The following is a 144,179-nucleotide window of genomic DNA, read 5'->3' on the forward strand; positions in this document are numbered from 1 at the left end:
AGAAATCGAGCCTTTCAACAGCGTTAGTGTGCGAGCGTTGTTAGTCTACCTGACCCGTTATGAGAGCCAATCCACACCACCCGACATGCAAAAATACGCGTAAACAAACCACCCCAACCCAAACTGGAAACCAACAACTATATGCTTACAGCGTGTGTTTGATAGAGAGAGACAGAAAAGGGGAAGACAAGATACACTGTTATTTACAATATTTCTGTAAATTAATGATGGCTTATTCAGAACACTGCTTTGTAATTTTTCTGCCCTCCTTTTTTGGTGAGATTGGCCCAAAATCCATCAGACCTCTGGGATGATTTCTGATATTGGCCCATATTAATGAGAATATGTTTGTTCAAAGAAGAATTCACAATTTAAATGGGTGCCATTTGCAATATTATCCCTCGGAACGGCACACACTTCTCCGCAATGTTTTAAAAAAATTTTGTAAAGTAGTCAGTAGCAATTTATAATATGATTGTATGCGTGTTCTTCACAAAGTATAAAAACTAAATTTAAAAAAGAAACTATGCAATTACGTTAATAATTTCTCATTTTCTTTGGGTCTTTTGTCATAAATACAATGATGATTGCTGGGTATTTAATATGTTGATGTTGTCCAATGTACAGTTTGCATTTCATCATGTCACAAAACGATATTCGGTGGCTAGTTTATGTACAAAAACTGTCAAGACATAAAAGCGGCATTAAGAAAGTTTTTTTTGAGTGTTTGCTTTGGAACTACCATGCACTGGGGCCATGATATAATAATATTTCCTCCTTGTATCTCTCAGAGCAGTTCCAGTTTGTCTCTCAGAGACACAGAGGCTTCCCCTTCAGTGCCACCTTGTACGTTAACGGCATCATGGTGGCCAGAATCAGTTCCTGCTGCGAGTACCGCTACGCTCCCGGTTTTCAGCAAGGCAGGAAGAGCTGCTTCCGATTGGCTTGGCTGGCTGGTGGGATCCCCTGTTACAGGTCAGATGTCAGCCTTTGGGGAGACAGACAGCAAAACATTGGCAGAAAAACAAGGAAATTAGTTCCAGTCAAAACTGATGGGGTAAACCCTGTGCTGTGCAGATGTGATGTATTGTTGAAGGGAAAAGCATGCGTATTGCATGGCATGAGGGACTGGTGTTGGTAGTGGAAATGTGAGTCACAACAAAAGGACATTTTTCATCTTTTTCAGATGTACAAGTCTCAGAAACAAATACGGCTCCTGCCAGCAGCTGAACAACGGCACAAAGGAAAACCTAATACTCCCTCTAGAGCGGAGCCCTGGCAACGGTACAGAGCCTGGAAATGAGTGTCTCAATTTTCCATTACTCCTTAAAGCTTATTCATCAAATAATTGACATTAGGCCCAGTGCTTGATTTCAACAGCTTTAAAGACAAAATAACCCACAAAGCCTTTTTTCTCCTCTCCCATTTGTGTCGAATGTCTCCAAAGCAGGCACCATGGAGTCATGTCCATCATCCCCTCTGTTTATCCCAGCCAAACCAGAGAAGAAGTCAGTGAGGAGGACAAGAAAACATATCAAGGAAGGCGGCGGAGGATCTACAGACAGCGAAGACCACGCCACAGCCGGGATTAAAGAGGCGTCCAAGAAGAAACGACGCAAGGGGCAAACTAATCAAAAAGAGAGCAAAGACAAAGCAGCCGGAAATAAGAGGGAAGACGGACAAGACAGCAAGAGCTCGGAGGTCACGCAGAGGTCAACGGGGACAGCAAAATGTGAAGACAAAGCATCGACTGCCAGACAAGAACATAAGCAGCCGAGAACAACCGGTGATGTCACAGCGCTGCAGACGGAGCAGCCGCGGTCAAACAAGACAAGCAGAGTACCCGGTGAGAACTGTTTTTATTTCTTTAGCTGCTTTTATTCCTGTAAGAGAAGAGAAGAAAAATAGAGGAGAATAAAAACCTTTCATGAGAAGATACCTTCAATCCATCTGCATGTGGTATTGCCATTTAATATTCTTTGTTGGGGGGGAAAACAATTTGGACGGAACAAGATTTGTTTTTTTGGTTTTTTTAAGATTCATTGCAGGATGAGGAAGCACTGACTAAGCAGAATGGAGAGAAACAGAAGGAGCCTGGATCAAATGGGAAAAACAGAGATGCGGAAAGACTGAAGGACTTCTATGAAGAATGCGTGGAAATGAGCGGCGCGTTGGAGCAGGGCCCAAACAAACACAACTGGTTCAAGGCAAACAGTGAGTAGAGGAACGGCAGGCAGCACAGTAGGAACGCAGCGGAACCCCCCTGGAGTGCTGCAACGGATTTACATAACACACTTTAGCAGAAAAGCTAGGGGGAAAAAAAGGGATGCATCGAGCCATGTCTGCCTGAACGATGATGGATGACGAGTGGGACAGGTTATCCAGACAGTGTTCACACATACAGACACACACATACGCCTGCATGCATGAAGCTCAACGCAGCAGATCTGGTTCTCTTTTGTACACGAATGCTCCAAACTGAATTTTAGATTTTATTATTACATCCTCACATCAACGGAGGGTTTCAATATCACACTGTGCACTTGGCTTTTGGGGACAGAGACAGTTTTATTGCGCCTGAGTTGTTTTTTTGTGCCCCCTTTTCTGTGTGCCAAGTCCTGGAGAGGCGGCGGCTCCAGAAGAGGCTGTCATCGTGCCCTAAAGCTCCGGGCTCAGATGTGGAGCGCAGCGCGGAAAGTGACACGGCCCCGCAGCCTGATGGAGAGCCAGAGGTGGAGGAAGAGGACGCGGCCAGCCACAGTGCTGGCAACGAAGAGCCTATTAAAGAACAAGACCTGCAGGCGCAGGTGTGTTCGTACGACACTAATTACTGTGGCGAATCTGTGTTTTTGCCAGAAAGGCTCTTGGCATTGAATCACTGGCACATAAGGCCTTGAAATAACCACAGTAGTTTGCCTACATTTGTGTAAGAATGCAAATCATATACGTCAAGTGTTAATATACAAACAATTTGTCCTTTAAAGTGATACATTTCCCGTTGATCTTAAACAGGCCCTATTATGCTATTTTCCGAGTGCATATTTTAATCTCAAGTTAAAGTTACAACATGTTTACATGCGTTAATGCTCATAATCCTCTTCGTTTCTCTCATCCTGGCTGTCCTGCAGCACCTCTTCTCACCCTCTCTCTGAAATGCTCCGTTGTAGGGCTTGCTCCTCCCTCCAGAAAGCAAAGTCCGCTCTGATTGGTCAGCTAGCCCGCTCTGTTGTGATTGGTCAACGTTTCACATTTCAAAAAACTCTTCCTCCGGAGCTTCAGCTCCGACTCTCTCTTTTGTTGTTTGAGGGCCAAACTAGCCGAAAGGAGTTTTACGTCACTTCTGTAACATTGTGACCTCATAAAGTTACAGAAGTGAAGGAGAGAATTCAATGGAGTCGTTTCAGGAGCTCAGGAGCTTCTGAGGGGGAGGGTAACTCCTTTTAGGAGGACTTCAGGTTTTACACTCTACGGACATTTTACATGTACAAAAATATATACAACACTAAAGAAGAGGGAGAACGTGGAAAAACATAATAGGGCCACTTTAAGTAGTTATGCAGTATTTCTACTTTTGCATGATCAATATTTAGCTTTCAGCCTTAATAGGAAAATTATGACGAAGCAGAAAAGATGTAATTAAAAAGAGAAAGTGAAAATTAAAGATGCAAATGTTCACATATTGAACTGAAAGCAGTTTAAAATGGATGAACATGTAATTCAGTGTCATTGTTTTTTATGATTTTACACTTTTCAGTTTTAATGTCAAATCTACAACGCTAACAGCGAAAGGTCATAATCTCATTTGCATGAAACATTTATTTGACTTGATTCATTCACAATAAATCTATTCTTGTATAAAGGGCGATTACTGGGAAGGTTGATACACACATGATTGTAACAAATGGTCACCGAGGTTATCGGGGACAGGCAGTCGTTTTTTGGCCCAGTCGCACCCATCACGATGAAAAAGCTTCCAACAGCACCTGAAAAATTCCTCAAGGTCTAGCAAAGTGGCATCGTGGACGTGGCCGGCAGCCAGACCATATGTCTCCCTGGACTCCCAGCCCGTCTCTATGTTTAGAAAACCTCCAGCACCTGTCCTGCTCACGTCTCATTCCGAGCCAACTTTTTTGAAGTTATGCTGCCATCACACGCAAAGAGAGGAAAACCTTTTTTGTCTTGTCTTTCTGTCAGAGGGGAAGAAAATAATCTGTCTGTGCTACAAAATGGGATTTCTGTATTTTATGAAAAGACCATAGGATTAAAGAATATAAAAAAATCCCAGAACATTTTTTCATAGCCCTACAACCTTTGGCCAAGAATTCCGTCTTCAGAGGGTATTTTCTAAAATGCATGCCTATATTTTTTTCTGTTATTTCTTTTGGGGGGGAGATATGTCTAGACTTTTGGAAAACAAAGTTTCTACTGACAACTTGCACCAAGCGAAATCCCAAAAATAACAACACATACTATACTTCAGCAGGCCCCTTATGTCTTTCTCTTGGTTTGTAACTGTAGCTGGACGCCATGGTGACGGTGCTGAGCTCGTCCGATGAGGTGGAGCAGTTGGTCCTGAGGAACACTGACCTGACGGATGACCTTCTGCTGGGCCTGGCGGAGGCCCTGAAGAGTAGCTTGTCCGAGGTCACGCTGCTCAACCTCAACCTCAACCTCATCGGCCCGTATGGTGCTCACATTCTGCTGGACGTTCTGAGAGCGAAGCCTCAGGTCAAAGGCTTACAGTAAGTACTGGGCTCCAATAATCCACAATCTGAATACCAAGCAGTTTAAAAAAAGTGTGTTCTAAAATGACTTTAGTAAAGAACATTATAAAACTGAGCAGACAATAAAATGACAGATAAGAAAGATAATCCAAGGCCAGCCTCGTCTTGCAGAATAGAATCTACGCCTTCCACTGTTGAATTACACAATCCATCTCTTTTATGTGAATAAGAAAATGCCTCCAGTGCCTTACCTCTCTGATTTATTTTCTTTTTCACAACGAAATACAGGGAAAGTGCAAGAACTTGTCATTCTGACAGAGACATTTTGACAGATGAAGAGACTTACAGTGCATTCTGACATGTGTGAGATCAAAAGAATAGTGTAGGGTTACAAAGGAATAGATGAACACTTTGGGAAATACTCTGCTGGAGAGGTACATGAGAAGATTAATACCAATCTTTTTATATTCCCATTAAATAAAAGGCTACTGGACGAGAAAACGTCTGACACATAACCCTGAACTGTAGTTTACAGTTTTTTTAATGTTTAAACAAAGATGATATGTTGAACTATTCCTTTAGTGTGTACAGCAGGCCAAACAAGTCGCTGCAAGGAATAAAAGTATTTACTGATCAATAATGGAAATACATGTATGATTTTACACAAAACCCCTGAAGGCATCATTTCAAACATACGTGCAATTGTTCAAATCCTTTGACTGACATATATCCAGCTCAATAACAGGGAAATATGTATAAAATATAATATGTATAAAAATCATCCATAAGATCTTGAAGCTGCAGAACACACAGATAAAATAAATTATCTGATTCAGTGTTAAAAAGAAATGATGTTGCTTATAATTTACATTTTTCACAAGGAAAAAACGTATCATGGTGCAAGGACATACCCTTTGAAGCGAGCGGTTCATGGTGGAATCTAAATTAATCTCCATGGTTACCACTTTTTTTTCCCCCTCTCTCTTTTTCTACAGCCTGTTTGGAAACAAACTGCGTGACCATGGAGTGCTGACCCTGTTGAATGGAGTAGCTGAGCTGCAGGAGCAAACGGCGAGAGCTGCTGCTAACATCCAGCAGGCCATGCTTCTCCAACCGGAGCAGAACGCGCTCCTGCAGCTCCCCGCTGGGTGGAGCTCTTTCAGGGTTTTTGCTCTTTTAGAACTGGATATTGGGGGAAATGGCTTGAGTAGCGACGGGGTAAAAGTGCTAGCGTCATACATGAGGCACCACTCCTATCTCCGGTACTTAGGGCTGGCGCAGACCAACGGCGCCGATATGGCGGCGTGGAAGGAACTTTTCGACAGCATCAAGGGGAGCACATCGCTGACTCAGGTCATCCTAGATGAGAACAACTTGGGAGACCCGGGGGTGAGGCTGCTGGCAGACGTGCTCAGGGAGAACGCAAGTCTGCGGCAGGTGGATCTGGATCGAAACGGCATCAGCGACGTGGGAGGAAACGACATCATGGGGGCGCTGCTTTGCAGGACGCAGTTCCCGCTGACGCATCTGAGCCTTCAGGAGAACAACATCAGTGCGGGGCTTATGAGTAGGATACAGGAGGAGGTGAAATATAAATGAATCCTGCAGGAGAGGAAGATTACACTAGAAAAAAAAACACGAAAACCTACGCAACACAAGAAACAAAGCGCTGACTTGAGAGCTCATAATGTTCTTTGTTTACATTTTGAGGTCAGAGAGGATAAATAAAAAATAAAACCTGACTCATTTGACTTTGTTTGACCTTCACACATAAAGATGTCCTCCTTCTTATAAGTGGGTGGCCCCGGCTGACAAATGCTGCATCTTTGTTTAGCCCAGGCAGGTGGTGTAGGAGGCATGTTTGCTTTAGGGCTGCACTGTGGTCTGGATGCAACTTCAAAGAGAACTGGATGAACTGAGCCTTTCTTCTTTGTGGTGAGGTTTCATCTTCACCTTGACTTTTTCCTTCTTATCTGCTTCTTCTTTTTCTTCTTCCCACAACTCCTGACTCCCAACCTCCTACTTTGCTAAAACTGATTCCAGCACACAGATCCTTCTGTCATTTTTATTGAATTATTTGCTGCCTCCTGACAAAAAAAAAAAAAAAGAGAGAAAGAAACCACAGTGATTCATTCCACCCACAGCATTTACAGTTCCTTGGATGGTTTACCCACAACTCCCCCCCCCTCTCTCTCCTCCTCCCAGTACATTTCAGTACTCATCATCAGATCCCCTTTCTCCACCTCTTCAAATAAAAAGAGTTATGGACAGCTAAGCCTATACTACATCAACTACCCTCATTTTCTCATTCTTGTCTCTTCATGTGCTAGACAGAGCTTCTATTCAGAACCCAAGCAATGGTGGGGGGTGGGGGGAGGAGAGCGGAAAACTAGGGCAAATTCATCTGAATTTCGCGGCCGTCATCTCATTGTTCTATCAACACCGACATTCTGAGAATAACTGTACCTGTGATCAAAGCCTGTCAAAGTGGTAATTATCGTCTCCTCTCAGAGCTGCCAGTAGTGACTGTGCTGAAACCAATCCCTCCGCATTTCATCTGCTGTCTTTTTGCGGATTCCTTTACCGTGGAACCCTCGATAAAGACGCCCCTCCGAAGGATGACAGATAAATGAGACCGGCGCACCTGAACATTACATCTGTTCTGTCGTATCAGTCTGAATAAGCTCTTATTGTGGTGCTGTGGTGGAAAATATGTCTAGTTTAGGTTGTCTTTTAGGTCAGTTCTTCTGTATCTAAACTCTTGCAGACGAGACAGGTACGATTTTGTTATCAGCAAAAAGAGTCCAAGTTTCCTTTCTTTTTGACTGCTGATCCTCTAAGATCTCAACAGCCACATTTGTAGAAGGTTGAGCACAAAACCAAGTGGTACACCATCATGCCTGGCTGAGCACAAGCTGGCAAACAAGAGCCGCACTGTAGTTCACCGACTCCTCCGATAAGGCCTCCCTGCTTCTCTGTTACAGGTAAAAACTCTGATCAATGACCCCATTATCCGTCTGCTAATGTTATCCGTATTTGGGCTGAAACAAATCCTGCTGTGTTACCTGCTTCTTTCAACTGCCCCCTTCCAAAAAAACACGGGTCTTCAAACACAGAAGCTCAATCTGTTAGGAATTCACAGGTTTGCTTGAGAGACAGTTTCCCCTTTCAGGCCTTTGTAGGTTACTGTATCGTATCTCCTGCTGCTTTAGCTGTACAGTTCGGCGGTATCGGCTGTTGTACAGCCGAGATATAACCAGACTCATTCATCAGTTTTAAACTGATAAGAACTGTACCGCTAGTAGCTGAAATGTTAGCTATCCGAATCGTTGTAAAACAAGATATTCCTCTTTTTTAAAGAGCTTTAAACACATTCTCTGGTACACAGGGTTTAAGGTTGAGTTTCAGAGAAACGGTACTGTGCTGTGGGAAATATGGAGAAGTCATGGGAATTCAGATTTCTTAACTTTGACTTAAGGGCAAAAACAAAACAAATGAGGTGAACGATCATTACTCACCCTCATTGGAAGTTCAGCAATTAAGACTTTTTAGTTTCCTCAGCAGTGTAATGCAATTAGTTTAAGTTTATGAAGGGTCAGTGTCTGTTTGCAGGGTCACTACCTTTTGATGTCTTTGTAATCCTGTTGTTCTGGATACACTGAGGTAGGTGCAACCTTTTCAACTTTCATATATAATATAATATCTGAACAACTATTTCATGGATTTCCATGACATTTTTTACAGACATTCATAATCATTAGAAGATGAAGCCATAATGAGTTTGGTGATCCCATGAATTAGACGGTTTTAAAGGAACCATGTGCACCAAAATACAGTTTCATTCATTCAGATTTACCAGCATTCAAGTCACTGGCGGCAACCTGAGGGTTTGTAAAGTGAAGCCAATGATGAAGCGCCTTAAACTTGCATTTATGCTAATGGCCCGGAGGGGCTGATTCCTCTGAGGGCAAAAAGAAGTTATGTTATGGAAGTAAACTGTAATACTTTTGTCGCCTAAAATGTCTTATTCACCGTTCCATTGTACTTAGCTCCACCTTTTGGAATCACTTCTGGTTGCAAAAACCAAGATGGCGACGGCCAAAACCCCGAACTCCAGATGGGAGACTTCACTGTGACCAAGTCCACTTCCTAAATACAGTCTATGCTCCGTACCTTTATAGAGGTCATAAAGTCTGAATATTTGTCCATACCTCCATTATTTATATTCCTTTAGTCGGTAATGGTCAATCGATCAAAAGAATAAAAACGTTCTTTGTCAAGTCCATTGCTCACAGTCTACGTACATCAAAGAAAATATTTACTATTGGATTGATTTCACCATCCGACAAGCACTTCTGAAGGAACGTCTTTTAGTATATCTGTATATGTGCATAAATGTATAATAATAACCTCCAAATGGTATCTGGGACAAAACAGCTTTGACTGAGACAGTGAGGATAAGGTTGTATTTGAATGCATCTCCAAAGAAAGAACACAACGGTACACCAAGGCTTCCATACTTCATCATTCAATAAATCACTTCCAAACCTAACACCCAAGTGTGGTGGGTCTGACTGTATCCACGTATCATAAGAACAGTCTGAGTCAGTATATGACAGGAGGGAATGGACGGTCAGGAGTGTATGTTTTTTTGTGTAGAGTGGACCTGCTTTCAGCCCACATTTGGAAAGCCAGGTGGTGTTTATGTGTTTACGGAAGCCCGGGGGCGGAGGACCTCTGACGGAACAGCAAACCGCTTTGCTGGGACCATTTAAGGCCGCTCTGTATTAACTGCAGGCACACGCTCATTTTGTTTTGCCTAGTCTGTCCAAATCAGATATCTTTGAGTCTGTTTGTTGTTGATTCAAGACTATTTTTTTAATTTCACATGGAGACTTGAAACATTTTGTGGCTGGAAAATATACAATCAATCTGCCAGTTTATGAAAGCTTATCAGGTAACAGCGCTCAAAGGAGACTATGATGTGGTCTTGATTAGCAACACTATTAAGATATTTTAATGTCTCCTTCTTTTCAACTGTTACAGTAAATAGCACAAAGGGAGCAGGAAGTTGATGTTGGCTCACACTTGGTGCCCGCAGAGTAGCGGAGGATGAGTGTGGAAAGGCCTGGCTGAGGATGAGAGTGGAGGGTTTCTAGATTTGGGGGATGTAGTGCTGCAGCAAGATCCCTCTCTGGGGCTTCACTATAACAGATCCTCTTTTATTGTCCAGAATGGGAGAGCAATTTATAGACTGAAAACTGCTGAGTTACAATATAAGTACAGTTTAATTGTATTTTATTATTTTACTTGCGGGACATCAGCACAGGATTCCAACCACAAAATGGGTCAGTATATAAATATGAAGGGGATGATTAATGGCAAGAAGAAGGTTTTGTTCTCTATAAACATTGCTATGTTATAGTTATATCCATTTAGGCTCTAAAAATGATTAAAGTTAAACAATCTGAGAAGGGAAAATCCCTCGCAGGTTTACACATATGAAACTTATAATAATGAGTCAGAAGTTACTTTATTTTAAGTAAAAAAAAGTTTAGGAGCTGCTGATTTAGACCATTATTGGACACAACAAATCAAACTTAATGTTGGATAATTAGAGTGAAACTGTGGATAAAATTGAAATAAAGGAATTCAAGGCAGAGGACATAGTCAGTAAAGAAGGTAAATTATATTAATTATGTAACTAACAGTTTGTGAGTCTAATGCTACGGCCTTTAGACTCTTCAAATCATAAACAACTGTACATTCAGTGCTCTCTGCATTGCCACATCCACTACAGCATGTGACACGGCATTGCGTTGACGATGAATGAAATGTTGTAGAGCACGCTCTTTGAACAATGGAGCATGCTGCTGTTTGACATTTGGCAGAAAGAGCAGCTTTTCAATATGGATTATTCATCAGCGGTTTGATCCTCCGCTCAAATGTCACCACAACAATGCCTCTGACTTGGCAGCGGCGTCAGCCTTTCTGCAGCTGAAGAATTGGCAATGATTACCATATCTGATGTGGCGTTGGGGGAAAAAAAGATTTAGACTTTGTGTGTTCAAGAGCTTTTGCTTTTAAAACGATCATTACAACCACTTTATGGAGAATGAAGTAAAAGAAATAAGGATCTTGGTTTACCACATCGCTGAGATATTGTGCTCCATGCTCTGACTTATGATGGGTGGTGAATAAGTTGTACAGATGGCTAATGCAGGAAAGTGTGAACTGCTGCAGCGTAACTAATGGCCTCAGATGACTGATGGTTGTTTCAGACCTGTGGCCGCAATGAAAATATCAAAAAGGTTTACCTAACATTTAGCTCGACACCAAAACAATATCTCTAACATTTCATCACTCATTAATTCTATTGATGAAACCCTCATAAAACCTCCATTTAAGCTGTAAAGCTCAACCATTCTTTGAACACTTTTCAAAAACACTAAAATAACAGCATCCTTTTCCTGTTTTCTTAAAAAGCTATGCGTCTTCCAGCTGCAAAAGCAGAATCTGACCTGGTCGCAGATCATGTAAATAAGATGTATCTTATCTGTCTTTCTATCTACATTCATGTTTTTGTTTTTTTCTGGCCACTTGGGGTAGAACAGTAAGCTTTTATAAAGTTGAAATGGTGCATGTCTTAAACAAATTGGCCTATTCACAAAACAAGCAAACACAGAGCGACGTTATCAGTCATTTGGAGTTGTGCTTCTGGCATCTTTAGTTAGTCGAATATTCACTCAGATGTTGTTGTTTTTTTTTTTTGTCTCCACAAACTCCTCAGGGATATAGCAGGCTCTATAAATGCTCCACTATCTTAATGCCTAGTTGATAACTTTGACAAACCAAAACAATTGGCTAAAAGATGCTTAAACTCTCCATGGAGCTGAGGGGAGAATGTGTGTCTTTATTATCAACCACTGTGACATTACACATAGACATTTAGTTATTGTTTATAATAAAATAATACATTTGTTGCAAATTTCCTGTATGCATTATTGATGCTAATGTTGACTCCCAATCCAATCTGATCATCATAAATACACATTTTATAGTGTAAATGATTTATTGTTGTGAATACATTATAAGCAGATTCAAATGTTTCTTTATAAATCATTCAAGGAACAATTAGTCTATATTGTACTCAGTGTAGAGCAGCAACTGATTAGTCTTAATATTTTCATAAATATTTGATACGTTAAAACAAGATAGTGAGAAGTTACCCCATCTTTTCCCCAGACCCCAGAGTCAAAAAGCTGACATATTCTAATTTCTTGTTTTGTCCAAACTAACAGTCAAAATGCCAAATATATTTAGTTTCTAATCATAGCAAATAAAGAAAAGATGCACATTTGAAGAAGCAGTGAATCTTTCTCATTTATTTAAAAATGACTTAAACCGTTACCTATTAAGTATCAAAATTGTTGCCGTTGATATTAAATCGACTGTTGCTTCTGCTCTAATGTATTTATTGATTTGGTTTGAAATCAGTAACTGTTAAGTAACTATGAAACCATTTCAAAACATTTCCCTAATTTGAAGTTATATACAGTTCCATCCCAAGGCGGCAGTAAATGAAAAACAGAGGAATAATGTCACATCACCCTTATTTGTACTTACTTAACAAGGATGAATTGCTTTATTCTCTAAATTTCCTGTTGTAATGTATGGAATGGGTAAACACAGCGCCGGGGCACGCTCTTATTGGATCCAGCTGTGCATGGACAGAGGTTCCTGCATTCAGCTGGCCCCAATTCCCCAAGCGTTGGGAGTAAAACAAAAGACTCTGTGTTTATCAGATAAGACTTTCCATCGTTATAGAGCATGACATGAGAAAAGAATATGTGTGCTATTTTTTTGACTTCTTATTGAGGCCTGTTATTTAAATAAAAATGAGAGATATAACCTAAAATGATCATAATCATTTTGACGTTTTTACTAATCTATGACGTGACGGTAAATCAAAGTATTAAATCACCACAACACTTGGACTGTGCTGAAGCAAATGTGCCTCATAAATAATGTGACAGCTCTTTAAACTAAAGATGATTTATATGCATATGGTATAGGGACAATAGCTACAATGACACTGTCTGTCCGCAGGAAAATCCTCCAATTTCCTGCAGACAGTGAACTTCTAATATCCATCGTTATGTCGGAGTAACCAGACCAGCTGACTTCCATTACCCGCCGCTGGTCTGGAGTATAAACAGTCACAGCGCCTATCCACACCTGTCACTGGTTATAGACTGGGTCCATGATGGCAGTCATATGTGATGAGTGGAAGAAATGCAACTCATAAAAGACTAATAAAAAAAACTTGCCCCCGGATGTATTTTAATAAAATGTCTTTAATAAAGTCTTTAATTTCTCTTTCCATCAGAGCTCATCCAGGGTTTCCATGAAACAGGGTTTTGGCCTCGGTAGAGACAGTCTTTGGTAGAGACTGGGGGAAAGTCACTGTTTGGATAAGAAGGAGACTGAACCTTGTGTCTGGTAGGATATCCATCAGAAAATAGGGGCTCATATAATCGGACTACAAACATGTCCAAAGGAACCCCATCTCGGACGACTTAACAAAAAGATTACATATGTTAATTTGAATTTAATCCCATAGACACTGACCTGTTGGTTCTCACCATAGACGTTTATAAAATATGGACCTACTTTCTGTGATGTCATCCATAAGTTTCTGAAGAGGGACCAGTCCATCATGGCAGTTACAACACAGCCTTAAGCAAGTGACCGGATACGTCCACCTGTCAATCAAAGAGACCACGCCCTTAATTATACATAGCTTTAAGCTTTAATATAATTCAAACCGGTGAGTTATATAAAAACTCTCCTGCCATACAGTTGTCATGAATGGGAAAATGAACTAAAGAGGCCAAAAACATGTTTATCTCTGCTGTAAAGTTGGGCATTTAACATAGGGGTCTATGGGGATTGACTCACTTTTGGGGCCAGCCTCAAGTGGCCATTTGAGGAAATGCAGCTTTTGGCACTTTTCCAGCACTGGAAGTTGCAGTTTGAATCTCAATTGTGCATCAAACTTCATTGTAAGAAGAACAAAGAACAGCACTGAAGGCTTTTCTTGATGAAAAATATAGTATTGCTCTTCTCCAGTCTGATTGACAGATCATTCATCCAATCACCTGCCAAGTATTTGTCGAAAGTGTTTGCGCTTTTCCAAACGGTTTCCACTGAAGGCTTTTTCAGATGGTTCTGAGTATCAAACCATCTGGCGTGTCTGGCTAACACACTGCCAGTGTAAGAATGTAAAATTGTGGTTGTACTGGGAGGTATATGCAAGACTTATTTTACTTGGCCGGGAGCAGTGACTTCCTTACTCCCCTTAAAGCCACAACTTATCGTTTTTACACTTCGGCTTTTGAATTAAAGTAACAAATGTGTTAATAAGTAAGCTTTAGGTGCTGGTCGGCAGATTTTGTTTCTTTTTGACGGAGCCAGGCTACCTGTTTCCCCCTGTTTCCAGTCTTTATGCTAAGCTACGCTAACCAGTGTGCAGATGAGAGTGGTATAAATCTTCTCATTCTCTTGCAGAGAGCGAATAAGCCGATTTCCCCATATATCTAACCATTCCTTTAAACTCATACACGTTCTTCCCTGTGATGCCTTCAGGAACACTTTTCAGTCCTTTGCCCACAGTTTGAGAACAGCTTCCGTAGGCGGCTGCAATAATCATTACAAAAACCCCCTATGAAACGTAACACCCCAGATTGGAGGTCTTCCTCTCTCTCCCGCACTCTTCCACAGGCCGAGAGGACATTGCCCTTCTTGTCCGTGAACTGAAACTCGCGGTAACAAAAAGCTCACATCCGACGTAGCTCAGACAGGTACATGGGAAGTGCTCTTTCAAGGTGGTGAGCTCCCTTCCTTCCTGGCCCTGAGAGGACGAACTGAGAGGGGGCTCTGTGTGAGGAGGAGGGATCCAGTTGCAGGCAGCTGAATCGGCGCTCTGTTGGGTCTCCCCTGGACACTGTCATAGCGTGTTTGCTGAAGGCGGGTCAATGAGGACTTTCTTTGGCAGAGGAATTTCACAGCACACGACGGCGCACACACACACACACACGCACGCACACACACACACACACACACTGGAACCAGTGCAGCCTTGAAACCAAGATCTCTGGTGAGAACGGAAGTGGATGTTGGTGAAGCAGGAGGTTTACCTTTTCACTTGATGGAATGAATTGGTCATTTGTTACAGCTGCAATATGTCAATCATCTTATACCGTAGTTTGGTGCAAATTAGTACAAACACTCTGAGTGTTGACACCGGAAATTTTCATCTGTCAATCAGATTATACTGTAAAAGTTTAACCACAACTGTAACAAGAAATGACAAATATTTCAGAAAGAGACAGTTTATTGGTTATTTATTGTGCCTCATTTATACTGATTATACATGGGAAAAAAATGTATATCCTGCGCTTTTGGTTTTAATAATTTCAGTCTTTTGTGATCTGACTTTTGAATTTGACCCTGACCGGTGAACAGCCAGGCTGAAAATAGCTTATCACATTTATAAAAGTATCGGCACCACACGTCTCCAGATGAGTAACAACATATTGCAGTATATAAATGTAAAAACATATCCGTTGTATTATAGAAAACAGAGTTGCCATTACATAGTTTGTCCACAGGAGAGCACTAACTAATTTAACAAAACAATCTCAACTCAAGTTCCACTTACTTGCTTGCTGTGGATATCACATCACACATTCTTCATCAGCAGCTAGAGTTTGCACAGGTTACCTTGACACTGGAGGTATTCAAACCTTAGTCATGTCGAGCACCTCTGAGACGTATCATTCGTATTGAGTTAAAGAGTGTGCAATTTGTGACTTTGACAACTGAGCAAACCTTGATTCTTTCTAGAAATTTAAAAATTCTTGCAGGAGCCCTGAAAAGACTGAGAATGCAAAAAAAAAAAAAAAAAAAGAAGGAAAAACTTCTTGTGGCTGACAGATGCACATTCATCTATTTATTTATTTATTTATTAACACATGTGATAACCTAAAACATTTTGCATGTTGACTGACCAGCAACACACACACACACACACACACACACACACACACACACACACACACACACACACACACACACACACACACTCTCACCTTAAGCTGAAGGAGCTGCAGCTGTACATATTCTGTTTCCCTCGATGTCAGCTGAGGGCGACAGAGGGAGGTGTTCCCCCTTTCCCAGTTCTCAAGAATTTCCTCAGTCCACAATAAACTTTCATTTTGGGAAAGTCGGCACACACACACACACGCACACACACACACACACACACTTACACACACACTTACACACACATTTACACTTACACACACACAACGGCGGTCGTCATCTTGTCCTGCAACGGTTCGCTGGGAAAGCTGCACTAGACTTGACTTATCGTTCATTGTACTTTCCAAAACGCGCAAAAGGAGGACGCAACAAAACAGAGCAAGCGCACAGGTGGAGCGTCCTTTTTTTTTTTTTTTTAATTATTATTATTTTTTTTAAATATTATTTCTATTCATCTTCTGGAAAAAAAAAAAAAGGGGAGAATACATACATGGACAAGAAAGGAGACAAGACAATGACAGAAAGCAGTGTTTTAACTGCTGCTTATTCCTGCAGTGTTTGACTGGTTTCTTTTTATTTGTTGTTGTTTGTTGTGTTATTGTTGAATGCGTCCTGTCACGTTCACTGACTGAGCACCTGGAATGGAAACACTTTATCTGCCTCGTCCGGACTGTTGCAAAAACTCCCAAGAAAGAATGAAGTAACCGCAATGGAGCCGGACAATGCCCCGCACTCCAAACTCAAGAGCACTGGAGTCGGGGGGTGAGTCGATACATTTTAACATTTTTATACTTAAAATAGCTACTTTCTCCCCCCCACAATGTCTTGTTTAGTTTTTAAACATTGTTAATGAAGTCACACTCTTGAACGTCACCTGCGTCTGAATTAGACAGTGATAGTCGTGTTTTAGTTGCTTGTAGCGTTGATATAAGTTGTGTTATTTATTTTTTTTGCACAAGTAGAACTGTTTAAGACATATCCTGAGAGATAACATTCATATTTGGAAAAAGTCAGTTTTAAACTTGAACAGGTGGTATTTTGTACTACTACTTTTTTTTTTTTTTTTTTTTTTTTTTTTTTTTTTTTTTAACAATAAGTTGCAGGTTGGTTAGTTCATGGAAACACATTGTCTCTCTGCAGACAGTTCAGTTTAGCCTGTACTGTTCTTGAAGCTGTCTCTTCTTTTTTGCAGCTTGTACTAGAATGAGCTTGCCAGGCAATCTGGGACTGATTTGAGGGGGAAGATGTATGAGAGGAGGAGACAGTCCTCTCCTCCTCCTCCTCCTCCTCCCCTCTTCCTCCTCTCTTCTCTCCCCTCCCAGCTGCGCATCTCACTCAGCTGGTTGGCCCGGCTGTCCCAATGGGAGGGGAAATAAAAGTCCAAACGTTGCATCATATAACCACGGCTGGACATATGGGAGACTTGATCACAAACTGCACCCCCCCCCCCCCCCCCCCCCCCCAACCTTCTTTTTTTTGTGCATGTGTGTGTGTTTCTGCTGAGTTCAGTGTGAGAGCAGCGAATGGGTCGTGAAAGAGGAGGGAGGGAAAACCTTTAAAAGCTCCAACAGACAGACAGACAGTCAGTGTGTGTCAGTGGTTGACCAGTGGCTTCCTGTGGCTCTCTGGGGAAACCACTAATGTGATAGATTTCCCTGTATGTGCGTTCGTTATGGCACTGCATCACTTCAAACATCACTCGCTCAACAGGCGTCCGGGGTTTCACATAGTGCATACGACCGAATCATCAGCTCCGAGAGTGTAAAAAAAAATACCACACTGTTCACACGCAACACCTTTTTAGAGCCATATTATCTTGTCTTAAGAAAAATCAATGGTGTAAAATGAGGTGTTCATTGGCTGACATGATAAATGTCACAGTTGTCACTCGAAAAACACGTTGGTCTAATTCCAGTTGAAAGATAACACGGCTTTTTATGGGTTGAGAAAGATCTGCAGATTTTTCTTTTTCAAAACGTGCGGTCAAAAAGTGCACAGTACAGCTGTAATCAAGGCTTTGTCTCAGTTATTGAACGTTTTTCATTTTGAAGATCACAGCATTGATATATGAAATCCGTTACATTGATCTCTTTATCCTTCACTTGGCATTGTGGGTTTCACGGTGATGTTGTAGGTTTGTCAGAGGAGCCCTCACCTCTCTCCGCTGAGCAGCAGTTTATCTGGAGGTCAGGCAGAAAGATAAGACAAAGCTTGTTGTCTTGAAACAGATGTTTGACTGTGAACAAAGCAGAGATGCTGATGATCACTGTGGGAGGAGGAAATACAGGAGTTTATGGAAAACTTGTGTTGAGCATTTAAATTTGTCAACTTCATCTTTTCATGTTGTCCCTTGGATTACGTTATGTTTTTCGTTTTTGATCAGGGACATTACACAAAGAATTTATAAACAATATATGAAGAAATTAGAGATAATTTAATGTGCAGGTTTGATCAAATTGCAAATTTTCCTTCCGCAGTCATTGAGCAGGTAGGGAGAATAATAGTTCTGCAATTTTTGATTTAATGTTGCCACAGATTATGCAGATTATCTTGCTTTTCTTTGTTTGATATGACTATGAATAACTGAATAAATGAATGAAGGATTGAATAAATGAATGAATAAATGATATCATAAAGCTTCTGATCAGACTAAGTAAGAAGATGAACGATAACATTTATGGACTCTGGTTACCTTTCATGGGAAATTATAATTCCTTTTGTCATTTTAGAGACCAACGATAAAAAAAAAAACTTTAAAATTTGTGAAAGAAAAATCTTATCTGTACCTTGATTATCTGCCACAGTACATTGTCATTTCTAACCTTTTTGTCCTCCTCTTTAGGAGAATTCTGATTCTTTGGACTATTCTCTGTTGCACCTGCTCTCTACGGCTAGCACAAGCACAAGGTAAGCAACTTCAGGACAAGGATGCAAACATGCAAATACATATTGTTTGAGCAGCGACACTTTCAGGTACATCACGTGCATTTCACCGCTGTGAGACTGTTAAGATTAACTAGTTCGTATTATCATTATATGAATGGCTATAGAACAAAATGGATAAAGAAAGTGAAAATATCCACTGTAAGTATTTACATTACATTACATTACATTACAGTCATTTAGAGACGCTTTTATCCAAAGCGACTTACAATCAGTAGTATGTTACATATCATTCAGCCATTCACACACTGATGACAGGCTACCATGCAAGGTGCCACCATCAGACTCTAACTAACATTCATGCAGCATCCAGTCCACACCGATGGCAAGCCTTCAGGAGCAACTTGGGGTTAAGTGTCTTGCCCAAGGACACATCGACTGCCGAAGCCGGGTATCGAACCACCGACCCTCTGATTGGAGAACTACCTTGCTCTCCACTACGCCACATTGCCCAACGCGGGCCCCTTGTTTATCCAGGGATTATCCCAGACCGATGTGATCAGCATCTACGTTTTCTATTAACAGCTTCTTCATCTGTATCTCTGTCAGCATCACTGGTTGATCTGTCAAGGCCAAAAAAAACAACTCTGATTCAATACGTTTACTCTGCTCTGGAAAAGACTTCGAGATCGCCTGCTCTTTTCTGCCCTTGTCCCGTGAAGTGGATGTTGCGTAATGAACACTTGAACTGGATTTAGTTTTGTAACTGTAGACAAACCCTGGCTTCCCATTCATGATTTTTTTCTGTGCAAATTGAGCATGAGGCACATCTCACTCTGCTCTCTCACGACATCCCACACTCTCAGCAGGGACATTAAAAACCAGCAGATGTATTTTAGAATGATGTCATTTCTGAATTGCTTTGGACATAGTTAGATGTAATTGTAAATGGTCCGGTGAAAGTCTCTAAGCCCACACCTCTTTCTGATATCTTAAATATGTTATAGTAAAAGTTTCCAAGATGTTCCATGACTCGTGTCCCCTGACTCCCAAAGTATCCTCTGCTGAGTTGAAAGTGCACTCTTTCTCGTGTCGACACACATTCAGCTGCACCTTGTTGTCTGAAGCTATCAGCTTTCTGTTTTACTATTTAAAGACCCTTGTGAGCATGTTTTTGTCTGATTCTGCTGTCAGTCAAAATCTGCCACATCTTATTTAATCAGAGCTCTCTCCAGTTTCTAGATGCGCTTTGAAAATGTGAACCACATTCGCTCCTCAATGATAACAGTTTCTGGCAATTTTCCTATTCATCAGTTGATATTTTCCTCCAACGCTGACTGCTGAGTGTCTAGAGACACAAACACTTTTATACGCAGAGATGTGTTCTCATTTTCTAATGAAATATGTCATATAAGAACCTGCACAGTGTTCTGCATCATTTTTAGGATAAATACTATGTTGTCTACTCGTTTCCTAAGGAGCAGTAAAAAATAAGTGACTCCAATCCCAACACCAATACGACAATGTTGGTGTTCTGCACGTTTTCCTCTGCAGTCATTATAACACATAGGCCACTTTTTCTACATCTTGACCTCAGATAGCACAAAGAAACTTACCTGTCGATGTGCACAGACTTTAAAATGTAAGTCTTTTTGCACAGTTGCCATAGCTACACATGCATATTCGCTCCATACACATTTCCTCGAGGTCAGCATCGAGGGAATGACATCCAGACTCTAGATGTAAGACCTGCCTTCTTCCAGTAACGGCTCACATATCAGTGCTGGGAATCAACTGTTAAAAAAAACAAAACAGTCAATCACCAACGTTATGACATGACATTCTTCTGAAACCAGCAACCCCCCATCTCTACCATAAACCTTGATGCCATCTAGGCAGAGAGCGGTTTGAGTTATGACAATAGTAAATAATTTATATGTAATAAGATAAAGGAACACACCCCAGGAATGTACTCAGTGAGGATAGGAGTTGTGATTTCCCATTGCTCTCGGGTCCATTTTAATGTGGCATGGGAAAAGTGTAACTGAATCCAGTTTTGACCCGAGTTTCAGAATTTTGTAATATCCGCTGGTTTAGACAATGTGTTAATGCTGAGTCAGAGGCCAGCAATTCACTTCCTGTTTCTTGAAAAAAAAACATCTTGGAATGCAGAGTTCATGGATTTTTATGTAGTTGTATTAAAATCTTGAGAACCTTTAGTGTTACTCAGAGACAGCGCTTTTCCTAACAAATGAAGTGTTAAAGTTGAAGCTAAGGGGAAAGTTGAGTCTGCACTGAGGGCGAGCTAGTAGCAGAAATGCATTAGTCCGTGCACGTGCCAGCTTTGTTAAAAAAAAGTCATGTTCTCTAGCTTTGCTTTGTCTCCAGCATGTGTTATATACTCGGCTCTCAGTTGGTGTTTTTTTCGGGCTCATCAGGAGGTCATAAAAAAGCCTTAGGCGGCCCGACGTGTACCCGCTAAGATTTAGATATCCAGACTAAGCTCTGAAAGTAGATCACAAGTCACACGGCGTTAGAACAATTTTGCTTTCCTCATACCATATTAACAATTCCATTTGGTATTCAGCTGAAGAGTTTCTCACTTTCTGTTTGATGTTTCTTTTCCATGTGTGGGTTTTTCAATCGAGCTGACCTCCCACTGTCTGCACACACTGAGCAGAGTCTCCCTCACCAACACGTCTAGTGTCTATATACTTGTTCCTCCTCTGCTGAGCCGTAAATTCATCGTTTAGCAGTTTATTTCAGTCTTGCACTCATTTGTTTTGGTTTAGTCCGGAAGAGAACCGATAGTTGAGATCTATATGTAATCTTTTAGCTTTGACATTGAACGTCCTGGGAGCATTAATGTACTGTAGTCAGGGTATGCTGTTTGGCTGGGGATGATCAATTCTTCTTTCTTTTCCAACCTTACTAAACTAAACAGAACGCTTTTGTTTGACATTACTGATGAATTGCACCGGTGCCTAACAATAGACAATAGTATGATAATTGGAACATTTCCAGTCTGTTATGATGTTTGAACTAAAAACAGATTTGACTGAATGTTTTGCTCATGTGTGAGTGTGACCTTGGTGTTGTTGTTTCAGAGGTTCTCGGTTTGGGTTTTGGCACCAACGTGGGCTGCAAAAGAAATCTTTTTTTGGGAGTTGAGAGTTAATTTAGAGCATTGATGCACACTATTGTTTTTTTTTTTTTCAGCCGACACAAATACTATAATTATCTGCTTCTCAAATAACCGATACTGTCACATTTTGATGGGATTTCAACAGGTTAAAAGGGCACTTTTCATTTTATCTAGACTTTAAATCAATGAAAAGAAAATTGGCTTTGTATAATCAGCTGATCATTTATCTGCTATAATTTATTATTGGAATAATACATAATAATATAAATTAATTATTTGATAATTTATCAGGCCCGCTATATATATATATCATGCATCCCTTATTTGGAGGTTAATCATTATCCTTCATCTTTGCAAACTGTAATGGGTTATCACCAGTAGACAATGAGATGCTTGAAGTTGAAAAGGCTGATAATCAGTGTTGATTAACAATTTGCATTTATTGTAAAGAATTCTCTTGAAATAAAGGCTGCAAAATGTGGATTACATTAAACCCTTATTCCAAAACTCTGGATCCAATTAGGAGCAGTATACAGTAGACACAAGACTGTAATCTGTGAAAACTGCCCATATTTCCCGCCCATGAGATGCAAGTAGCATTTAAAAACCCGCAGAAAACAATAGGCATGTTTTCCTCAGCCCCTGTCAGAGCCATCAGCTTTATTCAACAGACATCACCAGATAAAGTGAGATGGCTTTTCAGTCTCCGCACTAATACATGTCTCGAAACCCCAACACTGTCCTCTCCAGGGATCCCCAGAGCATCCGCTTCCCAAGATCGTTCTAATTACGCTGATGTAACGATAGCATCATTTGCGGCAATCTCCAGAAGTGAATGTTGACGTGTGACCCTTATGGAAATTCTCTGCAGCCTTTTTAAATTGCTTTTGCCACAAGATTTCCATTAGTCTAACTTTAAATTTGTGAACTCGCAGCTTGGCCTCACAACATCATTTTCACATATATTACTGCACTTTTGGTTTTTATTAAGTGCACGTATAAAGTTAATTGTGTTATGCGATTAGTTTTTTCTTTGTTACTTTTAATTTTGACATGTATATGTAATCGTTTTCCCTTTGTGGTCTGGGCCTTTATCAAAATGGTAAATTACAGTCGTTTGTTCAGAATCTTTGGGTGTTTGAAGTCTACAACCTAAGAGTCACTGACTTCTCTCTCCTGTTTCTCTGAAGATGTGGATGTTCTGCAGCAGCTCGGGCTTTCTGGGCGAAGATCAGGCGGGTCGTCATCTTCAGGCGCTCGATCCATCCCTAATGGCGTCATCCCCATCAAGTCGGGAGTTATCCTCACCCCGAGGGCACGTGTCCAGGTGCCTCTGCACACTGTTATCCCTGCCTCCTACAGCTCCACCAATCTCTCCCTGATCCTCAGCCTGTCTATTCACCGCGTCAACAGCGCCTTTCTTTTCTCAGTCCTCTCTAAGAAAAGGAAAGTGCAGCTGGGCGTGCAGTTCTTACCGGGGAAGGTCCTGGTACGCGTGGGTCAGAGGAGCTCCGTGATCTTCGACTACGATGCCCACGATGGCCAATGGCACAGCCTGGCTTTGGATATCCAAGGCCGCCGGGTGTCCTTACACACTTCTTGTGGAAAGAAAAGTCTACACGCAGATTTGCGTTCAAAAAAAGAGGAGGCTCTGGACGCGGAGGGCTCTTTCCTGCTGGGCAAGATGAACCACAACTCGGTGCCGTTTGAAGGTGCCATCTGTCAGTTTGACATTTATCCCTCTGCTAAGGCAGCTCATAACTATTGTGATTACATTAAGAAACAATGCAGAGAAGCCGACACGTATCGGCCCGTGTTTCCACCCCTGCTACCTCTAATTTCCACAGACCCAAACATCACTGTCCCTCATGTAACTCAACTGTCAATGGCGGAGATATCCAAAATGGCCGATCGCTTGTCAATGCTGAACGAAACGTCTGCGTATCAGACTACGAGCGCTCCAAAACCTGGTGCTGTGTCTGTTTCAGAGCCACTTCATCCAGGGTTGGAAAGTCTGCTTAATTTCCCCCCAACACACATCAGCCTGACGACACCAATACCCAAACCAACCTCACATGGCAGTGACGTAGGAAACACAAAGCAAGGAGATACTAATTCTCAAAAACCCTTCAACAAAAGAATGGATTTACCTGCTTCCACCCGACCATCCGAGCTGCAGCCAAACCTCAACGCCACAGCCGATTTCACGCAGGGGTCCCCTCCAAACGCCGATCTTCACCAGGAAGAGCTGTCGACCACAGTAGCTCCAAAGACACCTGAGCCAGGAGTGACCAGTGTGCAGGACGTCCAACCCACAACACCTATTCCAGCCACTCCAGATGAAACAGATGACTTCGAAATATTTCTCCTGGAACCGACGGAGTTCTCAATGCTGGATGGACCACCTGGACAAAAGGGAGAACCAGGACCGTCGGTGAGTCTGCAAACTGTACTCAAACACAACACACATTTGCCCCTGAAACCACCTCATGAGTGTGTTCATGTTTATCAGGCCTTTGAAACACATTACATGCTTCTTTGTGCAGGAATCTTTTTCTTATGACTTGGTGGTTTAGTGTTTATTTCATGAATGCATATCTTGGGAAATAGGGCGTTTTGAATTAAAAAAAGATGCATGTTTTTCCTTTTGACTGCCATATTTCAATGCTTTGTACCGATTTCTTTGGATCACAATGATGAACAAGTTTCTTTCTGCTTGTTCTTTTAATTTGCCTTTCTTTGATGCCCAGAACTGCTGCTGACGTGCCTCTTGGTTGAATGGTTATCAGTAGTAGCAGTCACCAAGCATAGCATCCCTGAAATGTTTAAAATGCTTCTTTGACAATAGTGTGTTGGTGTGTTAATGATTCAGGACTGCTTTATTCTTTTTTTTTTTTTTTTTTTTTTTTTTACTTGCATGTGGTGTTAAAGACTCTATAGTCCCGTCAAATTGTTGGCGATTAATGTGCGATTTCCTTTTTAGCACCAGTGGTAGAAAAAGTCAGTTTCAGAGAGCTGGTCTTTGGCAGTTAGTGTTTGTCTGAGCAGAGGAGCTGGCGGTGAGGTGTTAGATTCCTCTGGGAGAAAGTGTGACTGCTCAGAGAATGGATACTTTTGAAGTAGGGTCAAAAGTAAAAAAGGATAAAGCACTTTAGCATTTCATATTCTTACCATTAAGGGTAAGAATATAAAAGGTTGATGAGTGACTTCACAACTTTCATAAAGCCAACATATTTGACTGTAACTGACAGGCTTTAGTGTTAGAATTACATTTTAAAACACATTTTTCTGATGGTAGGTCTTGTCACTCAAGTGTAGACTGTATTCATTTTGACCATGTGGTCCTGTCAGACACTGATCTTCTTGAACATAGGACGGTTACCCACATTTTCCATTGTTAAAAGGACTTCTCTGTCTTGTACTGGATCATGTTTGACCAAAAAGAATGTTTTAAGTAAAGCTTTGCTGCTTTGGCAGAGAGGGAAAACCACAGCTCTGCCAATGCCAGAAGTACTGAAACCGATCTGTCTCTGGTGGATGGTTCAGATATACCTTCCTGAGGGCTTTTACCATTCTATTAGTATGAAGTCTAAACAGATTGCTGAGTCAGGTATATATCTGAATTACTTTCAGACATTTTGATTATATAGTCTTTTGAACCATTTCAGTGATGACTAGAAGACATTGTTGAGACTTTGAACCCCCTTTAGTGGGACTGGGATTAACATTAATGGGCCATTGTCTCCTTAAGAAGTCATACATTTCTGCTGCTCACAAGTGCAGGAATGTCTTTGAAAATAAGTGCGACAGAGTCTACTGCACATTTATTTTTGTTTAAAGACCAACATGACTGCTCTGATAGATAACATGAGTGCTGATGAATTATTCAACAGGCCTAGGCTCTGAAGAGGGGAGGATCAAAATTGATGGCCAGATAATCAAGTGATGCCTTCAGTCTAATGGAGGGGTTCTTCAAAGAAAAACCTTTTGGGGTTCCCGTTGGCTGTCAACACATTGACCAGCAGCAGAATTGAATCTTGTTAGGGATGCACAGATCCGATACGCCGTATCGTTATCCTCGCAGGCACTGACTTAATTAACCAGATCTGCAATCGGCCAGACGTGACTAATCCAAAAGTAAATACAGTTTCTGTGTCAATGTCATTATAAAATTCAGTGTTTCAGTTACAGATATTCATTCATGGCAAACCGCTGCTCCTCTTTCTAGTGCCAAAGCTATCCCAGACCTCAGGTCACGTCACCTAAAGGTGATTCCAATACCTCAAACAGTGAGGTATACAGGCTTTTAATAAGGGCTGTAAATCACAAGTTTACTCAAAATATGTTTTTGTATCTTTTTTTTTTTCGGGCAACCATACAATATTTGCTGATATCACAAAGTTTGCCATGATGCAAATTTGATTTGTTTCAATTATGGAGCCCGCGGTTGATGAGACAATTCCATATGCCGATTTCACACAATCAGTTAATTTCTTATCAACTCACAAAAATGAGTTTTTGACAGAGAATGATAAATACGATGTGGAAATATGATGTGAAAATATGATGTGACACATTTATTACTGGGCTCTTCCAGACATTTAAATGAAAAACACTCTATTCTTTGCCATAAAAAGAACACAAATAGATCTTCCTTTGCTCATGTTCTCCTGTACAAATGTTTATGAGTTAAGAATTTTATAATAAGGGCGTATCTTAAAGACGATGCTATGTGCCCTAATTTTGCATCAATATATTGGATATACTTTCAATCTAGCAGATTAAAAGCAGATTATTAATAAAGCATCTGTATTGGTTCGGTACTCTGAGCGGCAAATACTATGAGCTGAGGTATTGCAATAATATTGTTAGTTGTAAAAGTAAAAAGAATTTACACCTTGGTGCTGTGTTCAGAGTTTAGATCATTTTATCTTTAATCTGGTTAATAATTGTTTAATAGTTACTTAGGACAAGATAATCTCAGGTTATGACTGAAATCGTTATTGTTATAGTTAATAATTTGCATAAGACGTGTGCTCCAGCACTGCCTTTTGGCCCGCAACAGTAGGGCCTGCAGCTCAAACAGCTTATCATGTGGGTGGTTGCAGTGTAAAGAGTCTAAAGGTTGCTGAAAGCATTTTGGCTTTTCAGAGTGTATGCTGGCTGAAAGAGAATAATAATAGCAGTTGGTCCTGTCCAGGTCGGACAAAAGTGCTCCATACATACATCCAACATTATTACAGTAGCCCAATTTCAGCTAGACCATCTCGAACCATTTTTTAAGGCCCATTTCCTTTTTCCTGTTTTGTTTAACCCTCTGGAGCCATGGGGGAAATAAGTAACAATCAAACATCTCAAAGCCATCTCAGGTTCCTCAGATTGATCCGGCTTTAGATTCATCCTTTCTGAGCTTTGCTAATCCATGTATGAAATTGTTTTAAAGCTAGCTAATGCCCAAAATTAGTGTTATTGGCTGTAGCTGGAACCAGTGGCGACCTCCCTGCCAGTGCAATGAGTCACAGTCAACAGTGTGTGCTCTGTCGTGGGTTTGGGTTCAAATGATATTGCCTGCAAAAGGGACGGGACTGGTTTAGCTTTAAGAAGGACTTTCCCAATGCCTGCCAGCACCTCACTCACTGAACTCTCAGCTAACTTCACTTAATGTAGAATCAGAAAATAAACTCAAGATGTATTTCCTGATTCAATATCTAGCTTGAAAGATTTTCTTGCTACTCCGAACACTTGAAACTCTTTCACTATTCAAGAGTCCCTTGAAAGTACGACAAAAGGCAGCAGCTCTTATTTGCGGCTTCTTATATTTATAGACTTGCTTATTTCTATCCTTGACATATTTCATATTTCTTTTTAGGGCCTGCAAGGACTTCCAGGGTTGCAAGGAAAGCCAGGGAAGAGGGGTCCAAGGGTGAGTTTCTCCCAACCGGCGAAAGGTTTCCCCCATTTACCTTCCTCTGTTTTTCCATTACCACTTTTCATTCCCCCTCCAAAATCTTCCCCACGTTTTTCACTGTCTGATCTGCATTATAGTGAGATTACACCATTAGCAGTGCACTGATGATATGGAAGCGCTTTGTGCATTTTGATCAAGCACTCAGTGACATCTTTGGTTTAGGGAGCATGACTCAGCCAGACGTTGGTTTGCTTTGGCTCCGGCGTTGATCAAGCTGTGCTTCTCTGCTGCCAAGGTCCATTTTTAAAAGCTGGAGAGAAAAACGACCCTATGCTGCAAAAATCTGTGGGTTGCCAGTGTAAAATTAATTGAACACATATGGCAGGTTTTAGGTTAACATGAAAAAATAAGGTAACTTTTGTAAGGAAAGATATTAAAAGATATATTTCCAGAGCAAGTACTTTTTTATCCTACACAAGAGGTACCAGCACTTAAATCGGGCACGGCTCCTATGTTAACATCAGTGAATGCTTCTAGTGTATTAGACTCAGTCACCCCGTGCCATATCTCTCGTTTGGAGCGAAATGCGTCTACAACGCTGGAACCGAGTAAGGGCAGATGTTATTTTAATCTCATGTTTTCATAAGAAATATAAGAAGAGAGAAAACAACGGGAGATGATTTGTCCCGAGGGACAGTTTATTTCAATTTCAGAGACCTTCAATTGATGGTTGTGTATGTAGTTCATCTATTCATCTCCCTTACCCGAAAAATGAATAAAGCAGAAGTTGAATTTGGCATCACAATGCGTCCTAAGCTGAAATAAATATTCTAGATCTGAAGGCAGTGAAAACAATGGAGGGATGCGTTGTTTTGGTTGCTCTTTTTGCAGAGTCCTGCTGAGGTGATCCTGCAGAGTTCTTATCCTACTGAGGAGTGTGCGTATGAGCTACCTGCCTCAGAGTGGTGGGCTGTGGGAACCCAATCTCTTTAAACGAGGAAGAAAGAGGGCTTTGTCCCCTTCTTATTAAAGGCATTTAAGACCCTGTCTGGAGCTCAGCAGCTCTGAGCAGTCGTACACCAACCTGTGTAGAACTCATTCATCATCAAGCTCTTGAGACCCAATCGCAGGCCACACTGACTCAGAGCACAACAAAAAAAAAAAGAAAGAACCTGAGGGCGAGGTTCAGGTTTTCACTGATTGTTTTCTCTTGAACCATCAGATTTTTCCTGGATAGTTGACGTGATTAGCAAGAAATACCTCACAGCTACACACATGACCGACAGAAAGCCCCTAAGTGGACTCTGGTCGGGGCATTACTTGTACAAACCGTAGGAATAAAAGCGACATTCACTATAGTAGAGGATTTTATATTTCAAACATACCAAAGCTGAATAACAGTAACTTCCATAATTAAGCCACTTTTTGAGTCAGTTTCTCCCATATTTTGCTTTAAAATGTATTTTTATGTACATCTGTGTTCCCAAACAACCAGATATTGGCCAGTAGCTAGTAGCACGACATAAACACAATTTAACGTAGTATAATTAAAGAATTTACATTGACTGTAAGCAAGGACACAAACTCTTATACATCCATTGTCTGTTGCCTATTGTTCATCTATTTTGGACATGAATACTGAATGAGTGCTGAATATTTTTTTGTCCATTGCCTACTTTATGCAATTAAATCATCAGTCATTTTTTTAATACCTTTTTTTTGGTAGAGGCATAAAGGAATTTAGTTTTACTTTTCGACAGCACTTTTTAGGCAGGCGTTTTGCTGCCGTCCTTTGATAAATGGTAATCCCCTTCAGTCCAAAATAACAGAGGTTTAGCTCTGCTGCTGCACGCTAATGTTGCAAATGGAACAACCATTTTGCTTGAATTTGATTATTTTTAAGTTTTGAAGCATAGACTGCATTGTTTGGGCAATCTTTGCCCCAACTTGTGTCCACATTTCAGGGAAATTAAGTAGATACTTGTATAGCGATTGATCATTAATCATATTTAGTTTAAATAAATATCTCACTTTGGTTTTTGGGAACTTAAAAAGCCTCAATAAATTGAAGGTGGGTAATAAATTTACTCTCCTCAGATCTGTCTGATTTGCAGTGAGCGTTAATCTTTGGAAGACCCCTGTCTCATTTTAATTTCACCTTTCATAGCAGAAAGTTGCCATATCACAAAATGTGTGAACAATTTTTACTCATCACAAAAAGTGCTCAAGCTTGAGGTGACCCGGAACCATAAGGGCTTTACCTCCTCGAGAGTAAGGTGTCACGCCTTACTGAGCAGACAGCCTCAGCGCTGCTACCACCGAACAGCACGTCTTACGCGTGGGAGCGTCCGCGTTCCTCCACCCGGCCATAAGCCCGGCAGAGCCCTGGAGTTCACGTGGCCCTGAAGGGAGAGGCTTGAGAGCGGATCAAAGGGGGCTTTGTGCAGAGAAACAGACCTGCCAGCTCGCAGTCAGTATGTGACGCTGGGTTTCTGTGAGATTGAAAACATTTGCATAATGAGTTAAAGAATGGCTGACACTATTATGACGTTAAAATCTGGAGTCTATGGAGACTCCAGCAGTTGAAGCTTTTTTTTATTTGCCAGTAGTTGATTGGTGCAGAAAATTGTACTGATCTATGTATGTTGTAAAATTTAGATTCTCTTGAAATGAATAACATGTGGAGGCACAAATGAGCAGTGTTCTCAGGGGCTTGATTAAGTTCTTCTGTCTTTATTAGTTACACTGACGGTTTCCACTATTTCTTGTGCTAAAGCTAATCAGGAGCACATTTACAGAGTTAAAGTTAAGTGGCAGGAGGTTCACAGAAGATGCCAGCAGTGAGTTTGTTCATTATCGTTGGATTGATCCTGAGCACAGGCAGTAAAATTGTAAGCATCTGTAAATCTCTAGATTCGCAGTGCTTTAATCCAAACAGTTTTTCATTTATAACAAAAATGTTTATGTGCTGTTACGCACAAGAAATTCATCCAATACTCAGTTGATGAAAATATTTACTTTTGATTATTCATTTTATACAGTAGTTTGTATGTATACAAAAGGAGAGCATCACTGCTTTCAGAAAACAATCAAGGACCCAAGGAAAAAGCAGATCGCAATGGGTGCTGGAAATGAACCGATCTACTGAAAACAATCATTTTATTAGGGAGAAATACCAGACACCAGCTGGTTGAAACTTTTCAAATATGAGCATTTGAATACTTTTACATTTTTGGACCTTTTCTGTGACATTTTTATAGACTTGACAGTTATTGGATTAATAAAAAAACACTTGCTATCTGCAAAATCCAGATGCACTAATTAGCACTAAGTTAGCAACGTGCCAAAATAAAAGCGTTAAGATCCTTTACATTTACATTGTATTGAATTATCATCAGGCTAAAGACATAGTTTCCCTTCACGCATTCCAGTGGAGGTGTGAGCAGGTCTGTTCGGGGTTAATGGCCCATAAAAACAGTAGCGCTCCATATGTCACTCCTGTAAAAGTCATTGGTCCACATCGTAAACCTGCTCACGACTCTGGCATACAGGTGCCCTTCAGCTGCAGGCCTTTTTTTATTCGTACGTGGCTAACTTGGGTTTACAGTAGCTCTTGTGTGTCTTTTTTATTTGCTGCTAATGGTTTTGTCTCGTCAGGAGCTCTTTTCATTAATTAAGCAAAGAGGATCCTCATTCCTTTTTTCTCGCCCACACAAAGACTGATGGACAAAGTGACTCATTCTCCCCGTTATGCTCGTCTCCGTCGGGGAAAGCGGCCCGCCCACCTCGTCATCGGCGGCGTGCCTCCTCACCTTATGTACTGCAAGAATGCAATGTGTTACATTCTGTCCAGACATCCCTTTTTTTTCTTCTCCTCCACGTCTCCTCCTCCCCTTTGCTTCCTATCTGCGGATAATGACTTCCACACGTTTTAATATTGAACGAGTGAAATGCTCCGAGTGGAGGAGGAGAAGGAGGAAATCTGTAGATGAGCTTCTGTTAAGTGTCTCCATATGTCCAGCAGCGGGGAGAGGTCTGGCCCGTTTAAAGGGGAGGGGAGATGTCCGGGCTGTTTGACTCCTCTCCACAGTCTGATAATTCAGCGTAGATAAATAACAGAGACGGACTGGATCACCCAACCTTACACTTACACCTCCTGGCCTCCTCCGTCTGCTTGACTCAGAGTAATCCTATTCCTCACTTTCACCTCCAGTTTGGGGGAGGGGAAAGTCTCTCTGGAAAGTCTGAAGATACAGTAGCTTCCTGTCCAGGCCATCTGAACATGTTTCAATGCTTTCAGTTTTGCCGGGGGAAGATTTTCCATGCTCAGCAATTTTGTCCCCACTCCACACAAGTGTGCAGTTATACTGGAGGCTGCTCACTTGGAATGCTTCAGGAAGTTGTGGCTTTATTTTTTTCCAAACAATCCCTCTTTGCAGCTTGTTTGAATTTATAGTCCCTTTTCTTTTTTTTTTTTTTTTTTGTCTCCTCATTCTTTGCTGCTGTACGTCCACCCACCTGGCCTGATTTGCAGGAGATTTTCATAAAGCATTTAGCACAGATGGCTCAATGAATTACATCTAAGCACGATATACATCATAGATACCTAACGTTTGTGGCTCGGAGCCATTTGGGGAATATGGCGTGATGGATGAGTGGCATTCTCTTTGTGGGACCCCAGAAAACCAGTGGAAAAGTGTAGGGATGAGGAAAATCACATCCATATGTCATAGCTTGGACGGGCAGGCAGTCAGGCGATGCAGAAAGGAGACGCAGCAGAGCACCTATACACAAACACGGAGGGACCTCGGGGCAGAACCGACCTGTCCCGAAACAAAGACGGGCAGTGGGAAGGGAAAACAATATGTGCAAACATCTGTGCAAACCTCACATATCATACTCACTCACCACTCTTTGCTGCTGAAATTGAGGCCTCTTCAATGAACCTGATGATCACTTTCACTCATAGTGTCTTCCTCATGTGTGTCTCTGTTTTCAGGGTCCTCCAGGCCCACATGGAAACCCTGGTCTTTCCGGACCTCCTGGAGTGAAGGTACAAATCAATAAGTTTATGTCAAATGCTAACTTACTGTATTTTGGAAGGAAAAGAAAACGAAGGCTCATCTTGTAATATATAGATATAGAAATAAGATTATCAAAAAAAAGTGTTCTTCTTAAAAAAAAATACATTTGAAAAAACTCAACAGCAGTGGTACCTTCCAGAAATCATGACCTGTTTACTTAAGCCACCCACTGACCTTGTTGTGAGCAGTTTCATATAGGAACTATTTTCTTTCTACCAAACTACAACCGCCAACAGTATCAATGCATCTACTCATGGACAAGAGGTCTGTGCTCGAGACAGAGCAAGATGTAAACATGGCATCCTCCTCAGCTAAGCGGTATCGCTATATAGCTCAGAGGTGTAAGTTGAGCCAGCAGTATTGAGGATAAATGCAAAAAACGTTCCTACACGAAACTGTTCAAGGATCGGCTCAAAGTTTCCATCCATTTAGGGGAATGTTTGGAGTTTTTCTTGGAATCGGGTCTACATTTTCAGTTATGATGAACTGACAATAACAAAATAAATATTTAATTATGTGGTCAGATAATTGAGTGGGCCTCTTAAGTTAACCACTGTTAAGTAATGCCTTGTCAACGAACTGCTGGATCCTTAGATTGAATCTAGGACTTTCTTGGGGATGCAAGATATGATCACGTAAATAAACAGGAAACACATATGGTTGTGTTTTATGGTAAATACTTACTATAGTACAAACTCTTTTTGTCCATATCTAACCAATGAATCAAGGGCATTTAAACGCCAATGTAAATTTGAAGAGCAAGTATTTCTTCTTGTTCTGTTTTTTCCATTTTCCTCCAATGTTTGTTTGTGATTTCACTTAGTTTGCATGTCTGAGGTCAGATCCTCTTGGCTTTAGAGTAAAAACTTGTCTAGCCTCTCAAAAAGCCATTTGTTTCCCTTCAGGAGAGAACAGCAGCTTCAAGTCTTTCTGAGTCACTAATTTGCAAGTACATGACATCAGTCTGTGTTCCAGCTGATTTGAATTGTCAACACAGAGAGTTGCTTAACTGCAAAATGTGTCAGTCTTATATCACAGAGTCTTTATGTTAAACTATGCTGGAATAAAATGGAAAATTGCTCGTATTTCAAGTCTGAACCTAATCCATTCCAGTGGATTGAATTTCAGAATGTTCCACACTGTCTTTCAACATTAAAAACAACATAATTGATACCATGATTTGGCCTGCTTTTAGCATGGGAAAGAAAAACACAACTCCTATATCGTACATACGTGTTAGTGGAGTCTAACCAAATCTGGCTCAGCAAACCTCAAACTGCAGATGGTCTGGTCTGGCACAGTTCTACTTTGAGAAAAATGTAAGAAGCTGGATAAAAACAAACTGTGTTAGCTGAATTTTCTTGGGAATATATCATTTTATCTGGATGAAATGATGATAAATTGAGATGAATTGATGATACTTACTGCTGTAAGTAGCCTACCAGTAGACCTAAAGGCCTAAATTACATGCAATCATTGAGAGGTACAAGTGCTTATAAGGGTCTTCAGCTCTTAGAAATAATTACTTAATTTAGCCTCTCTTTGAGTTTGAACTATTTAGACGATGTCGTTGAGCTGAAAACCTTTAGACGGAGAAAAGACACAGTGTTCAGGGAATGTATGCTGCTCTTGGCTGGAGTTGCGCTCCTCCTGGCCCTGTTAAAAGAAAACCCCACAAAGACTTTTCAATGCCAAGTTGTTGCTGTCACGAACATATAGGTTTAAATGGGCCGATATACTGTAGATGGGAACTGATGTCGAACTTTCTCCTTTAGCCCGGGAAAAATAAAACATACTCCTTTGAAGCAGTGCATGTCTTTCTACTATGACTGAACTATTGCGTTTTTCATTGAGATCTCCACAATTTGTCTTGGAAGAAATTCAGGATTGCACCAAAACACAAACTTCTCTGCATGCCAAAACTTTAATTTGGCATGCGTCAGAACACATGCAATCAGTCCATAGCAGCTGTTGTTTGATTGAAGTCCAACCAACACTTTGCGGCACTGTTTTACTTTCATATTTCTTTAAATGATAAGCGCTAACACAGGAAATTATCTATTTCTCCATGGATTTCTTAAATTTAATTGCGTAGATGTCTGGGCAGCTCTTTCACCGGTGCGACTGGTCGTTGAACACTGACCCAGAAAGCACTGACAGGATTCCCACTGCCCGAAAAGGGAGAAGAATGTACGGGATCGCTCCCCATCACTCCTCGCTGGCTTGGTGTAAACCGAGTCACCGCAGGGCATAAATGGACTGTAAATACAACCACCAATAAGTAGGATGAACTCGTTACTCTTTGATAGTGTAAATGCAAACGGCGGACTCCTCTGCGCCTTGGGGAGTGGAATACTGTGGCAATGCTGAAAATATGCAGTGAACGTTGGCGCAGACTAGGAAACATCACGTACTGTCTGGGGGAAACGTGTCTCCAAAAGTATGAGTAAGAATTTTTTTTTAATGTTCTAGGGTCAAAAAGGAGATTATGGACAGTCACCTGGACATGCCCCAAAAGGACTTAAAGTAAGCATATTGTCATCTTTCCTTTCATAGAACTATTTGATTATTTAAACAGGCCCTATTATGCTATTTTCCGGGTGCATATTTTTATCTCAAGTTACAGTTACAACATGTTTAACAGCGTTAATTGCTCATAATCTTGTTTTTCTCATCCTGGATGTCCTGCAGCACCTCTTCCACCCTCTCTCTGAAATGCTCCGTTGTAAGGCTTGCTCCTCCCTCCAGAAAGCAAAGTCTGCCCTGATTGGTCAGCTAGCCTGCTCTGTTGTGATTGGCCAACGTTTCACATTTCAAAAAACTCTTCCTCCGGAGCTTCAGCTCCGTCCCTCCCTCTTTTGTTGTTTGAGGGCCAAACTAGCCAAAAGGAGTGTTATGTCAGTTCTGTAACATTATGACCTCATAAAGTTACAGAAGTGAAGGAGAGAATTCAATGGAGCCATTTCAGGAGCTCAGGAGCTTCTGAGGGGGAGGGTAACTCCTTTTAGGTGTGGACTTCAGGCTTTACACTCTACAGACCTTTTACCTGTAAAAAAAAATATATAACACACTAAAGAAGAGGGAAAAAGTGGAAAAGCATGATAGGGCCACTTTAAATGATGTTTGTTGTGTTGAATGTGACCTGATTTGTCCTTTTTTAGGGAGAGCCTGGTGTCGTGGGCCCCCCTGGACTGCCTGGCCAAGATGGACGCAAGGTAGAACATCTGATTTGTCTCACAGCTTCAAACTGTGTGTTTGTTTCTGTAAATATACCAGGGAGTAACTGATATCCATCAGATATCACTGGCTCTGTCCCATATGTGTGTAAGTTTATATTGTACGTGTATCTCTGTTCTTTTTCCCATTCTCAAAATGTTTCCCGACATAAATTAAGACATGAGTAGAGTTCTGTATATCTAGGATCACTAAATCAACGCACACCCTCTCAACCCTGACACACCCTCAACTGCCTTTGAAGGGAAATCTGTGAAATTGCAGTGTTTAGAGACTCCAGCCAAAACATGGATGTTTGAGCTCTTGTTTGGAAAGCTGCCTAACATAATGCAGGCTTCAAAGAGCACACCTGTGCTCGGAGCTCCCCTTTGAGTCCAAATACGTGTGCTTTCAGCGTCTGGACTGTTACATCATCAATATCGCAGGCCTCCAAAACGATGAAGGCAGTCGAGAGGGGGGCTGAAGTTTATCGAAGTTTGACATACTTCCTCCAAATGCATGTTATGTCATTCACTCTCTGGAGAGCAGTTCTTGTAAAAAGTAGGACAAAGTTATGATTGTGGTTTAGTTCCGTGATCTGGTCCTGCTCTGGATTGTTGGTTTACATTATCTGACTTCTACACATGAGCTGGGTTATCCTGACAGGGAGTGATGATTAGCAGCAGAGCTTTTTCTCTGCGGCCTTGTACATTTTATCCTTGGCCTTTTCCCAAAGCCTGTTATCCCCCCCTTCCCCCCACAGTAATTACACATCTCAAGTGGGCCTGAGCCTGTTGGATTTCCTACTATGCAGAGTGTGCAAATAATATAGTACTTTGTAACCGACTGACTTGGCTTTTCCTTATTGTTTCGTTTAAGACGTTCATTTTGCATAAGTTATTTTTTTGACATATGAATATTTTTCAATTTGGTGGTGTATAGTAAAACAATACCTGCTTCCATTAGAGAATAAAGCTGCTGATATTCTACTTTATTTTTTCAACAAATCCCATGAAAAAACCATAAGCAGCAATTCAGAGGTCTATCTCTCAACACTTCCCTAACCTGTGTATGGCATTTAGCCCTAAACCCAGTGGTCTCCACTGGAAACCATTAAAACAGCTCATAGATACTTTATATTTATTTTCATTTTTGAAAGGGCTCAATCATTTCCTAAAACTGGTAGGCACTTTAGTTTTTAGATCACATTTCTCAAACAGGAGTGCACTAATTGGGGACTATTTTCAGCGGCGGAATAAGAAACAATTGATGCTTTAGTAAGTATTCACAGCAGCAGGATGGTTGTTGGACTGACTCTGAATGAAGTACAGTGCCCTTGCTCATCGTAACAAAGGAAAATTCACATGGGGCTCATCGACATTATCCATTTAATTCCTAACTCCATGATAACTGTTTGCAGGAGTTAGCAGCATGCAACAGTTGTCTCTCCTTTTCTTTGAGCTTTTTTTTAAACAAACGATGTGGGGACACACCTTAAACAGGATAATGTGTCTTTTACTACTTTTACTACTCTGCCTCCCACCATCGTTAACAAATCTTTACTGTGATACCGAGAAATATTGAATATCTTGTTTAGTTTACAGACTGGAAGAGATGTGTTTCACATGGTGTTTGTAGTTTCTCTCCTATAATCAGCAGCACAAATCTAGCAGGATGTTTGCTAGCTGTCTGTAGCGATTGGCTGATTCCAATAAAGAGCAGGCCTCACATAATCTTCCACAACAACTTTCCATTACCTCCTAACGCTGGGGAGGGCGACAATGTCTGCAGTTCATTTTCATACCAAGAAATTCACAAATTCTCCAAAGATGGCACTTACACCATCGTTGGATACAAATCCAGATGTAGACCCAGATGTATGAAATTCATTTAGGTTTATCATGTTCTCAGCCCTACTTAGTTAGTGGCAGGGAATCTAAAATATGTAGATAAGTAATTGAATTACTGTGGTGTTCAAACAAATGTACATTTAATTGCAGGTAACAGAATGTTTTAATATGGGATAAAATGAGAGTGAATAAGATACGCTTTGCAAAGGGAATCTCTGCAGAGTTACCTGACGGGCAACATCTGTTAAGAAAAACAAAAGCTTGAGGAAATAAGACACTTTTTACACTGTGCCTTTTGCGGTTTGCTGGCAGAATTATACTCTGGAGAAGATGGATTGAAACAGAAACTGTGCATCGGTACAGTAAAAAGTCAAAGTAAGGTCAGGTTGCAAATGCCAGAGGAATGCTAATTAGAAAAACAACTGTCACCGAATATGAGAAAACCCTTTTGTTAGCAGCTTTCTCTCGTACTTGGACACATACACACACTCTTGTCCTCATTTGGGACACACAAGTATGAGTGTAAAAATGCTTCGGCGGGAGCACTAACAATCTGTTATGCAATCGGACAGCGCTGACTGTGAAGAACCATCTGGTGTGCTCAAGGATTCCTCCATTCAGTGTAGTAACGGGGATGTCTCCAGCTCGAAAGGAGGAAGACCTCTTCTCCCCTTTGTGAGTCATGGAACGTGGAGTCATGGGAAAAAGCTCATATTCTTCCTGCTGATTTGTGGTATTTGAGGATCCTTGCTGGGCGTTGACCGACACCCTGGCTGAGGTCAAGTGGTTGTTACAGATCCCCTTTTTCCTGTTCTGCTGATCAGTTCAGGTGGGATCCTGGTCCCTCTGGTCAAGTCTTAGTTAACCTTAAAGACATTTGGATTCCCCAAAAGTAATGCTGACAGCCGTACAAAGTATAGAAATGCAGTTTTCATCCAGCTAATAAAAGCAATCAGCTTGGCTCCTCTGAAAGCCACCAGACACCTTATTGCTTGCAGCTGTTCCTGAACTTTTTTTTTTCTATCATACTCCGACAATGGAAGCCAAAACTCCTTACAGAGCACTTTTGTGTTCAAATTACACCGAAATTCCCTCATCTGCCACAGATGAAGCTCGAGGTTCTTTTTTTTTATTTTTTTTGCCTGCTCTCGTCCAACCAGCCAGTAAAACTGTGACCCGCCGCTGCTTTATGGACCCTGAGTTTTTCGCTGAGTTTTGTGCTCCGTCCTCGGCCCGCTGCCAGAGAAAGCCTCTCTCGCTGTGGGAAATGTGTGGAGATGTAATGGGGAGGTTGCTTAGGAGTCAGTCAAAGCTTCAAAAGTTAGAAGAGACTCGCGTCTTTGTGTGTGTCATACCAAAATACTGTAGAGTATTAGCAGCCCTGGAACAGTGTGCCTTTTACACAGCCAGCTCTGATTATGGCACACTGGAATAACGTTCTACTTTTTTTTTATTGGCTGTGCAGCCCTCCAGATTTTCCCTTTCTGCTGCTCAGCTTTGTATTTTAACATTTTCATACATACTGTACCTTTTTATTTGCTGAGTCTGATTTGTCCAAGAAAAGTAGTGCGGAGCTTGCCAGGTGGGACCAGGTTTTGTGATATAATAAAATATAAAAAAAAATCTATGGAAAGAACAACATATATTCTTTTGTCTGCCAAGGAAAGTCTGTTAGTGATTCTGTAAGTGGGGGAGATGCTGCTGCTGCTGCTGCTGCTGCTGCACTTTGACTGTTTGCTGCAGAGTTGATCAGATCTGCTGTGAGTTACACTAATTAAAACGGTTTGCTCTTCATGGAGAGAGAGAGAACTAATGGAGAATATGATCCCTAGTCATCTTTGAGTCACACAATAGATTTACAGAACTGTGAAAGCGGTCCATTTATACAATACACATGAAGATACACACAGACATGTCCTTTATCTTAGTCTGACTGTAGACGGCTGTATTGGCCTAGCAGGAAGGATCAGCCACATTCTATTCTCTCTATTCTTGGCTGCAGCACTTTGGTTCCAGCAGGAGACTCATCTACTCTGACAAACCCTGTCAGATATTTCCAACTTCAAGCACAGTGCTCTTTTTCAGTAGATAAATAGACAAATGATCATCGATAAGAAGTTTGACAGGAGTGAAGCGCCTGATGGATGGACCGATGGACCAACATCTGGCTTCACTCTGAGTCCAAAAGCTGCAAGAAAATTCTATTCTTAAAAAAAGAGTTTAATAGTGTGTTTCTTTCCTTCTCTCTTTCTTTCTTTCTTTGTCAACACTTTTTTTTATTAGACTCAGGAACAAGCTCTGACCATTTGTAAAAGATTAACTCCCGCATGTTTTTCATCTCTGTTACACACTTTTGTGAACGCACAAGTTTACCCTTCTGCTGTTGGTTTAAGGGTCAGTTCCCACATCATGATGACATCAGAGGCTCCAGTCTCAGTTGATTGGGTTGTAGCTGTATGATTGTATTGATATATCTCCAGATATGTTCCTTTGGCATGTTATTAATGTCCTTTTCTTAGTAAAGATGATGCAACGGACAAATATTGTCCTTTTGCTCAACATGAGACGTCGGTCTGCCAGCACCATTCTACTGAGCAGTTTCAGGCCTGACCTCAGAGGTCCTTCGTTATGTTTTGCAGCCAAACAGTTTTCAAACCTCATTTCAAAGTCTTATCATCGAGTTCATTGTTTCCAGAGACAACGGACATGTCATGCTCCATTAATGCAAAATGTGTATTAAATGATTCGCAACACCAGCCCAGGTTTAAAGGAAGAATTCTACAATTTGGGAGATATTTGCTTTCTCTTGGAGCGTAGGAGCGATACAACTCTCATGTCTGTACAGTAAATATAAAACAGCCAGGAGATGGTAACCTTAGGTGAGCATTAAGACTGGAAACAGAGGAAATAGGAAACATGGTCAATAAATAATCCCACAGGTTTCTGTTTTTGTACAGACCAAACAAACCAGTGACAATAGGTCCTGGAAATTGGATTTTTTTAAACTTTGGATAGACACAGGTTTTCCCATAATCCAGTCTTTGTGCTAAGCTAAGCTAAGATAAGGCTGTAGTTTCATATTTAAAGGACAGACATGAGAGTGGTTTAAATTTTCAAATCTCACTTTCAGCTAGAAAGTAGATATATTTGCTAAAACATCAAACTATTCCTTTAAAGGAATTTTCAATCCAGGTTTATAGGGCTATGGCCCACATTTAAGAGTTTCTGTAAGAAGTAGAATCACAATGCATTCTTAATGAGATTTAAGTGATTTTTAGCTTCTTGGCAAAACAACTTAATATAGGTACAAAAAGTATTGAAAATAGCACAAATTCTTATATTTAGTGACATTCCCCTTCCTCGTCAATGTCAGCCAGGCCTGCATCAACCCTGGACAGTGAAGTATCCTTTAGAATGGAGTCCTGCTTTACATCAATACTACCAAATGTCTCACAGGATGTTTGCAGAGGGACGTTTTAATCCTCATGTATACACCCTGGCAGCAGTGCTCGGTATGAGCCTCTTGATGGAGATTTGTTTGTTTAGACTGATGCTCATTTTTTCACATCAGCCTCTGGCCGCCTCTCGGTCTGCCAGCGACAGGCCAACCCGGCTGGTGGCTAATGACTTCACGCTTGAGGGGATAGATGTGTTCTTCCCTCAGGGATGACTTCACGTGACTCTATCGACTCTACTGTAGGCCTTGATTGTGGAAAGATTAATATATTTTGTAACCAGCTGGCATGCTCATTTGAGACCACATGAAGGTGACCATTAATTACCTCGTTGGGTCTCACTTCTTCCTGTCTGATTGGTTTACTGGTTTAATTAATGCAAGGTTGTTCTGAATTGTTTTGTCACAGTGCATTGGTGGCAGGCGGCTTTGTGGCAACAGTAAATTAAAAAATGGGCATCAGTCTTCAGTAGAAATCGTAAAGAAGTGTTTTATTCAGGGTTAACCAGCCAGTGCTGCTTGGTGGTCCGTTGGTTTCACAGCTATTAGAGTTTGCTGTGGCCTCTTTTAAAGTTAACCTTTTGGGTCTTTATTAAGTTGTTCTATTTCATCAGGAAACAATGTCAAGTCCTTTGGAAAATACCACATCATTTTAGCCCCTTAGGTGTTGACCAAGATGTTTTTAAACACAAGGTAATAAAATTAGATTCAATTTGACTGCTGATATTTTCCAATACTAACACTGACATTATCTCTTTCTCGAATGCGCACCATTTAGCATTGAACTTCCCTGTGGCGTTGTGATCCGAATTCAAATGAGAATAGGTTCCGTGGTGTTATTACTCAGACTTATTGCTGGATGTGCAAAACTCTAACTTATTGTTTCTCTGTCAACAGGGACACAAAGGTCATCCTGGTCCTTCTGGTCTCCCAGGTGAACCTGTGAGTACTTCAATCCTCTGTTTATGTAAATCATATATTTTCTCTTATGTATATCATACAATATGTAGAATGTCTTAAGCAGTATCCTTAACAGTTTACCACCATGTCGCTACCCTTTAGGTCACTCATTAATAAAAACATAATTAATCCGATAATTGTGATTGTAGCGCCCCCTTTAGGCCATTAAGTGTACGGGGAAAGTGCTAGATTTGTGAAAATGCCTTCTGCAGACCCGTAAAATGAAATGTTTGTCCTAAAAAAAAAAAATACGTGCTCAGTAGTGTCTGAGGTGAGAGTGTGAATGTAATCAGGACATAATAAAATAAATTTTCTGAACAGCAAGATTAGTGCCTGAAATCAAGTAAAATGTGAATTCTCTGGTTTCCTCAGACACAATCCCTCCTCCTGTTCTTTGAAGTGTTATCATGCTGACTAAATCCAGTGCATGCTGTTTGTCTGTCTGCTGGCTGCACTGTGTTAGCTGTATGTCAATGCATGTTTACTCATCGGATAGATGAGCCAAGAGTCGCCAGAGAGCACTCCCTTGAGACTCCACCATGTCTTTCCATTTATAGTTACAAAACAGGAGAGAATGTTAACACAGACACACTGGGATGTTGAAAAAGCGGTGTGGGCTGGTGGGGGATTACGGTAAGAGAGAAGAGACATTAGTTGTTGGGGAATCTTGGCGGGAAAAAAAAGGGAAGGAGAGATTTTTGGCAGAGGTACAAGTGGGCTAAATAGTTTGGACACCCGGAGGTCATTCCTCCTCCTCCTCCTCCTCCTCCTCCTCCTCTCCTTCCTGAGTCCAGATCCTGTGTGCTATCTTTGAGAAGAATGTGCTGTGTCACAAGGAGAAAAGAGAAATGCCATGAAAGCTTTTCATGGCTCCTCCAGTGCTCTCTGGAGACGAAGCACTCTTTTCTGTGGGAACTCAAATAGCACATGGTTTAACATGCAGAACAAGCATTTATTACTGGCCCTGTAATGTTTTTATAGGGTTGTTGTTTTTGTTAATGAACTTAAGTTGTTTTGTAATCCAGTGAAGATAACTGGCGACACCTTGTGCCAGAAAGACATTACTTTGTGGTTACAGAAGGTACTCGTGATTGATTAATAATTTGGTCGAACTTTACGTACATTACTCTTTCAGATACCCATTGAGATTATGCGATGCTAATGTTCAATGTTTCATTACAACATGCACCGTGTGCAACAAAAGTGTCGATTGCATTGTCTTCCTCATAAACTGTTTGAAAAACCAAATCTTAAAAATATTCTGAAAATCAAAATCATTTAAATTGTGTCTGAAATAGCTCCCCTATTTTCTATTCAGTGCAACATAGTTACCCTTTTTCATTTAATTAGACCGTCCAAATTCTGAGTGTGGAAGTTTTACAAGGCCTTCACAAACTCCCAGACTTTCCATGGCATGTAAATTACCTTTAACTTTATAGACTCTGGAGTGACTCAACACGTCACTGACGATTAAGTGTCCAAATCTGGATTTAAGTGTCTCCATACGGTAAACTAATGTCTGTTCTAGAGAGATGTGAATGTGTAAACAATGGAGTGATGTTGGAATCAGTCCATGTTCACGTTTAGCGGTCTTCTTCCTTGCCTTTTAAATTGCACATTTCTAAGTTCTTGAAGATCTACTGCCACCAACTGACGATCAGTGGAATAGGGTGATTTGCATGCACAAATAAATTGCAGTGTGTGCATAGCATAGCACCTGTGTTTTCCTTGAACAACATAAGATAAAACATATACCTTCTTATTAAAAAGAGCACCTACCACTTAAGAACAGAGTTTCTATTAAACAACATTTTAAGTGCCCATTTTATGTCAAAAGATTTAATATATTTCGTTAGCAGCCTTTTAATGAACCTGACAGTGTGTGTTTTTTATTTGCCCTCTCTGGGCTCATTTTGCAATAATAACTATCCTGCTGCACAGTATTCCTTTCATTGCACCAGTACTTCCATTACTATGACAACTGCTACTATGACTACAGTTTCTCTGTGGCCATTTAAAAGATTTTCTCATATAATTTTTAATACTACATTAACATTTTCGATCTCTCGAAGCGCATACATTATCTAGTTTTGGGAGAAACATAGCTGTTGCCAGTGTATAATGAGTGTGGTGAGCTTTCAGTATACTGTACCAGCAGCCTGTAATTTCCTGCATGCCTTCACTAACTAATCCTGTTTTACTCTTCCCATACATGTAGAATCAAATATTCCTCTCGGAGGGATGCGTTCGGTTTGGTCTCACCACAAGGAAGGAATGACGCATGTTTTATACTCTGCGTTGATGAGGATAAACATATTAAGGGCAGAACTGTGCTCACAGTAGTCCTAACAGCATGTGGCTCGACCCCATTATAATGCCTCTCATTGTCGGATTAATCGAGTGGTTTTCGGTGGTAATGCCCACAGTGGCGCCTCTTTCCTAAGGCAACACTGACTCTGCTAAACAACAAATGTACATTCTTCTATAGGACCAATTGATTTTTGTTTATTACTTCATAAATTCAGTGCTTGTTTGACTTTCATTCTGTCTTTTTAAACTTCTTATTGCTATCAGTGAGGCTCCAACAGAAACCATGTGTGCAGAAAGAAAATATGGTTTTCCCTACATAATACCTCTTCCCTCCCTCCATCCTTCACTGCTTGCTCCCTTCCTTTTCCCCTCTTTTGGTCTCCTGCCCTCCTCCAGTGCTGATTTCTCCTCTGTCTCTCTCTCCACAGGGTGAACGGGGAGATGATGGAAGCCCCGGGGCCAAAGGCTATCCTGGCAGGCAGGTGCAGTAAATCTAGTGTTGCGGTGCTGGTTGAGCAGGGCCACACACACACACACACACACACACACACACACACACACACACACACACACACACACACACACACACACACACACACCAACATGGACACACACTTTCAAGCATAAAGGAGGCTTTGATATCGTCTCTATTGTGAATTTAGCTTTTGGAAAATATTTTCAACCTTTTTAAATAAATCAAATTTCAGCTAGTAAGATTCCTTTCTATAAATAGTGTTAACTTAAAGGGATAGTTGGGTTGATTTGAACTTGGGTTGTAGGATGTACTTATCCATAATCAGTGGATCGTGGTTGGCGGGCCTCCATCTTGGAGAAACAGATTGGAGTACTAGTACATGAGCAAAGCAATGTACTGCTGTGGACAGGGGCGGCAATGAAAAAAAAAATACAATTTTATCCTATTTCAGCCACATAAAGGACAGGCTCACCAAAGAAAATCAATATCAGTTTAACGGTACGCTATATTTAGAATGTATTTTTGACCTGGAACTGAAGTGAAAATTTTATCTTTTGACACCGTTTTTGTAAATGGAGTCTGGTGGCTCCGAAGAGCGTATAGATAAGTTTCACTTTCAGTTCAGAAAGGGCTGTCTGACAGCAAGATTTAGTTGTGAAAACACTCTAAAAATATAGCTTACACTTCAACGGATATTGATTTTGTTTTTTTGTAGGTGAGTCTGTCTTTCAGGTGGTTAAAATAGATTTTGCTGCTGACCCCGTCCACAGCAGTATATTACTTCGCCCCTGTGTCAGTTCTCCTGAGTCTGTTTCTCTAAGCTGGGGTTGCGCCGACCTTCATCTACTAGAAGTTATACACTTACTATTGATAGTAGCTCGTACAACCCCAATTCAAGGCACCTAAACTAAGAAATCAATGCTAGTGAGCACTGAGGTTTATCTGCATTAGAAAATGTTTCCTTAGCTTTAAAGTGGCCCTATTATGCTTTTCCACTTGTTCCCTCTCCTTTAGTGTGTTATATATATTTTTGTACATGTAAAAGGTCCGTAGAGTGTAAAACCTGAAGTCCACGCCTAAAAGGAGTTACCCTCCCCCTCAGAAGCTCCTGAGCGCCTTAAACGGCTCCATTAAATTCTCTCCTTCACTGTAACTTTATGAGGTCACAATGTTACGGAAGTGACGTAAAACTCCTTCCGGCTAGTTTGGCCCTCAAACAACAAAAGAGAGAGACGGAGCTGAAGCTCCGGAGGAAGAGTTTTTTGAAATGTGAAACGTTGACCAATCACAACAGAGCGGGCTAGCTGACCAATCAGGGCAGACTTTGCTTTCTGGAGGGAGGAGCAAGCGCTACAACGGAGCGTTTCAGAGAGAGGGTGAGAAGAGGTGCTGCAGGACATCCAGGATGAGAAAAACAAGGAGGATTATGAGCATTAACGCATGTAAACATGTTGTAACTGTAACTTGAGATAAAAATATGCACCCGGAAAATAGCATAATAGGGCCTGTTTAAGCAAATTTAAACTCCATAAATAGCTGGGCGACTGCTTGATCACTTGTCCACTCCTGAATTGTTTCTGATAACGTGGAGTTCCCAGTGTTTGCCTCTCTTACTTTGGCGCACTTACTGTGTCACAGAACTCTGATCCCTATAGACACCTTGTGTGTGATGGATTAGGTTTTACAACGCCCTACCATCTGTGGGCTGTGAATCACCAGCGCTGTGAGTTTATGTCGAGGCGTTGTGCTTTGCTGTGGGGAGTTCTCCTGAGCTGAGAGTTGATCTTTAAAGGTGCAGGGGGGGAGATTTTCTGTACTGGTGGATTTGCTGACAGTGTCTCTGAGAAATTAATGGATGTAATTAGTGGATGTTGCTGAGAGGCACAATGAGAATAGGATTCTCCCCAAAAATCAAAAAATTGGAATAACACATTTGCTTATCATCAAGTAGTGAGAGTTTACTTTTTTAACTGATTGGATAACCTCAATCATGAAAATATTTTCCTTTGTTTTTCATCTTGAGCACTTTCACAGCAGCACAAATGGAAGTTCTGCTACATGTTTGTAACCATAGAAATATGTTTTGTCATGTGTTACATTTAGGGTTTACCCGGGCCTGTAGGGAGAAAGGGGCCAAAGGGAGACACGGTAAGTAAATGTTGGAAAAATGAAAGCTACGGAATGGATTTGTGTCATTAAACTCTTTAGAGGCAGTATGTTTGGTAATAAAAGTAAATAGTGTAAATCTCACACAGTTTTGGTGTTTATAGCCCCCCTTTAGAAAGACTTTCTCTGTTTACTTGTATGGCATTTTCTCGTCATGCAGCCTCGCTCAGCTTCCATTGAAGGCCACGAGGGGAAGAGAGGCATGACTCTCCTCTGTGTAGTAAAGCCTCTGAACTTTCACTTTCTTAAACGAACTGTGAAATGCCTGCTAAACGAATTACCTAACCAGTGTGGGTACATAAAAAAAGCCAGCGTCATAAACGGCACTCTTCTGGCCCTGTTAACTCCATGATGATAACGACAGATGGTTTTGTTAGTATATGTGAAGTGCTGTAGGAGCAATTAACTCTGGCTTTTCTTGAAATCCCTTCCGTGCTTGCTCTTCTTTTTAACGGTAGCCAAATATCATAAAACGATATTGCTCTGCTGCCGAGCATAACAGTTATGCATTCAGACGTTAGCTTCGCATTAAATGCCATTTGTAATTTGTGGTCGCTGCCCTTTTCGTCCACTTTTGCCTCTATTTCCACTGAGCAGGTTTGGCCCGAGAGTTCTTCAGAGATCCCTGATGCGAGGGTATGTGCCCTTGGACTACATCGTGGAAGCCAGCACCATGCAGTCCATGGGCATATACACTTGCCTCAAGGCTTGGCACTACAAGACCACTCCACCTGCAGCAAAAAACCTGCTGTGCTACAGTAATAGATCAAAGCATCACAGCTGAAGCCTTGTAGAAGTTCTTTTTTTTTAAGACGTGTCGGTGTTGTTGACATCTAACAGTTCTTCAAAATGTCCATCATCTCTGCTCAGTCTCATTGTCCACCTTCTTTTTCCTTCTTCATCTGTCTTTGGCTTCTCTGTGCCTCCACTCCTCCATCTTTTATTCCTCTCTCTAGGGTCACATAGGCATCCTTGGGCGTTTTGGCCTTCCTGGTCCTGATGGTGAGAGAGTGAGTATTAGTGGCTGCTAGGTTGAGTTTGGTGACTGTCCACAGATGTTATATAGGAATAGTTTTAGGTTTTAATTGAAGCACTGTAGGCACACTTAACCAAACCACGCTCCCTTTTACTATATTAGATTAAGCCTAGTGATGAAGACAACCTACATCCCAACCTCTCTACTGTCTTAGATAAAGTTAAAATGTACGAGTTGGATTTAAATGTACACAAACCCAGCCAGGACTCAAACTCCCATGAACCTCCAGGGTAGTCAGTCTGGTCAGTTGTTACAACTTGTAAGTAAACCAAGTCACAAACTTTACGATGGATTTCCATGAAATTTGAATTTACAGGATGATCCTCAGAGAATAAATTGCTTTTGTAATTCTTTGACATTTCATTTAGCACCAATAATAACAGGTCAACATTTCCAGTACGGCAGGATATTCCTAAAAGTCCTTAATATAATCTGTCAATCTCAGCTGTGCTTTGTTATGATTGCTCACAATACATGATATAAAGCCAACATGCTGAGGTTGCATATTGAATGTTAGCAAATGAGCATACTAACATAGCATTAAGGTCAAAGATCAGCTTATTGAGGCTGACAAAGTAAAATTCCGTCCCATGAGCATTAAGCCACAGTAATTTGACCCTGAACCTGACAAGCTTAGTCTGATGTTTCCTAAAATTGGCATCCTACAGAAGATAAACTACTATGATTAAGATGAAAAAGCAATCTCAGCTCAAGGTCCATTTTAGTAGCTGCTTTAATCTTTAGATCTATAAAATGCTCTTGCTCAGCAGACATGAGCAGACTTCTTATTAATTCACATTCAACACAAATGTGTTAGTATGTGCTTGTTTTTATCAATATAGACTACGTAGCTGTGTATCACAATATCTCAGTATATGTTTTTATTACGATATGATTCCATTTAAAGACGTACAATTATCATATTGAAATATTGCCCAGACCAATTTTAGAATTTCTTATCCATTTTATCTTAAAAGTGGATTATTTAATGCTGAAGATCATGATGTGATAATATTGAAATCTCCGTAACAGCTACTGCTGTTGCCAAGATCAAGAATAAACTGTGAAACCTAATATTTTAACCTTTTCCACCCTGGTTTTGCGGATCTAAGAATAGAGAAGTTTCTTCTTTGTTTTTGCTCCGTTGGAGCATCAGTGCCTCACAGGGCTGATAGCGTGGCTTAAGGCTTCTAGTTTAATCCAATGATTTCTATGTTTATTTTAACATCGATCTTCTCTCTCTGTCTCAACTGTGTTTTTTCTGTTTCCAGGGAATTCCTGGTCTTCTTGGGAAGAAGGGCAAGATGGGTAGGCCGGTAAAGTTTTCTCTCAACATACTTCTCAGAGAACATTTGTAATGCAGCCTCATGAAAGTGAGGGTTTTTATGTCTTGATCTTTGGACTCTTACTGTAGTGTCGAGCTACTTTAAAGTGTATTAAATGAGCATTACTCTGACATAAACCTCTCCTGGTCTCAGTCTGTGAAGAAAAGTTGTGCTAACTTCCACAACGGACCAGTGATGCCAGGGATTACTGGCCCTCTAAATAGTGTAACTGCATACAATGGAAACAATGTTAATGTGTCAGCAGATTCAATTTGAACTCTCAGTCAGATCCTTTTAAAAAAAGAACTGGCCTCATTTTATTGTCAGTAAATCCTCATCTATAAATGGTAAATGCTAATCTTCTCTGGCTGGGGTGGATTAGGAAACATTGTACGTTACAGAGTGTATTAATGCGCTTGTTTTGCACGGGACTGATATAATAATGTGATGTGTCAGTTGTGGGTTTGGCTCTTCAGAGTCTCGACCCGCAGATCAGAGAAGTATCTCGTCATTGGCGCCTGGAAGTAAATTTCCCATCCTTCCAGGCTTACATGGAAAATACCAATACAGCACATGACCACTTGTGTAAAATCTGCTGTTTTCCCAGGACTAATCTGGTCGCACATGTTCTTTCTGATATTATTATGCAGTAGTGGTCAGTGACAGACCGAGGCCAAGAAAAAAAACACATAATAGCCAAATCATGAGCAAGACGTTTCCCTTCCTCTGTGGTGAAAAGTGAGGTCAGTGACTTTACGCAAGAATGTTTGATCCGTCCTGAGTCAGCAATAATACCGTTAAACAAAATCAGGGAAGACACACAAGAGAAGGAGCCGGCGTGTTTGATCCAAAAGCCTAAAACAACCTGAGCCACGAGAGACTATATCCATTTTAACGGTGATTAACAGCTCCCTCCCTCCAATGTTAACTTTATGGATGGAAAGTTTTTCCTTTTCTCAAAATCTAACCACTGCTATAGTTTATGCACAGCAGAATGGCATGATTTCCAACAAACCAATCACATAAGTTAAGTGTCTCGCCAGCCTTGATGAAAGTTAATATAAATATGAGCACAAACACTTGCATGTGTTTCTGATCAAGCCAAGTCCGTTATTGAGATTTTCTGAAAAAGGCACATTTTTCCACATTTCCTGTGGGCTTCATGCTGCACCAATTACGGCTCATTACTTTGTCCGCATTTGACTAACGTTGTAAATCAGCAGCCTGCCACACAAACAGTCCTATCTCTGTCATCTCTTGAGGTCTCCATACTTTCATTTGATCCCTCCCTCCTCTGTCTGCAGACAGACGACGAGAGATCCCTCTGTTGTTCTGCCCGTTTCTCATGAATGTAACCGGAGACCACTGTAGGCGAGTGCTGAGCCTCGATGTGCGGTCGGCTGTATGTTGACCTTGGCCCATTGACAGACACACGTTGAGCATGTGGCCTCGCGGCTGCATCACACCTCTTGTTCTGCCTCTATAATGGAATTACAAGCCCCAAGCGAAACAATAAATAACAAAAAGGACGCAGTCATCAGTTTCTGTGCCAAGCGGCTTTATTCGGTCATTTAGACAAGTCCTGGGGGTTTGGATCCGCGGGCTGCCACGCGTACAAACACACACACAGACACTCGGTTGCTCGGAAACAACTCAGCCGTGGAATTTCCTGTCGGTCTCCCAGGAATGAAGCCCCGGGAGTGCGTTTGGGGGGGGATTTGCCTGGCTTAAACTTCTGTTTTGGGAAACACTTTGTGGATCCCCTGTGCACGGGCCGATAACTTCACTGACAAACCATGTGATGTCTATATAAATTCAAGTGTTTTGACAGTATGAACATGATAAAGCCCACTCAATTTTCCCCCTCTGGTTACGTGACCATCCTGTTTGTTTGTGTGCTCAGGGGTTTCCTGGTGACTTTGGAGAGAGAGGACCTCCTGGCCCTGATGGGAACCCAGTAAGTTTTATGTGAAAGTATGCAGATGAATGCCCCATTTACTCACTTAACACTGTGCAGATCTTTATGTCGAATTACACCGGACTGAGATTTCACCATATTTTCGACTAAATGTAGAACAATTCATATAAAATGCAGTACATTGTTTTATTATATATTCCTTTATGGATCCCCATGGGGGGAATTCGAGTGTTGCAGCAGCTCAACTACACAGACACAGACAATAAATACACATACTATACAACTACACAGACAATAAATACACATACTATACAACTACACAGACAATAAATACACATACTATACAACTACACAGACAATAAATACACATACTATACAACTACACAGACACAGACAATAAATACACATACTATACAACTACACAGACAATAAATACACATACTATACAACTACACAGACAATAAATACACATACTATACAACAAAATAAAGATAGAACAGAAATAAGAATAAAAAGAATAAATAAAAAAAACAAAATGTACAGATATCCACATGGGGGGGGGGGGGGCTGGTCAGCATGTTGACAGACTGTGGTCTCCGCTGTTGTTGTACAGTCTGATGGCAGTGGGCACAAATGAGCGTCTGAAGCGCTCCGTCCTGCTCTTTGGTAGAATCAGAAAGAAATCTGAAAGAGCTGCCCAGCTGCCACAGTTCCTCATGGAGAGGGTGAGAGGGATCGTCCAGGATGGCTCCGAGTTTGGCCTTCATCCTCCTCTCACCCACTGACTCCAGACTGTCCAGCTCCAGACCCACCACAGAGCTGGCTTTCCTCACCAGCTTATTAAGTTTGTTGGCATCTCCAGTCCTGATGCCACCACCCCAGCACGCTACAGCGAAGAAGAGGGCGCTGGCTACCACAGACTGGTAGAAGGCCTTGAGCAGTTTATTGCACACATTGAACGACCTCAGCCTCCTCAGGAAGAACAGCCTGCTCTGTCCTTTCCTGTAGAGGGCATCAGTGTTGTGTGTCCAGTCCAGTTTATTGTTTATCTGCACACCAAGGTTTTCTACAAGAACTTTCAAACACACTCATGAATGAAGCGGGCTTTCTTGCATGTTTTTTTTTTACAACAAGAACATTTTGTTCCTGCATAAGGCTGACTGTGAGGTACGTCTGTGCAGTCTCTCAGTAACTCACCAATGATAATCCATCCTGATATCTACCAGAGCAGCATCAGCAGTTCCACTCACCTCACCTCCCCTCTTTTAGTTTGACCCCTCACTGCTCAGGGTTGTGATTGGCTGACCTCCGAGAGCCTCCTCCAGGCCTCATTTCCTCGGCCCTCCAGAGGGGAAGAGGGGTTTGTTCCATTTGGCTGCATTCGTCTCCTTTCATTCATAGAGGAACAGAGGAGGCGACAGGAAGGCCACACTGGGCTATGTGTCGTCCGCCTCTCCCCTGGACGCGTAGCTCGGAGAGGATGTCGGCATGGCATGTGGCTGCGGGGTAGATCGTTTGGAACAAGCCTGTCTTGACTGTCAAGTGCCAAGTGCTCACTCGCTATGCTTAAAATGAGTGCAGAAACACATTGCTCAGGCTGTCGGTGGAGGAAAACACTTGAGAACAAACAAAAAATAGAAACACGCAGTTTGAGTTCATGTGTATTCTCTTCCTACAGATCTACACCTCTAATCCGACTGTGCGTGTGTTGCATCTCTTCTTTATCCATATTTTTTACTTCCATCTTCCTTTCCCCTAGGGTGAACTGGGATCTCCTGGCCCATGTGGAGTTTCTGGTCTCATTGTGAGTGTTCTTGTATTTTTTTCACTGATTTTATAACTTTAAGTTCTGTGATTTTTTCAAACACTTTGGTACCTTTATGTCTTGTCTTTTTTTTTCTTCTAGAAAACAGCTTTGTAAACTACTGTTTTGAAACGTTCTATATAAAAAAAGTTGTTCTCTATTCTTATATCTCCTCCACATCTTTCTATTGAGACATTCCGCTCAGAAAGTAGATGTTTGTCGTGCATCATGAGCATTGGTCTTTGAGACGTAATTCATCTGGACATTCAGCGTTTTAAGTGTGTGTTTTGTGTGTGTTGATGTGTGCAGGGAGACATGGGCCCTCTTGGCTTCATAGGCTTTCCAGGAATACCAGGACTCAAGGTGAATGATGCGTTTTCTTCGTCGTGTCTCTGTCTGGTTTTGGCATGGATCCTCTATAAATAGGGTACATTTTGATTGGTTAACCAGAGTGTCTCCAAGTAGCGGTTGAGCTCACTTTGACAAGACAAAGTGACAAGTGGTTGGTGATTAAATTATTCCACAGCCTGAGTAAACGCCTGCACTGCTCATTAATCACGGTCCATCATGTCATCAATCATGTTATTTTTTATTATTTTGCTTCCAAGGGAGTACCTGGAAACCCAGGGGAACCAGGACTGAAAGGTGATAAGGTGATCTGCATATGTCTTTTATCATTACTTACCTATTTTGTACAATAATGCTAAAGTTGACAAGTCACAAAATTGTATTTCAGACTGTTGAGAAAGCTAACAGATAACTCAACACTATGATGCTCAACTTGTGTAACCCAGCACTCATGTGGTGCATGCTTATTGAATAATCTTTCTTTGCTAAGATTTTGATTTTTTTTTTTATATTCTATTGTGTTTCCTCAGGGGTATGTTGGCTTAGCAGGGGAGCCAGGGGAGTTTGGATTCCAAGGGGACAAGGTGCGTCTATGTTTGTATGTGCTCAGGTGGTACACTGGGTCGCCCATGAATAACAAGATTAGTGTGCAATGCTCGGCTTCTCCTATCTGTGCGTCAGAGTGTCCTTTAGCGAAACACTGATTTCCAGATTGCTTCAGATGAGAAAATGTGCTGTGTTTATGTGCATGAGTTAACGAATGGAAACTTCTGCTTTAAAAGCGCTATGAGTCGCTTTTTAATATTTTCTTTTGTTTTTTTTTACATTAAACCCCCTTGTTTGTCTTGTTGACTTGTTTATTCTAAGATGATTTTTGTTTTACAGGGTATGCGTGGCTCGCCTGGGTTGCCAGGTCCTGCTGGAAAACCTGGACTACAGGTATTTTCAATCCTACATTCGTACTCTTGAGTACAAAAAGAAAAGTTGAAAAACTAGATTCTGGCATGGAAATCCCATAGAAACATGCAGGCACATCCCACTGATTTTAATACAACATAATAAACTCTACATGTATTCAACACCTAAAAGGAGCTTGGTGCTTTATTAGATTCCATCTACATTGTAAAGCTTTCCTTCATATAGAGATTATATTTATTTCAAGCAATTTCTTTTGATGCTTAACTTCTTTGGTTGCTTGTTTGTTTTCAGTGGGTGATTAATAAATGAAATAGAGTACTGTCTATCCAATAGACACAGCTCCTCTACAATGCTCTTGTGAAAACTATTTCTCCTATTTTTCTTTAGCTGCTCTTTAGCTGATAAGAATGTAGTTCTGAAAGCATAAAGGTGTGCTCAAATGGCTAAGGAAGGCTCAGAATGCACTTTGAAGAAAATAAATGCCGGTGCTCTAAAATGGGTGGTAATCTACAAATGTTAACAAAAAAATACTTCAGGCAATCATACATGAAGGAGAACTTTGGTCTTAGAAATGTATGTTATTCAAGCTGTGGCATAAACAACCCAGTCAAGAACAGGGGCACTAGCAAATCCCCAGTGCATATGCTGCTTTAGCATTAAGACTAATCCACCAACGTTGGCACTAAAGTGTCCTTAATATGTTGAGTGCTCTCTGATCAGATTTGAGATTCCAGCATGGAGAACCCGCTCTCTCAGTGGCCTTACTTTTTCCATCTTACCATCACCGTCTTACCTCAGCCACAATGGTTGATTTAGTATCGCGAATAATGAAGCTTAAAGAAAAAGAGATGTTCATGTAATTTGCATATACAGTACAGTGAATGACCTAGAAATGCACAAAGAAGAAGCATTTTTTGACAGTTCCTATGAGGCTGATTTCCTGTAATTATCAGGGTTATCTTAGATCACTTTGGGAACATGACACACAATGCTCCCGTGACAAAACATTTATGGAATAAGGTATATGGTATTGTCTATCGGTTTTGGTTATTTTGAGTTTTCCGATCTGCTTGATAACCGTAAGATCATTTGTGATATTTCTTAGGGCAAACCTGGAGAAAGGGGCCCTGATGGTTCACCTGGCCCCCCTGGCCTAGAGGTATTCACTAAGTATTATGTCTTGACTAGATGCATTATATGTATCTTATTGTTGATACAGTGTTGTGTACTACAGTATGATGATGAAGCTGCGGTTCATTTCCTGTCATTTTCTCAGGGTTTTCCGGGGGACATCGGCCCGCCAGGACAAAATGGTCCCGAAGGGCCCAAGGTTAGCTGAGTGACGTTAACGCTTTAGATATGAACTGTTAGTGGGTATAAGTGAAGTGAAAGTTCACTCTCAGTGTTTCATCCACAGGGAAAGCAAGGGACACGAGGTTTGCCAGGTCCAAGAGGAACACTTGGTCTTCAGGTGGGGTTGACTTTACATATTTTCAAAATGAATAAAACATAGAAAACATTTTTTTTTCTCTGCATGACCTTTTGGTGACAATTCTTCTATTCAGGGTGACGAGGGACCGGTTGGGACCGTTGGACCCGCTGGACTCGAGGTGAGTGCTGATTGGATAAGCCCTACGGCTTGAGACCAGTTAGAAAAATACAATAACAGCTATCTTTTAGGATCCACACACAAAACCGCAAGAAGAGCACCACGTGTCTCTGCCTAAATATAGCTTTGGAGGAAAAGAACTCTGACCTGTTGTTGACAGTTAGTCCTTTGGCTGACTGATGTCTCTTTTGTTGCAAAGCTGTTTTGAAAGACCTTTCTATTGCACGCTGTGTACTTATATTACCAGATTGGTCAGCAAGTTGCTATGATCTTTACCATCATAAAAAGAAGCCCAAACAAACATGTATAGTTTGTTTGTCAAATTGTAACAGATGACGGTGATGATAAAATGAATGAAGATTCATTTTAAGATGAATGCACAGAATAAGGAGCCATTTTTTACCTAAATCCTCACAATAATTTATTATATTGGTATCTACTCAGGTGTCCAAATTTGTAATGAATTTTTGAATAAAGACGCTATAAAATAACTCAAATAGTCCTCTTTGTTGTTTGTTTTTCCAATATCTCTACCAAACAAATATTTATATTCTCAATGAAACATTCTAGATGAAGAAGCCATGCAAGACAAACTTAGCTTTGAACTGTTCTGTGTAAATAAACTCCACAGTGACCAGCATTGTGTCTACTGTTGGTTTGGAGTCATCCCAGGCTTAACAATAGAGAAGACTTTTCCAATGAAGTTCTCTATTTTTGCCAATGCTTGATTCAATGCGGCCTTCTTCCCAAAATTTGAACCCACAAGTGATTACTGAAAACAAACGCAAATGACCTGTGAGTAATAAGGAGCCTTTGATGCTGCAAATGACTCTTTGTTTTATGGATCATTAAGTTCCTCAGAGGGATGCTTTTGTTTTGGCATCAACTGTTGGTTTTGTTTTGTGTCACGGCCTCGGGAGGAGGCAGGATATATAGAGAGTTTATTGTTTAGTGGAGCTGCAGTACACTTCTCTGTCATTTTTGCTTTCTGCTCAGGGCAGGCCGGGGAGGCTGGGATTCCCTGGACTGACAGGCCCAGACGGACTCAAGGTCAGACCCGACAGTCACACATGTCATCCTTAAATGAACATTCTCTCCCACGGCTTTCATTTATGATAATGTATCATCTGTATATGTGTAAATTAGATGTTAATTCCCCGTTACCACAGGGGAACGGCCCCTCCGAGCACATTTCAACTGATTTGAACTAAAAACGAAAGGCATGAATAAGTTTGTGATATGCTAATTGGCTGCTCTGCTGTAGGGCGAGACCGGGATAACTGGCGAGGTTGGAAAAGTTGGCGAGAGGGTAAAGGCTTTTTCTCTCTCTTCTTTCTGATGATTTTCTGTTTGAAGCTCACTGTGTGTCTGTTTTGTTGGAGAACCACAAAGCTGTGCTGTCCATTTGAAGGAATATAACTTCAATACTTCAATAGAGCTAACTGTTGGAGAACCACAAAGCTGTGCTGTCCATTTGAAGGAATATAACTTCAATACTTCAATAGAGCTAACTGAAGTAAGAGACAGTTAAGACAATATGTTTTTTTTCCTTCAGGGACTACCTGGTTTTGTCGGGCCTGTTGGAGCGATGGGCATAATGGGAGAAAAGGTACGAGCGATTTCAATTTGTCACAATTTGGCAAGTATCGCAAAATGTTGTTGTACAACTTTGATTTTTTGCATCTGTTAAACTGCTCTCTGTTGATGTAGCATATGTTTAGTGCTGAAACAAGAAGTCAATTACCGATATTTTAGAATCATGCCATCTGGTTCCAGCCTCTCAGATGTGCATATTTGCTTTTTTCTGTATTGCGTGATTGTAAATTAAAAATGTTTGGACTTTTTTTTGTAATTTTATGTTTTGTAGACTGGACGCTTAATCATTTAATCTATCAATAATGAATCAATGTTCCCCTAATTGTGGCTTTTGGCTCTCCAGGGGGATCGAGGCAAAACAGGTGCCCCAGGGCCGCCAGGTGAAACGGGGCCGATGGTAAGGAGTAAGTCTGGACCCCGTCTCTCGTACCAGGGGGAATTTCAATTTAACATACGCAAGGGATGGGGGTGGGATTTATATGGAGAGACAGATTAAAGTTATTAAACAATAGTCATCTAAAAGGCAGATAATATAAAGTTTACTCAGAAATATGAGAGCTCATTTATAATTAATTTGATGAATCATATACAGCAGATATGATTTGAGTAATGTTGTATCCGTCAGGGTCACACTGGAATACCTGGAGAGACGGGGCCTCCTGGACTGCAAGGGATCCCAGTAAGTTACTGATATCAATGTCATAGCTTCATGTGCTCTGAATTGAATCCAGACAATACACTGGCCTGTTGTGTGGAACACATATCTGGATCTTTTCTGATACTTAACGCCAGGCTGAAAAATAGTGTTTCTCTCTCTAGCTGAAAAGACACATGCACATACTTTTGTTACATAACTTATGTACTAAACTAAAACTATTTTAACGCAAACCACAACCTCTTCCTAAATTTAGTGGTTTTGTTGCCCAAGCTAAAAGTTGTTTTGTTTAATTTCACAACATTAAGTCTCACTTTCACACGCGTCTGAGGTGTTAGAATGACAGTCATAACCACTGATAATGCCCATTTAATAAGTTGATAACATAAAAAATGGGGTGTTTATTGCACTTCTGACCACATCCTGCATCATTTATAGGTATTGTTGTCAGAAATGTGCTGTGTTGCCCTTGTGACATCCAACACTGATGTCATAGTTTACTGACACTGCCCTGAAGTTTTAATCTACATCACTGCAGCAAAGGGAGAAGTTGAACCACTGGAGTTCAGCAAAAATAAGATATTCGGCTCGTGTTAATTACTCTTTAACAAAAGTCCATTATTGACACACTTTATCAGTCTGACCTCTGTAAAGTCACTAAGAAAGCAACCTATCATATTGAATATTATATCAAGAAACTTAACTGCTGACTGCTGTTGGAATAGGCTTGGTAGAAAGTTAATCAAGAAGAGAATGAAACTGAGACAGCTTTGCCTTTTATCTTAGTTTGTATAGTTTGCTACAGTCTAACTCAAAGAATACTTTTTCACACACATTCAGGGGCCTCCTGGTTCTCTTGGATCCATCGGCATCAGAGGACCCAAAGGCAGCGGGGTAAGTTACTTTAATCTATGTTATAACATTATACGGATCGCCATGACATTTTGTTAAGACAATCACTTTCCCTAGCCTCGGCTCACTTTTTGCTTAGTGCTAATCAGCAAATGTTAGCATGCTTACTCTCTGAAGTAAAATATTTTGGACATGGTAAACGTTATACCTGCTAAACATCAGCTTGATAGCGTTGTCATTGTAAGCATTTAATAGTCGGTCTTATCCAAGAAAACCTTCATTTTTTCTTTATAGGATATCATGTGTTTTTCATCCCCAGCAGCAGCAACACTAGTTTATTTGCAATAAAATGAAGAGGAATTGTGTAACGTTCTTCTTCGTCAATGAAGAGACCATAACGAGCACAAAGCAGAGAAACTCTAAACTTATCAAAGATAAATAATCCAATTAAATTAAACCATCCACAGATATTTTTATATCTTTGAAGTGCAAAGCAAAAACACCAAAGCAAGGATTGCTAAGCAACCCTGTCCAAAGAATTAAAAAAAAAAGACCTAAAAAGAACAAAGTACTAAATATCTGTATATAATTACAACAATTTGCATATGAACATTTGTTGGTAATGCACATCAATTCTAACATCCTAAGAGGCTTGTTCAAACTAAACACCCTGGTTTCTGAACATGGAAATATGTATATGTGTTTGTGTGTGTGTGTGTGTGTGTGTGTGTGTGTGTGTGTGTGTGTGTGTGTGTGTGTGTGTGTGTGTGTGTGTGTGTGTGTGTGTGTGTGTTGCCGTGTCTACCAGCTCAGGATCATTCCAGTGTTCGCTGGCTTTTCCATAATTGAGTTTTCTACTTTAGGAAAATCGCCCATGGTTGCACAGCAGGATCATTGGACTGAATGAATAATTGATCTAACATGAATAAGTGGTATAATTAAAGCATTTCATCCTGATTGGTTTTACACGGCTCCCCTGATATCACAAGCAGTCACAAGTGTAATATTTAATAACTATAATAGCTGAATATTACATCAAGGCTTTGGAAAATAGAATTAACACCAGGATGATTAAACTCCAGTCTCCGTATTACATTGTCTGAAGTTATTCCCAGTCAACAAGAATGGTGGGAAAAACCAGTAACAACCTTTTCCTGTTCCCAAAGTTATGCAATAAAAAATGTGATATTGCCTCCCCCCAAAAAAGAAGATAATGGCTTTATTCTTCAGGACACACATATTCAAAATGCGGTTTGTTTGTACTCCTAAAATAAGTGAGGTAATATGTGCAGCACAATAATTGAATCAGAGGACTCAAGAAAAGTAGTGACAGCTATTTGGAGGATGTGTCCAATCCTATTACTTTTACTTCTTGTTTTCTCTCATATCTTGTTAGTTTTATTAAATTTAAGTCAGTCGTACTTCAACATCTTGTCATGCTGAATCTATCAAAGCTCCATCCAAACTGAGACCACTACATTTAATTGTGATTCATATCTCAGATATGTAAACAAGTCATTTCCATCATTTATTTTTCAGGATTTCACTGTACTCTCCAGGGGAAACAAGTGGGAGTGTTTCTACCTAAAATGCCTGCTAGTGTTGAATTAATCTGAATTTCTATTTTTTTATAGAAGCAGGAATGGATGGTAAATGTCTGCAATATAAAACATGTCGATCTTAAGTCATATAGTGAATTGTTTTTGTTTTAAGTGACAATTACTTGAATTAAAACAGATCAATCCCCCAGTAACAAAAAGGCATATATTATTTAAAGTAACCTGGAAAAAGAAAAAGTTATCGACTCTTATGTCACTCAATATGTAATTAATTGGAATATCTTTTAAAGTGAATTGAATTTTAAATTCTCAAAAAACAGTAATCGAAAAAAACTAGCAGAAAAGTACCCGACAAGGTCAGCTTTATCTATGTCATGATTCAAAATACTTTTGATGGTCAGACAGCTTATTAAAATTCAATCATATTCTCAACAAATATCTTTAACTAATTCGTCTGTTATTGGCAAGCAGCAGTGAACATGTCCAGGCCTTATATAGGTAGGAGCTGCATTCTGCTCTCTTTTTTATTTTTCTGTTTGGATCCCGATTATATAAAGATGCTTACATGAACAAACAGCAAATAGACACAGTCAGTCCTCTAATGTTTCCTGACGGCGAATAGTTTGGTTCAGTTTCATAGGCAAGGATGAATCAGCTGCAGGATTGGTGACCTTTTCCCAAGACGTCTTTACAATAAGCTCAGTGTGCAGGCGCTGCCAACTGTGTGTGATCGTGGAAAGATGGGGACAGAGTCCACACAGTGCTGGGTGGTCATGCTTCAGAGCTTATTCGCAGATGCCAAGTATTTGCAAAAATAGCCACAATCTTTGATGGTGTCTCTCCGATGTGGCCTCAACCACATAAAACAAAGAGAGCTGCCCCCCAGGCTCCATAATGGCAAAGAAAATGGAGATTAAGTGACCTCATTTATTGACTTAATATGTAAAATAACGTCTGCCTCAGGTCTCTTAAAGGCCACATTTTCCAAAGCTATTCCTCAATGACAAATTTAATTTCTTTTTATAGGGTCCAAGGGGTCCTGATGGGCCAATGGGGGAGAAAGGGTCCACCGGAGTAAAGGTGAGCACATGGTCAGAAAGTCCAAGTTGGGAACTGTTTATAAATGATCATTTTCAGAGTCTGAGATTTTGTTCCAGTTTGTGGCTCTTGATTGATAATGTTACATTCGAAAAATGCGGTAGAGAAATATACGTCCTTCACATCTCTAATTGCATACATCAAGTCCATCCCACTGCAAGCTGGGATAAACAAACTGGCCCTATTTTCTGTAACAGAGCAAAACAAAACAAAAATCAGGAGAACTTTTTTTTACAAGCAGCTTTGTTGAGCAGACTGTTATTATTAGCTATTTTTAACATCTAAAGAAACTTTTAGAGGACGTTCTTTGTGAGCTGCAAATCTAACAACAGAACCTGAAATCAAAGAGGACTAAAATATTGATGGTGCTGGGTTTGCTTGGCAGTCAGGAACATTTTAACTCTGGGGGATTTCAGAGAGCTCAGTTTACTGAGTTGGATGTTTTCTTTGCAGGGCCCTGATGGTCCACCAGGAAAGTTGGGCCTCCCCGGGGACATGGTGAGAAAGATTGTGCTTCTTTACTTTCCCCTCACAACAGTAACAGCACCATTAGCAGTATTAGCACAATCCTGGTTATATTTGACCTTTTCAAGTCCTTAAGGATTTAGTGTCTAGGATAAATAGAGTGTGCTACTTTTGTGCTAGTGAAGAGCACAGTGACCATCTCATTAAAGCATGCACAGTGAAGCAGTCACACAGCAGGCTTACTGTCACATATAGCATAGGTTCATATAAGATATGGCACTTCTTCAGTCATTTCTGAATTTAACCACTGTTGTCTATACCTTACAATAATTTTTTGTTTGTAAGGTTATAATTTGGTGCATCCTCTAAAGGCTAATGGGCTCCTGGAGATATTTAATCAGTGCAAAAACCATGATTTTAATGATAGATTAACTATTTTAATAATCAAGTTATAATTTATAATTATTTTACTGATTTAAATGTACAAATTATATCTATATATATTATTACTACTACTACAACTACTGCTATTATTATTATTATGAGTATTATTATTATTATTATTATTATTATTATTATTATTATTATTATTATTATTATTATTATTATATGTAATCATATGTATCATATTCTAGTAACTATTATAGGTGCCAGACAAATGTAGTGGGGTATAAGTATATCGGACATTGGACAAAATGGAGAAAAACTCAAGTTAAGTATAAGTATATTAAGTCAAGTATTTCATTACATTACAGTCATTTAGCAGACGCTTTTATCCAAAGCGACTTACAGGAAGTGTATTCAACATAGGTATTCAAGAGAACTACTAGTCACCAGAAGTCATAAGTGCATCTCCTTTCTTAAACAAGCATCTTAAAGTATAAACCAGAGCAAAAGTATATTACTACGTAATTGCAACAGACTAATACGTATAATAAGTGCTAATTTCATTACTTCTCACAACTGATCAATTAAAGTCATTTCTTAAGTAAGGGTACCAAACATTCATCACTTGGTAATTATGTAAAACCTAAAGGAGGACACACAAAACAGTGAACTCAGGCCTGCTGTTATGCTGACCATGCCTCCTCAACCCTCCATTAGTTTGACATGTAGAACTTATTTTCCTCTTTGTGTCATTTTGCTGCAGGGGAAGCTTGGCGAGCCAGGTGAAGCCGGGCCAAATGGATTTCCAGTAAGTGATTGGGGCTAACAGAGTTCTGTTTTAGGTCAGTCTTGATTTTTGGGGGGATGGACTCATTTTGGGGAACAGTGGTGGAAAAGTGAGGCCTGTGTGTCACACGTTTTACTCCAGTGGGTGTTGTAGCGTTTCATCATGTCTGTGAACACCAATAGTGTCTGTATAATAAACCCCTGAACTCTTTTCAGGGTGTTCCAGGACACTCTGGACGTCCAGGGGCCAAAGGAATTGCAGGAGAGCCAGTGAGTTTATTATTTATTTACATAAAATGTTGGTTTCATATTTGAGAATCTGAATGTCTTTTATGCCATTTTTTATGACATACAATACTATGACATTAAGCATCAAGCATACCATGACATACCATGCTGTGACTTTTTTATGACTTATATGACATGATGAGTTTCTGTTTCAGTTTTTAATGGCATACTATACTTTAAATTATGTTTTTGTATGGCGTGCTACTCTATGACTTATTTTATAACAATTTTTGACATTTTTCCTGGCATACTGTATACTTTGAGATTTGTTATGATATACAATACTATGACAGTTTTTATAACATTGGTTAAAGATTTTCTCAAAAAGGACTGCTATAAAATTACACTTTTATGGCATACTATACTAGAATTTTTTCTTTTTTCTGACATTTTTATAATCTATAATGACTTGTGGCTCTCCTGCACCTACTGTGAAGTCGTCTTCTTTCCCTTGGACATATAAACTCAGAATTTCAACTTTTACACCTTTTTATTCACTGCTTCCTAGAATCACATATCCTGCCCAAAACCTTGGACAACCTAATATATTTTCTCTCATTCTGCCCAAATCTCACACAAGCAGAGAAGTAGAGAATCTGAGACAATTTGATTTACACCATCCCCTTCCTAGAGAGGCAGCTTTATTGTAGCCTGAATGTGTCTCTATACAGCAGGCCTGTTTCCATCACTTACAGAAGCTTTGGCTCAGTGTTTTGAAGGCTGTTAGCCCCGCAGATTAACTTATCTCTCCAAATAGGCACTTTCTGCCTGGTTCTTATTTCTTTTCACATTTTTTTCCTTTACTGTCACTTTCAGAGGCTATTTTTCCAAGATTAGAAAGTCCTCGTAACCTTTTTATTGGGGCCTCTGCTTTTGTCGCCGCAGGGACCAGCTGGGCCACCAGGAACAATTGGGCCACTGGGGGCCATGGGGCCATGGGTGAGCTTGATCACACAGCTGGTGTAAGAAATCCATCGAATTTTACGATTGGCACTAAATACTAAAGGCGGTCGCTGTTTTTGACAGGGGCTGGTGGGGAAGGCTGGAGAGACAGGACTGCATGGTGAACTGGGAGAGAAGGTAAAGATGAGGGCGGAGCACCTCATGTTCTATGCAGTCATATTAGTGCCTCAATCTAGAGAGGGAGACTATGCATTTTGAGAGAAAAAAAGAATGCACATAAATTAGATTTTGTACAAAATTTAATATCAGGCTTAATGGTTGCTAGAGAAATCGGGGAAGCACAAGGAGAGTGTTAAGTAACTGCTAACTTAGCTACATTTCTTATTGAACTTCCATGGATGGCCGTTAAACCAGGTATTTGACCAAAACTACAAAAAAAATATACAAAAAAGAAATCATCCATGGTGGAAGCAAAGGTTGTACATCAAGAGATACAACACATAAAAAAAAGTGTCATAACCATCGTGCTTCTTCTGCTGACAGGGTGACATCGGTCTACCTGGCAACATCGGGGAGCAGGGTTTGATTGGCCAGAGAGTAAGGAACCCACTTTTTCTTTCCGGAAAGTTATGAGTTAAAGTGTACTGAATTTTTTTGGCAAACCCTCAAAAATATTTCAAATTAGACATTTGTTATTGCAACATTTGTTTTCAAAATCTACTCTCATGCAGTCTTGCCAATGTTTGTCTTACTACACATCTGTTTCTGCTCCCTGTGATCACTGTTCTCGTAACACATAAAAACATGTTGCATCCATGATATGTTCATGGTTTGTCTCTCAGGGTGAGCCAGGCATTGATGGGGAGGCTGGACTAAGTGGACCTGATGGAGCCAAGGCAAGTTCAAAAATAAAAGACATGCTGACTAATAATTTGATTTATTCTTCCCTTTAAGTGCTTCTTACTGTTTAGACCCACGGCAAAGGAAATAAACTTTGGCTGGTCATAAATTTTTTTGTCAATAACTTCAGCACCGATTAATTATTTCCCGATTCTTATGTCTGTGAACCCAGGGAACCCTCCAGTTTATTGTAGCATCTTATTGTAATTTGTGAGATATTGGCCTGTGTACAGTTGGAGCTGCATTGTGTTGACGCTCAGTGAAAACAGATAGCAGGGGCTATTTCAGGAGCTCTAAAGTCTGGCAAGTATTGTCACAGAACAACAACAAAAAAAAAAAAAATGAAAGATGGAAAGTACAAAAAAACCTGGCGATTCAGCAGAGCCACACTGCTGGAAGTATAGCTGAAAGATGCACAAACAATGTTTGGCTGGGAGAAGGTGGTTAAATGAGCACAGAGGACAGTGAGGATTAGAATAGACTCAACCTGAGCGTGTGCACGGCGCTGTGCTGTGCAGGACGTTTTCTGTTAGTCAGGAGGGTAAACTACTTTGAGGGGTTCTTGGCCGCAGTGCAGCTTCTGGATGGAAAACGGCAGCCCAAGAGGAATTTGCAGCTTGTGCTGTTAACTGTAAACTGGGGAATAAAAAAATAAATAAAAAAAATCAGTGTGTTGTCATGATTCATCGTCCAATTACTTGGACAAATTTAAAACAGAAATTCAGCGAATAATTAGAGGATTTAAACATTATTTTTGCCTCCCTCCAGCAGTCTGTAGCAAATTCAATTCCGAATTCATGTTAGTGAGTCTTGTCATACGGCATAAGCCTGTCAGTTGCTTCAGAGATAACCCATATTTATTTCTTAATACATTTCCTTTGGGTTGGCTAGGCTGAGCAGGGAGACAGAGAGATAGAGAACAAAGAGTCCAGGAAACAATGTGGAAACAAACAGTTTTTGGATAAAAGACTTGAAATACAGCAGAGACTACCGAGGATTTAATGTGAAGTCAAAACTAAAAATGTGTCTTAACAGACAATCGAAGTACAGGTTTGTCAGGGCCTTGTAGACTCCATGCTGTTCACTAGAATATGCAGTTGGTGGGACCACACAGCTCTGGTTTTCATCCTCTCTCCCTGCCAGTTGTTTCTCAGTTTCTGTATTGAATTACCTTTCTCCCTCTTCTCAATTCTCTGTCCAGTCTTGTTTCTTTCTTTTTTAAATCACATATTCCCACTTGGACACTCTATTATCCTTTTTGGTTTCTTACTCTTGTTACACAGACAGGCCATGCCATATATTTCCCGTCAGTTGGACGGATATCTACAAAACTGCTTGTTTTCGCTACGAAGAGCTGGTTTTCCCAGTGAATCCGCAACAAATCTAAAGTCCACATGATCAGTTCGGGTCGGCTCACTTTCAGGCAACAAGCGATGCACCTTGTACAACATTTTAAGTTCTCCCCCGTCCTCCCCTGAGAAAACTGGAGACAATTTAAGATTTTATTCCTAAACCTGCTGCTGCCCAGATTGGTTGCCTCTAAGCTCTATACGCTACAGACTGGACTCTGCAATCACAAGATCAGACCTTACTGACTGTTCCACTATCAATATGCAAGAATGTGGGTGGCCAAGCTTCGTTGCTTCTATGTTCTGCCTCACCTGGATTTGCAATGACCTTTTTTTGCAGGACTTAGGTCAGATGTTAAAGTGTAATAACATGAAATCTATAAACACACGCAGACCTTTCATTGCTATGTTTTCTTTAGTGAAGATTGTTTGTCATTTATGCATTTAGTTATTTATTTTTTGACTTTGGAAAAAGGTTTTCCTGGATATAAATACATTTTATTCCAGTGTATTAAAGCTACAACAGGCCAAAATCCAGGTTTGGGTAACTCATTGTATGTTTTGTATGAAGTGTATCACCTTATTCAATGGATGTTGCTCTTCTCAGGGTGACAAGGGGGATGCTGGTCAAGAAGGCGCTACAGGAGACAGGGGTGAAATCGGTCTGACTGGAAAGGAAGGACCCGCTGGGCCTCCCGGATTGGTCGGTGTCATGGTGAGTGTCTCAGCAGCAAACCCCAAATTTCATTCAATTCCCATGAAGAGACGGCTCTTTTTGTCCTCTTACAAACCCCTGTTCGATTTTCTTCTACCAGGGTCAGGAAGGTAAACCCGGCAAAATTGGTGAAAGAGGAAAACCAGGAGAAAAGGTTTGTCAGTTCACTCGCTTGGGGCTTAAATACACCTTCCGTTCTCGGATGTTTGTCAATTTGCTCTTTTGTCCAAGCGGTTGAATGGTTCTCTGCTGTAGTGGTAAACAAACAGTAGCAGGTCAATCACCTCCACAAGCATGTCAAATAGACTTTCAGTAGCACGTGTTTGAATTGCCAACAACTTTTGAGGTGAATGTGTACTCTGCTCATTGATGGCCTCTCTCCAGGGGACCAAGGGTCACCAAGGTCACCTGGGTGAGAACGGGCCTTCTGGTGAGCTGGGAGAGATGGGGTTTGTCGGACAGAAGGGAGCGAGAGGAACCATCGGGCCAGTGGTGAGACATCCACAGATAGCTTGAAGGATTGCTTGGTTGGTGATGGATTTGGGCTCAATGTATACATATATATAAATATAAATGTATTTCCCCAGGGTGCTCCAGGGAGAATGGGCCAACAAGGAGATCCAGGCTTATCAGGTTACGAGGTAAGAACAGTGATGCAATAATGTGGGATGTTATAAAAGGGAGGGGCCTACTGCACCTCCAAACCAATCAAAAGTCTTTAATCTGCTGTCTATTCATAAATGTTAAAACCAGTGACAGTCAGCATTATTAAGCCTTAATAATAATGGCCTATATGATACAGTGCATTGAAATATGAATGTCATGTCTATAATGCATTATAAGCACATTCATAAGACATTTAAATGCATGTAAAATGAATCCCTAAATCATGCATGATAACTTATTACAAGGTTTATAAAGTATTTTAAGTGGTGGGCATCATTTATTATAAAATGTAGTATTCATAATGCTTTATACCTCATTGCCAAAGTGACAACAGTGTTGGAAAGAAGAATCTGATTCCTGGGTTACACTGCACATTTTATCTACCCTAAAGCATTATGAATGCTAAACTTATAACACATTACATCCATCATTTATAATACTTTATAAACGTTATAAAAGGTGTCACAAGTTGTCATGCATGATTATAAACATTCATAAATACATTATAATGGCTTATGAGTTAGCTTACAATGCATTTTGACATGACTTAATATAAAGTATGTACAAAACTTTTTATCTTTAATGTTTAAAACACTTACTAGTGCATGTACAGTGAAATATCGGAAAGCCCAAAACAAGAAGGTTACCTTGTTGACAGGTGCTTTACCTGATGAACATGTGATGCTGAAACGTTTTTTTGTTTGTATTTAGTTAATCTTTATGGGTCGATTTAGCGTGTATGGGAATTATTCTTTTTATATTATTTCTACATTTTCCATCGAGAAAATTCTAAGCACTCTCAAAACCCAAAAGCTTGGATTGATTTTTGGAAGGTGTTTCATCTAGGTAAATATTTCAGACATTATTGAATGATACTATTGACCTGCGAACAAAACAAATACAGTGCCTGTATTGTTCTGGTGTTGATGAATCACAGGCCGGATCTCATCTGCTGGTGTTTTGTTCAGTCGGGGGGGATCCTCTCCTCTGATGTGCAGCTTTGGTTGATTTGATTTTTTTAAGTGCAGGTCGAATCACTAGTCTTTCTTCAGCCAATGTTCTCATGATTCTGTGTAAACCATGGGAAAAAATTACATCTAATCTTGATTAATGGCATTGTGGATGGATGTAAAACTTTATACAATTTCAATTATTATTGTCTTAAATTTGACTACTAGAGGGCAGAAAGTAGACACCAAAACAATATTTGTTTTGTTCTATGGAGGCCACACAAGGACATATAAGCAAAAAAGAAAAAAATAGTAAAAAGTGTTGATTTCTAGCAAGCCGTGTCTGCTTGCAGCAAGCTAAATGTACCTCTCCTCCGGCTTACCGTACCAACGAAGAAGGCCCTTTATTTTTGTCAGTTCTAGCGCGGTGGAGAAGCTTTTCATTATCAGAGGATTTTTAAGAAAAAGCTTCTTCTTACTTCTTTTGTATCTCTTTTGTAAGAGATAATAAAAAAAAAAAAAGAGGAAATTACAATATAACTGGTCATTATCTGTGTGTGCACATAATCTATTCTGGATAAGACTGGGGATGAGAAATCGATCATGGCAGAGTTGAAACCACAGTATAATCAAATTGTTGACACATGACTTGACTGATGGATCCTCAAATTGCATTCTCCATGGCAACGAGAGATTAAGTGTTGATTGATGACATTGGTGCGTTATCAGTTTCCAGAAGTTTTTCTCCCTGTCTGTCTGTGTGTTTCTCTACATTACCAACACTATATTTCACACAGTAAATTGGCAGTGAAGGCTTGGAGATTACAGTCATAAACTCTTCTTCTTTTCGTAGGGTCACATGGGTCCACAGGGCCCTTTGGGACCTCCTGGGCCAAAAGGTGAAAAGGTACATAACAACATTTACTTGCTTTTTCTAATAGTCTGCACTTTGACTGTGTCTAATGAGCTCTGTAGACCTGTAATGGCTGCATTACTTAACAATGTAAAACTGCCGTGCAGCTCGTTGTCTTGAGCGGTCAGTCTTTCTGATGCAGTGGTACTTCAGTTGTGTCCCTAATTAGTGCTTCCTCCGTATATCTTGTCCTTGCAATATTCTTAAAGTCATCCATAATTTGATCAATAACATGAGCTAGGACACATCCAATTAACTCAGTGCCGTCAAATACATATAATTAGCCAAGCACCTGGTCTGCTCATGATTTAGGGGATATTAGCAACATAATTTGTGTTTATTTGACAGGAGCAGAACAAAAAGGAACACACCCGCACTACAGTTTAGTCGGACACTAATTTGCATTTTCTTGTCCCTGGGCAGGGGCCATCTGGACGGGGATATTTGCTACTTTCTCTTTGCCAAATATCCAAAAAATAATGGCTGTGCTTGCTCTAATTAAATCAGTTTCAAGCTATCACGCTGTTTGTTGCAAAATGTATTATTGTCAATTGAGAGAGACAGGTAACCTTGGCACTAAAAACATGCTGCAGATAAATACACATCTGTATCACCGTTATATTAAAAGCACTAATGCTACAATATATTGCTTTCATCTCTGTGAGTGTCAGCTGTGCTTGGCCCCCCGGGCCATCAATAATTATTCTCCAACTTTTAGATGCCTGTTGGGCTCTACATTTATTTATTTTTCATATGACACATGCACCACACATGACTCTTAAAATCATACACACATCCGTAGTTATTGTTTAATGAATCCCATAAAAACCCTGGAACAGACATTGGCCCTTGTTTATGTGCAATGGGATGATTGTGGGTAATAGCGCATGTAATGATTTGCCATTTGTATAAAGAGACCAGGCAATGTGTTTCCATTGTTGAACTATTTCAAACAAACCAGTCATTGATTTTGCAAAAATCTTCTGGTTTGAGGGTAATTCCATTGACTGTGGTTGTGTGTCTGTGTCTATATTGCTTGTTTAGGGCGAACAGGGAGACGACAGCAAGGTAGAAGGTCCGGCAGGTCCCCAAGGTGACAGAGTGAGTTCCTTACATGGACCAGCTTTTCCTGTGTTGTTTGTTAGCGTTGATCTGGATCGTTTAATTCATTTGTTTCCATATGAACCCAGGGTCCTCCCGGAAATAGAGGAGAGAGAGGAGAGCCCGGTGACAGCGGACACATTGTAAGTTAAATTTAATAGAATGTACACATTGCTTTTGATTTTAGGTAAAGTGTCAATTACATTCAAGTGATATCTGTACATTGACACGCAGAAAAATAATCTTTTTTCAGGGTCAAATAGGCGTCGATGGAAAGAGAGGTGAAGCTGGTGCTTCAGGGCTTCCTGTAAGTATCTTAATTATGTCTCTTAAAATGTAAAACTGTTATATATACTGTGTCTTATTGTCCAAACACAATTAGAGTCATTCAAATCAAACAATAATGATCATTTTAGGGTCACGCTGGGCCAAAGGGACAACCAGGGCTGAAAGGATCCAAAGGTGACCAAGTAAGGACATACATGTAGTGGCATGATTTCTTGTTGTTATTAGAAAACTCAATTACTCAATGCAATATTATTGGACTGCTTTTACATGCCATGCAACCGTGTAAGAACTGTGAAACATGAACTCTTAATACTCCAGGGTCAGAAAGGAAAATCAGGGGCGGGAGGTGCATCTGGGACCAAAGGACCACCAGTGAGTTGGATGCATTTCTCACTTTATAATCAGACATAACTCACAGTGGAGCGACATGTAACTACTTAAAACCAAAGCAAGCGTTGACATTAACAGTTACGATTGTCTTTCTAAGGGTCCAGAGGGTCCTCTTGGCCCACGGGGGGTTGTGGGTAGGGAGGGACCTGAAGGCCTGCCTGGCATGGATGGACTGCCTGGTAAAGATGGAACTAAAGGAGTCAAGGTGAGGACACTGTCATTGGAAAAGAAAACCAGCTCTCATTGTTGTTCACCAAACAATATATGATAATAAATTATCTTTGAATCTTCTGTGTTAAGGGGGAGCAAGGAGAAGACAGAGAAGTGGGATTACCTGGGAAACCTGGGCAGCAGGGCACAACTGGTGAGACGGGGCTTCCTGGAAGTCAAGGCTCCTATGGACCAAAGGTGGGAATGATGGGTGGACAATTTGTACTTTTTTTTCTCTTAATTTTAGTTGCTTAAGATAGTGTGCAAAGTCTTGATCTGAATGTTAAGCTATAGCACAAGCCTTTTTTTTTTTTTTATAGATATCAATATCAAGTGGAAATTGCCAACTCTGCTATAATCTGCCCTGCTTGCCTTCCTTGGTGCTGTCTTTATGTTTGGAGTCTTTTCTAATCTCCAATGCCATCATATTTCTATAGACCTCATTTCCACAGCAATAATTGTAGAAAGTTTGTGTCGCAAATATTAATGAGTTGGAATGGTCTTAGTTTTCATGGCCTCGAACAATGTAATATTAAAGTTCCATAAGCATAACAGTGAGAAACACAGAGAGGCTTTATTTATTAGTATTAGGAAATGCACATGGTTAGGGAATAAAGTTGCATTATAATCAGGTCATATGTTGGTGATCAGCGTGCAAACATTTATTGGATTTGCATAGCTGGTTATGAGATAAACTCTTAGTTTGGTTATTCTGCATATTGTAATAATGAAACCTTCAGATTTAAAGTGGCAGCCCATTTGAGAAAAGAAGTTCCGTTCTTGGCAGTGGTGCGACCCCACTTAATGCAATAGTAACTGTGGTCTCTGCACTAGGGGCTTATACTGGTGGGTCTGGTGTCTGTTTGGAGGTTACTTTGGCTGGAGGATGTGCATATGTTTATGTGTGTTTGTGTATGTGTGTGTTCTCCAGGGTGAGAGGGGTCTTCCTGGCCAAACTGGTGCTTCAGGGAGAAAAGGCTCTGTTGGCGGGATGGGATTGCCAGGAAAACAAGGAGAGCAGGGACCTGAAGGACAACCAGTGAGCACTGATTTTTGAAATAACTTAAATTTCCTTTACTTGACAACTTTTTCCTCCTTTTTCAGTAAAGAAAATGAACAAACTTTCTCTTCTCTGTTCATCAGGGGGATGCTGGTGAACAAGGATTTCCAGGGGTGCTGGGTCTGTTTGGACCAAAGGTATGTGCACCCATTAAGCTCCACCCACAACCAAAACGATGAACTTCAGCTCAGACTTGTACAGTTTCCGTTTTACAGTCTGAACAAAGTTCATGAGGGGGGTGTGACTCCGAATGACCCGAAAGCAATTTCTGGATATAACTCACATTTTGGTTGAAGTACTTTTGTGAAGTTCCAGCTTTTTAAAATTGTCTGGAGGTACATTACATTATCTTGTCTTCAGTGAAAAATTGATATGAAAGCTGTTATGTATTACTGTAACATGCCCCAGGATGACATCTGCTGCACCATAAGTCTGCTTTACTTACAGCACTGCTGCACTATAGATTATTGCCAGCTGAAGAAACAGAACAGGCTTTCCTGGAGTTTCGCTCTTTAATTTAAACCCTGAGGGTGAGCTTGGATATTTTTTTCCTACTGTGGGAGTTGAACAGGAGTGTGAAGCAGATGAGCTTTGTGTTAGTGTTCAGTGGAGTTTAGTGTAATTGTTCTAACTCAGGAGCAATGAGTATGAATAATTGGAGTTAAGTCATCAGATAAAAGTACAGGCTGTGAAACCAAGTCCTGGAGTTATGTTGGATGGATGTAATGCCACAATATTGACAATATTCTAAATAAGAGATAAAGTTGTTTACCCTTCTTTCTTACAAAACTTTTCCACTGTGAATTGTTACATGAATCAAACTTAGGATGTGTTTTTCATTATGGCACTATTACGATAAAAGCACTGCACTGCAAACCATTTATTTCTACAGCTTTATTAGAGTAGATTAAAACTGGTACCTCATGTATCATTAAGCAGTGGGGAAGCTGTATGAAAATGTTACATCTTTCATAATATGCACTAGCTGAACGGTTTTATAGGAGGTTGCCAGTAGACTAATATAGGAGCATTAGGCCATATAAACATCACATCACCACAGTTTATTCTGAAGGGGCATTTTGAAGATCTGGTTTGGGTTTACAGCTCTCTAAGAACAGGGCAACCTTGGAGGAGGTGAGGAGGGAGGAGTAAAGTGCCAATCAGCCTCCTGAGAGTAACAAGCTGAGACTGCTTTCTGTAAATCAAGCTTTAACATTTTAATAATAAAGTGTAATTGGTTAAATGGCCTTGGGTAGTTTGAAACAGTTAGCCAATACATAGTCAAGTTGATCATTGATTAAGCACTAAAGGGATGTTTGTGTTGCAACACATGTTCCAGCTTCTAATATGTACGTTTTTTGTTTGTTTGTCAGTAATATGATTATAAATTGAATACCTTTTTCTTTTCATTCTTGAAACATGATTTATTGATAAATTAAAAAATATCCACAGATTAATCTATATTAACAGCTTTTCTTGCAGGCCTAGAAAAAAAAACATAGAATATATAAAACATATAATCAGTAAGTATGTTCAAATTCCGTAATACATGCTTCTTCAAAGCAAGTGTTCACATTTGAAAAGTGACAAAATTAAGGATACTGAAAAAAATACATTGGCTGCGTTCCAAATCACATACATGCAGTGTGTGTATGCAGTGTTGAATGCAGTATACATGCTATTGGTACATACTACTTTGTCATGTCATTGTGGCTTGAACTTTGACCCTCTTGCACATTGGCTCTTCTGTCAATAAGCCGCCATCAGGCTGTGCTCTCTCTGCGGCTCAGTCGATGTATCGTATCTTTGGCTGCACAGAGGATTGTGGGTCTGAATAACCAGAAAAGCATTCTGGTTTGCATATTGAAAGATGTAAGCGGAGGCAGTAGGACATCCTGGTATTTTTTGGCATACAGCATTTGACTTCTATTATTCCACATGTATTAGGACATACTTAATTGTTTTATGAATGGTACTGTGGGTATTGTACCCATTGGAAAAGTCTATATGCATACTAAATCTAGAGAACACTGTAATGCACGCATAAGATGGAGAACCTGATAACAGCTGCAATCAATTAGAATACATTTTGAATGGTGTACTGAATAACCACTCCAGTAAAACCTCAGAAAACAAACGGATAATGTGTTTAAAAGAAAAGTGCTTTCTCTTCCTGACGTTTATTTGGCAGTCCGAAGTTAGATTTAGACTGGAGTCCATCATAGTATTGTATTTTCTTTAAGTAACTTTGACATTCAGTATACCAACTGTAAAAATAGTACAATGTGGCATTTAGTATTGATGTATAATACAGAATGCTGTAATTAGCATTAGCAGTAAGTCAGTTGTTTCAGCATTTAACATGCTGGTTGCCATTTGCTAACCGCAGAACAGTTTGTCAATGTAACAAATCCTGCTGCTTGTCCAAGAGGTCGACAAAGGTCATTGAATATTCAATATGGGTTTAACCTTTGAACGTACCATATCTTATCTACCGTTATAAACTATAAACATTTGTCTCTCTAGGGACCCCTGGGAGACATTGGCCCTGCAGGGATACAGGGACCAAAAGGGCCACGTGGTTTGTTGGTAAGATGAAGATTAATGGTAGTTTGGTAACTCTGTGCAGTATTTCAGCCAATGCCAGTGCACTGAACTCTCCCAAACCGCACAGTAGCCGTGAAAAATAAACAGTGCTTCATCAGATACTCCATCATTTGTGTCGTCAGTCACCAACTTGCCTCTGCTTTCCAGGGTATGGAGGGAGCTTTGGGCCCCGTTGGCATCATTGGCCCCAGCGGTCATCCTGTATGTACCTCATATCTCATCCTATCTGCCAAGCTTTGTGTGACTTCTCTCTGCTTTTTGGCAGTGATGGAGTGATCCTCTGTCTCCTTTCTCTCCATCAGGGACCCAAGGGTGACAAAGGAAGTCGGGGGGAGACGGTGCGTGGTGCTCTTTTGATGAATCATTTTGTCTGTACTGTGAACACAGAATAGGATACTTAGTATGGAGACGGCGCACCACTCAGCCTCCCTGCCCTCAGCACTTTTCATTTCCTATTGTGCTCCGCTGTTTGTTCTTTACACTCACAGTGACACTTAGCTGCTGTGGAATTCCTGTCAGGGTGATAAATGTTGGCTGCATGCTCATCACAAGCCTTTAAAGAGGTCTGTTGATAGTACATAGGCATATTTCACATGCTCAATCCCCAAAAAACGCCAACATTCATGTATGAGTTTGCTGGCAACGAATTGGAAATACAGTGTATTGAATTGGCACAAAGACAGGATTACACTGTGCATGATAGAAGCATATCTCGTCTGCTGTCAGACTCTTTCCATTATTGTGGGATTGTCCACTTGTAATTATTGATTGCTTTTTCTTTTGTTTCTTACAGGGGTTGCAAGGACCAAGGGTGAGTAATTATTCATCCCTGTAGCTAAATCATTATTCTTTGCACCGGCCTGTGGTCTGCTCAGCACTACACAAAATCAATCGACTACTTTATCATCTTGTATAAAGGCCAAGTTCTGAATCATTTGAAGGCTAATGCGATGTTGCAATTTTTCAGGGATTTAGTGGCCCTCGTGGACCGCCTGGACCACCAGTAAGTTTTTGATTTTGCTTTGATGTCTAGACTTGACTGTCTTAATAAGTGGGGGAAAAAAAGAGAATAAAGTTTGGCGAAATGGGTTCCTCAATCATTTTTGTAAAATCAAGATCAAGGGGAGCAAATTTCAGAAGGAAAAAAAAAGACTGGAACACAGCGATTGATTTGCAGTCTTTTGGAGTGCACAGAGAAGACTAGAGCTTGTCTGTATTATGTATTTATGAAATGAAAAATTTGCTTACCCAAAAGAAAAGTTTTTTCCATAACTCAGATCCAACAGTTTCATTAAATAACAAGTTTTCAGCTGTGGTTTCAGCATCTAGTCTGCTGGAAAATCATTTGAAGAGGAAAATCTAATTTGTGCACGTAAACCCTAGTTAAGCTGTGAGCTTATGATGTGTGCTGTTTGGGGAATAACCAACAACTGGTTACAGACCTATACGATATCCACTGTGATCTGATTCAAACAGATGTTAGCCAGCGGCTCCTCTTATCTGCATTTTACATGCTTTATTTCCTGTCCGTTCATGCCTCATTTCCTGTGCATTCTTAATTGTTTTTGTGCATATCTGCATATTGGATGAAAATGGCAGAATCCACCACCAACAGGGGAGAATAAGATTTGAGTTCTTACAATATACACTGTACAAAACACTGAATGACTGTTTCTACAAAAGTGCTAACAAGAATATATGGTGCATATACTTCAGGCTTTTCTCTTTGGTTTTCAGGGTCTACCGAGTTCCTCACTCTCACTTGTAAGTATGTTTCTCTGTAATGTCAAGTCAGGGTGAATGATGAAATGTTGAGGTATAAACTGAAAAGTATTAAAGACCAGTATGACTCAGAAAGTCATAAAAAAGTCATAGTATAGCATGTCCAAAAAAGTATTGAAATGGCCTTAATATAGTATGTCATAAAAAGTTAATGGAAAAGTACGTCATAAAAAGTCATAAAAAAGCCATAAAAATGAAATTTCACAAAAGATAAGGTATAGTATGTCATCAATAGTCATACAATCGTATGCCATAAAAAGTCAAAAAGTTGTAGTATGGTGTATCATTAAAAGTCAAGGTATACTTTGTGACAAAAAGTCATAAAAAGTCATAGTATTGTATGATAACATTAAAAGTCATACAAAAAGTAAAATCAAAGTAAATCATGCCATCTAACAGTCAAAGTAGTGTATGTCATAAAAAGTATCAGTATAGTATTTAATAAAGTCATAAAAAAATACATATTATAGTATGTCATACAAGTTCATTGTATAGTTTTTCATAGAGTCTTAAGTATTTCATGAAAAATGATACAAAACTCATAGTAGTGTTTGTCATAACTAATGTCATCTAATAGTCAAAACAGTTTGTCATAAAAGTCATTGATAAGTTGTAGGATAATATTTCTTAAAAAGTTAATGTAGAGCATGCAATTAAATTGTCACATAAAATGTTTCATAAAGTGTATCATAAAAAAAAGAAGTCCCATTCAAGGCTTTGTTGTGGTTACCTTATGGCCTTGCTGTCTTCTTTGGCAGAGAAATGAGGCTCTTGGTGTCGCCTTTCAAGTCATCGTGGATTCCGCTGCTGCACTGAGGCCCGAGGTTAGTTCTGAGGAAAGCTGTGCTCATTGCAAGAAATCACAGCTGACAGTTGGGGTCCTAATGGGTGTTATTCATTTGAATGAGTCTGTCAAAAAAGTTTTCTAATCTAATAATGAATAAAAAAAAGTAATAGAAATGAAATTTCAATCAATGTCAATATTTATATTCCAAAGCAGAACCATCAGAACATGGACCTGCTCATGTTGGACCAGGGCACCGAGATCTTCAAGACCTTACAGCATCTCAACACTCTGATCCAGAGTCTTAAGAACCCGCTGGGAACCCGTGACAACCCTGCTCGGATCTGCCGAGACCTCCACAACTGTGAACAGAAGATGTTCGATGGTGAGGAGACATATAAACTGCTTAGTCATCTCTGTGCACATATCCATTCTGCTCTTGTTAATTATGGGCTGTTTCCTCCTCTGCTGCTGCTCTTTGAAAGGCACCTACTGGATCGATCCAAACCTCGGCTGTGCTGCCGACACTATAGAGGTGATGTGCAACTTCACTGGTGGTGGACAGACCTGCCTGAAACCTATCACAGTATCCAAGGTTTGGATCACTTCTTTATTTACCCATTCACTTCAGCTAGACAAAACACAGTGAAATGTAAACTCATATCACTAGATGAAGACTGATGAAGATCTCTTCCGGAGTTTGTTACTTTTTTCTTGCCCCAGACTATAAACTGTAGCTCTTTTTTGATTAAAATCATTCTTGCAGTGAATCTTAAGGCTTCCCATTTAGTCCTGTTGGCCAAGTCACTATCAAAGACACGCTCAGTTGGCAAGTAAACTTCTGGGACCCTAATGTTTTGGAGTTATTCTTCAATCATTTACATTTTGCAATTAAACGCATAAGAACACAAACACAGACGAACTCAATGCCTGAATAAACTGTAAATGAAATAATTCGGACAGACAATCAAACACAATCTGTGATCCAGATAATAATAATAATAATAATAATTAAGCCTTTATTAGTCCCACAATGGGGAAATTATTTCTCTGCGTTTAACCCATCCCGGAGGAGCAGTGGGCTGCAATGAAGCGCCCGGGGAGCAATTTGGGGTTAGGTGTCTTGCTCAAGGACACCTCGGCATGTTGCCGATAGAGGGGTGTGAACCACCAACCTTGTGATTACGGGACAAGCGCTCTACCTCATGTGCCACAGCACATGATAGATGTAAATAATTCTAATTAATTACACAATTGGAGTCTGTTATCAAGTAAAAAAATGAATTTTCACGACAGAGACTCATTATGAGTCCAGTTATTGTTTACATCAGGACTTTTTCAGACGAGCCCGTCTTCCTGAAGCCTAACTCCCTGCTTTACAGTTGGAGATGGGAGTGGGTCGTATCCAGATGAACTTCGTCCACCTTCTGAGCACCGAGGCCGTGCAGCACATCACCATTCACTGCCTCAACACCCCTGTGTGGGCAGCAGGACCCTCCCTGCAGCCGTCATCCAGGGCTGTGATCTTCAAGGCCTGGTCAGGGGAGACCATTCAGGCAGGAGACCTCCTAGAGCCGCTCATACCCCGGGACGACTGCTGGGTAAGCACCGCTGCTCTTCTGGCTACAAAGCAGGACTTTATCCAACAAAACGCACTGTGTATATCAAATGAATGAGAGGCATTTCCTTTCTCATCAAACGTTTGCTAAGCCAATTCTTTTAAAACATATTTAAAATTCAGCATTGCTTATGTCCATGTTTATTGCTAGCCGTAACAAATTTAGGACCTGCACATAAAAAAAAAGAATAATAATAAAAAAGAAAAATGTAATGTTACTATCGTTCAAAAACAATTGGAGGCAATGGGTAACAGCTAACTAGACTGTCCAACATTTAAGAATCCACCTACCTCCACATCTCATGCTCACTAATAAACATATTGTATCTTGCTTGTTTAATTTGTACACAGTAACAAATAAAATAAAAAGTTATGGTTTACAGGGGAGTTAAGTGCTGTGACAATGTCTCATCCACACGTAAAGACTTTGGAGAGACGTGCATGTTACCGCATGCAAAACCATTACATTGTTTTTACATTTTTGTTGAACCAATACAACATGTTAATTATGTGTTAAAAGGTGGATTTTTAAACTTTGGAATGAACCAGACCAGCTGTTTTATCTGCTTCTTTTCTTTATGCTAAGCTATGGTTTTGGTTTTATTCGTCCAGGTTTTGAGTGATCTATTTCTAATATGTCTGCCTCCAACGCAATACAGTGTAGATGATTGGAATTGACTTTGTCTTATCCACAGACCCCAATGTCAGTGTTTTTGTAAAAAAAAAATATATATATATATTTTTTTTTGTGACCTAACACATCCTCCACTTTCAGATCAAAGATGGCCGCTGGCATCAGACCCACTTCATCTTCCAGACCCAGGACCCGAACTTACTCCCCATCGTGGATTTGTACAACATACCGATCAGAGAACGTGGCGCACGCTTTCACCTGGAGGTCGGACCTGTGTGCTTCTTATAGGCCTCCTGTAGAGGGGCCGCGAAATACTCCTCAAAGGGGGCACTGCGTGGAGGAAGGAGGACGGGTGGAGACTAATGCTTCTGTGGTTTCCAGAACAACAGACCACCATTTCCTCCCTGCGAAACATGCTTGGACTGCAGAAACAGGAGGGGGCACCAGAGAAAAGAGGCCCATTGAAAATGCAGAGATAAGACTTCTAGCACTAATCAGCCTATGGAAAACAATAATAAGCTCCTTTTTTTTTCTTTCAGAGACTTGTTTGTGTGATGCAAGACCTGAATGCCCCTTTTGGGAGGAAGTTATATGATCGTCTCACTCTATGTTGTATCATATTTTCTTCACGGGCTGTGACCCAGTTTAGCAAAAAAAAAAAAGTTTTTTTAAAAGAGATCTGTACAGAAATATGGGACAGTTACATCTGCAAAATGCAATAATTCCTATTTTGTCGTTGAAGTATTATTTATACATGTATATGTACTGTATATTGTAATATAAAGTGCAATAGTTATTTTTCCACAGCTTTTAGGCATATACATTATAAACATCACTCATTCAGGTATGCAGTGTGCCTCAGACACACAGGTGCACTGTCTCCAGGTAAGTCTTTAAGAACTTCTAATAACTGTCTGTTGCTGAGAGACCCCCGCGTTTATACCGATGTCCTCACACAAACAACTGCTGTGTGTTGTTCTCCATGACAGAATGCATGGAAGCTCTCCACAGTGTGAACCCGAGAAAAGAGTATCAAGATGCTACCTCGTACTGCACCTCTCATCTCGCAGCGAACAAAGACGTTACCCGATATAATCCGGAGGTGATACGGAGGTGACACCTGGTGCTGTAACCGTCCACACTCGTATGATAAACTCTTGTCAGCTCTCAGCAAAGATATGTCTGTGCTTTATGAAAAAAAAAAAAAAAAAAAAAAAAAGGGAAGATTGTAAAAAAAAAAAATATACACGCAGGCCAAATTCATTAAATTATATTTTCAAGGTATTATTTTAACATTTTCATTATTCTTTGTGCTGTCTGACACTATAAGTTAAGTTTTTTTTGTATCTGTCAAAATGTTAATGTCTATAATTATGCAACCTTTATTATCTACAGTGGATTCTATTTAAATTTTATTTAAATTCTGGTTAGCTTCTCAGTTCAGAACCATGCATCAGTGACATATTTCATGAGTCGTTTAGAGCTTTAAGAATTCTACAGTCTGTTTGTTTTTTTCCCCCCAATTAAACTGTCCTAGACAATCAACTGTATTTCAGGACATTACCATCTGTATTATTTACTGTTTGTTTGTGCATATGTCACTCAAAGATAAGGTGATAATGGTGATCGGTCCAGCCGATCTATAAACTCAGAGGATTTTTCTTACAATACACATCACAACCACGGTACAGGAGCGTACAGTGTTTGATCTGTGCAGACATTTCATGCTGCTTTAATGAAGTCTAATGACTCAACAGGTAATTCAATAAAAGTCTGACACCTTTGTTGATGAGCAGCTTTCATTTTTCTTTTCATAAAACAAAACTTAATAGCAAAGTGAGAAAAAAAAGATGCATTTAAACCGCCTACTTGTGGGAGTTAAAATGCGTTCTAGCTTCCTAATATTCACTTCACACCTGGGACTGTCAAATCCTGACAGCTGACTTTGTAAACATGGAGAAAAATTGTGTCTTTGAAGTTATACCTTGATTCTTTTTTTTTTTTCTGACGACTCCCATAAATCAGTTTTTGTGGCAACTAAAAAAAAAAAAAAAAAAAAAAAAACACAGGCAGACTTGGAGGTTGAAGCAACTATAGTATCAGACTGCTGCATCTTAACATGCATGATCTCATCTTATTTTGCTCTGCAGAGTTCGAATCCAGGTGGTTGCGATCTTTCCATAAATGTATTCTTACATTGATTTCGTGATGTAGTGCTCACTTATGAAAACCAGTTGGGATGTAACACCGGCGCCAACAGGTTGTCCATGTGAAGCAGATGCCATCGCAAATGGTTACTATGCTGCGTTCACACTGGTATGTTGAAGTGCGAAACGTTAGATATTAAAGTGTGGTTGTTCAACGGCACAATATGGCAGTTTATTGCTCTTATACGGCCATTTGTGCCAAATACAGTCTCTGGTGTCAATTTTTTTTTACTGCCAATAATGTGAATATGGTGAATAGAATGTGTTGAATCATAATTCTCGCAATACCTACGTTTCCTGAAGGCAAAAGGGTTGAGGAAGGTCATCAGCCTCCTTTGTTAAGCTGTCACTCATGATTACACGCCCCTCTCAGTTAAAGCCACGCCCCCCCACGCCAGATCAGTTCCAAAAGTCTGAATCTGAAAAAGTCAATCTGAAACTGAAAAAAAAAAATTGAAACCGGAGAAATAAGATTTCAATCTGAAAATAGGAAATCTGAAACTAAAAACTATAATACCTCAAAAATCTAAAAATATATGAAAGTGAAAAATGAAAATAAATATTTCATTCAAAACAATTCCAGAATTGACTCAAAATTATATTCAACCCCAAAAAATTTTTTTCATTCACTTATTTTTATTTTGAATACATTGTTGTTATTTTCAAAAGTTCACAACCGAAACTTGTACTTTCAGTTTCAAATGTTTTTTTCAAATGGCTCCGTAGACTTGGAGGTTTAAGGAACTATATTATCAGGCTGCTGTATCCTAACAGACAGGATCTCATCTTGGGCACATGGCATGGCGGCCCCCGTCCACGGGGAGGTTGACTCCGGTGATGAAGCTGGCAGCATCGGACGCCAGGAAGGCGATGCTTTGGGCCACTTCTTCCACCTCGCCGGGTCGACCGAGGGCATGGGTCTGCTTACACTTTGCGAGGAACTGGTGGTGAAAAAAAGATTGACAGACACTTGAGTGTTTCTTTGATCTATTGCTGACTGGCTTACAGTCTATTATCTCCTGTGCTATCAGATGCTAGGATATGACGGAACCCCTGAAGGAATACATCCGTTTTAGTGGTACCAGTATTGTTACCTGGGCATACTGGTCCTCATCCAGTCCTGCTCTCTTGTGGACCTCTGTGATGATCACACCAGGGCTGAAGAGATGCAGCAGGAGAAGGGATACAAAATACGGTGCATCACACATTTTATTTTCCACAGAAACAACAAATTTAAAGGCTTTTTAAATCAGAAATTGATAGGATTTGTGTTAGCTAATTGTATTTATCCAAAATATGAATGAGGTCCATTACTGAACACGATAAAAATACATAGATGTTTTCATTAAAACCCTTACCAGACAGAGTTCACTCGGACTTGCTTTGATGCCAGCTCTGAAATAAAGAGGAGTCATGTTTTTTTATTGTGAGCTCTTAAACTGCTGAACATACTACATAGTATCAGGAGAAGAAATGTCTCACTCACCAAGTGCTGTACAACGTGTGAACTGATCGATGGCCGACTTGGACATGCAATAGGCCAGCACACCAGGGAACTACAGAGCGAGAGAACAGTGTGTCACAACCCTCACAGAACTACAAGTAACAGAGACATGTAGTGGGTGTAGTTAGTGGGTGTAGTTGTGACCATGTGGCCGGCTGTAATACTCACTGATCTCTGTCCGTTGACGCTGGATACGTTGACAATGGAGCCTTTGGTCTTGATCAGGTGGGGCACGCAAAGCTGAGTCAGGTGGTACACGGATCTGGAGAATGAAACAAAAGTTAGGTGACATTCTGACTAAAAATGATCAATAATATACGTGAACACGGTAAAGGACAGTTCAATGCTAACATCTGGGATGTGATTGAGCTTGTGTTCCTGGTCGATTTATGACATCATGGTCCTCTAGAAGAGAAATATCTGTGGGTGAGGACAACTTTTCACTTCTGAACTGGAATTCTGTATTAATACAAAAACTACAAAACTACCAAATCCACCACAAATGGACACCATGTCTTTATCCTTAGGAGTGGCTTAAAGTCATTGCACCTATACATTCATGCATAGACGTATGGTGTATCAATACAAGGCTACAATATTAATATCTAGATTTAGTCAAGGACGTATGCATATATATATACATATATATATATATATATATATATATATATATACACATATATATACACATATATATATATATATATATATATATATATATATATATATATATATATATATATATATATATATATATATATATATATATATACTATCAATACAATGAGATTCATTCAGAACAGCAAACATTACTATTTTTTTGTAAAATGCTCATTTCCTTAAAATCACCTCCAATAATCCACTCAAAACACTTTGTTTCTTGTCCAAATAATATGGAAATAAATTTCTCAGTAATTTTCAGTTTTGATCATGTGCTGTAACTTAAAAAAATAAAGAAAAATACTACATTTATCAATTCCCAAATCCCTTTTTGATATACATCCATATATCACTTAAGACAAATTCCATTTGTACCTAAGAGGCTTCTCATCTGACAAATCCCAGCTACGACACAATCTGTCCTACTGTAGATTTAGCACTAATATATATTCATTATTTTATGATGTCAGGTGTTTTTCATCCTACCTGACATTGATGTTCATGATCCTGTCATACTGAGCCAGGTCCGTGGTCTCTATGCTGCCCATGGCCAGGATCCCAGCGCTGTTAATGAGGACATCCAGTCTGCCGAAGTGAGCCACAGTTTGCTCCACCATCTTCTTCACCGTCTCCTCGTCAGTCAGGTCTCCAGGAACGAGCAAAGGCTAATAAACACATAAGCACTCGCTGTATTGCATGTTCTCAATTTGAAGGCATCTTTGCAACCGTTTCAAAATCACATTAATACTGAAAGAAATCACTTTGTTAAGGGCAGTAATGTTTGGATGATAAAGTAAGATTATTTGCATGTTTTTAAATGTGTAAGCATGTATGCCATTGTCAGAAATTGACATTGTATATTGTCATATACAGTACCAGTCAAAAGTTTGGACACACCTTCTCATTCAATGGTTTTTCTTTCTTTATTTATTTTGTTTCTACATTGTAGATTAATATTGAAGACATCCAAACTATGAAGGAACACATATGGAATTATGTGGTAAACAAACAAACGTCAACAAACAAGAATATGTTTTATATTTTAGATTCTTCAAAGTAGTTGAATGAGAAGGTGTGTCCAAACTTTTGACTGGTACTGACTATATATATTCACACTTATAAACACCACATTTAAACACCCATTTGGCATACACCCAATTCACATAAAACAAGTTTAATTTATTTTATTTTGAAACTTAATGTGTGAGGCTCTGGTGATTGTAAGTTTATGCTATTATGTTTTTGTGTAAACTCCATTAAAAAAAAAAACATTAAAAGTGTAGAATCTTAATAATTCTCTTAATATCCAACTCATCTTGGTTCATAAAAGAGTGTCAACATGTGTGTACTCTGGTTAACATCTCATAACAGTCACACAGACATCAGTGCACGGTGCAGTGTGGTCATGAACACCTCTGCAGCTCCACACTCGGTGCACTGTTTGGATACTTTCTGCAGGTTCTGCACGTCGCGTCCGTTCAGAGCCAACAGAGCTCCCAGTTTGGCGAACAGGATGCTCGTGCCCGCTCCGATGCCCGAGCTGGCTCCCGTGACCAGGACCACTCTCCCCTTCAGGGAGCTCACCTGGGAAAGGTGTGCACACAGTTACGTCACCTTATGAATTAATTAACTGTATTAAAGTTAATTAAAGGAATAAATTAATAATAAAGATAACAATGCAAAAAAAACCGGAAAATTAAACATAGTACTTACTTTAAATGCGTCTTCTGAGGCCATTTCTGTGGGTTTACATGGAGTTTGAATGGATTTTGCTACTGCCAGCAAAACACGCGTCGTCCACTAGTGATGACGTAGTAGGTGCTCACTGGTTTGACAGTGTTGCTTTAAACAACCCAGCAGGTCTTATGAAGTGGTGACATTTAAAAACATATTCATTTTTGCATGCAGACATTTTTTTTTAAATGATGCTAAAAAAAATGATTCATTATAAATGTTTTATTTAGTACAAAACAATGACAATATATTTACATTGACTATCAAGAAAAAATAAAGATCAGACTCAATGAATAGCAGTGGTGGCGTGTGTTCTTTTTGGACTGAACCCTGAATGTGTATGAACAAGTTAGCCTTTAATTCTTCTTTACAAAAGGATTTGAAACATTTAGAAGGGTCTTAAGGCAATGCAAACCATTTCATAAAATAATAATAAGCATACCAAGCTTGGAATTTGAGAGAGCATACACATGAGTTTCACTTCAAGATTCACAATGTCTTGCACTTCTCCATGGACAGTAGTTTAAGTGTTGACTTATCTAAACTATTAGGTATTTTTTGTTGTAAATGCCATTTAAATTCTGAGTAACACTTATTAGAAAACGCTGGTACAAAAATGCATTATTTTATTTTTTTTACAACAGCTCAGCATTATATTATTTCAGTGTCATGTTCATTGTTGATATCTGGGGGGTTTCTATCTTATTTCTAGTCTCTGACAAGTTATCTATTTGAACTTTGGCAAGGTACTTTACACTGTAACAATAGGATTATTGGAAATATCAGAGTCCAAGTTTGTGTTAAAGGCCTATTTGCATTTTTGAAGAGAAAACTGTCTATCCAGCAAAAGGATTGGCATGAATCATCACGTCCTTTATCCGGGTTTCCGTCAGTGGTCGGAACGTCTTCTCATTGACAGGAAGTTTCTCCAGTTCATCCAGTGTTTCCAGGCCATCGATAATCCTATGAGTGGAAGAGAGAAAGATGCTTCAATCTGTAACTATCAAGCCAAAACAATTCCCCCAAAACATTATTTCCATATCACATAACACCCATTTATCTGTATAAAAGGTTACGTACTTTCCAAACACTGTGTACTTCATATCCAGATGTGGCTGTTTGGCATATGTGAAGAAAAACTGGGAGCCATTTGTGTTGGGGCCGTTGTTTGCCATTGAGACCACTCCTCTTACATTATGCTGAAATAAAAGAGATTAAAAACAACACAAAAGTTACAATGTTAAAGAGAGATGAACCTTGATGAAATATTTGGTAAAACCTTTTGCTGACATAGGCAAACCAGCTAGTTAGTAGTACTCACTTTTAGGTGCTCACTGAACTCATCTTCATATTTGCGTCCCCATATACTTGTTCCTCCTTTGCCTGTGCCTGATCGGTTGAATCAAAATAGGGGGAATAACAAACAAGAAGTGAGGACGTGAATTCTGCCACTTCAGTGTTGATATGCAGCAGCAGAAACAACAATCCCATACCTGTAGGATCTCCAGTTTGAACCATGAAACCTTTAATATTCCGGTGGAAGACGCAGCCCGTGTAGAACCCGCTGGCACACAAAGCAAGGAAGTTCTGTAAATAGTGAAATATATATGTTGGGATATTTAATGTCTGAAGGGGAAAAGATGTGTCAATCTCTGTTTAGGCCTTTACAAATTACAGTCGCATTATTATCCCAAAGGGTGTCTGTAATACATTTTCTACTAAAACTAAATCAAACATGAACATTTTAAATCATTTAAAAACAAGGAATATTAAAGAGACTGCAGTGATGAAATGCACATTTATTGAAGAATTGTACCCGAGTACAATTTGAGGTACTTGTACTTAACCCCTTGTAGACTATTGTCGCGAAGTCGCTTCAAACCGCTTCCGAATTTGTTTAATTACTATTATGCCCAATGTCGCTAATTTTTATATATATTGTATGTGCTATATTAAATTAACAATCTCCATTAATTTAGCATCTGCATGAGAGAAAAAAAAAAATGTAAATAAATTCAGGCAATAAGGGGTTAAAACGTCACATTGTGGAATTTGCATAAAAATGTATATATATTGTATGTGCATTTAACTCCGCACTTAATTTAGCATTTATTTTTTTTTAAATGACTGTACAGTTTTAGTTACATTGTGGAGGCAAATTGCATTTAACTTTTATACTTGTCACATTGTTTGCAGAGTCAGATAGATTACAAAATCTATGCAAGTATTATACTATGATGTAATTGTACCAATTAGACCACTGCTGGGCTTAACAGATCTAATAAATGTCACATTGTTTTAAGATAATCCGTGTAGAAGAAACACAGATAGACGCTTATCCAATACAATAAGTGCAACAGATAATACGAATAATAAGTGCAACAAACTAAATGATGTAATTGTACCAGCAGTACATAAAGTAGATCAAATAATTCACAGCTGCAACATCAGTGATTACACATTTACACCAATATTTATAACTCAATAATATTAATATACATTATTATGAAATGGGCCATTTTGAATCATGAGTAAGATTTGATGTGACTACTTTTCACTTGTTACATTATATTCATATATTTACTTTAGTAAAATATCTTAGTCCTTCTTCCCTCCAGAGACTGTATATAATACAATAATACAACACAACTTAAATGCATTAAGCAGCAGGTTCTGAAGTTCTTGCAGGCCAGCTTGCGTGCTCGTTCATGAGTGAACAGGACCAGGAGCGTGCAACGTGACGTCACCGCTAGCTGACGTCACCTGTAGCCAGAGTTAGCTCGCTTACCTCACATGTCCTCGGCGCCCGCTCACAAAACAGCTCGATTTTAATCTCTCCTAGATCTGTTTGAAGGGTCACAGCCTGTAACAGTAAGACAAGAAACAGAACCATTAACCCCCCCCAACACTGTAACTTTTAGGAGGCAAAGGAATGGCCTTTCATTAGTGTTTGCTAACTAGCTTAGCATGTTAGCAGGTGTGCAAAAACAAGCATGTTCTACTTTAAAAAATAGAAGTTTCTCGCCTGGCTCCTAACAAACAAATACACATTAAAACACAGTATTAGTCTATAGCTTCTTAAACGGTTCTGTTATTTTTTATGTTTACTTATTCAGCCTGGAAATATCCACAATCAAATTTACCATTTCAAACGTTGCGTCTATGAACAAGTGTACCGGGAAAACACGTCCGTCTAGGAACAGTAGCCAGCAACGAATGGTTCCGCAATTAATGTACGGGCTTCTAAAAACCACACACAAGTCGAAAATTAAACTTGTTTTATGTGAATTGGGCGTATGCCAAATGGGTGTTTATAAGTGTGAATACATGTGTATATATATTTACAGTACCAGTCAAAAGTTTGGACACACCTTCTCATTCAATGGTTTTTATTTATTTTTTCTACATTGTAGATTAATATTGAAGACATCCAAACTATGAAGGAACACATATGGAATTATGTGGTAAACAAACAAATGCTCAACAAACCAGAATATGTTTTATATTTTAGATTCTTCAAAGTAGTTGAATGAGAAGGTGTGTCCAAACTTTTGACTGGTACTGTACATCTGCACAAAGCTGTTAACGCTCAATATAAACAGCCAGAATCATCCCGTTTTTGCAGAGGATGAACATTTGTGATGCTGTTGAGACATGGTCAATTAACATCCTACAGTATGTGGCCCTTAAACGCAAAATCGGGGGCCTAATAACCCCCCAAATTTTCCCATTCTGTGGAATGTTTACCATTTTTTCATAGTTTCTCTGCTTTAGTATTAGGCCTACCGGATTTGTTAATGGTTACATGCAACATAAGGCACAAAACTGTGATATTGGTTGAATTTGATTTTTGATACAGGGACCTTGGGCCTCAACATGAGCTAGTCGAGCAAGATGCACCTTGAAGCCTCATGCCAGTTGATTTTGTGCTTAGGTGCATAGTCCTTAAACAGGGACTGATTATCTACCAAACACCAAAATACAACAGAGAATTCACAACATTCACTTACTCAACAAGAAAGATTAGGTGAACCAAGTTTATTTTATTTCTAGTGGATGGTGTGCAGGAAAAGACGGGACACATGTTCGAACAGAATACTCACTGTGACATAATTCATTTTAATACTGACACACTGATGATTTCCTTATTAATAGAAATATGACCACCCAACACTGCATGGTGCCAAATTTGTACATCACCTATGATCGGACTTGAGTTGGGAAACATTGAAAATAAGGATTTTGTACCCAAAAAAAGGATTTAAAGATAAGGAACAAAGATTGACATCATGGGATAAGAAAGCCCTCATCATGCCAACATACACACTGACAACACTCTCACACACACACACACACACTTCATCTGTGCTAATCCTGATGAAGACACACTAATTCTGAAACAGCTCAATTTGTACATGGACATTGAGGGAAAACGCAGAATCAATGTTAAACCAAGTGGTTTCTTTAAAAAAAAAAAACAAAACACATTTAGTTTTAAACCAGCAGTCCTTATTAAATACACCAAACTAGAAAATAATGTATAGAAATGCATATAAAACTGTAACTGTATAAAACAATTGTTTAAATTAATAAAAAAAACAACAGGTGTAATAAAAAAATAGGCAATCAACTCAAACAAGAAGTGAGTACTAGCTGGTTTCCTGAGAAATTTAGTTATATTGTAGTAATACCGAGAGCTGTGAAAATGAAAAGAAAAATAAAGTCAAAGTTATTTTAAAAAAAAAAGGGCGACCACAAAACAAAACAAAAAAATCACGATAACTATGAGCTCAAACTGTAATCTAGTCACACCACTTTACTAGCAACCTACACAATGCATTTTTACCGTCCTGACCATGTACTTGCAGTGCTCATTGAAACGGTTTACAATTGACACGAGGTTCTCTGCTGCGAGTCTTATTTAGAATAGATGATTGTCTTAATCTGTGATGTATTGCTGAGGTGTTCTGGATGCCATTTAAAATGCTCCACTTGGGACTTTATTGTTAATAATTTGTCTTTCTAGGAGTTATTACTAAAAAAAAACAAAAAAGCCTTAAATATTTATTGAATACCTGATTTCTAATGTAATCTCATGGCTGGCGGTCATTCAGTCAAACCCTTCCCATACCAAATACATACAAAACTTATTGTATTCATGAAATTGTATTATCATTTCATTTACCATAATGTTACATGTGGGACAGGTGCTAAAGTGCAAAAGCATTCCTCTCAAATCTCCCAATCACCTTAGTAAAAATGAATGTGACAATAAGAATGCCCGTGCACATTGCAAAACTACATCACAAATAACCTTTAGGTAGTGGAAGTACAGGCAATATTGCACAATATAGCATAATTAAACATGTTACTGAAATAAATGTACACAGCTGAAACTATTCCTACGTTTTTTTTCCAACCTGCTCACTGTACTGTGTATTGCTAGTGTCTAAGCTTTCTTTGCAGTTAGGTTTATTAAAACATAAACTGATGACTTTGTTCTCCGGGTAAACACGAGGACCACTGTATGTGCTGTGCTGTGTCAGAGCTGTGCATTGATCTAGTATTCTGTATTTTTAGCATGGTGCTGCTTACTGTGGCAGAACACAAGTGCAAAAAAATAAAATAAAAGTCACTCTCAGGCAAAAAGTATTACACGTTTCTCTACAAGTTAACACACAAATTAAAACCAGAGAAATAAATGACAAATAGATGACCTGACCTGAAAAGTATGGAGGCCTATTAACGAGAGAAAAAAACAAATTTATGAAACAAATAAATCAATAACATACGACCCAAATGCAAAACTTATGAGAAACTTACTGAGGTAAAAAAAAAAGTCTGATATCCAATTTAGTAAAACAAAATTATAATATACAACTTTTGTAAATTCGACTTTGTGACTGAAATACAAATCTAGCTTTATCTCCCAAGCAGGGGTTGGTTTCCATAAGAGGTGAGTTTATCTGGCACACAAAAAAACACAAACAAAGAAATCCTTTAGACAATAAAATAAAATAAAAAATCCAAAAACATCACTTCAATAATTAACCAAATAAAATCTAAACCCAAACAAATTCTAGATCACTTTGACAAATAAGAGTGGTAGAAAATGTACTGGATAATTGAAATCATAATGCTAATGCCCTTTTGACTTTTCCACTCTATGGTAGTTAGAACCATAGATATATTATAAAGATATAACAGTAGATGTGACAAGGTGAGGCAACAGAAAACAACGCCATTAATTAAAGTTGAGATACCATATGTATCTCTTATTGACCCTAATTTATTACCAGTGTCAGGTATGCTCGTTAAGAGTCCAAAGGAAGTTATGAATGAAACATTAGAAACAAAACACATAAAACAAACAGCAAAAGTGTCCTGTTACTCCTATTACTGGGCGTTGTTAGTCTAATGCAGCTTTAAAGACAATTATCTGCATCTAAACATGGTCAAGAAAACAATCATTTGTTTTCAACTCCACAACAAAAGCAACAGAAATGATACAAAACACAGGAGGGAATTAAAGTTAAGGCAACTGATCTGACAGCCATGGCTCTTTACAAAAACAAAGACTCTTAATCTCTCTTGCCAAATGAGAAATTAATTTGTAGGAAATATAATTTGACCGTACATTAAGTGGAATGTAGCTAGTTTATCATGACGATGAAGTTTCAGAAATTTCGGACCTTATTGCATTGTTTTTTTTTTCAATTCAAATGCATATTGACCTCATCTTAAAGACTCCAATATAGTTATTTAAATAGTTCAGATTAAAGATTGCTGTAATTTCATGCACAATTAATCTTCTCTGAACATTGCATTCATTTGACTAATGCAGTTCAGCATGATTTAAACAGAAAAACTACTAACAAACTGAGGCCAGGTGTTTAGAAAACAGATTTGAAGATTATTTGCAGACAACACTCAACTATCCGTGCGTAAAAGTAGCTCAGTGCTTATTTTCTTAGCCACCACAGACAATAAAAAGGCTAGCATTTCAGTTTGTTTCAAACATATTACTAATGAGGCTCCATTTCACTGTCAATATTGTGTTATCCTGTATAAACTTCAATTTCATGCTTTTGATGCCGACATGACTCATCTCATTCCAAAAACCTTTTCAGCATTTCCCCACAATTTTGTGCAATTTATTACATATAAACAATTTGAATGTAGCATGACCATGAAACAGTTTCTGCTCAGTTCCCACTGAATAAGTTTACTGGCAGTAAGGGTTGGGTATCTGCTCGGTGATAACACGCTCCACTAACTTCATTGTAATATTTTGGAATAAGAGTCCTCTGGGTAGCATTGATTGGAATAATTGATTTTCCCGGCACTGAGTCAAACACACTCCACATCTCTCCCAGGAAAGAAGCCATCAACCCACCAAGACTCATGCCAACCAATGACAAGGCTTTAGTCTCTACAGCACTTTCACTATTAACAGTCTTCCACCTTGACGACATCCTCTCAAACCCCATGATCTCAGATTTGAAAACCTTTCTTGCCATGACTCATCGTTTGTTATCCCTGATTTGTAATTTCATGTCATATGTTAACGATTTTCCGATTTCAAACTAAGCACTAATGAAGGTATTTTTGGGCCCAAAAAAAAAAATAAAAACATGACACCAGAGACCAATTATTTAGGTTAGGTCAGTTGTGGACAACAGATGGAAAGTTATAACACATGGACTACAACTATTCTGGATAAAACTTATAGGATTGCTATAATAATAATAATAATAATAATAATAATAAAACATATCAATATATTATTTGTAGATCTTATCAGATGACTTGTCAATTATTGTGAGTGAGCATATGCATTATTTTTCCTTAAAAAAAAAAAGAATGAAAAAAAGTCAAGAGTTAGACCCTCTGGCCTGTCATGATTTATGACTAATTATATTGCATGTTATGAGGCAAAGGTCTTACGTGATCAGCTTGCTATCCCATCTGTAAAGCTAACAATACTGGACAGATAATGTTAATAACGTATTTTATCTTGATTGGACAAGAAAGTGTGCTCAAGTTATTTTTCTGTCTTTAGCAAAGTCGGCTCACAGTTTTGCAAACTTAAACCAGGAAACACTGCTGATCACAATGGCACTGCTACATTATTGCTAAAAAAAAAGCATCATTAACAAGTTATAATGGAAAGGCCTGAGGAGTTGTTTGCAAAAGAGAGGACAATCAACTGCACAGTTAAGATTTAGGAGAACAACCAGAAGCTATGAGTAATTTGGTTCTGCCCAACTGGAACTGGTTCTGGATACCCAACCTTACTGGCGGTACACTTTCAGGGACTACTTCCTGCTTCAACAAGCCCTGTGGGAGAATGTAGACCTCCTATGCTCCTGTGCCGGGGCCCTATTGGTCAGTAGCTGTTCTCACTCACGGCCACGGAAACCTCTTCAAGCCTGCTCTTTGTCTGTTTTCCATAACTGTTCCTTGACCTCCGTGGGCAGGGTGTTGAAGAGGTCCTCCTCCACCACGAGACCGGTTCTCTTTAGCTGTCGGCACTCGCCCAGCTCCACGGGCAGACACTCCAGACGGTTTCCCCTCAGCTCTAGCTGTGTTAGCCCGGTCAGCTCTCCAAAGCGCGATGGCAGCGACTGCAGGCAATTGTTCCCCAAGTTCAAAGTGCGGAGCTTCTTGCACTGGAACAGCTCGTTGGGCAGGCTCTCAATCTGTATTTCAAAATGGTGGGGGTGTTATGTAATGGGAGAGAAACAGAGCGGTATTAGAATTTGTTGCAAACCAACCATAAAAAGGATTTAAAAAAATGTGCATTCAAAAAAAATTCAAAGTGATGGAAAACATAATTCAAGTACTCACCCTGTTGGCTGTCACGGCAAGGTACTGAATATTCTGGAGGAAGCCGATGTCTGTCGGGATGTAGGTCAGGTTGTTATGGCTCAGATCCAAGAAGCGCAGCTTGCGGCAATAAAACAACTGGCTGGGGATCTTCTCGATCTTGTTTCTGTTCAGGTACAGCTTCTCCAGGTTGGTCAGTGTGCCAATCTGGATGGGAATATAGGCGATCTGGTTGTACCAGAGCTTAAGGCAGACCAGCCGATGGAGGTGCTGGAAGCTTATGATCTCCTCGATGGTCTTCAGGTTGTTGTCCTTCAGATCGATCTCCTGCAAGTTGTGCAAGCTGAAGATGGAGTGCGGTATGCGCTCTAGATCACAGCGAATGAGCTCCAGCTCCGTCAGGTTCACCATCTTCTTCAGGCTGTTGAGCACCATCAGCTTGGTGCCTTCGTTGTTGACGGAAAGCTTCTGGAGGTGCATGCCCACATCAGTCACCACCTGAGGTAGCTTGGTAAGATTGCTCTTCAGACGAAGAACTTTGAGCCTCTTGAGCTCCCGGAGTCCATCGATGACAATGTAGCGGTTGTTCTCCGCACTGAGGTTCCCCGTTAGATGAAGCTCACTCAGGTTCTTCAGACTGTAGATCCATAAGGGAATCTCTTTGATGTCGGTAAACTTGATGTGCAGAGACTTCAGGTTCTCACGCAAAAAAGCCAATGCGGGAGCCTCGATTTTGGCCGGCGTGTGGTAGAGCCACATCTCTCGCAGGTTGACCAGCTGGGCGATGATCGGCGGGATGGTGATATCGGGGATAAGCTCCAGTTTAAGGACCTCCAGCTCCATCAGGTCAAATACTGTGTCTGGAATGCCGCTCAGCATGAAGAGGTGCAACTCCAACTTCTCCTGAGAGTTCTTGGTAATCCTCTGCCTCAGCTTGTCCAGTGTCCACTCGTTGTTGAGGTTGAGCTGCCTCAGCTTATTTTCGCTAACTTCGGAGAGGAACACGGCGAAGCGTTTGGAGTACAGAGGGTCGTACTGATCGATCATGTGCATCATGAACGCAAAGTCGTTCTTCACATCGGGTATGTCACTGTAGCTGCTCTCCTCCCGTATCGACTCGAAGGAGTACTTCTTCAGAGAGCGCCGGAGCATCCAGCAAAGTGTGTACATGCAGATCAAGCCATACACCACCACTAAGCTAATGTAGAAACAGGCTAATATTTTAAAAAGTGTAGCCAGCGGGTGAGCACAGCGGTACACGCTGTAACCCGTCAGGCTCTCTATGTTCACCGAGCAGTCAACACTGAATTTAATATCATGCACGTAATATCCCGTGTAGCAGATTATGAAAATAAACTTGATGACTTTGATAATAGTCTGACGGATGTACAGTCTGTATACAATGTCTCCTTCTTCGACATGTATACGGAACTTCTTGACTTTTTCAAACAGGGCTTTTGCCTGCTCGCCCTCTTTCTTGTCCAAAACCCCCGTTTCTGTTCGATCCACGATGCCCTGCTCGAAGCGTGTCTTTGTCCTTTGGAGCATCGGGACACTCGCTTCCACATCCTCACTGATAACAGATGCCTTGTGGTCGATCGAGCCGTTCATTTTCATTGGTTTTGGGTCGCTCTCTTCCACCACCGTCTCTGACAGTGCCCTAGTTGTCCACGGAGAGTCAAAACATTTCAGCAGGATGGATACAAAGTGCTCTAGTTTGGAACTAGTCCGAGGGAACTTGAACCAAAAGTTGCTGCAAGCTAGGAAAATGAGGGTGTGAAGTAATACTAGGTACGGAAAATACTTGGCAAACCAGTGCAATCTATTCTCATAGCACACGGCGTCCACATAGTTGTACTGGTGGCGGTCCAGATCATACTGGATCCCTTTGGGCTCCATGAACAACGACGCGGAGAGGGTGGAATTGAAGTTCTTCTTGCAGGTCTCGTTCTCCACCCATTTGCAGGGCAGGCAGATCATCTTGTCCTGAGTGACCTGCAGCGTGCCCCCAAACACGGAGATCATGAGCATAACGATGGAGATGTAGTCGGTGAACACATCCCACCATGGTTTCAGGATGCGGTAGGCCGGCTGTGTGTCCACAAAGTACCGCAGCTCAGTGATGGGGATCATGGTTTATCTGTTGGGGAAGAAATAGAGATGAGGACATATTCATAACGGAGCACAGTGATGTACTGAATTGTATAGCCTTGTAAAAACATCAAAAACACTACAGATATGGGTTTCTTAAAATTCAAAAGAAACACTCCTCACTCCTTCCCTCCAATGCATGAACAGCCTTCACCTGACCGACAACACAATACCAAGCCCAAAAATCAATTCTACAATGCTAACAAAAAAAAAAGTCACACACCAGAGAATTTCAGCATAACATTTGAAGGCTGCCAGGAGTAATAAAATAACGATTCAAGCTTGCTGTTACAAAGAATAGCCCGAGTGACTTAACTGTGTGAGCTATCATGTTATTGATTGAACTATTGTTAAACAGACACAATTAATCTTGTTTTCACAAAAGGGGGTGTCGTACTAGACATAGCATTGTAAATGTTGTGACCAAATTGATAAAAAAAATAAAAAGTATTTTTTTCTGCATTTTCATTTAATCCCTTTGAGACTAAATGGGGGTTTTTTTCTGAAGAAAAAGAAGGACAAATATCACACTAGCAGCTGCCTTAAAAGTGTATGCAAGCTCTACATATAATAAACGAGTGAATGAACAGAACAATCGCTTCAGATTGGCTTTAATCTAGAAAAACCTATGTGCCTGATTTTCAATGGGAGGTGACGCTAGTTAGCAGGGATGTATAAAGCCCACTTTTTCTTTTCTGATGCTGATTATGACACCTAAATTAAGTGATCACACTGTATGAAGTACTCTGATACTTAGTGTTTATTTAATTAGGAAAAGTTGAAATAAGCCTGTGAAATGATATTCCCACACAATAACAACAGTGACAAAGATACAGTAATAGATCAGTCATTACTGGCCACTATGCTATATGTCAGTACTGGTGCTGATACTGATCCAGTATCATCAACGGCTTTATTTCTAAGTGAAACTTAAGAAGGCAAAATTCCGGTGCAATGTTCAGGTCAACTTTTACAGAGGTGCAATACAAAGCATCCTGACTGCAGACATATAAAAACGGCATGGGATGAGCACGGCACAGGACAGGAGGGCTCTACAGCGAGTGATTTAAACAACCAAAAACATAATTGGCACCCATCTACTGAGCATCAGGGATATTGGTGAGAAGAGGAGCCCGCAAAGAGCTAAAGGGTAATTAAAAGACAATACCCACACCAGCCTCAACCTGTTAGCCCTGCTGCCATCTGGAAAGAGATACAGAAGGATCAGCTGTCGAGCCACCAGGCTTCAAAACAGCTTGTTTCCTCTGGCTGGGAAATTCATCCTCCACCCTTCATATATAATTTAGTTTTTTTGTTTTCTGTCCTATGAAGCAAATTCGGACTACAATCTAAATTTTGTTGTGCAACCCTGTTGTACTAAGACAAACACAAATCTTGTAACCATGTAACCTTGTATTGCATAGATGAATCACTACTAACTAGGACTACATGTCAGAAATATAATTCTGTTTCCATGTGGTTATTTTATCTTTAAAATAAATGTCAATGTATGTTCAAGAAAATGTATTATATCATGATACTGATTGGAAATAAAATTGCATATGCTGTGATAGAGGATTTGTTCTGTATTGCCCATCTCTAATTAGGAAAGCCTATGCATCCATCATACAACCTGACATCTACACCTGGAAAACAAGTAGCAACACCGCTCTAAGTAGTTTTCCCAAGTTGTGTATATGAAATATAACCAAACTCTTCAAAACACACTTGAAAATGGTTCTACTTACAACTCCGAAACGTTAAGCACAATAACTCCATACATAAGCTTTCAAGAGATATCCACAACTCCTCCTTTGCTGCTGCTGCTGCTGCTGCAGAGCAAGATAAAGCCCGGCAGATCACCCTCAAGCCTTGCGTGAGTGACACACCCAGCATGTAAGCTTGAGAAGTCACTCTTCTAAAAGATGATGTTCCGTTTTGGCTTGTTTAACCCAAACAACATTACCGCCAGAGGAGCCACCTTGCTCCCCTGCTCTCTATTCTTAGCCATTTCCGTTAATAAGACCCAGAGTATTGTCTGTGGGGGCCTTGAGAAGCACCTCCCTCGACCTTCAGGAAGAGATCCTGTTTACCTTGCAGAAACCGCTGTCTCCAACTAGTGTCTCCCTGGAATATTCTACCGCCACCTTTTGCACTCCTGTCAACCCCAAAACACACACCCACGAACACACGACGTCAATGGGGAGTCGACCTTCATCAGAGCTGGGCCTTTGTTAGGAAACTGTAAAGACGAGGAGTCAGGACGCCAAGTCTGATCCTTGGCCAAATAAGCATATTTACACTGGCCCCAGATCAGAGGAACTTCTGCATACATAACTACTCAAGGGCTGTAGTCTGGTATGGGTAGATGATATAGCAGCACAAAAATACACCAGGCCATAGTCAAGCCCTACACCCCCACCCGACCACTTCGCTCTGCTGCTTCGGGGTGATTGGTTGCCCCGTCGCCGATCCACCCGGTCACAGCTTCTTTCTGTCCTGGCCCCTCAGTGGTGGAATGAACTCCCCACTGACGTCAGGACCCATCTTTCGGCGCAGGCTGAAAACTCACCTCTTCAAGAAGTACTACCCTGAGCCTTCCACTTAGCACTTATTGTATTCATATTAGTCTGTTGCACTTATTGTATTCATATTAGTTTGTTGCACTTATTGTATTCGTATTAGTTTGTTGCACTTATTGTATTCGTATTAGTTTGTAGCACTTATTGTATTCGTATTAGTTTGTTGCACTTATTGTATTCGTATTAGTTTGTTGCACTTATTGTATTCGTATTAGTTTGTTGCACTTATTGTATTCGTATTAGTTTGTTGCACTTATTGTATTCGTATTAGTTTGTTGCACTTATTGTTATTCACTTATTGTATTCCTATTAGTTTGTTTCTGCACTTATTGTATTCGTATTAGTTTGTAGCACTTATTGCATTCGTATTAGTTTGTTTCTGCACTTATTGTATTCCTATTAGTTTGTTGCACTTATTGTTGCACTTATTGTATTCGTATTAGTTTGTAGCACTTATTGTATTCGTATTAGTTTGTTGCACTTATTGTATTCGTATTAGTTTGTTTCTGTACTTTTGCTCTGGTTTCTGCTCTTAGATGCTTGTTTAAGAAAGGAGATGCACTTATGACTTCTGGTGACTAGTAGTTCTCTTGAATACCTATGTTGAATACACTTATTGTAAGTCGCTTTGGATAAAAGCGTCTGCTAAATGACTGTAATGTAAATGTAATAAGCACACCCATCACATCAAATACTCACCAGTTTTTGAGGTGTTATCTGTGTTGCAGTGCTTGATGTTCCTGGTGGACAAGCCACTCTGTGTGTAACCAAAGCTCTTCATCGACCATTGCCTTTATCATCGCCATGGGGTGGAAAAAGAAGACAAGAAAAAGAGAGATGTTAATGTGGCTCCAGCTGGTTTTCTGACACATTTGAACAGAAAGCCTTCACGTGTATAACCAAAACTCATCCAAGTTATGCTACTTTACAATAAACAACCAGTGGCTTTTTCTCTTCATAAAGACATTGTAACATATCAGGATAAATATGATTGTCTCATCAGATACATGCAACATTAGCCTACCAGCTAGCTAGCTCATCGTTAGCATGGGGTGTCTTTGTCACCTGGCTAGGTCTGTTAGCTTAGCAAACACTCCTTAACAGAAAGTGTTCTTCCTCTAAATGCCAATACATAATGTGGAAGAACATCTGTGAGGGATTACTGACCACAAACATGAACATATCTGCTGCTAAAACACATTAGCATACTAAGCTAGGCTGCTGTTAGCTTGCGAGCTAACCTAGCAACACACTTAGCACCGGCTCTCTCTCTCTGTCTGGAAGTTTAAAACCACTGACACATACACTAAAGACACAATTATGTTCAACTTACTATGTATATTGTGCTTCGATCAAATCCAACGCTGCTTTAATAGAAATACTTGGTTGTAGCTAGTAGCTCCGCTTGCTAAACCTAGCTGTTGTTTTTTTCTCACTCAGCACCTCTGCTACGGGTTCGCCCTTTCTCCGCCAGGCCGACAGGGGGCGCTGTGGCGCTGTGAGCAGACGCAGAGGGGAAGAGAAACGCACTTCCTCTGGGGTTTTTCCTGCAGGAGAGATGTTCATGTTTTGACAGTAAAGGGGACAAAGATCTTGTGGTTTCATTTGAGTGGTTTAAAGCCCACCCTAAAGTTGTGTTTTTAATAATGTTTGCATTGAACACTGTGCGGATTGGGGCTTTAGTGCTTATGAAGAAGAAGAAGAATGTTTATAAAGCTGTCACATGTGCAAGGTATTGTGTGGCTACCTGCTTACCTAAGAAGGACACATGGCACAGCAGCATGGACTTTAAAGCACTGGGGAAGGAAAGGTGGCTTATGTGCTCTACTAATCCAACCAGGAGTTACTGCACAGGTCAAGTCAAACTGAACTGCTGGAATTGCAAAAAGCCTCTTAATGCAACTCCTGCATTCTTCTGTATGTCATGCAAAGTAATCCAGCCTCCAGAAGAAGAAGATGCATCCTACTTCAAAATAATGGATTGGTAAGTATCAAGTCCTATTTCATAATTTTCCCACTATTATTGTTGCACTTATTGTATTTGTATTAGTTTGTTGCACTTATTGTTGCACTTATTGTATTCCTATTAGTTTGTTGCACTTATTGTATTCGTATTAGTTTGTTGCACTTATTGTATTCGTATTAGTTTGTTTCTGCACTATACTTTTGCTCTGGTTTATGCTCTTAGATGCTTGTTTAAGAAAGGAGATGTACTTATGACTTCTGGTGACTAGTAGTCCTCTTGAATACCTATGTTGAATACACTTATTGTAAGTCACTTCCTCTGGGGTTTTTCCTGCAGGAGAGATGTTCATGTTTTGACAGTAAAGGGGACAAATTATCTATTTGTTACAATTTGATTCATCCAGTTTCATCCATTTCATTTCATGTGTTGCCTCTTTTTAAGTGACCTCAAATTCACACTGGACACACAGAAGCTGCAGAAAAGATACTTGCAGCTGCAGCGGTCTCTACATCCAGACAACTTCAGCCAGAAATCTGTGGTAGGCAAGGGGGGGGATGTGAGGGGGAACCGGAATATAGATCAGTTTAGTAACATGGTTCTGCTTTTTGCATGGAAAAAGGCAAACGTTTTTGCTCTGGTATTAAAAAAGGTACTTTAATACACATCATATCTCATCCAGACATGACGCATTCAAACACATTTACATTAAAACACAGAATAGAAGCTATTAATATATTATATATATTATATGGCCCTGTGATAGGCTGGCGACCTGTCCAGGGTGTACCCGGCCTTCGCCCATTGACAGCTGGGATCGGCTCCAGCACCCCCGCGACCCTTAACTGGATAAGCGGTTACGGAAGATGGATGGATGGATATATTATATGAATAGGGGCACCAGGTGCTTGATGATGAGGACAGAATCAAGGTTAAATAAATAGAAATAAAATGCTTTGTGCTGAGAAAGCAAGCTGGCTTCAATAAGTGGCTGTCCTTACTGATTAAGATATTTTATGGCAACAGGGACAAACAATTTTTAGTTAGATGGTTTTCTTTGCACAGGGGACTCTGTTGTCCCGAGGGTAGGGATTTCTCCAGCATCACTTTTTAATTTAAAAAAACAATCCATTTTGTGTCAGTGCATTCGAGGCACCAAAAAGAACAAGCATTTGAGTCTGAGGGCTTAGGAGAAATAATGTTTGAAAAAAAGAATTGAATGGTGGGTTTTTATAATATAACAGTCATTACAATTAAATGAAATGTTAAGTAAGAGAATGTTAGTCAAAAGAGGTCAATTTACGACATGTAGAAACCTCTCTATTCTTTTTGTAATTCATAACTCCTGCTTGAGTGGACCTGAGGCAATAACAGTTTAATTCCCTTGAACAGTTTTTAGCAAATTTGACTTGTCAGTGCAGGAAAAAAATTCCACCCCAAATAAACTACATAAATATACATGTGGCAGAATTCATAATCTTTTTGTTATTGATTAATCTCCCAATTATTTTCTTAAAGTTGCAAAATTCTATATTCAGAGCATGTATATATTGCCTCCCTGGCTACAGCTGAGCCGGCAGCTTGCAGCTAACAGTGCTAAAAGCGCCAACAGTGCTGACAGAGCTAACAGTGCTGACAGAGCTAACAGTGCTGACAGAGCTAACAGTGCTAAAAGCGCCAACAGTGCTGACCGAGCTAACAGTGCTGACAGAGCTAACAGTGCTGACAGAGCTAACAGTGCTGACAGAGCCAACAGTGCTGACAGAGCTAACAGTGCTGACAGAGCTAACAGTGCTGACAGAGCTAACAGTGCTGACAGAGCTAACAGTGCTAAACACGCCAACAGTGCTGACAGAGCTAACAGTGCTGACAGAGCTAACAGTGCTGACAGAGCTAACAGTGTTTACCTGGTGGGAAACCGGAGGGTGGGCAAACATGCGCTACCAGATATGTATGGCCAGCCTGGCTTTTTAAACAAAGCACAGAGAAGCTCCGATTACAACACACACAGAGTGGGAGAGTAACTTCATTCTCTGCTCAGGTAGACATTGCTACACTTTATCTTTACATAACAAATGGTTGTTTGCTGCTATATTAAGGCTCTGAATGTTGTATAGAGGACCTTTCATTTCGAGATGTGCCATTTTGTTTATAAAAGGCCAGAAAATAATGAAGAAGAATGCCCATTATAATTTCCCAGCACCCAAGATGACTTATTTCAATCGCTTGTTTTACATGGTCAATAGACCAAACCCAAACATATCCAATATAATGTCATGACAAAGAAAAATATCACTTCCTTATATTTTTAAAAGGCAGCTGTCAGCTAAACTGTAATTTTTAAAGGGCCAATCCACTGATTTCCACTTCAGAGATCAGTTACAAGTACAGCTGAAAACATCTTAAATTTGTCAAGTGGGATATAATAACCACGATAATGTCACAGTGATGTCATCCTGGGTTATTTCAGCTTGGGTTAGCTGAAAACATCTTAAATTTGTCAAGTGGGATATAATAACCACGATAATGTCACAGTGATGTCATCCTGGGTTATTTCAGCTTGGGTTATGAGACTACAGATTTCTAACAGAAAGCCTGTGTTACAAAACTGTAAAAGTGAAGGTTAAGGACTTGGCTGTTCACTTGGCAGGAGCATCTAATGAAAGGTTCTATCAAGTTAGGTCATGGGAAACATAGGATGAAGTGTTTTGGATGCTTGACCCTTACTAGGGACTAAAAGTAAGGGTATCTCAGCCTCCGTTGCTTTGAGTAAGTAATAATGTAGAATGCTGCCAATAACAGGCATACAGCAAACTCCTGGTGATGCTTTATACTGATAGACACTGAAGGAGAAAGACAGGAAAGTTGTCTAAGTTTGGTGGATGAAGCAATCACTCACAGCTGTTTAGCAAATAAATTATATTCTCATCCTCTTCACTCTTGATTTGTCACGTCTCACAGGTAGACAAGTGAACCTTTTCTTACACCAGACTACAGCCCTTGAATAGTTATGTATGCAGAAGTTCCTCTGATCTGGGGCCAGTGTAAATATTGTGATGAGAAAAGTTAGGCGCACTAGCTAGATAAATTACATTATGGCCAAAGCACAGTTTGGCTGTTGAGAAACACGTAGGGCCTATATTTTACATAAAAACCTTGATTAGTGCAGCTATAAATTTCTTTCACAAGAAGAAATGAGATTGAAATGCATCCGAGCAGTTTAAAGTAGAAGGTCTTTATAGGTTATTTTATAAAGTAGTAAACAGTATGCTTGTTACCCCCCCCCACCCCCCTCGGGGATCATTAAAGAAATTGCCTGACAGTTTGGGATGAATAAGCATTATGCGTACTTAGGAGGAGAGGAGGTGTGTTGCAGCGCACGTAATTTATTTTGTACACCCAGGTGTGAAAGCACAATGCAGAACGTTGTCGTGATATGATATGAAAGCGTAACTCATATTCAGCAGAATGCGAGAGAGAGGAGAGGTAGCCTAAATGGTTTCTTCACACACAACCTGTCCAATATTGTACTGACTCTGTTTTATTTATCAGCACCTCTGGCCATTTCTTCTTAATTAGACATCTCCCAGCCTCAGGGGTCTTCATCATATATAGGAAACTCATTACTTATACAAGGCTACGAGGCAGCCACCTACTGCACCGGGTTGTTATTAGAGAAACAGCTCCACACGACGGGCCCATGGGCCAGAGCTTGAGACTATTGATTTTCACAAGAGCTGACAGACCTGATAGCCGCAAACTGTACTCAGATCTGCCAACCGTTTCCAGGATATTTTCCTCCCCGTCTTGTTTTCCACACGTCTATCGTGTCAAACTAACACCTGTATCCCTTGAAGGGTCCCAAACTGCTCGACTACAAAAGAGGAGCCATGTTTCATACGTCTTATTGTCAGTACCACCAAGGATTCGGTGTTTGAAAGAAATTGACAGTGGCGTAGATTGGGATGACAAGGTGTAAAATAGCTCAGATGTAATTCCAACCTGTGACAGATATATGTGAAAATAGAAATGCAGAGCATGATGGTTAAAAAGAAATCACAATAACAGACATTTCCTTTCCTTTTTTAATGAATGAATATGGTCTGAACATCATTAGATGCAAACTTAACAGATCCCTCTTTTTGCAGAAAGAACAGGAGTATTCAGAAAGCCACTCGGCTCTCGTGAACAAAGCATACCAGACTCTGCTTAAGCCTTTGAGTCGAGGTCTTTATATGGTGAGTTTGAAATCGCTGACTTTCTTTCTAATGAATAGTTTATTTTCATAACTGCAAGCACCGTCTGTCTTGATTCCTCGTTCGAGAAAACCATCTCCACCATCTGTCAGTCAAAAGTAGTAACGTGCATTTAAAAAGGTGCAGGTCGTGTTTGATGTACTCCCATCCTATGTCTCAGTTGGAGCTGGAGGGGGTGCGTACAGAAGAGGGCACCGACTCTGGAGCCGACTCGGGGTTCCTAATGGAGCTGATGGAGATCAATGAAGCCCTTGATGAAGCACAGACTCCAGAGGAAGCCAATAAGATCGGCAAAGACACAAAAGGTAGATAAATATGCCCGTTCAATGTCATCGAGCGAAAGTCGGGCGGATCGATTTGAGCCGAGTTTTGATCATTAATTAGAAACAGATGGGAGAGAACATGTATTTCCTGGATAATTGGCACTGACACCTCAGATATGGAGCTATTTCATATGTCAGACTAGCTTTACCACCATGCCTGAAAAGGTCATTTAAAATTAAACAATTTGATAAACAAAAATCCCTTTTTGGCTTAACTGCTCACTATTCCAAGGGTAAAAGGTATAATCTTGAAGATTTCAGTTCTGGTCGATTTTGTGACACCATGGTAACAGCAAGTGTGATTTGATAACACAGCCAGGGCTCCTAGAACAATTGATGCATCTGTTTACAGTGCAACCCAAAAAAACTCACGTTGTTGGAATGCATGCTAGGGCTGCACGATATGAGGAAAATATGCAATAACGTTGCTGAATATCGCGATAACGATATTACTTGCAATAAATAAACAGATATTAAGGTGCACTGAGTTCTACCTTTTTGCTTCTGTCAGTTTACTGCTACAATACAACAAATTGCTCTTTGAATTAAAAAAAATGAATTTTATTTCTATACATTTATAGAATAGTGAACTGAACACAAAGGGCACCAATAAAAAAGAAAACTTGTTAAATGTTTATGCGCCATTTTCTACTGATACTCACTTTCAACTAACAAAAAAGTGCTATATTACAGATTTTTTGCAATGTGTTTATCGAACAAGTTGATGGCGCTATGATGATATAAAAAATATATATATATATATATATATATCTATTGTGCAGCGTTGATGCATCCAATATAAATCTAGGCAAGCAATGGCGGATTCCGGCACTCATGATGCAAACTACGATAAAGAAAGATAATTAGAGAACCACATCCCACCTCCCAGATCCACTGCTAATTCATAAAAAATGCACCCATAGTATCAAATATGGGACATGGACAACGTTGACAATTTCAGACCAATGAATTATGCATACATGACATGACATGACATGATTTATGTCTGTCTATAAGATCCTTTCAATTTGTGACCATTTTGTAGACTAAAATAATTCATCGTATCCATGTGCTCCACGGTATGTTTTTTCTAATGGGGTTTATGTAACTTCAAATCAAGCAGCTTCTCTCAGAGGTCAGTGTTCTTTTGAGCTTCTATAAAAAGCACTGTATGTGCCATGTCTTGTTAACACGTGCAGAACTGGAACTTGTCTCCTCCTCACTTGCAGGGAAACTGGCAGTCTTGACGGAGGCGATAGACGCTGCCCTTCTTGAAGGTATTATATATATATCCAGACGTTGCATTGAAACATTTTCTAGTTCATCCCACTCAATCCTTTGTTTGTTTTGAAATCTATGCCGGAGCTCTCCGTTAAGTCACTGAGTGAGTCAGTGATTGAACTTCCTTGTGCTATGTCTTTCTTTTCATTTTCTTTTTCTTTTCTTTTTTTTATCAGGAGAGCTTCAATCTGCCAAAGCCCTGCTTGCCCAAATGAAATACTATGCCAACATCGAAGAGAAAGTAAAGGAAAAACTTTCTGAATTCATGTAATCTCCCCCCTCCCCCCTATTTAATGTCACTTTATTTAATATATTTAATTAAAACAACAGTTTTGTACAGAAGCACACAAATTGTTGCACATTTATCTTGGGATGATGTAGATCGATTGTTGAATTTGAATAATAAAATCACTTGTAATGCGTCATACACAACTGAATTAATGGTTATTAGTGCTTAATATGCCATTTTTTTAAATAAAAAAACTGTACAAATACGAGGGTGTAATTGGATGCATGCAGTATCTCCCTTGAATTTCACCAATTTCACGAGCCTAATCATATCCACTTGTACCTAATGTATCATTAAATATGACAGAGATCTATAATTGGCGCTGATTAAATGTGCTGCTCAGAGTGTTTATATGATTATCCTGCCTATCAGTCCAGCACGCAGAAACAGTTCCTCAGGGTGCCTTTAGGTGGAGACACAACACCTTGACAATCATCATGCAGAGGAGCAGTACATGTTGTTCAAACTGGATATGAGACCAGAAGGAAGTCCTTTATTGGGATAGACAACCTATTGAATAATTCATATTGGCTTCGCATTAATCCTCTGATCATGGAAGACCTCACGATTACTTGGAAGAACCGAAGATCTGTGATCTGTGTAAAGTTCTAGCTCATAAATTGACGTGCGTTGACCCGGCACACCTATGCCTGCAGCACACGGATCGGTGCATCAGAATGTAAATTCATCCACCTTCTCCCTCATTTCAGTTGTTTTTTTTTTCCTCAACACCATAGATTCATAATCTATAATTGCTTTGCAAATTGGAGCTCGAGTCACATAAAGGCTTTTGATCCGAGAAAACTAATACAGGTGCAAATAGTGAGGTCGTTACTTAATCTGATGGCAGAAAGTGAACCATCAGATCACATATCATATGAAAAACGTTATTTGAGACACACCAGCGTGACCACCTAAGCCATTCTGTATGTGTAAGTGGTTTTTCCACACCTCGCTTTAACATCTCACTGTAACACAACCTGACTGGTTGTTCATTAAGTCTGGAACAACAATGTCATGTGTCCAAGGCTGTTTTTTGTTTTTTTTAACCGTGGAGAGGCAGTTCCCTTAATACACATGGATGGACATTGAATTAAACTGTGACCACCACAAGGAGACCAACAGGCCTATTTATTATTCATGTCGTTATCGGAAGGCATCAACGGCACCTTTTGAATTAATGAGAAAATGTGATCGACCAATGCAGAGGCCACTGCTGTCTCCCACAACTCTTTAAAATGGAGTTTGAAAGACACGGGGGGGAACTGCTACAGCTGGGCTGTGAAATTGACTTAGACGGCAAAATGAACTGTGTACACATGGTCACCATGGTGCACTGGGTCGATTCAAACATTCTGTAAACGCCTACATGACCCAGTTAATAGAATTCCTTTAATTGCCCCAGTTTGACATTTTTGGAAAATTTGATATGAGATGAATATTTTATTGAGCATAAGATGAAAAAAGTTATACCACTCTGACATCTTCCAATGGATATCAAACAGCATTAAGATTAGCTCGCCAGCATCTCAGCTTCATATCTCATTGGTTTAATCTGTACGATGGCCGTAGTTCAAAAACAACGATTTGCAGTATCAGTGAGGGTTATGTGCCGGATGTGTTCTTAGCCAGGTTCAGTTTTTATTTCCTTTGCACAGACCCAAGCTTTCCCCTTGTTTCCAGGCATAATGCTAAGCTACGCTAACCATCAGTAGCTCAATATTTAACGGACACATTTAAGACTTTTATCAATGTTTTTGTATAACCCTCGATAAGAAAGCAAATAAGCGTGTTTCCCAAAATTTCAAACCTTTCCTTTAACACTGTGGAAGTAATAATGAAGCTGTCTACATGCATTAATACCAAAATATTTCCTTTCATTGATTTGGAATTATGCAATAAGCGAGGCTTATTTTGCTTTTCAGTTTTCATACCGCCACAAACCTTTGTATTAGGGATGTTGTTTCCAAATTGAGTCTCATTTCATGGCTGCATATCACCATGTGTAGTGCCTGTTGAAAAATTATTCCAGGCACAAGTGCTAAAATCACTGGAGAGCAATTTTTACCTGCTTAGATTATGGCGTCTTAATATGCCCCCAACAACGTGACCACCAGTGCGTGTCCTAATTGCAGTATTAATCATCTCCGTATGGCCTTAACGTAAATATCATAATAAGATTAATGTGTTTTCGTGACCCGTGTCTTAATCATAATGTTCTCTTAATCACATTAAGACTGAAATGTTGATGGGCGACTGAAACACAATTGCAGTAGTAATGGGAAAATTCCTCATTATACTTTGACTTATGATGATGGAGCACAAACACGACTGAACTATATGGAAACCTTCAACTACGGACACAAACAGCAGCCAAATAAAAGGTCTTGATTTACAAAATGTCTAAACCGGTGGAGGATGACTCACTGAGCTCTTTCTCTGTCTTTATGATCCTCGCGCCTCCTGCTCGGCTGCTGTGTGACTCAGCCGCTGAGTGTCTGTCCCATCGACTCACAAATACCTCGAACCTGCTGTGTGTGCTTGTGTCTCACCGGGTAGTAATGCCATTATAATCTACCTCTATTAGGCTTCCTTCCCGCCCTTAATCCATGTTTTTATGTTGTTTGCCTCGTCTCTCTACCGAGCCGTGTCTCTGCCTCCCCACAATGCTCCTGAACTACAGGCTGCTTTGAAACCTGTTACTCTACAAAATGTGCTCTCTGAGTTTTCTTTGAGTGAGCATCTTTTGATTTGGATTTTTTCAGTGTGAGCCCACTCATTGGAGGTTTTTTGACACTGATTTGTGTCGACAGAGGGATGTGACAGTCGTCGCAAAGATCAAGAGCACAGTAGCAATCTGCTATTTACACTGTCTGCTACTGGTGACAACAACACAACACCCGACATGTCTCCTTTGTCTGCCAATGTGATATTATAGAGTGAACAAATTGGGAAAACACCACTATTTCTTTTCCCTTTTGTGCTTCAAACATGCAGGTAAGTATTCATCCATCTTCTCTGAATATTCTCTCGGCGTTCTGCTCAATGTTAACATCTTATCTCCAACTTTAATTGGGGATCAGCTCATTAAAACTATAGATGCGATATCTCACGCACTCCAGTTTTGCTTTGTTTTATCCTCGTTGAATGTAATTACAAGTCATATCAGAACCCACTTTGACAATAACCTCCTTTCTTCTCGGCTGCATATTTGTGGGGAGAATTCCCAGAGGTGATCCTTACTGCAGCAGGCGAGCCGCTCCTCTAAGCTTTTTGATATAGGCCCTGCTGAGAGAGATTTCTGGGGGAATCTCTGCTCTCTGCAGCAATATGAGGCAAAAGGCTGGTTGGTTTAAACACGGCATGTTTGTGTGTTTGTGCACAAGTGGTCGTACGTGGTTGTACAGACCAGGATTGAGAGCCGGCGTATCTTCAAATACACAGTTGTCAAGTAATCCCCATATCAATAGTCTTTTCCTGAAGCCTGTGTCACATGTATTCCTCCATATTATATTGACTTTGATCTGGTACGCTGCACCAATCAAACACATTTTCTGTTCTGTAGCAATCATCTCTAGTAGCTCACGTCATGTTACCGTATATTCCAGGATTAACAGGAAATTGCAGGTTTTTATGTTATCTCTATTCATAGCTTAGAACAGTCAGATTTGTGTAAAAGTGTCTATAAAGGTTTCCCTCTGCGAGCAAATCAAATCCAAGTTCCAGTTACTGGTTATGGCTGTGAAAAGCCGGGGTTGCTTGTATGTTATTCTGTGTCATACATTCCTCATAATTGAGTAACTGATGTGACTCAAACTGTCTCACCTGAACTTTTAAGGGTGGCAAAGTGTTCAAAGAACTTTCTATTCCAGTGATTGTACAAGAAACTTATGAAATATCAAGACCTTGCCCAATATGAAATATTTTACATCTTCAGTTCTTTCACCTAGAGATGTGGCTATATGCAAAGATAGGAGACCTGATGAATGCAAATAGATTTTTTTTTTTGCATCTACAATGTCAAAGAGCCCACAAAAGAATATATCTGAAATGTTTACAACACGTTCTGGGGAGCTTAATCCCCATGGAAAAAGAGGGGTCCAGTTTAAATTAAACATCTATGAAGCAGCAGGTTTTCGGGTGGATCTGCAAGTTAAGAGGGATTTTTTTGGGGGGGGAGCTTGCCTGTCCCCCTTGAAACACCAGGAGAGATTGCTTCAAAAGGCTCCTTTGTGGTTCTTGAGTTTGGGAAAGCCTTTGAAGGGGAAGAACCAGTGGTTTTAAACAAGGTGTACGCGTGTGGAAACAGATCAGTCATTCACTTTCAGCTCTGTTGAGCGCAAACCACTCGCCTCTGGTGAGATCGCGCTCCTCACCTTATCTCCTCCCTCCGTGCCGCGGATACTCCCCGACCGCCTATCTCCCTGCAATCTCATTGTCCAAGGTTCAGATCTGGCCTTGTTTCACATCTCATCTGAATAACTCGCACAGCATTGAATCACTGGATTCCACTCTGACATTTGCCCTCGAGTGGCGAAGGGCAAAAACTTTTACAAAGCTCCAACAACTTTAAGTACTCAATGCCTCGATTACACTCCCAATTGAAGATGAACACCAGAGCGATAGGCAAAGACAGTAAAGGGGAATGCTAGGGGCGCTTTTTTATTTAAGACTTTTATTTTTTACCAACACAAATTTATTTTTAAATTGTTTGGAAATATTACAATAAGAGCCAGAAAACCTGACTATGTAGCCTATTAAAATATAAAAGCCCCATTGTTTGGTTTGCCCGCAGCAACGTCCCGGCGCATTACCCTGATAGCTAATCGCTAGCTGGAGTTAACATCAGTAACTTCCACCTTAAATTCATTCTAAGTTGTAGAGACTACACAGGTGTTTCAGGAATTACCTACAACATGATTTTGTATGAACTCCATAGCTTAATCTGAAAGACATAAAGCTAAATAGTTTATGTGTGAGTGTATGATCACAATGATTGGTAGTGGGATTGTCTGCGATGCCACGAGAACTAGCTTAAATCTTGTCTAGGCCACCAAATCGGTCAGGGCGTACATGGACGTGTAGTAGGCTAGTTTTTGTGTATACTGTACCCTTGGAGGACGCGCTCTTCATATGCGCAGGAAATTGCTATGCCACAACTTGTAGCATACTGAACCTGCGGACCGTCTGCACAAATTAGCGGCATCAACAGCCGTCAACGCCAAGCGCAAACTGTGATTCAGACAGAAGAAACAGAGAACTTTTCCTCATGTTGCCCCTTCATCATGGAATATTTTATCGTTATCCCGATGTTTGTCTATGTTTAATGTCTCCGACACTTTGAACTGGGCCTTGTTAGCATGGTGTACAAAAACAGGAAGCTTTTTTTTGCTGAAATCAGCTGCTTGCTTTGGCTGAAAGTGAAGATGATGAGAGCCCTGAAACAGGGAAAGTGCAGGCTGTAAAACAAAAACAATGGGCTGAAAGACTCATAGCTTCATAGAGCTTAAGGGATCAGGTGATAGTTCTCTATGGGTTTCTCCCCCTATTAACATTCACATAAGTGTTTGATCTGTTGTTATTATAAAATATTGATTATAGCAGCTTTGACCTCAAAACCCCCGAAAAAACTAACTAAACTTGAGATGTTTTGGCCTCAAATGCAAAATGTCCTCCCCTACCTGGATAAATTTACTCGGCAATAGGGTGGTTTCCATGTGTGAAAATGATTCTCCGCATCACAGATCTCTCGCTGTCACATCTCTGTGAAATTGAACCGTAAGCCCAAACACTGGTTACAAACGGCCCGACGTCTTAGAGATTGTAAGCAGTATTGGGGACGCCCAGCAAGCTCACCAGTTGGTGTGAATGCTAATGTGCAATCTTAAAGTAAAGAGATATCACACCGTGCCTCAGCTTTACTGCAGGTGGGCCAGACAGGATTCATTTCTGAAGGGAAGACCGGACGAGATGATTGCATTGTGGTGCGAGTACAGACCAATTCTGAGCTCTCAAAACAAAATTCTATCATTGAGATTTATTACTATGCAGGAATTCAGCCAAATCCCTGCACCTGTGCTAGTATATTACCCAATATTGTCCGTGAGCCGCACCATATTCTCCTGCTTTTTTATACAGAGAGGGAGGAGAACTCGCAGTCACCGGCGCACATTAATTTATAAGGCCTTGCTTTTCAGGCAAACAAAAGAAGCAGTCCCCTCCTCTCCGCTTGTGCTGCTGATATCTCACATAATGATGACTCTCGTTACTCCATGCATCCTACCAAGTTCAACAACAAGCTAACCTTTTTTTCTACCGCAGCTGTTTCTATGACAACGCGAGCCCCTGCTGCAACTTTAAAGTGTGATAAACACAAAAGCCAGAAAAAAAAGGGATTTGATTGATCTTGCTGCTCGCCACGGGATTGATTTCAGGACTGATAGGGGTGTTTAGGCTAACAGGCAAAGATCAAAAGGTGATAATGTTTTTTGCACCGCTTACAAATTTGTCATAAATGAATATTTCTGTGTTAGAATTAGGACTGGATTTCTTTTACTGGCATATTGTATTAAAGTGGCCCTATTATGCTTTTCCACTTTTTCCCTCTCCTTTAGTGTGTTGTATATATTTTTGTACATGTAAAAGGTCCGTAGAGTGTAAAACCTGAAGTCCTCCTAAAGGAGTTACCCTCCCCCTCAGAAGCTCCTGAGCTGCCTGAAACGACTCGATTGAATTCTCTCCTTCACTTCAGTAACTTTATGAGGTCATAATGTTACGGAAGTGACGTAAAACTCCTTCCAGCTAGTTTGGCCCTCAAACAACAAAAGAGAGAGACGAAACTGAAGCTCCGGAGGAAGAGTTTTTTGAAATGTGAAACGTTGACCAATCACAACAGAGCAGGCTAGCTGACCAATCAGGGCAGACTTTGCTTTCTGGAGGGAGGAGCAAGCGCTATAACGGAGCGTTTCAGAGAGAGGGTGAGAAGAGGTGCTGCAGGACAGCCAGGATGAGAAAAACAAGGAGGATTATGAGCATTAAGGCATGTAAACATGTTGTAACTGTAACTTGAGATAAAAATATGCACCTGAAAAATAGCATAATAGGGCCTGTTTAAATGTGTGTATTACAACTTGGAGCTTTTGCAGGGAGGTCACATTCACCCCCCAGATAATATCCAGGTTAATCTCATTCTAAGGAAAAGTTGCAGACCTGTCTTTTCATATTATGAAAACAGGGCAGCATTATTGCCGGCAGCAGCTATTGGCTCTGTGTGTTATATGAAGCTCCGACGGCAAGGAAGCAAACCTTGGGCTTTTTTCTCTGCCTCGCTTTCCTTATTGCATTTGACAGGACAGGGACCACATAACTCAATCCTGTCTCCAGCTCAAATTTAGCCCTTTGAGAAAGAGCTGTGCCGCTGACCCTCAAGCTTCACTCAGTGCCTCTTCAACTCGAAAAAAAAAAAAAAAAGCACTCAAGAATATGTTGTCCATCTCATCACGGCCCCGGCTCGGAAAGTAATAGTGATTGGTTCTGTAATCCAGACTGGACATGAGATGAGATGATGCGAGGCACGATTAGGATGCAACATCCTCATTCTTGAGTCTTGAGTGTCCTGCCAATCACCAGAGAGGAGAAAATATTAATCACCCACTGGGCTGTCAGTCGGCGTCAGCCAGGAGACATTTATCTTTGAACCCATGTCAGTAATTTGGCAATAAAGGTTCTTTTGATTAATTCACTGCCTGAATCTCTGCCAGGAGAGCACGAGTTCAGAGACAGTGACAGATTGATGATGCTTGTATCCTGTAATTTCCGTGGTCCACAATCCTTAGAGTGATTAAGCTGCTGTAAAAAAAGACAATACAAGTAATGAAACACCCCTAAATGTGATGATATTTTGGACTCGTTTGAGTGAGGACCTGTATTCTGAGCTGCCAGCGTTAGCGTGTCGGGGGGAGGAAATTTGCTGCTTGCGTCCTCAGTGTTGTCAGGAAGTTGCCTCTTATTTCAGGCTCGTTATGGAGCGGTATCCTGAAGATTGTTTGCCGACGCCGGCTCACCGCGTCCTCAGATCAGCCACATGCTGCTTAAGCAAAACTGTTGACACATCTCAAGCTAACAAAGTTCATTCCAGCGTGCATCCGAAAAGGCTTCAGCCGGGGAAAAGACGACATCATGATATTTTGTCAAACCTGCAGCACAAAAAAAAAAAAAAAAAAAGAGCTTATTCAGCAGGTGTCATTCGGCACATCGCCACCTCCCCTTGATTTGTTTTTTTGGACGAACTTGATGTTTACTTCAAGGCCTCTCGAGGGGGCTTGCCTGAGAGGTAAACAACACTCTTAGGATATCTTATTCTTTTTCATTTGACAGCTCAGAAGGCAGTCCTGCTTTCCTGAGTTTTGGTCTTTTGCACAGATTTCCAAACAACACCTTTCCAACCAGCTAAATGGAAATTAATGAATGTTATCTTCCACACAATTGAATCTATTAGCAGGAAACACTGGAATCTTAATTTGAGAATCACTGGCGTTATCATTTTAATTCAGCCATATGTCAAGATGAAAAATTGCCAACATTACTACATTTAATTGGTATTCAAATGAACTTTTCAGTTTTTGGCCACAATTACTGTCAAGAATATTGAAGATTTAAAAAACAAACAAAAATAATAATAGAAAACAAACCCTCTTTGGGCCACTTGTCAAATTTAATAATGTAAAGCACTCAATTTTTGCAAACTGTCTAATATAATTGGTCTCAAAGAGCAATGTGGTAGGGTTGTTTTTGACTGGACACACAGATACTACTGAACGGAAGTCATTCAAGTTACAGGGAAGGAAAAAAACAATGCTGGTCTTTGCGTTAACGGTCTAGCTGCCCGACTTGTTTGTCGGTGTCATTCCATTGGGTCCTGTGTGAGATCTCAGTAGCATCTTTTGACAGTGCAGGTCATGGGAAATATGATTTTCCCCAGCAGATGGTCTCATCTGGCTTATCAGTATGGATCTTTTCCCATCTCTTGCTCGCTCTGCAGTCCTCCCTCCATCAGAACATCTCGGGAAAAAAAATATATATGTGTGTGCTCATTTCTTTTATCTTTCCTGTACATTTGCTGCCCGCCTGTTTAGACAGATATCACCCTCCACGTATCCATCAAGTACATGAACTCGCACTGTGGGTTTGACTAGTGCGACTCCATTTGTTTTTCTCCGCCTGACAAATACCTGCCAACTGATGGGGGAAATATTTCCAACTCTTGAAGCTGTGCAGTGTGCGTGGGTGTTATATTCCACTCGATATTTAATTCATCTGTGGGTGTCTGTGGGACTGTAGCCATGGGAACATGGCCTCACCGTGACCCCTCCCATGATAATACCTTATTAAAGTGGAAGTTTTGTAATTTAATGTAATGGAATAGCTGTAATTGGATTAGGTACTATTACAGCTATTATACTTATCTTCACAGCTCTGCCTGAAATCTCTTAAATGTTCCAATTTCTAACAGTGGTTAGTCCCCTGGCAGAGCAAATTCAAGTGCAAGCATATCATTCACACATTCTTGCATAACCACTAAAATCACTGATAGCGACCGGTTAAACATTACTGCTCCAGAGAGAGCACTTGATAAAAAAAAATTAAAAAAAGATTGACAGAAAAGGTTTAATTTCCAGACGGGCAACTTTTGGAAAATATATAAAAGAGTTCTGAACGGCTGCAAGGCTGCCACCCGCTTCTGCTTCTCCATCTCTGGCGTGTCCCCTCGGCTGATTCCAGCTGCCTGCTGGAGGAATTAAGGAGGAGATTTGGAGAGCCCGGGCAGATGTAACAGCTGAGTTGACATTAGCCTGCTTGGGACAACATGCTGCTCAGATAGAGAGAAATGCTCTGCACTAGTAACCGGGAGGCTTAAGGATGTTGCCTGCTTCATTATGTACCACACAAGCTTTACTGACTCGCTGGCCAAAATATATTTTCTGCCCATTGCCCACGCTTATTTCAAGGGATGGAGATAGAGAGTTGGTTTGTCCAGGTGTGAAAACGAACTAGACATGCAAAATTTGGCTACCTGGGTTGACCTTGAAAAAAAAAAACCAGCTGTGTACTTCACAGCACCTAACAGGGATTCCAATACATTTAAGCTTTGGAATCTGAAGTAAACTTTGTCAAAAAAGATAAATTAGGATGCCTCGTCAAAAATGTAGGCATGAATACATACATACAATATGTCACCCAGCTGAGAAATAAGCTACAAATGAAAAACGTGACATTTAATGAAATATTTAATACTTTTTACAAAGTGCACTGTGAGGATCATGAGAGGGTTTGCTGTCCAAGTGGATCTCTTCCAGCAGCAAGAGACTCAAAACATGCTGAGCAGGTCTCATGATATGTATAAAATGATCCGATATTCCATAAACTACAGTATTTATTTCTAATGTGTATAAAGTTCCTCTAAATGCCCTGGTTAGTTATTACTCATTCCACCTACAAGTTGTCCAACTTTGCAGCATAATTATCAGAGTGCATATGAAAATACTAATGAAAATGAACTATTAACTGTAAGCAGCGAGAGACTTAAAACATGCTGAGTAGATCTTGTGTTATGTATTAAATGATCCGAAATTCCATAATCTGCAATATTTATTTCAAATGTGCACGAAGTTCCTCTAAATGCCCTAGTAAGTTATTACTCATGCCACATACAAGTTGTCCAACTTTGCAGCATAATCATCAGAGTGCATATGAAAATACTAATGAAAATGATCTATTCACTGTTCCTTTCTCTTTCCTCAACCCCTAACAAATGTACTTGTTTTCTATATTTTTCAACCACGCAAGGTCAAGTTGTAACGCACCAAGTTCGCCAATATATCTGAATAGAAAAATTTAATATTTATCAAGGTTAAGGGGCCGTGTGTCTCAATGTGAGAACGCAAGATAATTAAATTTGTTCCAGTCTATGGACTCAAAATATTTGCTCGCTGCACTTTCTGCTCCCCTGGGACGGTAAACAAAATGACACAAGCTCCCACCTACGCTCTATTGAGATTAAAATGATTAAACATATCTTTATTAATTCCATCCCAATGGACCTTCACATGTATGGGAAGCACATACACTAGCATCCTCTCTCTGCAAATGGGCAGAGACCCTCAATTTTATTGCACAATTACACACGTTCAATTATCATATAATTGCCTTCATTTAGGTTTTACATTCTGTATCAACTAACATAATAGAGTGCAGTAGATGCACAGGGACCCAAACATTTCTAATGGACCCAAACATTTCTAATGGCTTGACTAATCGCTGGCCGGCAGATTTACAAGACTCCTGTTCATGTGGTTGTTTTGTGGAGTCACAGAAGGTTTGGGGCACAATCTAATAGTTCTGTTAAATTTCTACATTTCCTCACACACACACAGATTGATGAGATCTCTGGGGCAGCTTTTGTAACAAATTATTTCCATCTGTGCACATGCACATGCAAAAACGAGTGGTAATAGCACAGTTGCGTGTTGATGGAGATTTGATTGGCTTCCTGTTCCAAACACGATTTCATCAGCCGCTTGACAACTGGTGCAGCTTGTGCTCGATGAAATGAAGCATAAATCCACCTCTGGAGACGAGCAGCAGGGGTTTCAGCATCACTAAAGAATCTCTGCAGCACCCCACCACCACCCTAAACCCATCCAGAACTTTGTAGGGACTGTCATCTGGAACAGCAACCCTGTCTCCTACAAAATTACTGACATTAATGACATTTTCCTCACTGATTAAGGTTGCAGAATTCTTTTAGTAGTTTGAGACACATGGTTAACATGGTAAATTGTAATAAAACACACAACAAAAAACTCTTCCTTATGTTTAGGCAGAAAAAAAACATCATGGTTAGGCTTAAAATCACTACAAAATGGAAACAAAGTAAAAAGCAACACAACTATTTCTCGGCTTTAAGTCTATAATTTATATAACTATTACTTGGTTATGTTTAGGCAAAAAACTACTTCTCGGTTATATTTAGGCAAAAAACTACGACTAACTTATGTTTAGGCAAAAAACTACTACTTGGTTATGTTTAGGCAACAAAAGTACTTGGTTCACATGGGAAACAAACAGCATGTTTCCTGGGTTAAAGCCCTGTTTTTGACCCATCCACCACCCTGACCTCCTATCTGAAACCTATTTGTCAAATGCTAAAAGCAGACATCATTTTTCAGAGACAGGGCTGGGAATAGAAAAACAATTGAGTCACATTTTCACATTGTAGATAGGTAAGCCAGGTTATTAAATCCAACAGAAACATCACATGAAGATGTATGGACATTGCATTAATAACTAATAGAAATAGTGCTCTGTCATTGACAGCTGCAGAATAAAGAATAAACTTCATAATGTGTTCAGTGTCTTGAATTGCCAGTGGACTTTTGGGGGATTTAAAGTTTTTGCTTTAAAACAGAGTTTGAGGCAGAAAAGGAGTTTTTAAAGCATAACCCTATCATTGCTCTGCAGATATATGATGGTCGTTTTGTGCTATGGGGCAGTAAAAAGCATGGTTATTGCCCCCTTAAAGGGACAGTAAGGGGTCTCTAATGAGTCGACCCTGTGTTGTTGTGAGCTTGAAGTCTTTTCTGTCCATCCAAAATACTTAACGTTGCTGGCTCAGATGAAAGAAGTGTTGTTTAATTACTAGCTTTGCAAACAAATGCTTCAACTTCCAGTGCTTTAATAGCCATAAACTGATGCAAGCTATTTTTTAATTGGACTACAAGGACGTTTTTGATTGATCGGATTTGGCTCCTAGAATGTACCGAAAAGTATCCTTTCATGTATAAATTAAACGTACAGATCTGAAAAAAGCTAATTGAAAGATCTAAACGCAACGATTCAACACAAGAATGTTTGAGCCGACACAGAGACTGCAGTTGTCGCAAAATCCCTGCAACCTGAGACGTTTAATCACAGAAACGCAACATCTGCTTTCCCCCCACGGCCTTTTCTCTGTTTCCACACCTTTCGCATTCTCAACGCTGTGTGTTATTTCACAACATCAACAAAAAGTTTAGTCACATTATTTGTGTCCGCCTCACAGCGTTGGTGATTACTGCTTTCTTGCGCTGGTGTCCGTGGCTGCAGCGCTGACCTCAAATGCATTGTTTGGTGGATTAATCTGCCAGCAGGTCATGTTTCTGCCTTCTCTTTTTGCTCCGGCTACAGAGTGTTAACGATGCGTCAGCCCGGGCAGCGCTGTCACCATTTCTTCAGGCTACATTGTGATGATTCACATGAGTGAAGCCATTAAGAAATTGGATGTTTTCATGACCCTGTGAGGAGGAAAGCGAGTGGGTTGAAAGTGCAGGCTTTCTGAAAGGCAGACGGCCTAATAGCCCACGTAGCATCTCTAGTTGTTCCAGGCAGACACTTTGACAGATCTATCTTATTAATTGTTTCTTGGCTTTATTAAAACTTATTAAAAAGTTCATGTCTTGTGGGAATCATAACAACGTAATCCATTTAACACGAATGAGACAAAAGCTGTTAGGAGGATGCCGATGCTTTTTACTTTTTCCGTGGATAAAGCCTCTCACAAGAGATTCAATTCTCCATCTCTTGTTTGGACACCCCTGTTAGGCATTCAGGCTGTTAAGAGCTCTGTGAAAACATGAGCAACACTTAGTCCTTGAGAGGACGGATATGTTGTTTACAAAACGCCTGGGCTTTTACAGATGCTGCATGTTTTTTCTTACCCTCTTTGACTCAGAAAAGCTTTAGGGGGGAAAAAAGGTCCATGGAGCTAAGAGCGCCTCTCTGTGATCTTCTCCATTTAAATGCTTAAAAAGGGGCATATTTAACTCAATGTGTTTTAATCCCTGACAGCTTGTCTGCTTGTTTGACTCTACCAGCTTTTTCAACCTCTTCCTCCTGCTGCTACCTTATAGCAGTGGCTGGCCCGTGGAGACAGCTACAACACCGCTGATGAATTCACAGTCAGGGCCACAGCTCTGGGCTGGTGTTCCTCCCGCGAAGAGCTGTGGTTCGCCAGGAGGCTGACCCATCACACACTCGAGGAGAGGCGGTGGGGTCAAAGAGTTTATAGAAGTCCACATGGGAGATGCCTGTGTGGGGGGGGGGGGGGGGGTACTCCTCCTCTGTGCTTGGGTACCTATCTCCTCATCCCCTGCTCTGTCCTGCGCTGTAAAGGTGTGGCCGCCGCCCCCCCAGGGAACCATCTCCCTTCTATAAAGCCCATTGCTATGAAAATTGCGTGTAATTTCAAGGGCCGTTAACGGTGAGAGTGCAGGCATGCATATAGAGCGCTGCTATCATCACACCGGAGCAGAAGAGCACCTAGGGCAGAATCTCATATTCGCCGCTCCTTTGCCAGTCTTTGCCCATACAACATGACGTGCATCAGCTGATGAATAAGGATACGGACAGGCAGGGGAGCGGGCAGCAGCAGGGGGAGGGAGATGAGAGCTGGATGGACTAAAAGGAAAAAAATTGAGGAGGAGGCAGCAGCACTGAGCGTGTGTCACAGAGAGCGAAGGGGAGGGAGTGTTTTTAGAAAGAAAGAGATCGGAATACTTTATGAGAAAGATGGAAGCAGCGGATGAAGAAGTGAAAGGGAATACGAAGAGAGAGAGAGAGAGAGAGAGGCCTGAATCAATATTTATACTGTGAGGCGAGACGATTCTAAGGAGTAATTAAATTGGTGTGTCATATTTCATTCCATTACTGGGCCGAGCTTGCATGCAAATGATCCAAAAACGCCTCCTTTTTCAAGTGGATTTCTTTTCTTTTGTGACAGTGAATTGGATCGAGCCAGGCAGAGCAAAAATAAAACGCTACTCCAGTATTCATGAGCTTATTGTTCCGAACTTGGGGGACCATTCAGCTGAAATTCGTCAGAGAGTGGGGTACGACACAAATCCCTCCGCTGTAAAACAGTTTTTACACTGAATCGGCGCAGGGGTGGGGAAGCAAATCAATCTCATTTGAATGATGATTAGTGAAATGAGGCAGCGCTGTCGTTGATTGGAAACACGGTCTGATTCCCAACATCGCCTCCCCTCCTCCCCTCTCTGGAGTCAAGGAGAATGAATAAAACATATCAAAGTAAATGTTACACTGAATCGCTGCCTGTGCAGATATTTTGGGTCAGACGCATGCCTCCTTCAAACATTCAGTAGTTACATATCCCATGTCGTTTTTTAACAAAATGGGACAGTTTACAATCTGAATAACTGCTTGGTATTGTATTGGTTATAGTTAGCTTACACAGGAGAGCGGATGGATGGCTCTGGAAGGTGACCGCCCCTCTGTAAATCCTGTCACCATTGTTTACAGTCAGTATTAGTTTCAGGTGCTGCCTCCCTATTACAGTGCTCTGCACTTCTGACAAATGGAATTTCGGAGGGGGACAACAAAACACAGCTGTGCAGCCAATTAAAAGTTTGCCTTCAACCCCCTTGCCTCTCAGTATCGGCTGTTCTTTTTAGTTCCAACTCTACTGTGCAAGAAAAAGGAGAAGAAAGCGTCCAAAGCACAGCATCAGTGATTTTTTTTATAAATAACCAAAATTGGCCTGCCGTGCCTTTTTCTACTCTTACTCTTAGTCGATCTCCTGCGAGGGGAAAAATGACCCCAACCTGCGAGTTCAGGCAGAGCCGCTAAATGGCAAAGGGATGGAAAGCCTCTGGAGTGGTGCCATGTTCAAGTGCACAGGTTCTGCCAGTGGGAAACTGGACATTAACGTCTATAACGCTGGAAAGAACAACAGATGCTTATGTTGTGTGTTCTTGTGCCAGAGCCTATAGGGAAAAAAGGTCGGCAACTGTGATGTTTGTTTCTTAAAGTTCCTGGAATTTATGTGTTTGTGCGTTTTCCTATTGACTACTGGTTGCAGAAACGTTCTAAACAGCAGTGGTAGGTCCACTATGTACTCCACTACAAGGGAAGTTCAAAAGTACTGTATATCAAAGTATCAAGTAAAGTGGTCTTAATGGAGAATACTCTCTGAAAAACTCTTTTAGTATTCTATTTTATCATTGGATCAGTACAAAAGCATCGATGTTATCTTCAAACTGGAGCTGATATATAATGTATATATTGCTGGGTTCTTTAATAAATATAAATAATAAATGTTGTAACTGTAGCTGTGAAATAAAAATAGTAGAGTTTTTGCCTAAACCTAACAAAGTAGTTCAGTAGTGTTTAAGTGGAGTTTTGTTTCAATTTACAAGGTTAACAATGTTTTTCAAACTGCTTCAAACTGCAAGTTTAATCTGGGAGTAAATTAGTTTTCCCTCAAAATGTTATTGAGAGTGCGGTTTAGTTGAATGGGAACGTGATTTTGTAAGAGACAGGATTGTTATTTTTAACTGTAGTAGGCAATTCAAACATAAAAAGAACGCTATCTGTATTATGTTACTATGAAAAAAACATTTGAAGTACAGTTTGATCGAAATAGAATATGTCTCTAGACCCTTTTGATGAGACAATCACATTCAGGAGAGAGTGAAAGTTGTTTCTTTTTTCTACAGAGTAGTGTGAGACAGTCCCCTGCAGTCAGCGTCAACGGATGGTGGTGGGAGCTGTTAACATCCTCACAAAATGCCGGAAAAGTCAATCCCTGTAACAACAGCGATGCACTCAGGGATAATCACTCTGCTGGTGTCGACAAGCTAAAAAAAAAACAAGAAAAAAAAAAAACTTCACGCATGGCTTTCGCACTTTGTCAGGAGCGGCCAGCTGGAAGAGCAACATATCTTCTCATTACTGTTGAGAACATATGGGGAGACCACACAGCTGCTGGACTCAGGGACCGGTGCAGGCTCTGCTGTTGGGCCAACAAAAAACATGGCCACTTTGCCAGTGCGACATACTCGTCTTGAATTCCCCATAACAAGCTTTGATGCCCAAAAGAGATAGTCAGTCATTTACTTATCAGTGTGATCGATTGTCGCTTATTGAAAAACCTATGAAGTTGGTGAAAGCATGCAAACGCCTTCTTTCTTGCTGTGAGCCACCGTGACTACAAAACCTCATGAAATCATTATCCTATTATTAGCATGTATTATGCACATCTCTGCAAACCAACTCTAGATGGCACTGGAGACCCAGTGGACTCTATCCCTGTGTGTGTGTGTGTGTGTGTTGCTGGAGCTTGTTTGCATGTGAATATGTGTGTGTGTGTGTGTGTGTGTGTGTGTGGTGCTTGTTTGCATGTGAATGTGTGTGTGTGTGTGTGTGTGTGTGTGTGTGTGTGTACGCAAACCCGTCTGCATCTGTGTGTATGCCTCCCAGATTCAATTATTCATCATTTCCAGTGCAAATATGGTTTGGCTTTTCTATGTCTCTTCTTTTTTTTTGCCTCCCAATTTTGTTTATTATTTATTATGCTGAGGCTCACAATGTTTGGGTAGAATAGAAAGCCGGGTAGCAATAATGTCACTGCGTGGGTGTCATAATTATGTTCTGCTACAAACACACAGAAAAAAAAAAAGAAGAAAAAAAGAAGAAGGTATTGGCCGGGTGTTGCGGTACCCAGTGCTGCCGAGTCAGACATTTGTTTGCCTTGTGTCTTGGCTCTGATAGCCAGCGTCTGCAGACTGCAATATTTTCACCAATGACATGATTTTCAAATACTATATCTGTTTGTGGCCTGGAATGGATATCTGTCAATGTATCATGCAACTTGTTCCCACAGTCCAGCATGGTAACGATTAATTTTGCTTTGCTTCATTCATGCTTTTTTTTTTTTTTTTTTTTTTTAAGGTTTCCCAAAACAAAGAATTATTCATAATAACATATTGACTTTGGAAAGAGACTCTCTATCTATGTTAAAATAATGAGTCACTCAGCACCCCACCATGGATCTTCAGGGCACACGCAGCGATTTATGATACTTTCCAAACACAACATGAGGAATGTTTCTCACCGTTATAAATATGATTAGGATTTCTTTTTTTGAGGGGGGAGGAAAATACTCGCACTTGCAAAAAACTTGCAAGGTGTCTCAGCGTAGGAGCGATTAAGGAATGCTCTCACAGTGACTGGGAGCAAGATAGCGACAACATCGCTTCAATTGAGGAGGTATCTTCTTCTTTTTCCAGAGCCGCGCAGAGATTTCCTGATCAAAAGTCATTCATGAACACTCGCATGAATCCATTATAGCACATTTTAGTCTATATTGAAATGTGGTTTTGTCATTCCCTCACAAATGAAAATCCCATCTGCATCAAATATTTAGTATGATTAAATATTTGGAATGTAGCGAACATGGTTCTCAGCCGTGGTGAGCGGGGTTGTTAAATGGAAGCAGGCTAGCGATGATGCAAATGTGTCCCATCCGTGACCCCGGACAACATAACAGCACTGCAGGGAAGTACTTAGTAACCACGAAAACTCATTTGCTGGCTTGCACACATCAGGTGAAACATAACATTCATGACGAGATAGCATTACTACGCTGACAAAGTAACCCAAATACATCTCTAATGACATCTCTAAACTTGCAGTTGTTGAGAGTTTGTAGTACTTTTCTCCTGTCTCTGCTGCCTGCAGACATTTGCTTAAAAAGCTCTAAAGCTCTGTTAGAATCCTTCTCCCTACTCTTAACAAGTGTTTCACCTTAGGAGCCATCATCAGAGCTAAGAGGCTTTGTGTTAGCTTTCAGTCTTGCAAGGAACTTTTTTTTTGGTGAAATTCTTAAGATTACAGTAGCGTCTAACTGGTCAAAGGAAAGCAGTATGTTAAGACTGCCTAAATGTTTCATCTGGAAGTAGTTGAAGTTCCCGAATTTGAGTTCCCTAATCTGTGAACAGTCTAGGGCAATAAAAAAAAGAAAAACTGAGATTGAAGCCTTAACTGTCCAAAACATGACCATTCCTGGGAAAGTTTTGCAAAATTGAGCTAACTAGTTAATTTAAAAAAACACCATTTAAATGAACTAATGCAAATATTTACTTTTTTTGGATATTCTCCTTATTTTTTTTGTGATTTGATACCTTCAATCAGCATTTCTTTTAAGAAATGCTATCGATGTAGCTCTGGGAATAGTATTGTTATTTGGTCGGTCCGGACTGAACTCAATAATTACTGAATGGATTGCATTGATGTTCCCCAAGAGGATGAATATTACTGACTTTGACTTTCCCTCTAGTGCAACCTTGAGGCCCACATCTTTGGTTTCGAGTGAAATATTTCAACTTTTGTAGAGCTGCCGTCAAATTTGTGTCATATATTCAAATTACACAAAGGATGAATTCTTATCGTCTTTTCATCCAGCACCACTGTCAGAACGCATTTTTTGAACAAATTGTATTTCCCGGTACCTTAGTTTATGGCAAAAGAACTTGTCAAACTAATGGCATCAGCTATACTTGGAGTTCTGCGGTTACAAGCTAATATTAGCAAGCTAACACGTTTAGCTCCAGGCACGGCAGGTGTCAGTACGCCACAGTGCTCTACAGGTGGTCCAAAAACAGCTTATTCCTAATTATGGAATATGTTGGATTTGGGGGTTGGGGGTGCCTCTCACGCCCGCTGCCTGCTGTGACTGGCGAGGTGTTGTGCGATGCTGGTAGTCTTGATCTTTCTTCAGCTCCCTTTTTACATTTTCCACACAATTACTTCTGTCACTTTGTGTATGTTCAACAAAGTGAAACACCAGGTGTGATTGTAAGGCCGGCAAACTGGTTGATTTTTAGCATACCCCTGCCTTAAGCACAGCCTGAGAGAGCCGTTAAGCGTGGCTGTAGACTCTGTAGTATGGCACCATTACACGAACACTACTGTTGTGTTTCGTCTGATAAATCCCACTGCTAAGACTGGTGGTGCTATCACCCACTCACCCTGGCCATAATGCATATTAAAAGCAGTGCTGAGAGAAATATCTTTCTTTTACATGTTTTAGTGCTTTTTTGAAGAACTCTTGAGGTTAACATGAAATAGGTTTTGGGATCCTTTCCTCAGGTCACTAAGAAATTGAGTTTTCCATTTCTATACAAATCTTCACACGCTGTTCACAGACACATTCACAGACGTGATAGCTGAGCCGTCTGCTTAAACTTCGGCCGAGATAAGCTGTCACAGGTGCTAATCTGCCAACTCAAGGCAAAGCAAAGCACACCATTTGGCTGGGTTTTTTTTTTTTTTTTTTTCTCCGCTGGCTGCCAGGCAGATACATGACCCCGCCGAAGCCGCGGGGAAGGAGAGAGGCAGTGAAGACGGCAGCCAGCCAAGGAAATGTAAGTCCTCAGTGTGTTTTTGGTCATGGTTGGCATCACTATGGAGGCTGGAGATAAGATGGGAGCCAGGATTTTTGTTGCTTAAGATTTAAAGAGGGAGGGAGCAAGGGAGAGATGGAGGTAAAGGGAAAGGGGGAGGAGACAGTGGAAGATAAGGGACTAAAAAGAGACAGAAGGAAAGAAAGAGAGAGGAGGCTGGAGCAGTGGGAAACGACACAGATGGGAGAGATAGATGGGGAGGTGGGACTGTTGGGATGGGGTTAAACAGAGGAAAGAGGAAAAAGCCACACATGGAGCATGTTTAAACAGGATTTTGGTGAAAGACATGATTCAAATAGTTCAGTGTTTGTAACATGTTACGAGTTACCATTTATGTCTTTTTATGTCTCACTTGGAGAAAAGAGTAAGTATGATTTTTATATCAGAAAGAATGCAAAGACTGTTTAAAATGACAGATTTTTCTTTTTAAATACAACACTGCGCAATATTCCCTTGCAGTGAATTATTAAACAAACCAAAAAATGACTAATGCTTCGTGCCTACGACGGTAGACAAAAGGAATTAGGAGAGAGGAGTTGCATTGCTGAGTTGTCCTCTCCAAGGAGCCACTGGTAAAGAGAATCTCAATGAACATTAGATACACCATCTTTCTGGGGAAGCTCCCAGTGAGGCTCGCTGGGTATGGGAGTTTACTCTGAATCATGCTCATTAAAGAATCAAGCAAAAAAAAAAAAAAAAAAAAAAAAAAAAAAAAAAAAAAAAAAAAAAAAAAAAAAAAAAAAAGAATTAAGCATTTCATAGAAATTCTCGCCCAGGAAATCTCAGCCTTGTTTTAAAATAATACCATTCCATGGTGTAAGTGTTAAAGCCTTAGGAGGTGGAGGGAATAGAAAGAGGAGAACCAGTGTTTTGAGGTTTGAAATGTGTCATCTCATTGCCCTAGGAGAGTTCAGCCTGTATTAGTGAACAGTGAGCGCTGTCTGCCATAGACAGAAACAAGAGAAAAGAGTTAGTTCCTCCCTGTTATCATAGTTAATGGAGCAGCTCCGGGCTGTACATCGATGTGACAATGCAGATTAGAGTTTCAGCACTCTGGTTTTTGAAGCTTTGGAGGAAAGTTTTTCCAAAACCCCGCGTGAACTTTCAAGGGCCAAACGAATAACACATAGGAATTCTCAAAAATGAGTGTTATTTACATTTAAGAAGGCTCCTGCAAGGGAGTGAAAAAAAAAAAAAAGGCAGACTCTTTTATAGCTTTGTTATCTCGGTGTGCAAAATAACAGCCCTGCTGGTTGTTAAGGCATGCAGAGAGTGAGAAAACCCTTGACAATATTTTGAAATTCCTCTGACACTCATCAGAGCACCTTGAGACTGCTGACATCCTTTACTGACACTCTGACATGTGTTACTGTGTTGACAGGGAATGTCATTTGCTCCCATCTATCCTCCGTGGGGGTCCAGGCATCTCTAACATACCTTTATAAGCCACAGCAGGAACATCGCAGGGACCAAAATGTGTGAAAGACACACGTGTGCGATATACATGTTTTCTACCAAACATAAGCGTGTTTTCACAAGATGTATTTGTGGTTTTCTTCAAGCAATGTGTGTCCTCTGCACCTTGATCAATCTACGCTCATCTGTCTTTATCCTTCAATTCTATAATTGTAATTCTGCAGGAGGGGTCATTCTGCGTCTCACTGACGACAGCCATCCAAGGCAATGAAAGTCAAAATAATCTGTTAATGCAATCAAGTGCACTCATTGAAATCGACTGCTATCTGTTGCAGCTCGTTTTTAATCTAATTTGTCAACAACAAATGACCTCGCTGTCCCCATCTTGGGTGTTGAAACTAAATAACCGAAACCTCTCTGTTGCAAGATGTGATCCTCTTCTTACTCCTCTTCTCACATGGCATGAATGGAGAATAATATTTATATATAGTTGTATTGCTATTAATAGCAGAATAATCACATAATTTTTCTATTTTCAGCAGGAATGTGTTGCTCAGTGGTAGAATCATATCACACATTGAACCGTTGTTCATTTAGTGCGTCATTTATTATTAACTGCTCTGGTGTCAGGAATGGTGCTGTCGTCTTTTTGGTATGTCAGTTTGGACAAGCACAGATTGATGGGTTAGATGCGACCATGAAGCAAGATGGAGCTTCACTTGCAAGAATCGATGTTGGACTTGTCGCCTCAGCCGGTCTCTCCGTCCCCACCCGTCTGGATGTCGTCCACCATCCGTATTGCTTTCACTTTAGCAATTGTTGGAAAATAAGGGCATTCATGTAATGCAGTCAATGTCATATCTGATGTGATATAAATTACACCAGTGTAACACACCTGCAATTGGAAATACCGTAATTTCCAATAAATACAGATTGGTTAGTCTAATTCAATTTCACGACATAATAGATGATTTAATTGATCAGTGGCCACAATTACATACGCACAGCGACTATCATCCAAACGGCAAGCAAAGCAATCGTCTAATTAAGCTGTTAACATAATCCTCCACGCTGACAGCTCCCTATAATAATCCTGTGTATGTGACTGAAGTGCGTATCTTGAGAGACAGCTGCAGGAATTGGAGCGAGTTTTGTCAAAAGAAAAAAAAGGATGAATAGAATTGCTTCTAATCCCGCCGCTGTATCAAAACTTACCCCAAAAATAATTACAGCAATGACTCTGCAGAACCACTCCAGCTCTAAGTTCATGTGGTTTTCAATACAAAAATGATTTGACATGCGTGTCTACCTTTCTTACACTTGTTAAAAGGCCATCAGCATGGCACTCTTGTCCGAAAAAGCTGCGTGACAGTCATGTTTTGCAACATCTGTATTGTGAACAACAAGACTCGCAGCATCTGGTCAAACTAACCATCGTGGTCATGAACACCTGCTCAGTTTACTGCAGTTTACCACAGCAGCAGTGCAATGAACAGCACCTCTGGGAAGCTTACAATGCTATTGTTGAAGAGGTGTTGATTACCCAGGCCAGTGTTCTCATGGAAGGTTGTTATTCTTATTCCTCTTACTGTAAATGTATACAAAACAAAACCACTATATTTTGTCTTTTCTATATTTAAGCGCCACTCATAATTTGTTTTTGTCTTCAATGGATCAAATTACAACTCTAACTGGAGGCCCACATGGTGATAAACCAGCTGAGACTCCAGCTCTGCAGCACCACTGAGGGTTTTTTTTAACCTCTTTTAGCAAGTTGATTTTGGTTTTATGACCCACAGGCTGGACTATTATCAATACCATTTCCAGCAGGCAGCACGCGGCAAATAATCTCCTTCAGCCGCTCTACCAAATGACAGAAAAAAAAAGTAGTGACTAGCTGGTGAATAAAGTCAAACATCTAGCAGCTGCAAAGCCAGATAATGGAGGCTGTTATGTTTCCTTTTTGAAAATAGGAGAGAAACGGAGACGATAACACGACACCCAGAGAATTTGAAGGAGTCGGTTTAGAGGTAAAAATGAAAGTGATTCAAACATAATAAGGTGATGTTTGCAACTACCAAGCAAACAATGATACTTTGCAGATTTTGAACCAGCCTTTTGTCATTTCATCGTGGCTTGTGTACACTAATGAACAATGTTGAACTCCATGCTGCTAGCACCCTTCACCCAAATGTGCATCGATGGAAACTGAAGTTGAGTCGCAGTGCTGCAGTGAATTTCACAGAGAGCACAAGCATGCTTAGGTTTTCTACCTTTTGAGCAAAAAGGAATACCAAAGCCCTCTTTCTCTGTTTTCTCTGGTCTTGTAGCACCAATTTAAAAAAAAATACTTGTGCCTTTCTACCGAATGGAGAGACAGTTATAGGGAAAGACCATCTTTCCAGCAAAATGCTTCTATTACAAGTCTGCTCAAACAGGGTATCAACAGCTCAGACCGGCTAAGAGCAGACAATAAAAGAGTGCGTGAACTCTGAAGGCGTGCTCTTTTTACTGAGTGTCCCGAAGGATGATTGGCCAGCTTAAAGTCTGAGGGAACCAATAAGCAGCATGAGCAGACTGCACAGGTGGAAACCAATCATTTTGTTAGCACCTTAAGAGAAACCATGGCAGGGAGAGAAACAAAAAAAATTGAGGGAAGAGAAGCAAAACACAACAGGCACTTTACCCCTGCCTGGCACCAAAACGGAGCTAAAATTATAGGCAATATTGGACTTTCACTCAAACTGTGGACAGAAACATATTTCCAAATTATATAATTAAATTACAATTAAAATCCAAACTCAAGCTCCATGTACTGTTTCCAAGCTCAAAGGTTTAACTTTTACACTGAATGATAAACCTTTTATTTGTCTAAAATTAGAATAAGAGTTCAGATTCTAACCTGCAATAACAGATGTTTTGGCCACTTGGGAGCAGTGGAAACAAAGGTGAAACACATCACTTGACATATTATCACCTTTTAAGTTGATACGGGTGAACTTGTAAGCAAACATTTGCTAATTAAACACCCGTCGGAATCACAGCAGCATGATAATTCATTAAGAGATATGTGTGTTTAAACATGATGATTGCAAGTTAAGCAGCCTACTCTCTCCTAATAGCTCTGGTTTTGGTCTCCACCAAGTCCTGGGGGAAATATCTGGTTCTCTGGTGGCTCAATGCTCAACTGTGTTCACCGACTTTGGCAGTGCTTATTCTTGTCTTTTCAATGCAACTTTTTTTGATCAAATGCGTCAGATCGGAACTCAGCTGTGTGGCCACACATGTATACACTTTTATTTTGTGGTTAAAGCAGCGGCTGTATTTCCTGTAAAGTCTTTGTTGTTTTTGCTGCTTACTCTTCTTCCCTATTAGTAGACTTGTTTTATTGAAGAATAGTAGCAAACAAAGCTTCACTGATTCAGTGATAAACAAATGTCTTCCCATTAAAAATCCCCTGTTATTTTTTCATTTGAAAGCTTTTATTTTGAAGCAGCAAAATCGGGAAATGTTGGGTTTTCGTCAGCAGAAATAACATGAATCAGACAGCGGATCTCAGCTGTGCTTTAGCCTCGGTTTTCCTCCCCTCCTCCGTTGTTCTCCTCAGGAGAGGAACTCCTGTGTGGGGGGAAAGTGATGGAGACCTATACGCTGGATAAATTCTCAGGATTGTGCCCCACATGCTGCCCACACCTCACTGAGAAAAACTCCACCTCATGTAGTCAAGCTGATCACAAACCAATGCTAGCGTGATCAAATCTTGGCGTGTACATACTTGATATCTAAAGCTTCCTGGCATGATCGTCATTGAAAAGACAAGTGTAACCACAGTGAAAGTCTGTCTGCTGTTTGTTGCTAAGGAGGTAGCAAACAGTACGGTTTTGGAGATTTTTCTGTTGAAAGCAGCTGCCTGCGGCCGGCAAAAACAACACCAGTGAGAGAAGTAAGACTGATTTGAAACAGAAAAGTTGCCGCCTTTAAAGCCAGAACAATCAGCTAGAAGACGCTATAAAGGAGTAGTGCAGAGTCGAGTTATGATCCTCTGTGATCCTCACATAAAGCTAATCAATGTGATCCATAGTTAATATAATAATATTGATTTATAGCAGCTAAAGGTTGTGAAAATGTCCATATAGAGTTCAATAAGCTTCACGATATTTTCAGCGTTGCTTAGGTATTGCCTTACAGTACAACCACCTGTTTTTTATACAGGAGGTATGTTTCCATCAGTTTAATGTAATCAGTGTATGCCTTTTCCCTACTTGCATTATACCTTAAGGATAATTTCACAGTTGCAAAATGAATTTCCATGTGTAGAAGCACAATTCACAAGGAAAATACCTTGAGGAAAGATGGAGCCTCACTTTCATTTCGGCCCGTCCTTAAGTAACCTGTGCCAACCCCACAATTCCTGGTACTGCCCCCATCCTGCTCCCTTGAAGCCACTTTGCAGGAACACTCTGGTCCGCACTGCATGAGCAGTGGGCTTGGGGGGGGAGGGCTTGGAGGTCTCGTGTCTGGGGGGCCTGTTAGTCCAGATCTCCCTGGCAGAGAGGAGAGGGAGCAGGACGAGCGGGCAATGCACAGCTGGTGCCAGGATGACTGCTGGCGTGGAGTGAACAGCCTGGTGTGGGAGTAGATCTCCCCCGTGACTGGGGTCTCTGCTTTTCTTTCTCTCACTCATCTCGGCTGCGTAATGAGCACTGCTAGCAGAGGACTGCACAAAAGAGTGAGAGAGATTCAGTGCTATTGTGTGTGTGTGTGTGTGTGTGTGTGTGTGTGTGCATGTGTCTCTGTGAACGATTGTTGATTGCTTGAATATAAATGGGATGTGCTCATTCACCTAAATCAAGGCCACATGCTTGGGCCCGGAGTAAAGTGCTCCGAGCCCAACGAAGCGTTGTGCTGTATCTGCCACTCAGCTCAGGAAGAATAAAGCCGGGCACTTTCCACTGCCCGACATGAAATACTTAGGGTAACCTTCAGAGAGTCTGTTGTCATAAACTGACTTCATGACCTGATTCGGAAAGATTTTGTTATTTTCACGTATGCTGTATATTTCATGAATGGAAAAAACGGCCACATATTGCCTGGTTTCCTTTATCTCCCTATGTTTTACGAATTTGTCTACTTCCTGTTTCATGGCTTTGTTTTTATAGGTTTTAAACAAGGACCTTCAATGACAGCCGACGTCTTGTTCAGCTGCAGTGCATTTTAAAGGATAAGTCTGTGATATTCTATATTTGTCTCAGTGTCAACAAATCCCATGAATCAGAATCAGAATCAGAATCAGCTTTATTGGCCATGTATGCATAAGCATACAAGGAATTTGACTCCGGTTTCTTACGCTCACTAATACAAAGAAACAGACGAATAAAAAAAATACAAGGAGATCCAAGAGGAACAAAGGGTAGACATTTAACTAATGTACAACATGCAAATAAAAATGCAGAAGTATATACGTCAACACAAAAACACAAAAAACAATGACAATGAAATGTAGATACAAGACAATGAAATGTAGATACAAGGAAAGACCAACACTGACTATGTTTAATTGCACACCAATATTTAAATTCGATACAGGTTATTGAAACACCATTCCATTTGGATATTTCTGAATTAGGTTTCAATCTGAATGTAAGATATTCGCATTTAGACATGTGGGAAATGCCGGTATTATTGTGGTTTAAGGAGCATTTTTTGGAAAAGTATACAGTAGATTTTGAATATGATTTACAATTGTTTTTCTTTTTCTGCAGTTTGTGACACACAGCCTCTTGCCTTTCTCGGTATCCAACAGTAAGCAAGGCTGGGGGCAATGCAGGGCCAAGAGAAAAGCCCACATTTTCTGGTTGGAAAGAACATTATAAAGGACTTGGATATCAACAGGTTTTTGGGATATGTGCAAATATGTGGTTAAAGGAATGAAAGAGGGAGGCTGTGTTTGCAAGGTCAAACAAGTCTGCTACCAGTGGAAAGAAATACATTTTGACAGCAGCTAGCGTGGAAACAGGAATATTAGGGGAATAATCATTTATGTTGCCACGGTAATGGCTTATTAGGAATATTATCTTTATCAGAATATTGTATTCAAGTAAAGGTAGTTGATGAATTGATCTTAATAAGAAGTATTGCATGTGTATCCAAAGCCTAAAACAGTTTACGCCCTTTGCGATATAAACCTCCATTGTGGTCTAAAATTCCCCCAATAATTTATCAATCTCCCACATTTTGGCACATGTGACATGCGCTGTAGTTCATTTTGGGTCAACACCACATGCTCCCAAAGTTGGAGTATAGACTAGCACTAGACTGAAAAAAGTCCCCAATGAAATATCAATCTACCAATGGAGAAGGATTGTTTGATAAAAACTACAATGCCTGGCTGTTTCGGGAAAACATATAGCCTCTTTTAAAGGTGAAGGTAAATCAGCTTGAGCTTGGGCTGAGTGCAGAGGTTACATAAATCCCCCCAAAAAAGCCAGCCTTATCCTTTGAGACCTTACCGCCAAATAAACGTTTTTGTCCATTGGCAATCTGACCTCAACCTTTTGTTAGACAGAGTTAAAGATTCGTAACACAAAATTACGAAGTTTCCACTGAGCAAATTGAACACTTTAAGTCTGGGAACCTGCCAGCAATGACCAACGACACAAAAAAAAAAACATGAAACATCTCTTTAGACTAAAATATCTACCATGATTTACAATGATATACTGACAAAGTTGTGTTACTGATAGCACAACTGTGTCAAACTGAATCAGCTTCTATAAACAGTGAAGGGTAAGGTTTGACTTTGACTAATAAATCACAATGTGCTCTGTCCACCAACAACTCTCAATATGGGTATGAAATGGCATAAAAATGAAAATCTCCAAAACACTACCATTTATCTTATTGCTAAATATGTCTCTTTTCTAAAGATATCTGTTGAAATAAATAGGGCCACAAATATTACAAGCTGCTCTGCAGTTTTTACGCATCTCAGCACATTTCAGCCTTTTCTGGCATGGTTAAATATTGGACTCTGTATGAATAATATAGACACGCAGCGCAGAGAAGTATGGATCAGTCTGGATTCACTGTCACGTAGCTTTTTACAGCTGACAGATTGTCTGCCCATGTACCTGAATACCTCTAAGAATGATAATCTGCATATTGTATCTGACTTTGCATCAGATGAAAGTATACTTTCCAAACAAACAGTCCCACTCAATGTCACAACAACCATCAGCATTGCAGTGGTAAATATGTTTGACTGTATTATATCATATATATATATATATGTATTTGCATTTGCTTTTTAAAACACTTGTGTGAAGTCTGGCTATGATACAAATGTAGGAAAGAATACGTAAACGTGTATATTTCAAGCATTTAATCACACTGAAAATAGACATTATAATGAATAAACAACTGAGGTAGAACCTTTGTTAGACTTTATACACATATTGCACTGTGGAAGTCGATTAGCAATTTAGACCCTGGAGCCATAATGAACCATGAATATGTTCAGTCAGGTCAGGAGTTGTAACACAACTGCTTTTCTGAAACACTTTGCCATAAGAGTTCAATAGGATTAAGAATGGGGACGTAATCTACGTACAGCTACATCCATTAAAAATACTGACTGATGAGATGATTGCAGAAGTACAAGTTTCTACAATCATCCAGACCGATGCTATAAAAGTTTTACATTTTTATTTTAATTTTAGTTCTGACTTTTTGATTTCATTTGTGTTCAGTTCCAGAGTGTGTACTCTGGTTTAGTTTAGATTCAGTTTTCAAAGAGGTTTTTGTTTTAGTTATTATTTAGTTTTAGTTGTACAGTAGTTTAAGTTTATTTTTGTTAGGGCCAGGTTTAATGCTTCAGAAGTATAAAGCTACACACATATATATATATATATACACATGTTGGGAGAACTGTACCAGAATAGCCATAATGTTTAATGTTTAATCTTTGCGCTACTTTAGTGTTAAATGTCAAGTCCGTTCAGTTTCTGTGGTTCAGTGTCACTATAGTTGACTTTCTCTGTTGTGAAAGAGCTGAAAAGATTAAAACTGAAATTAATTTATGTAAATTTCGATCTGTTTTCTTGCCAATACATCTTTTGCCATAAATACGTTTTTATTAAGTTTACTAACAATATTTCTGAGTGCTTATTTTTTTTAGTTTCAGTTTTAGTTTACTATAATAACCCTGGTTCTGAAAAAACACACAGGTAACTGTCTCTACAGACAAATTCCCCAAATATAAACCTGAACACAATCTTATGCGGAATGAATGGAATGACAAAAAGATGGATACAAGTAGGGTTTTAGTCCCCAGTGGGAGTGTAAGAATAGTGTAGGCCCCCCTGGTACACCTTCCACAATGGATCTGACCTGAGGACACTGAGCTGGATGGTCTCAAAGCAACACATCGGCTGCACTACATTTCATCAGGATTGTCCCATTTCCAACGAACAAAAAACGTATGCCAGCAAATTAATTTGAAGGATGCAATCACATAAAAATTCTGCACATAGTGGCTTTAATTTATGCAAAATTTCACAACAGATATTTTTCCCCTCCTATGCTTGTTGACCAAACTAGAAAGCAGTGTCGGTGGATTAAACTGAAGTTTGGTTACTACACAAGACACTTAACACATGAGCCAATGAGGCTGAGACAATGGCTACAAAGCTGAAGTCAGTTTTTTGGCACTTTTCTGTCAAAAGAGCTTTAATGAAATGATGTGAACTTCCATTTCCACTCTTGGTTCAACAAAGTTGATCCAAATCACTTTATTTACTAGAGACCATTTGGCTCGGACAACGTTGGCCCAAGCACAGAAAAATTAAGTTTGCTGCATCTCTGGAAGGAGCTTCTCAAATCATGATCATCATTGCTCAGTGGGCAAGAGAGTCCTCATTGTATCTATGTGCAATGTGCTCTGTTTGATGATTGTTTGCTGCTTGGCCCTGAATATATTCCAATTTGCATAGAGTGGCCTGCATTATTCATGAGAAATTATTTTATAAAAAGGCTTTTAAACATGTTTTGTATTCACCACGAAAATCAAAGCTGCAGAATGATTAATGAAAAGATGAGCTTCATGTCAAAAATGAGCTGTTTGTTCTCATATAATGGAAAAACTGACTTTTTCTCTTCCATCTTCCCCTATTGTCTCCTCTCAAAAATCAAATCCACCAAGACAGATTATTTTTGAATATAGATTTGAATATCACCGCCTCGTTTCCTTAATGTGATTCTTGGAATGGATTAACGATAGCGATTCACAATTAGTCATCCGTATCACTGTAGTAAAACAATACCACCAATACTGCAATTCATTTTTTACTACAAGAGGGCGTCATATAGTTCCCTGGAACATAATGCATCTTAATTTGATTTCTAGCAGGTATCCATCTCTTAGAGATACACAGTTAGTGTATTGCCTGTCTAATTTAAGAGATCTTGCACACTGATCACAGGACAGTAATGAGGGATATTACTCAAGACAAAATCACTAACATACTGCCTTTACAATGGTGTTACAGCAGCTGAAGTGACACTCTGAATTGATATTCCGTCTTTCATCGCTCCCCGCATCTTGGCCTGGTGTAACATTTTCAAAAGGACAGAGAGAGGAGGAGTGAGCGCTGACCTATGCTGTAGGGCAGCTGCTTGTAAATAGACACACCGCTGTTGTCCTTCAGAGGAGAAACTTTCTCACCGGTGTAATTCATCCACGCTGCTCTCTGATTTACGAAGTGTCGCTCGCAGACAGTCGGGGTGGCGCCTTTATCTCTACCTTGTCTTGGTAAATGAATTCCAAATGGCACACTGCCCAGTTATTTGTCAGTGCATTTGTTATTGCTGACAACCGCAACACCCCTTTAAACAAATATAAATCCGTGGAAAACAATCGCTGAGCAAGATGCAGCGTAACCTTTTGAAATATCACGCCGGCCATCAGTTTCCGTCGCAGATCATCCCCCCCCCCACCCCTCCCACACATGAAACATGAAAGTAATGGCAGCATAAGTCGTCTCCGAAAATACTCGGCCGTCTCCTTTTTGTAATGTCAGTAACTCGGAATATGACAGGATAAGTATGCCAGTGTCATTAGGCAGCGGGAGCAGCTTGGGGGTCCAATGACAAGTACTGCTGCTGTAGTAATGAAAGTAGTACATTTAACATGCCACCTCTACGTGACATGGGCTGGCGTGACAGCAGAGCATCTAATATGCAGAGGATTGCAGATAAAAACACTGCTGTGGAAAAGCACATTTCATTCAGAGGCCCTGACAACTCATTTCATTTTCGCACACACTGTTGAGTACAGTTAACACAGGGTTGATAGTGAGCCGAGCAGCCTGCGTGTCTGTAATTGTTTGTTGGTTTACAGAGGGTGTAATAAACTGAAACATGCTCACAGGGGGCAAAACAAACCATAAGGAGAGACATCTTACCATTAGCTGAGGCTTATACTGAAAGACAAGCAGGAGAGAGTAAGTAAAGATATAGAACATGAGAACAAGAGTTAGAAAAAGAATCGTATTGTATACTTAAAACGATTAAGCACAAAATGTCAAATAGACACAATGTAACAGGAACAAAATAAATGGATAAATGCATCAATACATTTAATCCAGGAATAACTCATTAATAGGTCAAGGTCCTCAGAGGAAAATGCATATTGACTTTGATGATAATCTGTTTTTTCCTAGGTTTACCTTTTTTTAAGACCCAGGTTTAAGCTTGCCATTCTACACTTTGATTGGCCAGTCTGTTTTTGAGGGGCGGGACTCTGTGAAGGGTAAAATGGATGGAGAATCATAATAAAATAATTGGTACACATATACATGGTTCCCCTGATTATGAATCCTGAGAACTTTGGTGATCGCCTTAAAGTGTCTGGGAACTTACAATGGATGGTTCTTATTTTTGAACATTTCTTAAACCTAAATAATTCATTGACTAATAAAAACAATTACATCGTTTTATCTGTAATGAATCATTGGCTGCGTATCTGCAACGGGAGCAATTAAAACAATCACTGAATAAATGACAGCCAGACCCACATCGAGGCTCCCAAGCCATGGAGCTAAAAAAGCTGTTCTGGCTGAGAGTGGGGTCCCATTTCTATTCCCCACAGCTGAGCGAGCTGACTGGTCTCAGCAGGATTGAGCTAAGTTAAAAGTATTAGTCTCAGTCAAAAGCAGCATGTTCAGCCTCTGAGAGACTGTAAAATCATGTAGAATAAAAGTCTTATTTGTCACGGATCTTACATTTATTAGAGCCGCTTTAGCAGCCCTTTTGTTGTTGATCCATCATTGGAGGGTTGACAATATGCTGGTGATTCTTCAACACCTGCAAGATTTAAGTGCAGAAGGGTCAACACTACCCAAAATATTACCAAATATATACTGGTATATCATAAACACAGGGGAGATAAAGCAGCTTAAGCTCCCTAGAGGAACACTTCAGGGAGTGTGAGAATGTGGAACTAATCCTGTGGTGAGGGGCTCAGTCTGAGGGGGACATCACTTACAGGCGGTCACAGATGACATAGAGGCGCGTGGAGAGCAGAGTCTGTGAGACAGGTTTGCAGATAACAGTCTGGAGGGCAGATGCCGTGACATTTGTTATTGGCGGTGGTGGTGCGCCGTTCTTTAAGCAACGGGCTGAAACGCCATATGCTTTCTCGGTGGTTGCATCATACAGAATCCTAGAGATGGCAGCGAGTGATCAAACACAACAACATCAATGGTGCGCTCACCCAAAGCCAGGACCGCCTTGATATGTCAAGTATAGAAGATGCAACATCTTACATAAGCGGCAATTCTTTTTCTTTCTCCTCCCATCCTCTCATCATTATCATAGAACGAAGATTGCGTCTATTTAAATATGCATAAGAGGCTGAAAGCGGCTCAGACTGATTGATGGTACCACACGGAAACAGATACAATTAGACGTAATTAAATCTTGTAAAGCCTATGCTGTTTGCCAATTGCTCATTGGGAGATGATTCTATTTGCCGAGGGGCTTTGGTAATGTTGCACAAACTCCCAGTCAAACTGAAGAAAGGCGTAATCCCCCTCTTCTTATATTGTGAGCAATTCGTCTGAATTCCAATCCGCGCCTCAAAAAGAATTAATGTACAGCACAAGCAAATGGCAGGAACAGGACAGCAGAGCAGAGGTGATTAATAATTCAGCAAATTCTTGATAGGCGTTTATCAGTTTTTTTGTTTTTTTTCCTAGAACCCCTCAGTCTCCTTGGGTTGAGCTCTAGCCTTATTAGCATTCATTTTGAGTTTCATAAAGTTCATGAATTCACACCCCCCCTCATGAGACTGCACCTTGACCTTGTCTAATATGCAAGAAAACAGAGCTGACTCCCAGAAATTTTGGAGAAGGGTGTTTGGACATTCATGTATTCATCTCGAGAGGAGTTCAGATGCTGAGACGCTGGGATTTTTGTACAAAAGACTTCATGCTGGGAACAGACAGTGGCCGGTTGGTGCTCCTTCTGATCCAAAGCAGCTAAAAAGGAGAGTGAACAAGCTGAAATAAAAAGCCCAACGAGACAAGTGCTACTTCTAACAACACACTGTTATCTTTGGCCTCATCGTCTATCTTTATCTTTTGAACCCGTTTTCGATTCTGAATGAGTTTGACATCTTTGTTAATTTCTTCAGAAGCATATTGAAGACCCTTCTGTCTGCTTCGCTCTGAAATCACTTTTTTTTTGTTTTTCCAAAGATTAGATCATATTTATTCAGCGAGTGCAGTTAGTGACAGTGTGGGCCCCGCGGTAGCTCTGACAGCTTGACAGATGCATCATGCAGCATGGGGCGGGGCTTAGCAAAGGGTCAATTTGCCTTAGCAGATCAAAACGGGGAGGATAATAATGAAATTATACACACACACACACACACACACACACACACACACACACACACACACACACACACACACACACACACACACACACACACAAATACTATAAATAATTACATTACAATATGCAAAAATGGCTCTATGGTATTATTTGCATTACAATAATGGTAGAGGTGTAAAGGTTTTGACTAAAGATCATTACACTAACTGCTTTTGAACTGACTGACTGGCTCTTAAATTGAACATTCTTACACAGATGAGGTCACCCTCGCCTCCCACACCACAGAGGCTGGAGGAAGTGGTGCTCCAAATCTCCTCTGTCACTACGACAATATTTGTGACTACCCAAATGGGTTTTTAACCTCTGGACGTGGAGAGGAGCATTCATTCCAAACAAGCCCTCCAAGCTGTCTTCTCTGGCACTCACAGACACTGCCACCACTAATCAGGGTTCAAGCACTGTGTGGATGGGCACCCTTCCTGCTGTGCCAGTCGATGCAGGCCGAGTGTGAGAATGTGATATAGAGACACGGATACAGTTTCGATGTGAACGCGTGTCCTTGACCAGCTCCCCATGCTCTCCCTGTGAGCACACGTATGCTACCTTTGTGGCTGTGTGAATGGAAACTTTCTGTCTATCAGCAGTTGTAAGGAGTGAAACAGAGGCAACACTGCAGTCTCCCTGTTTTTTAAGACATGTCTGCTAATTATGCAGCTATCCCTCAGGCCATATCTCTTCAAACTGGCTCATTGAATTGCAAGTGAAGTCAAGACTTATTTCTCTTCTTTTGCAAAGATGCAACATTTATTGCAGGTATAGAGTAGGAGTATCTCTACCTTATAAGGCTTAAAAAGTATTAACCTGCATTCACAGTGAGATCTTTCAAAGCTGGAGTAGTGCTTGGATTTGTTAAGAGCGCTTGACTATTGTTGATTGCAATTTTGTGGGAGGCGATTAAAGCAAGGCCTGACACAAATTTAAGTCGGGGTCTATTGTTGATT

At 40.2% G+C, this 144,179-nt stretch overlaps 5 protein-coding genes across 5 annotated transcripts; 2 read left to right on the forward strand and 3 right to left on the reverse strand.

The window, feature by feature from the left end:
• Positions 1-16,373: 16,373 nt before the first annotated feature.
• On the forward strand, positions 16,374-81,997 carry col27a1b (collagen, type XXVII, alpha 1b). Its single transcript, XM_054610559.1, has 61 exons — positions 16,374-16,592; positions 18,673-18,737; positions 23,049-24,292; positions 27,728-27,781; positions 32,766-32,819; positions 35,323-35,376; positions 36,012-36,065; positions 42,265-42,309; positions 45,066-45,119; positions 47,216-47,260; positions 48,235-48,288; positions 49,586-49,630; positions 51,543-51,596; positions 53,317-53,361; positions 53,671-53,724; positions 53,970-54,014; positions 54,240-54,293; positions 54,595-54,648; positions 55,733-55,786; positions 55,904-55,957; positions 56,045-56,098; positions 56,193-56,237; positions 57,233-57,286; positions 57,501-57,545; positions 57,792-57,845; positions 58,176-58,229; positions 58,458-58,511; positions 59,328-59,381; positions 61,925-61,978; positions 62,450-62,494; positions 63,612-63,656; positions 63,851-63,904; positions 64,808-64,861; positions 64,949-65,002; positions 65,369-65,422; positions 65,668-65,721; positions 67,682-67,789; positions 67,890-67,943; positions 68,174-68,281; positions 68,377-68,430; positions 70,259-70,312; positions 71,363-71,419; positions 71,509-71,562; positions 71,673-71,726; positions 71,836-71,889; positions 72,026-72,079; positions 72,195-72,302; positions 72,398-72,505; positions 73,239-73,346; positions 73,451-73,504; positions 75,894-75,956; positions 76,122-76,175; positions 76,277-76,312; positions 76,768-76,785; positions 76,942-76,977; positions 77,712-77,738; positions 78,515-78,580; positions 78,754-78,925; positions 79,026-79,135; positions 79,923-80,141; positions 80,934-81,997. Exons 1-61 carry the CDS (start codon positions 16,540-16,542, stop codon positions 81,078-81,080), a joined length of 5,040 nt encoding a protein of 1,679 aa, XP_054466534.1. The 5' UTR covers positions 16,374-16,539; the 3' UTR covers positions 81,081-81,997.
• Positions 81,998-83,647: 1,650 nt separating this feature from the next.
• Positions 83,648-86,975, reverse strand: zgc:101858 (uncharacterized protein LOC449555 homolog). Its single transcript, XM_054611539.1, has 8 exons — positions 86,877-86,975; positions 86,577-86,747; positions 85,650-85,828; positions 84,672-84,765; positions 84,486-84,555; positions 84,358-84,394; positions 84,094-84,157; positions 83,648-83,940 (listed from the first exon to the last, which is right to left on the reverse strand). The coding sequence occupies exons 1-8, from the start codon at positions 86,898-86,900 to the stop codon at positions 83,782-83,784; spliced, it is 798 nt and encodes a 265-aa protein (XP_054467514.1). The 5' UTR covers positions 86,901-86,975; the 3' UTR covers positions 83,648-83,781.
• Positions 86,976-87,104: 129 nt separating this feature from the next.
• ppil3 (peptidylprolyl isomerase (cyclophilin)-like 3) lies at positions 87,105-90,120 on the reverse strand. The gene is made up of 6 exons (XM_054611500.1): positions 90,041-90,120; positions 89,686-89,760; positions 88,391-88,484; positions 88,219-88,286; positions 87,978-88,096; positions 87,105-87,860 (listed from the first exon to the last, which is right to left on the reverse strand). The coding sequence occupies exons 1-6, from the start codon at positions 90,041-90,043 to the stop codon at positions 87,734-87,736; spliced, it is 486 nt and encodes a 161-aa protein (XP_054467475.1). The 5' UTR covers positions 90,044-90,120; the 3' UTR covers positions 87,105-87,733.
• A 4,899-nt stretch (positions 90,121-95,019) lies between these two features.
• Positions 95,020-101,883, reverse strand: lrrc8ab (leucine rich repeat containing 8 VRAC subunit Ab). The gene is made up of 4 exons (XM_054611224.1): positions 101,793-101,883; positions 101,159-101,250; positions 95,748-97,866; positions 95,020-95,599 (listed from the first exon to the last, which is right to left on the reverse strand). The coding sequence occupies exons 3-4, from the start codon at positions 97,857-97,859 to the stop codon at positions 95,324-95,326; spliced, it is 2,388 nt and encodes a 795-aa protein (XP_054467199.1). The 5' UTR covers positions 97,860-97,866; positions 101,159-101,250; positions 101,793-101,883; the 3' UTR covers positions 95,020-95,323.
• Positions 101,884-101,993: 110 nt separating this feature from the next.
• On the forward strand, positions 101,994-108,821 carry hscb (HscB mitochondrial iron-sulfur cluster cochaperone). Its single transcript, XM_054611397.1, has 6 exons — positions 101,994-102,443; positions 102,867-102,963; positions 106,571-106,660; positions 106,839-106,983; positions 108,231-108,278; positions 108,459-108,821. Exons 1-6 carry the CDS (start codon positions 102,106-102,108, stop codon positions 108,551-108,553), a joined length of 813 nt encoding a protein of 270 aa, XP_054467372.1. The 5' UTR covers positions 101,994-102,105; the 3' UTR covers positions 108,554-108,821.
• Positions 108,822-144,179: the final 35,358 nt, after the last annotated feature.

Source organism: Anoplopoma fimbria, chromosome 13, assembly GCF_027596085.1.
Source record: "Anoplopoma fimbria isolate UVic2021 breed Golden Eagle Sablefish chromosome 13, Afim_UVic_2022, whole genome shotgun sequence".
Lineage (NCBI taxonomy): Eukaryota > Metazoa > Chordata > Actinopteri > Perciformes > Anoplopomatidae > Anoplopoma > Anoplopoma fimbria.

Bases quoted from the DNA above. Each gene is read 5' to 3' on its own strand.
- col27a1b (XM_054610559.1), top strand. From the start codon at position 16,540: ATGGAGCCGGACAATGCCCCGCACTCCAAACTCAAGAGCACTGGAGTC. The intron at 76,176-76,276 runs GTATGTACCTCA...TCTCTCCATCAG, and splicing joins TTGGCCCCAGCGGTCATCCT to GGACCCAAGGGTGACAAAGG. The intron at 79,136-79,922 runs GTTTGGATCACT...CCTGCTTTACAG, and splicing joins AACCTATCACAGTATCCAAG to TTGGAGATGGGAGTGGGTCG.
- zgc:101858 (XM_054611539.1), bottom strand. From the start codon at position 86,900: ATGGCCTCAGAAGACGCATTTAAA. The intron at 84,556-84,671 runs GTGAGTATTACA...CTCGCTCTGTAG, and splicing joins GCGTCAACGGACAGAGATCA to TTCCCTGGTGTGCTGGCCTA. The intron at 84,395-84,485 runs GTGAGTGAGACA...TCTTTATTTCAG, and splicing joins CACACGTTGTACAGCACTTG to AGCTGGCATCAAAGCAAGTC.
- ppil3 (XM_054611500.1), bottom strand. The intron at 88,485-89,685 runs GTAAGCGAGCTA...CACTATTTACAG, and splicing joins GGGCGCCGAGGACATGTGAG to AACTTCCTTGCTTTGTGTGC. The intron at 88,287-88,390 runs GTATGGGATTGT...TCAACCGATCAG, and splicing joins TCAAACTGGAGATCCTACAG to GCACAGGCAAAGGAGGAACA.
- hscb (XM_054611397.1), top strand. From the start codon at position 102,106: ATGTTTGCATTGAACACTGTGCGGATTGGGGCTTTAGTGCTTATGAAG. The intron at 102,444-102,866 runs GTAAGTATCAAG...CCTCTTTTTAAG, and splicing joins TACTTCAAAATAATGGATTG to TGACCTCAAATTCACACTGG. The intron at 106,661-106,838 runs GTGAGTTTGAAA...CCTATGTCTCAG, and splicing joins TGAGTCGAGGTCTTTATATG to TTGGAGCTGGAGGGGGTGCG.
- lrrc8ab (XM_054611224.1), bottom strand. From the start codon at position 97,859: ATGATCCCCATCACTGAGCTGCGGTACTTTGTGGACACACAGCCGGCC. The intron at 95,600-95,747 runs GTGAGTACTTGA...TTTGAAATACAG, and splicing joins TTGCCGTGACAGCCAACAGG to ATTGAGAGCCTGCCCAACGA.